This window comes from Falco rusticolus, chromosome 6, assembly GCF_015220075.1.
Source record: "Falco rusticolus isolate bFalRus1 chromosome 6, bFalRus1.pri, whole genome shotgun sequence".
Lineage (NCBI taxonomy): Eukaryota > Metazoa > Chordata > Aves > Falconiformes > Falconidae > Falco > Falco rusticolus.
Window position 1 is genome coordinate 35,721,029 of NC_051192.1, and position 144,179 is coordinate 35,865,207.

A 144,179-nucleotide genomic window follows, 5' to 3' on the forward strand; every position below is an offset into this window, starting at 1 on the left:
TTTAGCATGCTAGGCGTGAAATCTGTTTAAATTAAGAGTCTCATTCTGGTTTTGATGTCACTACAATTAGTTGATGTGTTGGATGGATTCTGAGGCTTTCCTTCATCTAAGCTTTAAAGGTTTTGAAGTTAAATGCTTTGGATAAAGCTGAATTAAAGAATCATCAGAAATTTCTGTGTTAAAGCCTCACAATCCAATACATAAAAACTCTTGTAATTCAGTGTACTGTATATCTTTGTGTATAAAAATATCCCTTTATAAGGAAGAACAAAAGATACGCTTCTCCACTCCAGGAACATTACATGGAATAAAGAGCCTCTGAAAACCTCCAAAGCACAGAATGCAAGCTTGTGCTGCCAGACAAAAGTGAAAGCCTATCCTGTTTTCTCTCTCCCTGATGTAGTTGCTGTGTCAGATGAGGGCATCAGGGCAGATTCAAAAGTCAGAATGAAGAAAAGAGAAAGAAACAGTGCAGCGAGAAGTGTGGTAAATTCAGTCCTAGCAACACCTAGGTTTTCCCTGCGCAAGCCCAGCTTTAGGCTTTTTAATTTGTTTGTTTGTTTTGCAGAAGTGCAGATGAAGGTGGCAATTTAAAATGGGCTATCAGATTCCAGTCAATTCGTAGGTGTTACACTCCAGGGTACTGGGAGCCCTGTATCCGGTAAAGAGGAAAGCGGGAAAAAAAAGAGGTCTTTTCTCCTGTTTCTGTTTAGGAAGTGATTTCTTTACTTCTTTTTTAATGGTTTTATTTTTACCTCATAATGAAAATCAGTTTCTTTGCATTGCTAGAGAATCCTGAGCTTGTGGGCTTTCAACTGCACACATGTCAGAAAAGTTCACTAGCCGTTAATGAGGAAACAACAAATGTTTTGCTGAGCAGCATAACTAGCAGAGTCTGTTTTGGTAAAGATCTGTGTCTTTTGAGCCTGAAATCTCCTTCCTCACTGCAGTGATCTTAGGTCCTCCTCTGTCTTCTGTGGCACCTGCCCTAGACAAGGGAGCGTGCGCTGCAGCTAACCTAGAGAAAGGACGGTAGTGGAGCTGAGCCTACCTTTCCCTCTGCTACAGAATTATTTTCCTTTCTCTTCTAGCCAGCTGTGGGGTTTTTTTACAAAGCTTGTAAGATGTTAATTGTTTTTAAGATCACTGTCCTCTAGGACATATGCCTGAAATTGGTCAGTGACTTCAAAAGCTAAAGGGCAATGGCTGACAGCACAGTCGCATGTGCCTTAAGAAACCAGTCTACCAAATTGCTTCCAGTATGGGGTTTTACATTTTGTATTCTCAGTACTTTTGGCCACAGTTCTCAGAGAATTGGTTATGTTATCCATGATAGCCAAGGAGTGTAATAAGTAAAAACCTATCAAGCACCATCTTCTTACCCAAAATTTCAACTTCTCTTTCTTCTCCATGTATCATGAAAAGAACATGGCATCTTTTCACATTGTGTACAAGCTAACTTACACATGAAGGCTGCAGATCCATGCAGCACTGCTTTTGTAGCAAAGCCAGCTCAGGCCAAGTCAAGTTGATGGTCTCTCTTCTGCTGCTCCCAATCTGATCAAATCTGCATTGCACTTTGCATCCGTATCAATTGTGTGAACAGAGCTGTCTGTGGACGCTAGGGTAAGGTGGCTTGCTAAAATGACTGTGACTTTAAAAAAAAAAAACCCAATGAATTTTTTTACGGTATTGTTAATCCAAATTTTTCCAATGTACTCATTCTCATCTCTTCCACTTTAGTGGTGCAGGGGCAAATGTGCACAGCTGCCGTGGGGAAAAGAGCTAGGAGATGAGTCTTAAAGTGGATCTGCTAACAAAGGGGAATTAATTTTGCGTTGCCCCTGAAGTGTGAAATTCCGTCCTAACTGAAGATTCTAGAAAGTTTGTCTTTTACTGCAGAGTAGATAGAATTTCATCTTGTGCAGCCACAGTACAAGGGCAAGAATCCAGGCCCTACCGACATCAGGAGTAAAATATCCCATGAATTCAACATCTTGGCACTGAATAAACTCCAATAGTTGTGACTGTACTAGGACAGCAGTAAAACCTGTGAAACATTATCTGTGGGTAGAATCTCCCCTGCCATTACGAATTCCAATCATTAACTATGGAAAAAGAATTGTTAAAGGACCAAAAGATAAAAGCAGTATTGCTCCAGACTTAACTGTACTGATCTTTTCATAATTAGTTAGGTTACAAAAAACTTTTAATTTTACTGTGCCTACATTTACATTCATAGTTTAGACAAACATTTTATGCAAGTATTTAAACTTTCCTGGTGTGATTTTTTTTAAAGCAGTGTCAATTAATACAGATTGTGATCTGTTTCCCATAAAACTGTCATTAACAGTGCAGCCAGAGATATGAACACGAGAAACATAAACAGTTTGGCAGTATTAAACCTGTGATTTTCAGATATGAAAGAAAAAAATGTGGTGCTGATAGGATATACAAGGAGAGACAAAAAGAATTGTCAGCCTCTGTGCACAGGGTTCAGCCAGCTCCTAATGACCTTCCATGGGCTGGTTCATAATGTACAGGACCTGCTCATGAAGTCCTAATTCTGGCAATTTATTTTTTTTTTTCCCTGAGTAAGGAGAGTAGAACAATCCTCACAGTAAACACTCATTGACAAGGTATATGACAACTAGCACAAGATAGCTTTTGGTAAGGAAAAATACATTAAATACATTTTCCAAACAACTTATTTAGATACTTTATCTTCTGGTTTATACCCAGATATTTCAATATAGTCAAGAAACTGTAATAAGCTAACTCAGTGAAAGGTATTTGCTCTCTACTTCTACTAATTGTTAGACATGTATAGTCTATGGCTGAAAGCAGGAACACAACAGCAACAGTGTTTTTTTCTGATCCTAAGGGGACAGTATTTTTGGCAGAAATTGCCCTGATATTCCAAACCCTACTGTCTCCTTTCAGTATGCTAGTAGTTTCATAGCAACTATTTAGCAAGAAGCAGAGGGATTTAACCATCCTTTGCCAGCAAGAGGAGAATCACACAAAAAAAAATATGTGTGCAGCATAATCACACTAAGTATATGCCCCTTTTTGTCTGCAAAAGGCTTAGTAAAGATTCAAGTGTCCTCATTGTAGAAAGGCACTATACACATTTCCTCTTTTATGGTGTAAATCAGGGAAAGAATATGAAAATGCCCCTTTCAAAAAAGCAGATTTAAATAAAATATAAAGGACATTATCATTCCTTAGATAATTCCTTCTGGTACAGATTTTATTACAGCTTTACATCCTGGATTTCCACCAACATAGATGTCATCTCATGTAATTAAACTGTCCAACAGTACTGGATGCAATGAGTCACTCAGAAATCAACATTAGGAAATATACTTGGATGAAAGTGAACTTTTCAAGTAATAGTACTTTAAAAGATTCAGGAATAGGTATTTGCAGGAAGATGTGCCTTTTGTGGCATACAATTTACTGGAATTCTTATGGGTTCTTTTTGAAGTGTTCTGCCAGTAATTTAAAATGAGATTTTTTTAAAAAAAAGGTTAACACAGGGATATCACAGTTTTGTCAAGGCTTGAACTGATGGTACTTATCACACAAACAAGAAGTTTTCTTTTCCAGATTTCATTAGACAGATTTTTGTTGTTGGTTGGTTTTTTTTAGTTTTAAAGCAGACAAGCTCCATCTGAGATAGATAGACTGGGATATATACAAGCGAGCCATAAGACAAGCGTTAAACGGATTAGAAGATTGTCTTAGTGCATTACTAGCTCAGCAGTTGTAAGGATTGATGTTGTTTGGGATTTTCTTTTGCCAGTATCATAGTAAGTAACAGTTTAAAGAAGAACAGCAAAGTAGTTTTGCTGATGCTAACAGTAATATTTTTTTTTTCAAACAGGAGTGTAGAAAGAAACATGGATTCTCTGTCTGCACAGTACTAATGTAATGATGTGCATAGATATTTGAGCTGCTTCTGAATGAGTTAACATCACACTGGAAGCAGAACAAATTCATTAGTGCAGTATTCTCTTCGGGCTGTTTACCCGGCTAAGAAGTACAATATATTCATCCAGATGTACAGCCACAATAATACAGCCGTCCAGTTTCCAGTACCCAAGACTAGTTGTTAGGATCTGGACTGTTATCTTGAGCTATGCGGGCACAAGTGATAGCTCCTCTTTAGAAATTAAGTAACAAACCTTTCAGAAAAAGAAAGCAACCTTCTCAGTTTTAAACAAAAGATAGTTAAGGCAGGCATCAAAGATACCAATGAAAGTCACAACACCCAAGTTGTTTGCTAAAATACAGAAGCTGTGGAGGAAATTAAATGTAAGTGACATTGCTGAAGTTGAAGTTATAGAAAAATTATCTTTCTGAAGATTTTCCAAATTACGGCACAGGAGAAATAAATTGCATTTGCCAAGGCCACAAAGAAATATGTTTCAATTCTTGAGATGTAAGGTGAAGGTCCGGACAAGAATTTCAATAGTAAGCATTCTAGGCTATGTTGACAAGACTATATCAGATAAAAAGTTAACTTCTGGGTAACACATAACAGATTGAGAGAAACGCTTTGAGAGGTTTGAGAGGTGAAGGAGTAAGACAAATCCTCCAAAGGCAATGTTGAAAAATAGGAGAATCATAAATCAATATTGTCATAAAAAACGAAGTGAGACAAGATTTCAGTGAGAGAAATCTAATCATATGATTTGAAATATGTCAACTAGCCACTAAGAATAATGATGGAGTCTTGTTTTTGGGACTTGGGTCACGTGAGACTTGGGTGAGAATAGTTTCAGGTGTAAGGCAGAAACTGGACTGTAGAACATGCACTTTTAGAAAAATGTAGACAGCAAATGTAAACAGTGTATTGACTGAGGCCAGAGCTGAATGGGTAGGACATGCAACATCTAGAAAACAAAGTACGTACAGACTTACTATCAAAGGGACAAAGGCCCCTTAGGTTGCCTGTTATCATGGGAAGTCAGTGAGCACCATCTACTCACTCTCTCTTACTCTGAAATCTCCCCGATTATCATACATGGATAAGACAAGTCAGCTGTCAGTGGTACTTTCCATGAGTCTCTGGAGTCCTCCAAATATACGTAATTGGTAATGTCTGCTGTAGATCCACACACAGATTTGACAAAAGTACAGCTCAACATTTCCTTTGGCAGTTCAGTTTGCTTTTCTTCCCTCTTGTTCTTCTGCTGGTCCTGCTCATCTTCAATTAAGGGAACAGGTCCTGACCATATTACACCACTGCAGGGATCCTATTATTGCCTTCCTAACTGTCCAAAAAGTACAAAGCCACCTTTTTGCAGGTATGATTTCACCCTTTTTGAAGGTCTTCATGCAGCTTACCTGTCTCAGCCAGCTATGCTGTGAAGAAGGCTGTTCTTAGGATTGCAGGTACCATTGTGCCAAGACACAGCAGAAAGACAACTACATGTCCCATGGTACTATTTATCTACTAATTTCAATTTGCCTGTTACTTGCAATTTTGATGCTTATCTGTTTTGCTCAACATAATGAAGTTTTTAGGACCCAGTGCAAATTAGAAAGAAAGCAGTCATGTCACAATACTATGTTACATGAGAAGGTATCATACCATTTAGTCAAAACTGAATGCAAGCATATCTGACACTGAAATATTTTCAACCAAGTATGAATTATGTGTCAAAAAAATTCATTGATTCTCTGGCTGCCCACTGAATGTGCAGTTCTTGACAGAGTGTATTTTATGTACATCTGAGCTCATTCCTTTCAGTTTTTCACAACATGTAAGCCACCCTTCATGACTTTTAAGCTGCAGATTTAATTTCTTACATAGAAGCAAGTCTAGCAAATTATACTCTTAAAATGAGAATCACCCAGGAACTGATTAAAAATAAAGACTTTTTCTCTGCTACATGGGTACAAGTTCTTGTGGTAAGTCCAAATAGCTGTTGTGATCAGATCAAATTCTTCTGGAGCCATAGGGAGATGCTTTTTCCCACCCTCTCCTCACTTTATACTAACCGCATTAAACAGCTGTTCGTCCACTTTCGAAGAAACATGGTAATGGACATATGCTGGCTTATGGAGACAGACTGGATGCCTGACAAAATGGTCCAAATCTGATCCTTTCGATAGGAGTGCTAAAAACGCTGTTCTAACCTGGACTGAAAGTCAGATTTACCAGTGGAAATGTAAATGGTTTCCTCCCTTTCAGTTATTGCAGCGTATTTAGTGCTGCAATGTGAATTGAAAGAGGCTCAGCAAAAGCCTGCAGGATTGAAAAAGAACTGTGAGAGATCAACTGTTGAAGTACATAGCAATGTGCTAAGCTGGAGAATTAAAACTTGTCTCTTTCCCCATTAGCCAAAACATGTTTAGTTGTCTCTGTTTAGTTGTATTTGTTTCCTTGTTTATGTTTTGTCATAATACTAGAATATTTTACATTTGAAAAATACTAGAATTTGTCATAATACTAGAATATTTTACTTGATGTAAGTCAAAATGATGACTGTAAATAAGGGAGCTTTAAATTGGTTTATCCATGTGACTTGATACACTAAAACCTTGAGCCTCAAGAAGAGGATCAGGAAACTCCACCGTCAGCAAAGAGATGGCGAATACCCTCAGAGCACTACAAACAGCCTGATCCAATAACTTTAAGAGATTTTAGTGACAGAAACTGGATGCCAGATCACATTGCTTCAAGCGTGAGTGGTGGCTGAAACAATGTTAGAACTGAGATCTCTCATTTCTATTTAGGTCAGGTACCCTATTCTTCTTCAAACAATAAGCTGCTGTTTTCCTGAATAGCTCGTAGAAAAGGCATTTTGAACATCACTCTTTTTTTGGTTTACATTTTTGGTTAAATATGAACAGCCATCTTAAAAGACTGCTGATTGTGAAAGCAGTGGGTGGGATTTTTTGAGCACTTAGGCCCAGCAATACCAGGGGTAAATCAATTTCAAAATTCATGTGAAACATAAAACACTGCTTAATTATTTCTTCCTAGGTAAGCTCTAACTTGGCAGAGTCCCAAAACCTACACTGCGTGAAGTTTTCTGAGCACTTGAGCTTTGCAGCATTAGCCATAGCCATCATCAGGTTCTTCGAATTGGATGAGGGTTAGTATAACTTTTGAAAAAGGCTGGTTTGACACAAGTGATTCCAGTTAGAGAGTAGATATTCAATTTAATTTTCTGAGCTCCAAAAGGCTTTGCCAGAGTCTGAAATATTGGGCCAGAGCACAAAGCTTTTTTCCTAAGTCTGAACCAGGCAATCACAAAATTCAGGCCTTGATCCATTTCACCCAACTTGAGCCTTCTAATCAAAGTGCCTAAGCAGGACACAAGCCTAGTTGTCCTCGCCATCTCTGTTCGTGGAAAGAGAAGAGCAACTCTAAACCAATTCCTATTTATCAGGTGAATTACAGTTTCCTTCTGCAAAAGCCTCTGTCTTTATTGACTGGGGAAGAGTCCCAGAGCAGGTACATTCACATCTTAGGCTAAATGAACAACTGGCTGCAGCTCTGGTAGCTTGTGAACGAATGTCTCAGCTGCTCTCAGGAAGAAAGGCAGGCACACACCAGAAATGCGTGCAGAGGTAAGAGTGGTGACCTGAACTTCAGGAAGGACTATGCAGTAAGAAGCCTAGATTTGTTCCTTTTTAATTGGACTTTGTGCTCTGCAAACGTGCATGAAAGATACTGCCCATATTTAACAGACATCCTAACTTTAGAAAAAGTCCATAGATAAAAAAGAGGAGAAAAGATAGAAGGCCACACAAGAAACCTGCACAGCAGTGACAAACACATAGCATGTTTGTGCAGCACCTGGAGCTCGGGAAGGTGAGGAGGCCAGATCTAAAAAAGAAGCTTGCAGCTGAAGGGAGAGACAGACAGAAGAACAAGAGGGGAGAGGAGAGTAAGAAACACAACAGATAGGCAGCTGAGAATCAAGATTTTTCAGTTTAGTCAGTAAATACGTATTTCCCCCACCCACATCTGGAATAATATGAATTTTGGATTCAGAACTGCATTCTTTACTTGCCTAAGACTCCCAGTAAAGTGTCTTTCACTCAAGGAATGCAGGGTCTAGTGTCTCAGCTGCTGTATGACTTCCGCATGTAGTTGGCAATATTTACTGCATTCAAAATCAAACTGTTTTTAATTGCAGGCAGTGTCTTCTTTTTAAACTAAAGACTTTCCCTCCACTTTCCCCTACATATACTTTGTTAAAATCTCTGTTTCAGTCAGAAAATAAGAACAGCTCCAGGAAGCTGGAGATTCCGGATCAAACCCAACAACCTCTGGAGCTAAAAGGTCCAGTGGGTTTAGTAAAATTCCTAAAAAGAGAAATGTGCTTTTATTTCAGTGTACAGTCTCTCATGTTGCTGATCTGTGAGTTTCCTGGTGTCTTCACTTTGCAGACTGCCGTTCTTAATGGCCTCCAGAACATGCAACTTTTTGCTTAAATCAAAATTATATATATCAAGAATAAGAAAAACAAGATAGTGGTCCTTAAAATCAAGTTATTTTCAATTTTATGGTTTCATTTGTGTGTGTATAAATATTTGGTAATAAGATAGCGATCTCCTCACATCACAAAATATGAAGTAGTAGAAGTATTCCATAATATTATTTTTATTCTAGTTACCCTGTATTTTGGAAACTGGAGTTATGTATATCACATTGTTTGATGGAATTTGTGCTGCTGAGATAAAGGTACACAAGTTAATAGCTGCTTTTAACCTGATGGTGGAGCAACATAGGGAAGACTGGTTTTGTTGACTATAGAAGGTCTATGTAACTGCTGCAGAATGAGGATTTACCTAGATGACTTCTGGTGGATTTTCTGTGCTGACAAGTGAAAGAAAAATTAGATTAGGAAAGCATATTCTAGCCCTGCTTCTTCAGGTATTTAAGAGGAAATATTAAAACTAGCCAATGAGATACAATTTGCAGGGCAAATGGGTAAAGGAACTTGCTCTAGTAATTGCTTTTTTCAGGGATCAAGGGCTGCAGGAGTTCAAGCTAGAGATTACACCCTGATAGTAATGCCCAGGGCAGAGTCCAAGTTCATAAAAAATGTCACTGACTGTAAGTTAGTGCAGATGTGCATTGAGCTGCTTTTGCCAAAACCCATCTGTCCTAGATAAAAGATTTTACATTTGTCTTTCTTGAACTTCATGTAGCAAGCATCTGTTGTTCCACTTCTCCAGCCCGCTGAGGTCCATCTAAATGCTAATCTGTGTGTAGGAACACGGGACGGGTCCCCAAGCATGCTGCTTGCTCAGGCAGGGAGGGACAGCCTCTGCCATCATGCTATCCCACATCTGCTTTCTCATTAACTACCACTGCCTGTCAGCACATCTCTTATAGCTCTTCCAGTTCTTTTCCAGCTGATGGGACTGCTTCTCCATTCTTCAATAACCTAGTTTAAAAGCCCCCTTACGAGGCTGGCAAGCCTGTTGGCAAAGATATCCATACCCCACTTTGTCATAATGGTCCTAGTGGTCATCCTTCCTCAAAAAGCCGGGAGGAAACTGGAAGCGTCTGAAACAGTGCCTTGACATTAATAATATTTGAATATCTTTGCTGATCTTTAGCCAGCGTCCCTCATAACAGGTTGCTCTCCGGAGGGCAGCAAGTGAAGAACTACCACTCTGGGTAATGAGTTAATTTTTCAGCTGATTCCCACTGTTCTGTTCCTTCCTTTTGCAATGTAAATGCACTGCCTGTCATCAACAGATCATAAAAGTATCCATTTATGTTATTCCTTTGCACATTAATCTTCATATTCATGTTAAGATATCAATCAAACATAGTTCCTGTTCATAAAATACAACTGATAGCATTTTCATGTGGTTTCTTTTCTTCAGTTATTGTAGAAACCCTAGCCTATTTGCTTTTTGATCTTTGCACGAAATTACTTTATCCCAGGCACCCCTCTACCTCTCATTTTCCATTATCTGTAGTTCTGCAACTCACACCTTTCTCTAGCAAATTTCTTGTTACTACCAGATCACAGTCTGTTCTCCACTTGTCAGAAAACAAGTGGCTGTATCAGCAGTGTCATTAATGAAGCCTTGTTTTGTATCAGTTATGTCTTCCCTTCTTATCACAATGACCCAAGCTTCCCCTGTAGTCTCTCTGTCCTCCCATTACAACACCTTTAACTCCCTCCCACAACCTACATAATATCCCAAAGTTTCCTTCCAATATTTAGGCCTCCCTGTAACACATCCCGTTCCTGCCCCTTTATTTCCTAACCTCCCACAGTGAGTCACATCCCAAATACTCATAGCTCTCCCGTATCTCTGGGTTGACTAAGATAAGATACAATATGTATTGATAATATGTACGGTGACCTATCATGTAACAGGCTGACCAGTACTCATGGCGAGCCACCGTTTCATGGAAAAACACAGGCACAGCATTGTTTCTTCTTGCCTTCATTTGAGAGCTAAATCGATCTCTGTTTTCTCCCAAACCACTCATTTTCAGGAAAGGTGTGGCAATATCATACCTCTGAATCCTCTTACTCTCTACTGAATTTGATTGAAGTTAGAGGGTGAATTAAGAGATGGTGAAGTGGGTAAGAGGCTAACAGGTATGGGCTAGGCAGTTGTGTAAGCAAATACATTTGTAGAGCTGACTCTGCTTCCTCTTTCTGTCAGTTTCATTCAGCTGTTACAGGATATATATTTTTTTCCCTAAAAGGGACAACTGTACTGCTGAGAAGTTAATCAGAAACTTTAATAAAGGCAAGGCCACAGAAAATTGATAAAGTGCTGGCTTTAGCTCAAATCTATGCTGTAATGAAAACCACTCTGCCAGGCACAAGGTCAGTGACCTCCTCTATGAAACTGGTGCAGTATTTGGGCAGGCAGAAAAATTGCAGCTTGTCACTTCAGCTTTCTAGTCCTCATTTGAACATTTCTCTCTAGCACCACTTTTAGGACTTGTAGGGACAATTCACAGTAATTGATATCAGCTGCAGCTAAGGTGCTTTCAGTTTCTCACTTCTCCTCATCCTGGAGATACTGCATTCAGGCACATCATGAACCCAAAGAATACATCTACATATTGGTGCTAAACTAGTGGGAATTGGTTAGATACAATTTTAGCTCCACTAAAAATGAATTGTGTTTTCAAGTGTTGAGAGGAATATTAAATGCTAACTTATCTAAACATTTGCTGAAGATTTCTGTGAAACACCTAATGAATTGATCTGGAGCAGTTTCAGATCCAAAACTGTTTTTTAAACGCATATTTTTAAAAAGACACTTGATACCAAAATATTTCCTCCCAGTTTTTGTTCTGTAACTCCACAGAATCAATTTTTTATGAAGGTATCATACTTACCAATTCTAACAGGGTAGGAGGAGGTGACCGCTTATGTATTTAGTTTCCTAACGATAGCTGGTATTCAGATGAAATGTGTATATCCAGAAAAACTGACAACAGCCTCATCCTAAAGCTTCTCTTGAATCCCATAGAACTTGGACTTCTGTGTCACATCCAGCCTTTGGTCTCCTCACAGGACTATGCAGACCAAATGAAAATATTGTGCGAAACACAATGAAGGCAAACACAGCACAAAATGGGTCAAAACAATGGTAAAATATTTCCAAACAGATTTTATCAACCAGAAGGGAAAGGCACAGAGGAGCTAAATACAGAAACTGGCCTCGTTTTTGACTCGTCTCTCAGCTTCTAAGCTCCAGCAGCCATGCAGTTTCCTCCCCTACGACTGCGATCCCATTTTATTTGCTTTTGCTATCCCTATGCTCTTAAAAAATGAAAGTAGGAATCTTTATATACATATAAACAATCGGCTCCCTCACACCAGGTCTACATGCACGGACCGATCTGCAAAAGCACCAGGCGACATTTGGTTTGGCTTCTCCCACAGAACGTGGCAACAGGATTTGGCTTCCAAGAGGCACCAACTCTGTATTTCAGAAAAAAAGCGTCTCCCATTCCTTCCCTCGGAGAAGCAGCTTCTCCTACACACTTCAGAGGCCGACTCCTAACAGGAGCCTGTATGGCCACTGCAATGGTGGTTGTGCCCGTGGTCGAGGGTCCCGGGGTGTGCGGTAGGGTGGGAGGGGTGCGGTAAGGAAGGAGCTTAGCGCACATTTAGAGCCAGACTTGGCTGTTCTCCCCCCAGACCGCTGCTAAAGATGTCAAATACTGCTCTGCAGCCCTAAGCTGCAAATGCTTGTTTCGGGGAGACACCAGCCCAAACCACTCCCGTTAAATGCCGCTCTTCTGTGGGACGAGCGCTCAGCCAGCCACGTTTTGTTACAATACCGAGTGAAAACAATGCACGCAAATGCAGATCCTGCATTTCAGGGCGCACCCGAGCGCGGCACTACGGCCCTCCGGGCGGGGGAAGGCGGCGGGCGCGGCCGTGCAAGCCTCGGGGCCGCCGTCCCCGCCATGCCCCGCGCGGGTCGCCCGGCGCGGAGCACGCCGGGAGCTGTAGTTCCCCCGAGCGCCCGGCCCCGCTGTTTTCCGCCCCGCGCTCCCGCCGGCGGCAGCCCTCCGCTTGCCCGAGGGGCGCGGCGGCTGGGCTACATCCCCGCCGGTCCGCGGTTTCCCGGTGGGCAGCCTCGCTCGCCCTAACCGGGCATGCAGCGGCTGCTGCGGCGGCTTCTCCCCGCGCTTTACTCGGCGCGGCCGGCGGCAGCCCGTGCCCTCCTCGCTTGGCGGGCTGTGCCCGCGCTCCCCCCTCCCATGGCGCTGCGGACGGCGGCGGGAGCGGGGGGGGGCGGTGGCGACCCCTCCTGCGCAGGCGGCGCGACCCCGGAGCACGGTGAGGCGGCGGCGAGGCGGTGTTGCGCGAAGCGAACAGGGCGGGCGCGGGGCGTCGCTGCCGTCTGAGCGCGGGCCGGGCGCCCTCCGCTGCCGCGGGCGGGGTGTGGGTCGTGCCGGCGCGGGTGGGGGGTGCTGTGCTGAGCGGTGCTGTGCTGAGCGGTGCTGTGCTGAGCGGTGCTGAGCTGCGCGGTGCTGTCCGTCAGGCGCTAACGGCTGTAAAAACTACGACTCGTGCACACATAGGCACGTATCAAATGGAAAGGGGATTTCACAGCAGGGGTTGTGGGGATCGTAGGGGAAAATGATTCAACCTATTTGTGGGCTGTTGCTGGAAAATCGCCTGCTTGTGTTTTCCCTGCCTGCCCTGCTCTGTCCCGGGACTTGCAGTCAGTGTAAGCGTCCGACCTGGCTGAATACTAAACCTACCAGTTCCCCGCCCCCCCCTCAAAGTTTGTTTTTGTTTCAAATCTTTTCCAGTTCTCTGACTATGTAAACGCTAGTGCCAGCACCAGAGGTTCCAAATGCCTGCAGAATAAGACCATCTATTTCTACAGCAGCTTTCTGTTAAACTGTCTCTAAAAGATTCGTTTGTTACTAAAGATATGAACATAAACATACTAAACATAAACAAATTAAAAAGGGAACAGTGCCTGGAGACCTAATCTCACTGTGATCTGTAGGTGTCAAATGATAAAAGATCTCTCCTTTATGAGCTAGGTGTATCATGATTTTTTTCTGCTGGAACAGATGACTTAAATACTGATGAATATCAGCCACTTAAGTACAAATATGGGAATGACGTGTGTACCTGTTCATGTATGAAAATCAGGCTAATATAATTAAGCATGCAATTAAGAAAAAAGGGTTTATCCTATAACAACTTAATGGTCATGGAGTTCCTATGGAAGCTGGTTTTGTTACTCTGGGTCTGAGGTTATCTACATTATGTCAAGAATTTTGAAAAATCTTGTTTTCGGATCTAGAAAACAGTTCATTAATTTCATCATTGATTTTTTTTTAATAAATATTTCAGAAAAGGCGAGGGATGGAGTTTTTGCTTGAGGCACAACCTGTAGAATTCAGAAGCAGTGCCTGTTCAGCTAATTGATTTGAGAAGGGGCATTGTTAATTATTATCTGTGCCTTTACTATGACCATCTGCTATTGTGTGTAGACAGAATTTTTCAAAGTGGCACAAGTATGATTTTGAGCAGAATTATTAATGCATCATCTGTAGTATATATCCCTCTCATTTATCCGAGTCCTTGTTCTCTAGCTGATGCTACCTTAACAAATCCCTTTTGCTCCCAGCTGGTTAGGATTCTGCTTTTCTGAGTTTCCTGGGTAATTTTTCTGCCCCAGCCCGGCCTACTGGTTTGTCAGTTTCATGGATTCCTGTTTTGTCCTTCAGTTTGAGATCTCTTTTGAAGGCAGGATTGCCGTTTCCTGTGTGGTTATGGATCACCAGCAACAATCTGTTTTGTGTGAGCTTTAATCTGAATGTTAAGTAATAATTTTATTATTGCTTTAACATCTGTTTGTTTATCATAGTTCTTTAGTGTCTACAGGAAGAACAAGCAACCTATCTCACTGTTTTTTTAATAGCCCCCAGGATAAAGTTAGGTGTCAGACCACAACCACAGAGTGATTTATGCCTCCCTACTTTAGACTGGAGTGAATTAGCATTTAATTGGGTTGTTCTTTTACTTATCTTCCTTAGCATAAAGTGATATATGGAAGAAACATTTCACAGGGTGGTAACAACCCGGATTGGATATGTAGTATTGATTTTATACACGTAGTGTAGCTTTGCATGCCACAGGAACATAACGCGCACTTTTGCTGCCAGATTTTCCTCATGGGCCTGATTTGGGCTATCTGCACTGGTCACAAGAGGAGCTTTGAAAATGCATTGTCTGTAGTAATGAGCTGTCCTGGGATAAACTGCAATTCTGACATAAGGCTTCTTCCACTACAGTAATCCCATTGTGGAGTTGTCTCGAAAGAATACTGCAGGATGTCTGGTTATATGCACTTTTTTTGCTACTAGAGAAGATTATACTGTTTAATTTTTTATTAGAGTTTACTGATACAGAAATGTGAAGCAGACATAAGGAAATAGCTCATACTTGTTGCTCTGAGGAAAAAGATATTTTAAAAAATTGTTAGTGGAGATTATTCTGTCATTGTATTACTCTGAGATAGACCTTCATGTATGTCTTTATACATACAAGATGAGTTTTGATTTATATTGATTCCTTTAAATACTAAAAGTCAGTTTTTAGAATGAGAAGTTCAAATCATTGCTATGACATGCTATACTGTGTGGGAGATGCAGGAATAGAATAATCTCATTCCTGAATAATATCGTCAGCTGAGAACTCTTTGTTATAAGTGGAATGGTAGGATTCCCTTTATGCTCCTTCATGCCTCATTTTCAGGGTGCTTACATTGGAATTAATTTGCCAATGTTTATTTGCACTGAACTTCATATGCCATTACTGTTACATAAAGGAACTTTTTTAATGCTTGATTATAAGTCTCTTTTTTTTTTTTTTTTTTGCATGTAATTGCATTTACTTAGAAATAAACAAGACCATAAGTTATTAAATGTAGAAGGCTGAACTCCCTTTTTTTGCTGTTCCACATAAAGTATTTTTGCTGATATGTTAACAAGGAAGAAGAGCAGCATTCTTAAGGGGGTTTATATGTCAATATTTATTTGCTGATAATTAGAGAAACGTATACTTGGTATATTGCTTGTGCATAATGTTTCTACTGTTTATATTAACAACTAAGAACCAGTGTGTTATTTTAAATATATTACAGATGGGCTGGAAAATGTACAGCAAAAGAAAATCTTTAAAGATAATAAGAAGATGACACAACAGAGAGAAGAGCCATGTCCTGCTGATTCGGTAGACTCTCTGATGGCAGAAATGCCATTTGTCGACACAGATATTGAAGATGAATTTGTCAGTAAGTATATTAAGTAGAAATAGTGTGGAAATATAGACACATTATGCATTCGGTTCTTGATCCTGCCTGTTGGCCTGTGCAAGTGGGCTGTGCATGTAGAACAGAGTCTCCCTGCGAACAGGATCCAGGCCAGAGCCTCTTTTATTAGTACTCAGTCCTGCAAATACTTGACGGTGTTGAAAATGTACCATTTCGTGATCCATTGCAGCAATGAGTCACAGAATAAAAACATCTTGTATGTCACATACTGTATATGAGTTTCTCAAGTGATGGCTTTTATGAGCTGTCTTCCAATATGTATATTCCCAGCGTGGGGCTCAAACGCCTCTAATTGGACAGTGGATGTCTGCAGCCTTGTCAGTTTATGGGTATGTATCAGGCCACGTGGTGAGAGAGGGTCTGCAGAGGCTTGAGGAAGTAAGCTGGGAGGAAAAATAATTTATGGTGCAAAGGAAGAATTGAGGACACTCCTTTGCTGTGTTGGAAGGTGTCTTTGGGAAAGGAGGAGGTAGAGAGTTGATCTGGCTTGGATTAGATATTCTTCTGGGTTGGATTTGGTCCTTGGACTACAGATTGGCCTGTTCTAGTCTAATAAAACATTTTCCTTTAATAATCCTATGTGTTACCATATTTTATATTTCAAAATGCAGCATGTGTGGGATTTTTGAAGCTTAATATTGGCCCATTTGCTCTGAAGTCATGTCCATGTTCAAGTGTAGACAATTTTCAGGCCTATTACACTGCAGTGTGAATTCGCTAAATGAAACACAGTAGTTTGGAAGCTGCATGTCTGTATTAGCAGCTTATAAGCCCTGCTTAGAGGTCTAAACTGTTAGTTCAAGTATATATGTATGACTACATTAATTCAGGTTGGAGTAGGATCCCAGTCAGACAGTTCAGCACACAGGCAGATCAGATGACTGGGAAGACATGCTCCAGTCAGTTGGTTGAAGTCCAGCTCCTGTTGGCATGATATTAAGTGTATATTTGTTTTGATTTGTCTGTATGCTGAAAGTAATTTTTATTTTCTCTTCAGTGCCTGCAACCTCTGAAATAAATATAAAAAAGAAAAGAAAGAGGACTACTGGAAGGGAAATTGGAGAAGGCAGTGAGAGAAAGAAGAAACAGAAAAAACAGTATCAGCCGAATTATTTTGTTTCTCTTCCAATTACTAATCCAGAGGTGATATTCTTTATTATACTAATTTGGTATAACCAGAATTAATTCAACAGCTGCATGTGTTTATAGTAAGAACAGTGTTTGATCTTGAGCACCTCAATAATTTTTTTTCAGATATTTTTAAAGCAGTGTTAGCAGCCCAATAAAAGAGTAACTTTATGTAACAATTTTGTGAATAAAATTGCTTATTTGGAAAAGGTAGAGGAAAAATGTTTATCTTTTTATTTGGTTTGTCAGTCTTATGGATTTCACATTATTTTGAATGAAGGTGGCTTAAGTTTCCCTTCTGGACTGTTCCAGTATTGCTTATTTTGTTATTCACTTAAAATAAGGAGGAGACATATTCCTATTTATTTTAGTAAGTAAATTCCTAGCAATGTTTTTAGCTCTCCTTATAGATAGGAATTTATATTTGTATCTATTGCTGTTTTAACTAGGCAGTTTGTAGTTTAACATTTTCCACTGAAATTGATCATCTTATTTAAAATTCAAACAAACTATTGTTTTAATTAGATGTTCCAAGTGGATTCAAGAAGTGCAGAAAGCTCTGTAAGAAAATGCATTTTCCTGTAGTTAGCATGTGTTGTCTCATTTAGACAATGAATGAGAATGATTTCTCACATGCTGTAGGTTGTCTCTGGTACAGTTTTGATACCTTTTGTGTCTGCAAAGAAGAAAAGTAGATGCATTATGTTTAAAAACTTAAGCCCAACAGTTTACCACCATTCCCAAATTTAAATTTATTTTTTAATACTAGGTGCTATTTCAGTTGAGTTTTAACTCATCCTAATTCTCTACTATCTGTTCTCTGAGAAGGTTAAAGACTAAGAGAATCTGAATTGAAAATAAACCAAAGTAGGTTTGAAAATTACAGTGCAGTCTTTGATTCTTCAAAACATACATGTGAAGAAGAAATTGTAGAGGCAGGTTTTCTAAGACCTGGGATAGCCTGCAAAATAATGTAGGGGTTATATAATCTGGTAATTTAGAAATTTTGCTCACAATTGTTATTATGTTGAATAGGAAAGTCTTAACTATGCATGCTTTTTTATGCCATGTGTTTAGCCTTGTATCATTACAGAGGTAAAGGAACAGCTATATGAAATCTCAGAGCATTTGGGAATTCCAGGACTTTACTAGAAAGTTTTGTTTATACTTGCCTTAGATGTAGAGTTGTTTTGAAAGTAGAAGATACTGTTGGAATTTGTATAGGCAACATTAAGCAAAATTTAGACTTAAGACACCTGGTTTCTTGATAGCCAGAGGGAATTTGGTAATTACTGGTAGTATTTCAGTTAGTAATGAGACACCATTCTTTTTTTTTGAGGATCTGATTTTGTTCCAGTGAAGTGGTTTAGACTTTAGTACTCTTCTTCATATTTTATGTAGTATTTTAGGCTTTATACAGAGAATAATTTTGTAGTAAGGGATATTTCTGGAACATTTAATGAACTGTTCATCTTGGAAATCAAGCTATTTTCTTGCTTGCATTTCAGTTATGTTCTGAATCTTCAGAAATAAAATGTAGTGTTCCATTAATTTTGAATTTATATTGAACTTTGCATAATTACTTGTGCAAAAATAGTTAAATGGATGATTAATATTATATCATTTTCTGTTACTTTATGTTATGTTTCATCTGATGTAACTTGGTAGGTTAGGGTTTCAGGGTCCTCCAGTCTTGATTATAATTGTAATTAATCTGGTAAATCTTTAAAACTTACAGTCTTTATATTCACTTACTAGTAATACCCTTGCAATAAGCAAAATAAAGTAATTTTTTTTTCTCTGAGTAACATATTCCAATTAATGGGAGAGGGGCCCCTGAAATCAGTATTTGAGGCCTTTTGGAGCACTTTTAAAAATAATCTAAGGAGAGAATTGTTGAGTATTATCTGCCTCCAGACACTTCTTTTAGTTAAGTTAGAAAATCTCAAGTGAAGAGAAGTAGTCAGCATGATAGCAGTTGAAAGATAAAATAAAACTTTTTAAGGTAATTTAAATAGCAGTTTAAATAGCAGTTTAAAGTTTTTATTTATGCAGTGGGTCATGACTAGTTATACAGAGATGTAGGAAGAGTCCTGGTTTGCTTAGTTAAAATTCAGTGTATTCGACTGTTAATTGCACCTTAGATTTATTGAAGAAAACACAACGAATCTGAAGTTATATTATGCACTGTGATGGCACAGCAATTCTACAGCTGTTGTGTTACATTTTGATCACAACTTCTGGGAGAACACATTAAAAATAAATTCCTGAAATTCACAAAAATTTTTTTCTTCTTTCCAAATAGCATAGATTGTGTAGAATCTTGTCCCTTAACCAAAGAGCAAGAATGTGCTCAGTCTTCTTTCCATTTTGCCTTTATTGAAAAGGCAGCTCATTTTATGTTTTTCTGGTGGATTCAGCAATAGCTCATCTCTGGAACTGCTAACTGGCCATCTTTGGAATTAATCCTGTTCCAAAGGTATGTTATTCATTAGGTTTTTAGTTTGGTTTCCTAATGGACTTTATACAGGTGTGAGCTGCCTATCCGTTTGCCTTGTTATAACCAGGCATATAACCACAAAAATTGAGGTTTTGTGGGTTTTGAAGCTGCTGTGGGTTTTCAATCTGTTGTCCAAATTTGGCTAAAAAAAATTGACATCTTGGAGGTACTGATTTCCTGCAATTTTTGTGAAATTGGTGCTTGCATAAAAGAGGGAGCCTTGAAAGAACATGCTTGTGTTGAAGACTCTAGTATGATGGGGCTATTGCCTATTGTTCTAGACCTGCCAGCTGACAAATTAGTATCTGCATGTTTGTTAGCCAGTCAGCCCCGTAGAGCTCAAAGTCAGTCACAGCATGTAACACTTCTTGCCCAAGCCAGAACTGGACTATATGAAAGAGCTGGAGGTGGTTTAGCACATGAGCAGAAACGGATGTTGGGTATTGGCTGCTAATCTGAATGCTGAATAACACTGATTTTTTTTCAGAGCTAGGATGGTTTTATTACTATGATATCACAGTTCCATACCTGTCCTCTGTATTCTGAAGGGCTTGTACACTTACATTTATATATTTTTGACTTTGCCAGCTCTCATGTGCAAATTAATTTTAGAAGCAACATTTGAAAATGGAATAAAATCGTAATTCGTAGGATAGGTGATTTCATATTTGAGGTTGGGTTTTTTTTTTCTTTATGGGGATAACTGCATTTGCTTTAGTTTATAAACTTAATTATGCAGTTGATACATTGTAATTATCAGGGATTACATTTACCAGTATTTTGGTTAAATGTGGGTTAAATTTCTCCTGTATCTGAGACAATAAAAGTGTTATTTATCCAGGATAAGATCAGTTCTGAGATATGAAGGAAGATGGTCTCACTACGACATGATTAAGGATCAAAATATCAGTGCAGTTTTTTTCATGTCTTACACCACCTAAGACACTTGTGGTTTTGTAGGTGCCATATCACCTTTTTCTGGCAAGTGGCTTTTACTTTCCTTCCTTGTCCCCACCCTCCTTAGAGTTGGTTCCTTTCAGTTATAATTTGGTTTAATTTATATGGCACTACTAGATGCCTATGGCACATCAGGTAAAACTCCTGCATGGCAAAACTGATCTTAGGAAATTTGGTCAGAAAAATACTGAATGCTGCCATTAGATTGTGGTTTTTTTCAGGAACTTTGTTTCTTATGATCAACAGAGCTACCAAAATGTATCAAGGTGGTGGTTTGTTTTTGTTTTTTTTAAAAAAACTAAGAGCCACTTGTGCTTACGTTATTAAAGCCAGTATGTGCAGTATATTTGTGAAGCATTTACCACTGAGTTTCAAAGAAACAAAAAAATCAGACTGAAGTTTTCTACATGCTTCTTTTAGACCTTACACACCAAAGTCTGTAATGTCTTGCTTACTGTGCTTTAAGAAGTAACGCATTTTTGTGAAATGGTGAAGTTTATTTGATTTGATGTAATTTCACCTAACATATTCAGGAATTGTTGCAGGGGGGTATGTGTGTATTGGTTTGGTTTTTGGTTTGTTTGTTTTTTTTAATCACTGCAATACAACTATCATAATGGCAAGCACAGTAAGCATTTTGTAAAGCATGTATAACCATATAAATAATTTTCAAAGAAAAAAAAGTGATTCAAACAATTTTAAAGAAAAGACTGATGAAGTTAGAACTGTATACATGTTGGATGGGAATTCATTAAAATAAGTTTGCAGAGAGTAAATTTTATCTGTCTATTAGACAGTATAATCAGAGTTGTAAATTGAGTATCTCTACAAATTATTTACTGAATATTCCTGGTTTGTATGTGCTTGATCCTGCAAAGATCTTTTTCCAGACACTTGCATGCACATAGCAACGTACAAGTTTAGCAAAGTGGGCAGAGAAAGTCCTTGCAGAAGCCTTTTATTTGTATTACTGGCAGTGTAAAACTGGATGATCTTAATCTGCTCCAGGAATTTGTCATACTTATGGAAGCAAACTCCTATTAAGATGTGATGGGGAGTGTCCAGTGATTTATTAATCACTCCATTTGTACCCACTTTGGGTTTACTCGGGTCAATTAGCACAGCTTTGTTGGAGGATAAAACTTCCTTCTGCTAGAATGATTTTTATATAAATGTTTGTTTTCACTTTATATGCTTTTTTGTTCACTTGCATGATGGGATACAGTAATTGTAATGGCTAACTGTTGTTTCTGTGTCTTTCTTCCCAGATTACTGGCAGTATTCAGACTGTCCAAGATGCAATAATACAAAAGGATCAAAGGCTTTCCAAAGCAATGGTTCACTCAGGCTCATTGCATGTCACCATGTTAGTGATGCATTTATCCAATGAAGAAGAAATCAGCATGTAGGTATTCGGTATTAAATTAAGTTTATACAAGTATTTTTGCTAGAGGAATTAATAAAAAGACAAGAAGAGGTAGCTGGTGCTTACTTTCTGCAATATACAGTAACCCTAAATTGCTAGGGTTACTGAACATTTTATTTTATATTTTATATTTTATATTAAAATATAAAATATTTTTATTAATATTTTATATTAAAATGCTAATCACAACTTATGGTACGTTATGAGCTCTGGACAAAATACATTTTTTCCCTTGTGCTTTTCTTACTGTGTGCTGAACTTGAATGCACAAATCTCATATTTGCTAAAGTAATTATTTTAAAACAGTGTTCTGATATAGGGGACACTGAACAGATTACAAGGGAATTTTCAGAATTTCATAGCTTAACAAATGTTATAAACCAAATTAGTAATTGTCACTGAAAGACTTTAAAGAAATAAACCTTAGCTCCAAGATAATGCCTCATGCAGTTAGAGGGGTTTTTAATGTCCCTAAATGAATTTATTATACTAAAAATTTAAGTACATGAAAAAAAGAGAGGTGGCTATTAGGCCTTATCAAAAATACAATTGTTATGTTGCTTCAGTGATTTAGCTGTTTGGGGTTTTTTTTTGTCATATAAAAGGTAGAAAAGTTGTGGAAAGGCTTAGGACTTGTATGGTGATGTCATGTGTCTAAAATGTTAGGTGCTATGACTTGCTTTATAAAAATGCAGTTCTTTGATTTTTTTACTGTTTATCACATGCTGTACTACTATCTGACAAGCCTACTTGAACGTACAAGTTCAATGGTTTAATACGGTGATGTTCAGACTTAAGTCAGACTATACACCTGTAACTTATGAATGTTCAGTATAATAATTTGTGTGTATAGCTGTAATTTTGACTTGAAAACATACATTGTATTTTATAGTCCTGCTTTACGTGCTTTCTCATGTTTACGTTTCTGTTCAGATGTAGTGCCCAATAGCCTGCATGTGTGAATATAGAGACATCACATATTATAATTGCAGAATTGAGATTGCAAACACTTTGGTAACTGTAACAGAGTATTATGTAAAATGCTGATAAATGGCCTACTGGTATTATATGAACATCTGTGAATCCTCCATTGCTTATGTCAATTTCGTAGTGAATTGCTAATGAATCAAAATTCTTCAGATCCTTGTAATTCTGTGAAAGAGAAGCCTCATGGTTTCATCCTCCCCCATGTGAGTTCTTTCAGGGGCCCTCTGTCATATATGTATGTATCTCTGTGTGTGTTTGTATACATATATATATCTTACTGGTTTTTCTCTGCAGTGGTAGAAGACGTGGTCTATATACTGAATTAACCTAGATCAAATGATGAGTAAGTGCAGTGAGACATTGCTTTGGTTATGGTAATATAGTTACAAAAGAACGTGTCTAGTAAGTGTGTGTTGAATCATTTTTTCCCCTAGAAGGTTTGGCTGTTAAAGTGCAGATTGTTCATAAGTAAGTGAGAATTCAAGATAGAATGTAAGAACCATTTGGTAGTCTAGGGCATGCTTCTAGAAAGTAGAAGTATTTTGGTTAAAAACCATTTAACACACCTAAAAATAATGAGATATCAGTATATGTAACTCAATTGCCCTGCTTGTTTTTCACGCTTGTTTCTTTGAATGCTGTATCTTTGATGCTTCTGTGTTCTTACCTCTCGTGTGAGGATGCAAGGCTGTCAGCATCCTTGTCTCCCAACAGTCTGATCTGAAGGGAGACAAACAGATAGCCAGGAACAGAATAGAAAGGAAACCAAAGGATACTAGATCTGGACTCTCCATGTGTCTTTTGTCTCCAGGAGTAGGCATACTGTCTTTCTCCTGCCTTGTTTGATGAGCAAATTCTGATAGCACTTGAAAATTGGTGAGAACAACCACTGACTGCGTGTGTGTTTTTCTTAAAAAGGGTTTAAAGTATGAACTTTTTAAAAAGAGAATATCAGAGCATATTTCAAAGGTGTTTGCTTCCTCAGTAATATTTTTTTAGAGTCTCAAACTATATCAAAACAAATATTCTCAAATTCAGTATCTTCTGCTACTCCTTGAGCTTCTTCTCATCTTTTACTGTCAGACTGCCACCCAAGCATGCAATTACGGAGTTCTTTTCTGCCTCTCCCAGCAGAACTCCACAGTCCAGGCACCCAGGGGCTGTGTAGTCTAGTCAGCAGCAGCTTCCCCAGAGATTCACCCCTATTCTGGCCAGATGCCTCCTATAGCTATCTAGCTTGGCTATCCCTCAGGTATTCTAGATTCTGTTTTCTATTATATGGGATTTTTTACTTTTTTTTTTTTTTTTTTCCATGACTGGTGTTTTCTATTTGATCTTTTCAGAGAACGTGAAGAGTAAAAATGTGAATTTTCCTTTCTTTGCTTCACCAATTTTTGATAGCAGGTTAACGGAAAGAAACCAAGATTCAGGCTGGCAAAAGAACCTGTGTGTAACATAGGATAAGAGTAATTCCTCAAACAAAGTGCATCTAGTCAACTGGGCATCTGAGAGTTCACACATCCTTAGGTTTGGATGCATTAAGTTACTTAGATATCTACAGTTTTTCTAGTGTGTTTGCACAATAGTGCCTCTGTCTATACAGAAATGAAATGTGTTGAATGCTATTTGAAGTCAAAATGCGTGATAAGAATGTGCTAAACATAACATTCAATTCAGCACAAAGCCCCTTGTATGGTATTTTAGTACGTAACAGCTTTCACCATGAAAATGGAAGATCTGTATTCTAGGCCGCACTTTCTAAGGGAATCCAGACCTGCAGTTCCCATGCAAGTTTTCTGACTGATTGGCTGTGGTCTAGCCTTCGTGAATGCACTTCACATCTCTTTTTGTAGGTCTATATGAAGTCAAGAATGTGAGATTTTAAAAACCATAAAGCAAACAAGCAAGAGTCATGACAGCACTCCCTTCAAGCAAAAGAGTTCTAGTCCATGCTAACTGTATGCAAGGTCATAGAATCAGGTACTAGAAATCAGGATGCCTGCCCTCACAGAAAATTACCAGACTATAGTGTCAAGTTATCCTTTCTTGTTATCTGTCAAAGACACTGTGAATCTAACCTTTTCACTATAAATATGAGAGCTGAAAGGATTTGGTTTAGCTTTTTTTGCAAGATCACTTTTTCTAACAAGTAATCAAAATGAACAATTCAGAAATTTCTAAAAACAAAATGACATCAATTTTAAGTGCTGTTATAATGTAAATACTATTATATAGAAAAAAACCAGGCACTGCTTCTGTAATCCTAGTTTGTATTCACTTTGTATGTGCTGCTTAATTCTTTTTTTTTTATTTCTTTTCTCTACGTTAAAGCAAAATGCTTGTAAACTTTTTGGTTATCCTTGTGGGTTAATTGCACTGTGTAACTACTATTTGGCATCATGAATACTATTTGGTATAGAATAGCAAGAAAATGCCACTGTTGGTTTTTGCTGTGTACTTCAGTGGAAATGTTTGCCCTTGTGTATTATTCCTACAAAGCAATTGTCAGATGTGGTAAAGTGATTTATATGAACATATTGAATATGCTAGAGAGAGGTGACAACTATTTTTCTAAATATTTTAGTGTTTACAAGATTATATGTAAAAGAAAAAGTAGAACTAAATCTTCAGTGTCAGTGTGAAACTGAAAACACACTGCACTGTTTGATTTGATCTCTTATAGACCCTATTAGGTAGAGTTGAACTGGTCAGTGAGTTCTACAGCACACCTTACAGTATGGAAATATAAATCTTTGTTCAGCTGGGGAACAGAGCTTTCCGTGACACTCTTTCTACCAGTTCTCAGATGCAAAAAATCCAGAGGTGGGGTTTAGGTATATGCATGATTCACTACTTCAAAGCCCACTGCATCTTTGACACAGTGTATTTGGAATATCTGTACTTGTTTTGGAACAATTTTCAGGTTCATGTCAGTAAATAAATCTACACACAATTCCCTGTAAGTAATCTGACAAGTATAATCAGTATTAGATGGTGGTTTTGAAAGGTTGTGAAGTATAGCACATATGGAAGACAAAGGAACATGCTGGTCTAATGGTGATAAAAGGGTAGGTAAGTGGTAGAGACTGTGCTGAAAGAAAAATGCCTTTCCCAAAGAAAGAATAATGGCATTGTTGTTTAAAGTGGTTATATAGGAGCTAAAGTACTTCTAGGGTGTACATTAAAGCCCTATAAGAAAGTATGGGAGAGGACTATTATCAATGAAGGGTATTTTGTCATGTAATCAACGTCTTTCTTAACCTGACCTAGGCTTCAATTAAATGCATAGATCTCATCAAGAGTCCATTTTGTTAAACACAGTGGAAACGTGTGTAGAATTTTCTGTAATTGTAGAGGCTTAAAGAATATAATTTAGCCTAGGTTAGAAATCACAGTGATGGCTTTCATCCAGCTAGGACAGATAAAGTAAAATAAACTCTCTTGGGTGTTCTTAACCTGTTACTGCCATCTAGCGTTTGCAGAGTTAGCATTGGTTTAGTGAAAAGTTTAAATTCAGTTTTGTTGAATAGTGCTTAAAACTATAAACATGTGAGAGATCTTTTAGAAGACACTAAGGATATTTATATTTCTGTTTAGCACGTGAATCAATTCAAGCGCAGGTCAAAAGAAATACATTTCATGTAATAGTACATACGCATAATATGGCTAATTAAAATTATTAAAAGATTACCAGGCTTGATCCATGCTTGTTACATGTAGATTATGTGTGCATGCTACTTAACTCTTAAATAAAGTAAGCACCAATTTAGATAGTGCTTTTAATAACAGTTCTCAGTGAGCTTAATAGTAATTTCCATATCGTTATAATTTATATATATATAATGTCACTAACCTCTGTTTATAATATTCAGTAACAATCTTTAGTAACTTTGAATGCAGCAGAATATTAGTGTGTTCAGTTGAGCTATCAGAAGATTAAAAAAAATAATTATTTTAAGAATGGAAAACCAAAAGCTTCCAAGTAAGCATCTTCTTTAAAGGGGATGCACAAAGTTACAGAGACACTGTCATCTTAATATCTAGTCATCCTGCAGGCTTAAATAAATTCTTGTGAGTAGTTACACCTGCTGCTAGGTCTGCCTTATTATTTCTGTGGTTTTACAGCAAGGTGTATGAACCAGTTTACCTTTACAAAATTGTAGTAATAATACTATCTGCATTGATTAGGAAGTAGTGCAAAATTACCTCAGTAAATAATAAATTTAGATACTAATAAAACTTTGATATTTTTGGATATAAAGAATAATAGCAATGTAAAAATTATTAATATATGTCACTTTCACATAGATACTTTATTTCCTCTTGACAGAGCAGTTGGGGCTCTTTCAGACAGCAAGGATTTTGTAGAAGATCTCCTGAAAGGAAAAACCGTGGATTTGTCTTTTCAAGGAATTGATCACTTCAAAAATGAAGTTGGATTTGTGAAGTTGGCAGAAAATGATCATACAACTTTACTTACAGAAATAGCAGGTACAACTTGTCAATCTAGTTTAAGTGCTTTAAAGACTTTTTGACAACCTAGATGAGAATGGAGCACAAAGATAAGTTGGTGCTAATTTAGTCAATGTTAGTTTACTTTTAACAACTTCAAAGGCTACATAATGAATTTCCCAGCATAGTTCAAAAGGGTATTAATGAATGACAGACAGTACTGTTCTCAGATATCTTTGTATTTAGTCTATGTAAAAAATGAAGTGCAGGTTTGTAGATGGATATAAAGACTCCATTCTATGTTGTTTTGGTCCAGGTACTGTCTGCTGTTTCTCAGCTGATATTTATACCCCTTTCAATTTGTGTATTCAAACTTACTGACTTTAAGAACTGTATCTTTGATGCAAAGTTACGTAGTTCTGTCATTTGTGTTCATGCTGAGTAGAGCACTGAAAGGCAGTGATGTTCCTTCCTCATGCATGGTCTGGGGAGACTTTTAATTTTTCTGTTTCCTGTATGTTATATGTATCAGTCTTAAATCTCAGTGAATTAACTCTTAACATTCCACTCCCACATGTGTAAGTGCATACATACATACGTACATATATATATATATATATAGGTGTATATATAGGTATATTTATCTGTACTTTATACATACAGTTGCATATATGTATTAAGTCTGGAGTTTCTCTGCACCCATGGAGGATAAGGGGAATTCAGGAGAAGGACATGACTCATCTGCCAGAATAATGGAATTTGAATCTACGCTGCTTTAGCCTGAATTTTTATTATTTTTTTTGAGCAGTGTAAGCACGTCTCTGGCTTGTTCAGTGTTGTCTTCCCTTAGCAATTAGGAAGTTACTGAAAGATGTGGCAGGTACATGCTATTATACATGTGTACATGTATGTTCAGTTCCAGAGCGAAACTCTCAGTCCTATCTTAACAGTGGAGCTAAGGCCACTTCCTTTGCCAGTCAGATAAAATGCACCCAAAGATACAGTTCAAGTCAGTAGGAATATATAAATCAAAAGGAGTATAAATACTAGCTGAGAAACAGCAGTCAGTGCCTAAACCAAAACAAGGTAGAGGGAGTTTTTATCTGTCTTATGAGTCTATACTTAAACTATGTTGTTTACAGATATTAAATAAAAATTCTCAGAGAACAGTACTGTCTGTAATTCATTGGTGTCCTTTAAAACTATCTCAGCAATTCCAACTATTCCTTGGAAAGATTCTTTAAAAGACTTTTTGAGTATTGATGAATTATCTTTTGTGCTCTGAGGAATCTGAGGTCACACCATTTTTTAATAGTGCAATAACCCATATAGGACATTTTGCCGAGCAGTGAAGACTGCTTCTGTCACGCTACCTCTTTGCATTCCAGTATAGAGAAAAAATGGAAGAAGTCTTTATTAATACAGTGCTTTCTCTAGCACTTTCGTTAGTTTAATTTCTGAAGTACCTTTAGAAAATATTTAGTATTTTTTAACTTACATTCTAAAGAAAGGTTGAGTAGAAGACTGAGCTTTTCAGCTTACCCAATTGCTTATGCTGTTATTTGGCAATGCTTTATTATTTTAAACAGTGCTCAATGCAGAAGTATTTCTAATATCCAGTATGGTAGAAATTGAACAGTAATTATAGTTCCAGAGAGGCTTTGGTTGTCAAATAATCCCATAATTATTTCAAAGACCGCATCTACCAAGTATTTCTTCAGTCCTTTGGACAATATGCTTCCTCATTCTTGTCTCTTGAGTTTGTCTTTAGATTTCTTTTAAAGGTGACAGAATATTGTATGTATGCTATTTTACAAACTGAGAATAAACTCTTGTAAAAGGAGATTGATGGTTTCTGTTAGTGACAGTAACTTTTGATTTTGAGAAGTTTATAGTTAAGAACTCCAAAATAACTGAAGTTGCTAGACATGAAGAGCCAAGTATGTTTTAACTATAGGAAATAAAGAAGTTTGGTGTGAGTAATTTTCTACACATCTTAGACTAGTGAACCAGGTTTTGATCAGAATTAGATGAGCAGAGATGAGATCAGATTTTGACCTTTGTTTTTCAGTTTGACAGTCCTTCGTAGTAGACAAACTCATAATACAGGCACATTTAGCAAACAAGCAAAACTATGTTTTCTTTATAAAGCATAACTACTGACACTCACCGGTGAGCATTCCTTGCTTATGTTAGAACTACGACTGTATGTTACTATTTTCACTTACCACTGCTGCTTAGTAAAAAAATTTCCTATTTCAGTGTTTGGTTTTGCCAACCCAATGCATCATTTCTTGGCCTTACGCCTGTGGTTCAGTCTCTATAGACTTACACAGCGATGATTGTTTTGTTAGGATTTAGTTCAGAAACAGGGTAGGGAGCTGAATATAACCGGAGGAAAATGGTGAAATAACTGAAGATGTTTAATGGGTTTGACTTCAGGATATACTATTTTACCATATCCTAGTGACTGTCATAATTGTAACTTCTCAGTTGCTGCTAATTTCAGAGTATCTTTTTGTGCCTTAAGTGCTATATTATTTCATAACAAGAAACCTATAATTCATGAAAGCAAATTCAATTTTTGTATTGATGCTTGTGCCAGAAATAAAGATTTTAAGTCTGTAATTATGCAACACTGAAAATTATACAAGTTTATTTCAAAAATTAGCTTAGTTACATATTAAACTAGTGGAAAGGCCAGGTATGAGTAGGAAGAAAATGAGTACATTAAATGGTTTCTATGTATGTCTTCATTAGATTAAATTGCAAAGAAAGTAAGAAAGTAATCTGTTAAAACCAGAGAATTTCTTATTATACAGATGACCTTCAGGGCAGTGCAATTTAGAATACAAAATTAATATTAAACAAAAAAATCCATGTGAGCTCTTCAGAACTGATGAGGTAAACAAGAGAGCTGATAGGATTTTCCCCCCTCCCCAAAGTGTATTACATGTATAATTCCTTTAACAGAAGAGTACATTTACAGGGTTAATTGCAACACAGTTTAGTCTGCATAGAGTTTTTACAAAACATTAGCAGACAGTCCCGTAAGGGCCAAACTTCCTACTAAAGGTGTTGCATTTTAGGGAGAAGACCATGTAGTACTTTCTGGGCTGCATTTGACACAATGTAAAGAACCATATTAGCAGAAAAGTGAGTTTATTTTCTGTAATACATTTCATATATTAATTCAGAACAGGCAGTATGTCAAAATTATGTCTTGTATTCCTGCTCTGTGGATAGTATCCTGAATATGCAATTTTAGAGAGACAGCTGCAAGAGAAAATACTAGAAACTCTTTTCTGCTGGGCTGCTGTTGTCAGGATCTGTGTGAAAATTTCTATCAGCTCTTCCTGTATACTGCTGTGAGGTTATATATGTTTGACAGAAATTAAGTGTCACAAGTTTGCCTGTCATACAACTAGTCTCCCTGGAAAACTGCTGTTTTAAAGCTGAAACTTGCAGAAAGAAAAAAAATGTACAGTATTGCCTTCAGAATGTTAATCATTCTGTTGTCCATTGAACAGTAGATATCACTTCTGTAGCTGGTCTGATTTTTTTTTTTTAGAAGATCTAAGTTTATGACAGAATTACTGTTTTGCTGCTTCAAGATTGTTTGGTTTCTGCTATGCTGTAAGGTGAATTTTGACTTCATGTGTTACATTCCGCATGAATGTTGAAGGAGAAATACTGATGACACAAGCAATAGGAAATATATGAAATTAAATTAGCTTCTTGTAAGAGCCCATTTAGTTCTGCAAATTATATGGGAATTTGTTTGATATCAAAAGCATCTGAATGTGGTACAGTATTATAATGGTCAGTGCACGTCTGCTAAGACCAATATAAATGTAAGTTTGCCAGAGACAGAAGTTCAGGAAAAGCAGAGCTAATATGGATCTTCATTTTGTTGCAATTTGTTAGTTATTTCCTAATAATCCATTACAAAACACGAGCATCATATAATTATGTACAAGGAATAGTGCTAAACTGTTATGACAGAAGTTAGAGGAGTTTTTTAATCACTTTTTGTCCAAGTCTTTTTAGAAATCCTGAGCTGAAAGTGACATAGACACTCACAGTGATTTTTAAAAAACTCTTCATTTCTTGTGCTTTGCTACACCACAGAATATTTTAAGTATATATAATAAATTAATAATTTCAGTTAATTCTGAAAAGGTAATGAATTATTTGACTTCGATTTTAATTTTGATGTTTACATTACAAATACTGATAGAAGTAGATAAGTGAATCCTGATTTTTAGCTGCAGGATTTGCAGATTTTGGTTTTATGGTCTGACCATGAGGGGGAGCTTGTATTTCATGAACAAAAAAGTTAGTCTTCCGTTTATGCAGATAACTATTTCATTTGCTTTTGGTCCTTTGTTTTTAAGAAATGTTGATTTGTTGGGGTAAATATTTTAATGCAGTTAGGACTGCACTAGAAAGACATGTAGTACACCTAACTAGTCATTTCCTTTAATTTCATATAAATGACATTTAGTCTAATATCACTAAATTGATTTTCCTAACAGTCTGTACTAGAGAGAGAGAAATGGAAAGCGAGTCATACTGCTCATCTTCTTCTCTAGGTTATGGCCTTACTTAAGTGTAAGCTGGCATTGCCACCATAACAAAGCAGTCCAGCCCCTTTTGTTGTGCTGGGGATTTGTGCAGCCACATGGTGAAGTCAGCTGTGGTTAAATTAACATATTTACCTTTTCCAGCTAATTTTTAACCTATTTAGTTTGCCAGTGTAGTTTATAGGTACACGACAGCACAAAAGATAAGGAGCAGTGGCAGGCATGGGTCTGGGGAGGAACAGTTTTGGCAAGGGTAATGGTTTATGAGCTTCTTTAAAGATTATGAAACCACACATTTAGAATCTATTTTAGGGTGAGTTGCATTGCCCTGACTTCAGAGAGCCTAGGGAAATAGTTTAATTCAATTAATTTAGTTCACTTTAGTTCCAGATGGCTGAAGCTAAGATAAATTAATTTTGCCTCTTGTCAGTTATTCTTGGGTCGTTTCACATGATGGAAAAACCTGAGAACTCAAAACTGCTGTATTTTGCTAATAAAACAACTGATTTGTACAAAGTGAACAAAAAAGCTGCTAGTTCAAATCCATAACAGTTGCACTGAAAATGTACTGCTCTAATGTTTGATTTTCTTCTAGTCCATGTGCCATTAGTTAGTTACAGTTCCTACTAATGCGTGTAGCATGATTTTGCTGGCCTGTACAGAAACTTGTGCACAGCAAGAAGAGAAATGTGTTCCGAAGCTGAAAGTGTCAATGTTCTGCTATATTGTGTGATGAATATAACCAGCAGAAAAAAATTCTTTAGTTGATTTCATTATAAGAGCCAAGACATCTATATGCTGATAGTACTTACTTTCCTGAAGGACTGATTCCAATAGACCTGAGCGTTGTTTATGCCTTTTGATACTATGAAGTTTTCTGCATGCAAAATTTTCCAGTTCAGCTTTGTGCTACATGACAATTTTCTTTGTTATAGGCCCCTTAACTAGAAAAATGCTGACAACAGGGGCAAGCATTTTAGTGAAGATGAACAGTCACTATTACGGTCTGGTATAACACCAGTTAGCATTATAAGTTTGCACTTCCAATAGATAATAGCTATTTAATATAGTTTGCTCTGGAGATTAACATTTTATTAGTTGCATGGGAATATTAAATGCTGTGCTGTTGCCAGATCTCTTAGGTCACCTTTTTTGTGTGTCATGTGATGAGTAGAAGAGGCTAAAGTAATATGCAAGAGCAATAGGCTGGGACAGAGGCCTGGCTTTGGAGCACTGTACTGGAGTACCTCTCCTGCCCTTTGACTCTGCTACTCTTCAAGCAGATAATTTTGATCAGCTGTGTGGAAGGAGTCAGAAAGAATCTTTTCAATTTGCTAAGTGATTTGGCTGTATAATGGCATTTTCAGCAAGGTACAGAGAGAACAGGTACAAGGGAAAGAATTAAGGTTTAATAGAAAGGAAGTTGGGGTAGCGGGAATAAGTAGAGGTCTGTTTGTAAGGCAAAAAGAAAATAAATCTTATGGGAGGATTTTGGCATTTACAAACCAGGTGATCCCTAGTTTGCTGTTGTGTAGTTAATGCAATAAATCTTGAAAGCTCCTGATCTGTGAATTCCACACTGACTCCAAATGTTTCTGCCATGTATCCTAATGTCAATGTCCGGTAAGACTCTAGGAGATGGCTATAGGCATGAATTCTCATTTCCCATACATAGTATCAATAGTGAGGTGCAAACAGCCAATCTTTTTTCATCTCTTGCTCTGCAACAGCTAATGACTGGGAAAGGGCTGCATAATGTTTATGCATATATATTATGTTATAACATAAGCAAAGTTTTAAACTGTAGCAAGTAATTTATTCAATTAGTAGTGAGTCTGAAACATCTTCAGTTTGTCACAGTATTTTGTCTTTGCATCTTGATGTTATAGTTTTTATTCTCACTGTAGATGCGTATGTGAAATATATAAAACACGCTTAACTATGTGCATATGTGGCTCTGAATCTGCCATTTAATTTCTTTTTGATCATTTATTATGAGGTGGTTTTGTTAACAACTGTCTGTACAGAACACATGCAATGATCTGGTTAAAGGCCACTGAACACTGCTGTATTATGTAAATAACGAAATTAGGCATGCGGTTCACTATGTTCATTGCCTTCATTCCTCTAAAACACCCATTAGCGATCTCCACATTTGTTCCTTAATACTAAAAATGTGAAGCATCGTTCTCTGACAGCAAGGACAGCAAATGCTTTTAGATTTTAATTTACTTTCTTCTTCATATTGTGCTGCCAAATGCTGAATAACAATAACTTTGATAAATATGTCATTAAAATGAATCAATAAGATATCATTTTTGTTGTTTAAAAGAAGGTAATCTCACCCACTTCTTCCTGTGACCTTGACAAACTTCTAGGTAGTATTGAAATGGATTAAAGCTAGTAAAAGAACCGAGGAGTTTTACCAGGAAGTCCTACCTAAGTTTCCATTTCAGTCTACCACTTTGATCCTTCACTTTATCATTGTTTGACTTGTAAGACTTACGTATTGGTGTCTGTACACAAAGTGAAGATTGCTTGGTCCGGCTGCTCCTTGGATCCTACTTTGTGAATGAGCACGTCTTTCTTCTATCTATGTGTATGGTGATGGAGAGAAACAGAACAACCCAGGCATACTGCCGATACGTGTTTGAAATAACCATACATCTCACTGAAATGTGATAGTGGTATGGTACAGTAACAACTCACTGTAGAAAAGCCTAAGTAATATATAACTAAGTAGAGTGGAAGAACCATTGGGAAACTGGATTGACTGTAGTTTACCTTTTGGCACAGTGTAAAGCTGACTATTTGCAGAGGAATGGAGAACAAATAGCCTCTTTTCATATGGAGAGGTGAGAAGCAAGGCCTTGCCTTTCCTTTCCTTACATCTGGGAGATAAAACTCACCAGCACATAAGTAGTGACTGACCCTGGTTTAGCCACCATTTTTTCATCACAGATTGGAGATTGCTGAGGTGTTCAGGAGTCGGTGGATTTTGTCAGGCAGCAGCCAGGGAAACTCCTCAGGCTGATACTGTCCTTCATAGTGGTCTTAATTGTAGGATGATAGAGTTTGGTGCTTGATACAGCCATTGATTATATATTCCAAGCATAACACGATATCGAAAATATTTTTTTGATGTGTGGCGCTCACCTCTGGTGACATATAGTTGAGGTCGTGATAAACACCACATCTGAAACAAGATGGCTTTGAGTTCTTAATTTGCTTGGAAATTAGGTCTTGTAAGGCTTTGCAAATGCATTATTCTCAGTGCTATCAGGAAAGGAAGAATGACCAGAAGAGCTTCTTTGTAAGCCTTAAACTTCTGCTGATAGCCAAAAGAATACTCCTAAAAAACTAGCTAATAATTTAAAAATTTAAACATGGCTTACATGATAGTTATAACTGTAAATTGTCTATTGTTGGCTTTTCTTCAGTCCCAAGTGTAAAGTAAAAATTTTTTTTCAATAGAGACAGAATACTGTTTCTAGATGCTAAACCGTTTACTTGGGGGAACATGGTTTAGAGACAAGCAGAAATCAATAGACTAGAAGAAATTGTACATAAATAGCAGTTTTACATATCTAATGAGATCTTGGAAGAGAAGATGGCCATGTTTATTACAGAATATGGCTCAATGCAATTTTTTCTATGAATCATTCTGTATTGATCTAGCAGTTGAATTTTTGAGCCTTTCCAGTATATAGTGGTTCTAAGTAAGTTTCATATATCACATTTCAAGTCTAATTATGGGGAAACAGTTGTCTAATGGATTCAGCCGCATCTAGTGTAAGAGAGGCAGATGACATTCAGTAACTTTGACATTATAAAAATAAGGTACAAAGTGGTATTGCAGAGAAATTCAAATTGCATGAAAGATGGTCTGAAAGCTGTTCAGAAATTTGTTCCAGGAAGTCACTGAGCTTGTAAAAATAGCCTTTACTTTTCTGGGGTATACTTTGACACTGCAAACATTGGTCAGCCTGAGACTAATAAGGGAAAACGCAGAACTTGTTTTATTTTTCAGTCTAGTTAGTAATGTTGATGTCTGGAAGAAAGATGGCAGATCCTTGTTTGTTAAGGCCCATGGGCATTGTGTGTCTACAATTCTTGTCACTGGCCTCTAATTTCTTTCCATTCATGCAATGCCTGTCATAAACTTTAACCTTTGTTTATTTGCTAAGTCTTCAAATCCACTTTCATGCTGTCCTATAAGCTTGGAACTTTCCCTTGCCCACAGCATCTCTGCTTCCTTCCCCATTTCTTTTAAAACCCTTCTTGTGGCCACTTCAAAGAGCTGCATGGATATTAATACCATTACATTATCTTTTAACCTTCCTGTGCTCTCAGGAAAACATTTCCCTTTGTTCCTGCCCGCCCCGCCCCGCCCCTCCCCCCCCCGCTTCATCTACTTAGACATCTTTCTATTTTTATTATCTTTGAAGAAGGAAACATTGTGCTAATTATGTTCATAAATCACCTTAACCAATAAAATATCACACTTTCCTTAAGTGTAAAATAGTACAAAACTGGGGCTATCTGTGGCCAATCTCTTGAGCCTGTGATGTTTAATAAAGACACATTTATAGTGTCGTATGATCAGCCTGCCCTGTTAAGAACGCTGAATTTTAAGTCCTGTGATCAGATGCACGTTGGCAAACCACTGCTCTGACACTAAGCTCTTACTGGAGTTAGGAGGGCACCCTCTGCGGTGCAGATCTTCACCAGCACAGATCTTAATTGTAGGGTGGGAGATAAGACGCTGCTTGGCATAAGCATGATGGCACAAAGAATTTTAGGGGAGAAAAAGGAGTGCAGTCCACAAGACCAAGTCAGAATATCACAGGTTAGCATAAACCTGATTCTGATAAGACTAAGCCTTTGCTGGAACACCAAAGTCAGTGAGTGCCCAAATGATGCAGTTCAGAGAATCAAACACAGGAACCAGAAAATGACTTTGTTGCAGATAATTTCAGTTTTAAATAAATGTTACATTTTATTAGCTTACCAACATTAGAAAATAAGCAGGCCATTGGATGCATGGAAATAACATGCACACTTTAACTAAATGATTTAAGGTGAACTTCCATATCTCAGTTTGAAGAAGCAGCAAACGTTTATTTGTAGTCCTCTGTTTTGATATGCTAATCTGTTGTTCAGCAGCGTTTCTGCACACAGCTGCACAAGAGCTTAGTGGGGATTCAATGAAAATTTAGAAATATTTCCCACAGACACAATTTAAAATAATACAAGTAGGTAAGCTGTACTTGTGTATAGATACATAGCTATATATATATATATATAGTATAGATACATAGCTATATATATATATATATATAGTAGGTCTATAGATCTGGATACATAGTTGTGTAGATTCAGGTGCATGCATCTACAGATCCATGTAACAGTTATGCTTGTATATACATCAGTGGGCACAAACTGAAACAAAGGAGGGTCCCTCTGAACATCAAGAAACACTTTTTAACTGTGAGCATGACCAAGCACTGGCATAGGTTGCCCAGAGAGGTGGCAGAGTCTCCATCCTTGGAGATATGCAAAACCCATCCAGACATAGTCCTGGGCAACCAGCTGTAGTCCTGCTTGAGCAGGGAGCTTGGACCAGATGACCTCTGGTGGTCTCACTTCAGGCACTGTGGTAGGTTATTTTCAGCATCTGCCATAATAATATGACTCCTATTACCATTGTGTAAATGCTTCAGAAAAGTTTTAATCTGGTTGTCCTTTCGCTATCCTGTGAGTTAGAATAAAAGACTGAACTAATTCTTTTTTTGAAAAGTGCACCAGCACCTTGTATGTGGGGAGTGAAGGCTGAAAGAGAATTTTCAAGTGGGCCTGTTTAAGAGATGGCAGTTGGGTCTTTGATTGCCTTGGCTTTTTTCAAAATCCCAACTTTTGGATATACTGTGGAGCCTAAGGTTATAAATCATATGCAGCAGAGAAAGAGAAGTGAATTTTGATCTTCAGGTCTCAAGTGAATACTCTGAGCTTCTTCTAGGACTTTTCTGTTGCAAAGTAATTCATAAACTTGTAAAATCTCTTCTTAAGTGTGATTTCAAAGTAGCTCACTTAAATAGTTACTAGAGAAAAAAAATGGTAAGAGTAAGGACTCTGGAATGACATGTTACAGGAGCATGAACTGGCACTTATACTAGCCAGCTTTATATGCTTGTATTTCTCTTCCTTGGGACTTCCCTATTATTTTTTTTTTTCAGCCAGCTATGCTGTTTGTTTCCCAGTGTAAAGTTTTCTTCCAGGTGGGAGAATAAAGCACTTGATCTTTGTGTTACAGTTGAACTATCAAGCCAAGAGATGATACACTTAAATGCAAATCCATCGTTATTGTAAGGGTTGATTAAATTAATGTAATGGGATTGATCACACACACACACACACACACCCCCACACCCCTTTTTAATTTTCATTCAAGGTTAGTATGAGTCAGCTAGACTACAACTAGTGAAAAATTGGAAGTTGTGTTTGCAAAGGAAAAAAATATTTTTTGCAGTTTTTCTGGTTTTCAGTAATAGAAATACCCTACTTACTGGTATTATCTTTGCCACAGGTTTTAACAATTTTATCTAAACTGTTTAAAAAACAATTATAACAGATTTTTTTCATTTAAAGTATTTCAGCTAAAAGAAACATGGACTACAATTTCTAAGTCATACTGAAATTTATTTCTGAGAAATGAAACATTACATTGGGCACATGAGTTGGGAAACAGTAAACCAGGTCAGTGTAGTAGAGTTGCTTTGGCGTGGACTGTAGGCAGATAAAATTGTACATTTAAAAATAGGAAATTAGCTTGAAAGGCAACAGTGAAGCTTAAAAAACCAAACAAGAATCATCAGCGTACCTGGTATGTTCTCTAATTCCGCCATGTAAATCCAGTGCCAGAATTTAGAGCTTTCAATTTCAGATTTCCTTTGGTCTGAGTGGAAGATTACCCAAATACTGATAATAGAACTCACCATAGAATAGTGATTTTTGAAGAGAGACAATACTGTTTCAAACTCAGAGTTTTCCTGAAGTTTCCAAAACTTCCAGTAAGAGTAAAACCTGAACAGTTCTAATGTTAAGTTCCTCCTATTTTGTTAGCAAAAGCAGACAGCGTGGACAGCTTACTAACAGCCATTATTCTAGTAAAGCTAAATTTGTGACCCATATTAACTGCAAATGTAAGACTATTTCCACAGGAAATACTGTGTGCCTTTGAATTTAACTAGAAATCTCTCTGCCTTTTAGTACTCATCTTGTTTCTTCCATGTGGAGTGGCTGTGACTCTTATTACAATTGAAAGTACATTTTTAAGCATTCTATCATGTAATATCTTTGTGACGTGAATTCCCCTTCCCCTCCCCCCCCCCCTCTTTAGAGAGTATTAAGAAGATATTTCAAGAAAAGGGCATCTTGGCAGGAGAAGGAAGAGCTTTTAAACCACATCTGACCTTCATGAAGTTGTCAAAATCAACACAGTTACGTAAGCAGGTGAGCTCGCATTTCACATAGCTCAGCAGCAATCTAGAAGAAAGTTTAATCTGGAGACAAACAAAGGAGTTGCCTGTGCTATAGCATCATATTTTCTACTTTATAGCTGAAGAGGTAAGACTTTAAAATACTGATGTTTTTAAGAAAAAATAATCAGTACATTCTGCCATATAAACAATAGTCCTGTACAGTAATTTAAATTACCACTCTTGATATTCTTAGTACAGTAGTACCATGGTGTGCTTTTTTGTGTGAAACTATGCAGGACCAAAGGGTGAAAGTACTTGTTCAAAATTACAGAATTATTATTAGAGTGTAGATTATATGCATGCTGTTTGTTTGGATAGTTTTGTTTTGTTGCTGTATAGGAGAAAATAGGCAAATAAACAGCGATATTTATATTTGGATTATGAATAACAGGCAGACTGTCAATTCCCTTTATTGAGTATGATTTGGTGAATTTCAGAGTAGTGATGAAACACATCTATATTCTGTCTTGCAGACAGTTAATTCTTGCCTATTATTAGCTTTTAAAACAAAATATACAAATATATAAAAGTAGGTTATAATTGTGATAATAAATATATAGAAGCAATACTACTCTATCTAGTTTTTTTATTTCATAACAGTAATATTGTATTATTTAACATAAGGTATATCTCCATAAATATTTGTTGCTGACATTGTATAGAATATTTTATGTGATCCTTTAACATTGACCAGGAAAATAATTTTCAGAAAAAAAATTATTTTAAAATAAGAATCAAAGTGCATAATATAAATATTTTAAGGTGGGTTCTTTTTCTCTTCATAGTAAGCATTAAAGAAAAATACTTTAAAACTTCATTAGAAATAACTCTAAAAAATGCTGAAGGGTCACATTTTAATTAAGTAGCAATATGTAAAATCAGTTGGAAGAAGGCAGTGGGATTTGCAATACATCAAGAAACTTCAAGTGCACACATACTTGCTCTAAAACAGAAATAAGGACTTGTTCACAGGTTGCAGGTGGTACATTATAGCTATTACATTTGTAAGCTCACATAAGCTTTTGCTTGTATTAACAGATGGGTTTTAAACACTTATTTTAAAAATCCACAGCTGTTCTAGAATATCAACTGCTTAGTAATTTAATTCTTTGGTTAAAACATCTGAGACAATCAGTGTGGGGGTTTTGCCATTCTTTTTTTCAGTTGTTTTTTGGCTGGTTGTTTTGTTTACATTTATCTGCCTTGTATGAACTATTAGCTAGGATGCATACTTTCTGTGTACTGATATTCACTGCTGCTGACAGAACCAGGTCAATGTCATTCCAAATCATCTTCCTTAGTCCTCCATAAGGCTGGATAATGCATAGGGTAGTCTAAAGATACACTTTACACAGTATAGAAAGATGCTATATATTAAAAATCTATAATTTTTTCTCTGTCAATCCACTGTTGGGCATAAGCACTGGTCTTTATTATAATTTTTTGGTTTATTGCATTTAGTGAGATAGTTTCATGCATTTACTGAAAACAATTAAAACCATGAAACATAAAAGGAATCGGTATTTTGTAGTACATTTTAATATAATGTCTAATTGCATTTTCAGATCATAGAACAGCATGAAAAACAAGGGGGAGTAGATGAAGATTACATGAGAAAGCATATAAAAGAGCAAATAGAACTGAAGTAGTTGAGCGTAGTTCACTGCTATAGCTTTATAACAATAATTTTTTTCAATGTAAGTTTCCTTATTTGAAGCAATACTCTGTTAAGCCAGTCTCCTCATAATGATATCTAAATTTCACCAAAGTTATCTTTTGGGGAAAAAAACCAAAACTGTTTTTCAAACCTTGGTATAGCTACAGGCATTTTTGAAATGTGTGTATTCTGAAAAGATTAATAACTTTCTCAAATATTTACAAAGCAAAGAATCTGAGAATTCAAAATTAGTAAGTATCTCAAGAAATCAGCTTTCCACTTTGAAGATACAGCATTAAGCTAAAAATGGTAAATGCAAAAAACTTGGAAACAGACATTAATAAAGGATAAAAATGTGAAATAAAGGGTTACTGTACCCCATTCAGCTTCTCAGATTAAAGAACTTACTTACCTATTCATAAGTGAGAGCAACTTATTCTTCATGCTTAGTTGGACAATTCTGTGATCAAAGGGGCCACTGAAAACTTGCCCAAAATAAGGAGGTGTATTGTGCCTCTAGGTGTCCTTGTGGAAGGAGACAAAGGGATATAATTTACTTGCACATGTTTACCTATTTCCACGGTTCTTTGAATGATAAGAATCTTGGGTTAGTATCACTGTCTTCTGTACAAAGAACCTAATGAAACACAATGAAAGAAGCAATTGGAGTTTTGCACTTGAAGGTAACATTTCTATTCCTGCTTCCCTCACTGGCCTGCTGTGTTGCCACAGGTCAGTCACAACCTCTGTTTTTCATTCGTCCAGACTGCTGTTTATTTCAGGACATATTGTGAGGCACGCTTGATAAATGCTGTGTGACATTTGGAGATCCTTTGATAGTGCAGTCCGAACTGCAAATACTGTGAAGTGGATTTTGTAAGTAGAAGATGACTGACAGCAAAATTGCTCTGATGGCATCTGCTTAATTAATAAGGAGTACAGTATATCTTTAGAATGTTGTATGTATAATTAATAAAAGAATATATTAGTGAGAAAAGTCCATTTGTATTTATAACACCTGCAAGTGTTGTACAAGGCCTGATTCACTGTTACCATTCAGCTTCAATGGTAACATCATCAAGGTGCTAGATCTTATTTTGTAGACAGCGTTGTTATGATTGCACAGGAAACAGCAGTAACTGCATGGTTCAGGAATTTATTCCTGTATTTTTTAATGTAAATTGTGTTAAACTTTTGCCACTATCCTAGTTTCATATAAAAATAACATAAGGTACTTATTTTTTAATAAAAATTCCTTCATCATGAAGGAGGAAATTCCACACTGAATCAAACCCAAAGCAGTCTCCGAATTCAGATCTTTTTGATGTGCACTCATGTTCATCTTTTTGCTACCTTCAGCTAGACATACCACATAAGATGTTTAATACTGATAATTTTGAATGTAGTTACTTTTTTCTCATGTAAATTTTCTCTCAATTTATATGACATTAATTTTTTTGCCTTCTTGAAATCAAATGTGGCTGAAGAGAGATTTAGTGTATCTGCTGATGTCTTTTATAGGCCGTACTGTAAGCAGTTACAGCAAGTTTGGCAGTCAGATAATAAGCTATCTAATGTCTCCTCTGTCTTACTTAGATAAGGAATCTCAGGCATTTATCTTACTGCAGGAATGATTATTACTTCTACAGTACTTAGATATCATGTCTCTTCATTAATTTGTTAATTTTTGTTGCATATGCATACATCAGATACTGCGCTCAGTAAAGATCCTCTGCATGTCAAGAGAAGTTAAAGGGAATCCTCCCCTTCTGGTATTATTCCTTTAATGTTAAGTTTTACTCAATACTGGGAAATAGAATATAAAATGTGAATTTCTGTCTTACATTCCTAGTATAGTTTTTGGTTTCCTAGATTTGTAATTTTGCTTTATTTGTACCCATATGGCATAGATACATAGTTGTACCGTATAGAACCTTACAAGAAGAGGGTGATTCTCAGTAAAACCAAAGCACTTCTGTTTATCAGTCCTCACTGGTTCTGACCTCCAGCATTCTTTTTATAAAAACTCCTGGGACTCTGGCATTTTGCACAGAAATGCTGGTATAAGAAAAGCTGTAGAGCTCATTAAATCCCTTTGTTTTTCTGTTTATCAGCCTCTACATCAGTGGTTTTTATTGTGACAACTGTTACTTGCTGATATAGGAGTCTGAGGCACACACCTAGTTGGAATCTTTGATGCTGATCCTAAAATGGCTGCAGCTATCCCTTTGGCACAATACAAAACAATAAACACTTTGCTTTCACAGTCTTATGAGACCAGCAGAAATGTTTTTTGTGATTTTTTTTACCATATTTTTTTAATCTGAAGATCTAACAACAGGGGCAGAAAACTGGGTGACCCAACAGCTGGAAGAGGTTCTTAAATTCTCTGTCTTCCTGCTTTCCCACCATTCACCCATTGCAGAGATATGTAACTACAGTACTTATTTTAAACAACAAGAAGAAAGGATGTAACTATAGAGAGTTTGTTACAAGCTAAAGGTAGCGTCAGTCATTGTTCTTTAAATTACCAAACTCTCCTGCTGAACATGGTAGATACAATGTCATCCATGCATTTACACATGCCCATGTTACAGGACTGAGGCTGCAGAAGCCAGCACCTCGTTACACATGAACTCTTGTAAGTCCACATGGGGATCATCAAGGTCTAGGTGAAGAAACTTTTCCACAACAGACTTGCATTTTTCCATCTGATCTCCTTTTGAAGGATGATCAATACGTTTGATAGCTTTTCCATTACGAATCAGTTCTGACACTTCTACTCCTCTTTCAATAATTTTGGCTGGCATTCCTGCCAGTGCAGCAATGTTGGCAGCATGACTAACAGTGGACAAGCCTGGTTTGATCTGGTAGAAAAATACCAACTCAGCTCCATCTTGGTGGGTCTCCATGGTCAGGTACTCCAGAAGAGGTGTGTCAGGCAGGAGTTCTAGCTGCATTAGACTGTGAAAATTAGTGGAGACAAAGACCTGTGGACACTGTGTTCCTTGACTGATCCAGTGCCTAAGGACAGCAGCCAGGAGGGCCAGGCCATCCAGCGTGTTGGTCCCTTTACCAAACTCATCAATAAGTACCAGGGACCTCTCTGTGGCATTGTTTACTGCCTTGGCAACCTGGTTAAGATCAATCATGAAAGTGGAAAGCCCTACAGAAACTGACTCCCTGCTGTGAATTCTTGTGTAAATCCCATCAATTATGCCAATCTCTGCCTCTGCTGCAGGGACATAACTGCCGATTAGAGCCATAAATACTATGAGACCTACTTGTTTTAAGTAGATGCTCTTTCCAGATGAGTTGGGCCCTGTGATGATCTTTATTCGTCTTGTAGCCTCGCCACTGTTTGCAGGATTGGCCACAAAAGTCTTTGCACATAGTTCCATGAGTGGATGTCTTCCATCCTTGATGTGAAAACCATGGCGGTGAGTAAAGCGTGGCCGGCAGTAGGCGTTCTCCCGAGCCATCACTGCCAGAGCTAGTAGCACATCTAGGTGTGCAGTATACTCAATCACACTGTTAAGGACTTCAGACTTTTCCAAAATCTTTGTCTGCAGCTGATGCATAATAAGTGTTTCCTGGTCTCTGATCTCACAGTGCAAGTCACCGAGCAGTCTGTCTAGCTCCTTAGTCCTATCACTTCTGTAGTGCAGTTTATCCTCTGACAAGAACATGAAGTCCAAGCCTTCAATTTCAAAGTCACTCTTATCCACCATAGTTGGTAGCCGTGGAATGGAGAGAAGAAACCCAATCAAAGGAATGTAGATCACACAACAGGAGGGGATATGATTGTCCAAGGTCTCCAATTCTTTTCGTGCCACTTCTGTAAGGAAGTCTGACAGTCCCATCAGCTTTCGTTTCTTCGCGTCAATGGTAGGGTCCACATTGGGTTTAACAGTGAAGCGGTTCTCTGAGATGCTGCCTTCAAAGTCCACCACTTTGCTGATTAGACTAGCAATGTAGTGGAGATCATCAGTGAAGACACGTGAAATAGTCTGAAAGAGTTCAATAGTGTTGGGCAGAGAACGACATGTGTCTCTAAGGCACACTGCACTGCATGCTGTCTTATAGAGTGCTTGCCAGTCACTAACTTTTGTGTGGGAAAGAGTCATTCTTTTTAGAATAAGAGGCACGTTTTTAATATTCTTGAGGCAGCCTTGAAGAGTGAGAACTGTTTCATGGTTCTGAGCCAGCAGGAAGTAGTGGATAACATCTAGACGTTTGTTCAGCTCTGCCAAGTTCCGAGTAGGTCGTGTGAGCCACTGCCTCAGCAGTTTTTCTCCCCATTTGCACCTGCAATGATTTAAAATTCCATATAAACTGAATCCTTCTTTTAATCCACTGGACAGTTTGTACACAGAAGGATGGATATCACTTTTAAATATCTGCAGGACACTGTAAGTATCTTGGTCCATATTCACAGTATCTGACAGCACAAACTTTTTAAAGGCCAATATAGGAACTGCAGTAGTGCTTTCTTCGAGCTCAACTCCAATCCTTCTCCTGTCTAGAAACTTAAGGAGTCCCCCGAGGGCTCGTATCATGAGTGGACTCTCAAAAGGGATGACTGAGGACAAGTAGAGAATTTTCTCTGTTGCAGTCATATGAAATGGGATAAATGGAAATTGTCTAGATAGGATCCGTTGCTTGCTGACTTCTAGGCCAAAATCTATGTTGGGAAACAGGACAATTTCTGGTTTTCCTGTATCTTTATCACTAGCACTAGCTGTTAGGTTGGTCAGGAATTTGGCAATGTTCTGGTCCTGTTTTGCACTGGTCACTATGCATTGAGGATTAACTTCCTCAATTACTTTTTGCAGTAGCCTGAGGTCTTCGTTATCAGGTATGTCAGGCATGAAGTAGACTGAGCAATCTTCTGTATCATAGTAAGTAATTGCCAGCTGCCCTGCATACCACAAAACAGACATGTGTGTCTCAGAGTGTTCTTCATCCTCTCGTTCAGGCCCAAGCAATGGTGGCAAAGCACAACTCTGGGCTGATGTGGCACTCATTCTGCTGGAAAAAAAATATTTCTATTCACAACTCATCCAAAAAGTCCTGAGAAGTAACTGTAATTGACAACAGTAGGTTAACACTCTTTCAGTCCTATCTAAGAATCTACCAGGAATTAAACATACATGTTACCTGTTCAAGTGAAAAGATGCAGCCCATAACTACAGCCGCCATCTTGCTTCCAAGCAAGGTGTGACTGAGCTCACTACCAGCAGTGCTGGAATAGTTTTACAGTTTTTCTTTGTATCCTTTATTTTAGTAAGATATGTGTGCTCAAATGCCCATAAATACAGTAATATACATGGACATGTATATCCACATACAGTATCATCCTCCCTCAGAGTTGCGGGACACCCACATGCACTGACCACAGCTCCTCACAACAATGCAGCACACTGGCTGTCGTTTCGGGGTCCGACCCTGGTGTTTGTGCAGCACCACCACATAGTACCAGCTTCTATACAAGTACATAACGTACTGCACCTGGGCTCAACCATACTAAACAGTTTCCTCTGCTGCGTCCACAGTTCCTGTCAGCAACGCACTTACAACCCTCTCCCGCTTCTCCGTTCTAGTCACTCTTGTCACCACAGATGGGCATCTCCTCTCGGCGGCTGCATCTCCTTGCAGCCCAAAGTTTTATCTTGACCCCCTTCCCCCCCTCCGCGGGCAGGTGCTTGGCGCTCCCCGCGCTCAGGCCTCCCCGCCGCCCCGCTCCTGTCAGGAAGGCGCTGGGCTGTGGTGCTGAGCCCGCCTCCGCGGCCGCCCTCCCGCCCCGCCGTGCTGCCGGCAGCCGCCCGGGCGCAGGCCCGCCGCAGCCCGCTCCCGTGCAGGGCCCTGTCGTCATGCAGGGAATGGGCACCCTCAACCTCTCCTGCGGCCTCCCGGCTGAAAGGGAAACACCCCTCTCCGCGGGCCTCCAGCTCCTCCTGCCTGCCCCCGCCCCTGCCCCAGCGGCGGCTAGTACTTCCCTCCCCGGCCTCCTCGGGCCTGCGCTGAGGGGAAGGGGATACGGTTGGTGGAAGCCCCCGAGCAGCCCAGCCCACTGCCCAGCAAGGGGCGCAAAGCTCTCAAGTATTATTTCCGTGGCCTGCCTTTGCACCGCCTGCCAGTGCTCCAGTGGGACCCATGTCTGTGCCTGCCTGCTGCCAGGCTCCCCAGTGTTTACCTCTTTCACCCATTGCGCCTTCTGCAGTTCACTTAATGAGCTACTAAGAGCAACTGTAAATGACGCCTCAAGGGACGCCTTGAGTAAACTCCCAGTACTGCCTTGGCCTTCTGGGAGCTGGGTGTGGTGCTGGGAGTCCGGTGTTTTGGCTGCGGGGTCTGGTACATGGAAACTGAAGCTGCTTGCAGGAGAGTGTTGGGCACCTTGCTTTGCACCTGTGTTAAGGCCTGTTGCCACTTGAGCCTGCTGGCCCCTGGTCCCACCAAGAGTGAAACGCTGCCTGGCCGCCCGCTGGCTGCAGCCATGGGGACCCGGTGCAGCTGGAGGGTTTAATGGCAGGCTGGGGGTGGCAGGCTGCACCTTCCCTTCCTGCACGCAGAGGAGGCGCAGAGTTAACGAACATGACTGGGCTACCAAATGCTGTCTCATTGGTGTCCTGCCAGTCTTGCAAGAGGTCCACATGCAATGCTTCTCCAGGCCCACATTACACAGGCACGCCCCTTGAGATTATAGCATTACAGTGCTTCCTCAAAGGCAGGTGTCTTTGTCCTCCTTCCAGCACCAAACGCTTCAAAATGGCCTCTCAAGTACTCGTGTTTCTCACCCTCCCCCGATTATAGCATATCTCTATAATCAGCATCTCTGACTTTCCCATGTGGTAACAACTCCCTTTCATCTCTACTGCTCCAGACCCTTTCAGTTAAGAAATGAACCGTGACCTTCCCATGTACCTGCATTGTTTCATCGGTTCATGTCTCATTACAAAAGTGCTCCAGAAATTGCTCCAAGTTACTAAAAATACCAGTTTTCTTGTGGCTGCTTTTCCAAATATATTTCAGTAGTGCATCACAAGCATAACTCAGTTCTTGAGCATTCAGTATTTGATTCACACCTTACTGATCTCTTTTTGACAAGCAACATCCCAACCTCTTGTAATTGGTATTTTTTTTATTGGAGTATGAGTGGTGATTTTGATCTTTTCCTCATTTCACTCCATGAGTACTCAAGGCTTCACATTTTGACAAGTGTTCTCCTGCCTGAAAAGGTCTTTTTTTATTACTGATTGATGGCTAAATGTATTTCAAAGAACTGTGAGCTAAAAAAACAAAGAATAATGATTTAACTTCAAAATAGCCTTAGTACATAAGGACTAATCTAGCCATAGAGTATCGAATTTTAAATAATGACTGTGAGGATAGAATAAATGTAGACTTCCAAGGAGATTGTGTACCTGAAATGAAAAGCATCCACCACCAGATGTCAACGTTTCAGAGATTAAGGAAATGGAAAGACAAATTTCTGACCTTTGTTAAATTGGACTTTAAGGGACCAAAAGTCTTGATTTAGTAAAGGGGACCAAAAGTCTCTAATAGAGAATCAAATGTGCAGGTACTTAAGCAAAGGGCTTCTGAAGTCAATAGTTTTGTACCTAAGTAAAAGCTCAGTAGACATACCAGCATTGAGCCCATCTTGCACATGAGTAGTTGTAAATGAAACACCACAAGAAATGCGTGAGTGTGATGCTCAGATGAGCGGATAAAGTGTAAGGGAGGAGACAGTATCTGTCCCCTTTAGGGGTGTCTGGTGAGGGACCTTTTCAGTGTAGAAGGGTATAATAAGAAAAGGAGGAGGCCCTAAACAACACAGAGAAACAAACTTTACCAACATATGATAAGGAAAGCAGTAACGAGCCAAAGCTGGTCAGCCACACAGGCTGATAAGGGCACGTGGAGTGTGAGGATGTTTATTTCAGCGGGATGTCTGGTTGAGAACCTTGTGAAATGGGACGGTAAGGGAAAGGGGGAAGCCATAAACAAAATATACGGAGACACAAGCCTGTCAAATGTAACACACAAAACCAAGAAACAAACCTCATCGGTCACACTAATTGGTGGGCAAGAAGCTGCAGGAAAACCAGGACTTTGCAGCTGCTGGGTGTTGGTGGGTGTTGGTGGGATTGTTCACATGGGTGGGGGATGTGCAGGGGAAGGGGATGAAGAGGAGCAGAAGAGGACTGGACAGAATGGGCTGTAAAAGGGGCTTGTCCTGTGTAAAACTGGGCAGGTGGGCATGCTTGTCTGACCGAGCTGGTGTGCTGGGTGCTGGCTGTTGGGGGCAAATGTCTCTTCCCCAGACTGTGTGTAAGGGATGTGGGTGTTCACTGCCAAACCTCAAGCTGGATCAGCCAGCAAGTGGGGGAACTGTGCGGTGGGTAAGGGGGCCTTGTAATAGCATGCCCAGTGTTCGCAGCAAGAATAATTTCCAGTTGCAGGTTCCATGAAGACTTGCAAACTGTGGGAAATTAAAGCAGTTGTAGCATTGTGTATGTCGATTTGTATCCTACAGGACTGAAGAGGGAGGGGTAGAAAGGAGGAATAATGACACTTTTATTTCATTGTTTAATATCTGCACTAGGCAGTGCTTAACTAAAACAGAAGATTTGGCACATTATTGTTTCAATATTCTTTCTGCATTTTGAAGTATTTTCCATCCTAAATATACCTCTGGTTTAAATGAAAACTATAGGAGTTAAATATAAAAATTCAGTCTTCTAGTAGAACGTCTAATTAAATTTTATGTTGCTATTTAAAGGTGAAAAAAATTGACTCAAGCCTGTATGAAGATTTTAAAAGCCATTATTTTGGAGATGAAGTTTTGCACCGCCTAGATCTTTGCTCCATGCTGAAAAAAAAGCAGCCAAATGGTTACTACTACTGTGAGTCTTCTATTGTTTTTGGTAAGTACATCTTCCTTTTCCTCTTACATCATTGTGTCTATAACTTAAATGCCTGAAAAGCCATTTTTTCTGGAGTGTATGTTAGGCAATTCTTGTAATAATAGCCTTGGAGTCTGACAGAATTATGTTCTTCAATCCTGGCTCTCCAGGAGCACTGTGCAGTGCTTTTGCTGACAGCTAAAGTTTACTTTCGACTGTCCATCCCCAGAATCCAGTTCCATTTCTCATCCTAAAATGAGTGAGATAAGTGAGATGTATCACTCTCCAGAGCGGCTCATCTCTCTGTTAATGATAGAGACAGCCTGTATGACTAAGTTAGATTAGATGCAGTAATTACAGATCATTAAAGCTAAGTGGAATGTCTCTGGTTTGGCAGAGATGTGACTTTACTTGGACTATATTCATATACAGGGAGAATTTCAGTGGTACAACAGATTTCATAACTGTTCAGAATACCATCAAGACTTTAGACATTTTATGGGCACTTTGCCTAGATTATTACAATACTAGAAATCACAGTTGTTTCCTTCTGCTTCAACTGAACAGAAGCTTCACATGCCTATGATTAATATTCTGGGCTTGTCTTCTCATTTCTGCCACAAGTCATGTATAGTTGGAACTTCAGGTGGTACGCATGGAAGGACTAAGAGACTATGGGATGGATAATGGCTTGTACAATAAACCTTTCTCTGATGGTTAGATTCCCAGTAGCTGATAGTGGATCTTGGGGCTGCTACTAGTCATATTAAGGACATGAGTTTAAAACACTCTCAAGTGGAATAACTAGAGAATACTGAGAATTTTTTCTCAAATGTAGTCACACAATTAATCTAGGAATGTATTGTTTGATGTGTTAGGAATATCTTTAAAAATACCATTCCTGAACCTGCAGATCTTTAAGAGATCAGATGACGTGGGAACATGGTCAAGCAGTAATACAGCAAAATGCAAAGTTTTTTATATTAATTGCTTTTTTCACCTGTCCTAATTAGTCTGATTCTTTATATATGTCATGTTAAAGGTGAGTCTCGAAAGACAGGTTTGTAGCAGGGAACAGGTCATGGTGTTTGGCAGCCAGTTTTTATTTCTCTTCTCTGTACTGGTGCAGCTTGGTTTTTAGGTTTCTGGGGTTTGGGGCTTGTTTTGTTTTGTTTTTTTCTGAAGTCATGTCAAAGGTTGAATGTAGTGGTGTTAGAAGACATGGGATACTGAAATTCATACTAAAAGTTCATGTGAAGATATCACTTTGTCTTTTTTATTTAGAAATAGAAATTTAGAAAGAGCAAAATGGTTTGGCATGGTGTCAGTGAGCAATAACTCCGTCCCAACAAGAATATGGACCGTCTTAATAAAACTTAATAAAGCAAAGTCTTAACTCCGACCTACTTAAGGAAAAGAGAACATCTGTTCTTGTATGGATCCTCTAATAATAGGAAAGAACTGAAAAATCTTTTACAAGAAGCCTCAACAATAATATGCTTACTTAAATACTGTGATAAATTTGTTCTTATATACCTTGCAATGTTTCTGAGATTTCTGGTAATAAGCAGTAATATAGAAAAAAAAAATGTCCAGAAATCATTCTAACAAGCAAATTATTCAGTGGATCTTATGTTTCTCACTCCAAAGCATACTAGCTTTAGTAATGAAAATATTAATGACCAAGGAATGATCGTATCCTTAGAAAGAAAGAACAAACATGCAATGTCAGGGAAATCTTCGAAGACCATTGCCATCCCAACTAGCTGAATAGAAACATCTTCACTGGAATCTTTTCTTGAGTGGACAGTTTTAAAGGAAAGCCCTGTCTTCAGCCTTAAGTAATAAGGAGTCTCAAAAAGATGAAAACAACTATTTTTTATCAAGATACATCCTTAAGGAATAAGAAATTTCAAAAAGCCTAAATGATTTTATGATTCTGTGAAGATATGTTATTAAGGACAAAGAAATCTCAAGAATATGAAGACTTTATGAATGTACAATGTCCATCCCCGAATTCTCCAAAACTTTTAAATGTGCGATGAGCATAAAAGGAAAGCTTCTGATCCAGACACCTCTTCTAGTTAATCTAATTGTGATGGAAAGATCCAAGTTGCAAAAGCTTATAATTGACAGAAATACACATGAATAATGCATTATACTTTATTTTTTCTAAGCACATACTGTTTTTTTCATAATCATAAAAACTGTGCCTGTTTAATAGGTAGGTTATACCTGGTGCTTCACCTGCTGTTTTTCAGCTGCTTTTCAAGTTCTGGATTGTTTCATTCTTAATGCTACAAAACTGACACTATGTTGGAGACGAAGGGTGTTCATGAACAGTTAGTAATACTTAAAAATTCCTGTTGTTTGGATTAGCTTTACATAAATACCACTATTAAAATTTAGTGCTGGTTCCAGGACTTCGTGTAGGGCTTTGGTGATGACGTGGTTTCTGCCTTGTGGTAACTTCTTCCCCTATGCTGCAGCATTGCTGGTGGAAGTGCTTACTGGTCTTGAGGACCATTTGAGGATTTAGGATTAAATACTTACACAATGCTTTAGTCAGGCACTTTGCAAATGCTAATTGCTGTTAATGTTTTTGCTTGCATTTAGGGCCACCTTTCTTTAGCTTAGGTAGACCTACAAAACAAATTAAAAGCAGTACAGAAGGAAAAAGAGTAGGATGTCTGTTTAAATCAGTGGCAACACTATGGCAAAATACAGACCAGTCAAAATCAAAGTCAGATATATTTATACATATCTATCTATCTATCTATCTAAACATATTATCATATTTATTACCTTGTGTTATGCATGTTTCATAGTTATGTTTATATTTGTTATATAACTATATATCTAATGTCTTCTGTAGGTTTGTACATTCAAATATTATTTATGTGCATCCAAATGCTTAGAGAAAGGAAAATTACAAGATTATTTAACATGGTATAAAATTTTTAATTTGAGTGAAATTGAGGTTCCGCTATTCACAAATACACTTAAAAATTATTTTGAAATATTTATCTGATGAAGGAATTTGGTAAATAACTCATTACAAATAAAAACTCTTTAGTAGTCTATGTGGTAGATATTGACAATGTTTTCTCAAAACATTTGTCTAAATCTCTCCTCTTGAACTTGTCTTTTGACTGACATCTCAGAATAGTTAAATGAGATAGTCTTTCAGCTGTCTTTTGAATATGATTCCCATTAAATGGTTTATAACATCTGTTAATCAACTTGTATTCAAAGCAAGAATTAGATGCTTGTTTGGCTTCAACTTAATCCTGGTATGACAATGCATAAAGAACTCATGGGAAGTATAATTTTCATAGTCTGAACACCGTTCTTCTCAGAATTATCTTTACATGTGTACTATATCTGGCTTTCTTCAGCCATAGTATTTGAACAGATGTTCTTCACTGATACCACATTAAGAAAATGTAGTATTATTATCCCCACTTTACTCAGTCCTATATTGACATAGAAGCATTGTGCCCAAATACATGCATTTAATTTTGTACATAATATATATTTAACTAAGACCAATAGGAGAAGGAAAACAGCTATATTTGAAAAGTTTAAATGACTCATTTTTTATTTCAGAGAAGAGGAAACTATATTTTAATGAATGTTTAAGAACTCATGTTAAAGTGTTTTAAAATATGATTTGAATAGGTGTTTTAGTAATTAAGATAGCTAGGATATTAAAATAAACACAGGAGGGAGTTAACGCAGTTTTAGTAATACATCAGAAATAGTGAAATTTGAAAATTACTTAATACAGACAAAACACTGCATCCAGCTCCTGTTCTTTCTATATGTATGTGTACTCAAGCAGTTATCTTCTTTCTCTGAAGTGCACGGAAAGCACAAAAACAGAATTTACTTTTTGTTAGTTAGAGTTTGAGCCAGAGTTGAGTGTTATGCATCTAATAAGATGAAAGGATCTAGAAAGAGATCAGACTATGTTAGAAACAGGGATCCATACACAACAAAGAATTGCATACTACCATTGCTAGTAAGTGCCATAACGTGTAATCAGCTTGGTAGCCACACATTTGAAAAACATGTTTAAAAATATGGGAAGCATAGAAAAATTAATATAAATAATGGCAAAGGTGAAACACCTGCTGAGCTCCAGCAATATGCACAGCAGTTAAACAGGCTTTGACAATATGTTACAGAGCAGCATCCACTATCTTCAGCAGAGCCTACAGATCTGCAACAGATTTTCCTGCATCTGCATGGCAGACCTGCAGGGTATGTATTCAGGAGTTAAAATTTGGCATGACAGCGCAATAATGTTCATCTTCCAAGTAGAGCTCAGTTTATTCTTTAAAGCAAACAAAACAGCAGACCAACAAAGTGTCCTCCTTCAGATAACCCACCTCATGGCTGCTGTTGTGTATCACCTCAAATCCCAAAGAAGACCAGTAAACGCTGGAGTAAGTTGAGCTTCTGAATATGTACTCCTTCACCTTTATGTCACAGTGAAGGTGATCAGTAGACCTTCTGACCACCAAAGGGAGCATTATATAAATCTTCTTACGTTAAATATGCCATTAGCATGAAGTATCTCACTTAAATTTTCAGGATCCCCTCATGAACTTTTTTGTAGACTTGTTTCAAAGAAATTTTTTCGTAGTAATATAATGTAAAATGAGATTATGTACACATTAAAGAAAGTTATCACATTCAAAGCTGTATTCAGCCTGTAAACTGTGATAAGGTTCTCCGAAGTGGCCAGTAAGGACAGATTTATATATCACACTTCCCCTGTGCTATCTCTGAGGTAGAAAAACTTAAAGACGTCTGCTCCTTGGTGGACACCACCCAGCAGGTTACTCTTACTTTCTGCACATTCAGAACTCATATATCTGGAATGTGTGCCAAGCTGAAGATTAAAGTGCTATTACAGTTCCACTTAACCCTTGCAATCTAGCAGTAGCAATATGGAAATTAAAATATCAGACTACAAACATCTGTTTTATCTGCATAAAAGCATAATAATAGCGTAAAAGGTAATGCTTCTTGCTGCTGAAATATCTTAAACAGATGCCTTTCTAAGTTGCAAAACATTAGTGGGTCAATTTACATTTCACTGGAACTATGTACAGGTTTAGTCTCCAGTCAGATGTTGTCATTGAGGTACTTTCTGCAGTCTCTCTGAAATGGGAGACACCTACAGGAAGTCATTCATCCAACCCTAAAATGTTTTGTAAGGCAGGCAAGATCTAAGAGGTGTCTAAGATAGACAAGATGTAGGTCTAGGATACATTACTTGAACAGTTGTTAATATTTGTTAATTAGCTTGCTTGCTAATTTTATATATATTTAAATACGAATTTTCAACTAAATGACAAAAAGATGCATAATATTTGCAGGCTTCATGTTTCTGAGGAAAATCGATAGCACTATGGACAGAACATGTTACAAACAAGATTTATTCTTGCCGATTGCTGCTGTTAGGCTATTTGAATCATTTAAGTAACTTGTTAGTTACCTAAACTTTTAATAACCTCGAGTTAGGATTCAGCGGTGCAGTTTATGTTTCCACATTACATTTTACATAGCCAGGCAGCTGCTCAACATCCATGTCTCAAAGAACAAGATGTTCCTGATAGTACCTTGTATAAGAGCTTTCCAGGCTGAAGATAAGTTTAGTCAGCAATAGGTTTGGGGGATACCCACAAAGAAGAAAGAAGTACAGAGGAAAGAAGAGCAGAAGAAAGGACTCATCTGTACCTGAAACAGAAAACCTATATATGTCACTCTGTGAACTCAAAACAATACTGAGAAGAAATAGAAAACTGAAAATAGAAGAGTTGGAAACCAATTGATAGTTGGATAAGATTGTCAGCATCCCTCAGTTTGCTCTTTTTAAAAAATGCACTTACACTGTCAAGCAAAAAATACAGTAATATTCATTATAAGGGGAGAAGAGGGTTCAAATACAGTCTGCAATATGAAGTTTGCCTAGTTTGTCTGACATCTTTTTAAAGTGGCACCAGCTTTAAGAGAAAGGCTGGCATTTGTCACCTTTAGATGCTCTCCTGCTTCTTTGTCTACAGATGGTTTGACCTAAATGTGATTGATTTTATTTGTACAGCAATTAGACATTTTCTCACATTGGAAACAGCAATAGTAACCAAATAAATGCTGATTTTATTGTCCAGATTCTACATCCTGCAGAATTACATGTATCATGTTGGTTTCTTTTACTCTCCTCCTTAGTTGCATGACAGTGAATCACTTCTTCTAAAATAATGTCATTCTTTGATTTTATCTGTTATCTGTCCTTTTTTCTTCTTGTTCTGTAATTTCAAAATACTCCTAGGTCTGTTTCTTTCACTTCTTGATTTTTCTTTCCTTGATAGTCTATTTGTAGGCTAGCTTCTACTTTCTCCACTCTGTTAGGTTGTGAATAACTGCTCTTAAGTTTTTTGCATATCTATGGCCCTCTTCTCAAATTTTAATTATTAATATGGCAGTCATACTGCTTTTGGATAAAAATGTCTTGGGCAGCTTCCCGGGTCTATTTCTTAACATTCAAAATTAGTAATTAATTCACTGTTTGTGTTGAGTTTGTCCACAGCCACTGCGATTTTGTGCATGCAGTATGCTTAATAACTTTGCCTACATAAAAAGGAGCAGGTACTGTGTGCTTATCAGCAAAGTCTTCCCATAAAGCACTATTTCTTAGCAATCTCATGTGGTAGAATATTGACTTATAAAAATTATTCTTTTAAACACTGCAGAGAAACACTCACATTTTAGCCATTTATTAAGTTAGAAACCAGGCTTTTTATGGACAGTGACTAGAGAGTGGTGATCGAATGATTTCTTACACACATCAGATCTTTTCCATTCACTGCTGAGGACAGAATGGTCCCCTATTGATTCCTTTTCACTAGTCCTACATTAGAACTTGATGGATATTCTCTTTAGCTGTAGCAACATATCTGATTTTATATCACTACAATGCATAGTTTCTTCTTCTGTATTTGGTTATTTTCTGCTATTGAAACATTGACCATTAGTATAGCAATTTTCATAATGAAATAGCATATTTATATTAATTTTGTAATGGTAGTTATAACTTAAAAACTCTATTGATACATTCTGTGTGTGGATAAGGAGGAGAAAAAGCTGACAGAGAGGGAAATAACCAATATAAATATGGTTTGAAAGTGGAAATTTTCATTTTGGAATAATATTTTATTGTTTTGAGGGCAAGTTCTAATGTCCCTGACTCTGAGATTTAATGTTGTGAAATGTGTAACAAACTTTTCATTAGAAAGTGACAGGGAGCTTCAAAAACAGGAACATGATGTTTAGAATTCAATCATTCATCTCCTAATACTGAAAGTAAGTAAAACCTCATCACCTCTGTGACTCTGTGATTATGAGGTATGTAGTATTTGCTTTATTGTACAGGGTAATTTTTGCAATTTTATTTAAAAATGCCATAATGTAATTCTATTCAAAAGGCTATTGTTCTTTTATTTTTCAAGAAAAAGGTGTTTGAAGTAGTGACGTGTTTTCATGCCAGAGCTGTTATCAGTAGCTGAAAGTGAAAATAAGATTTTCCACAAATGACTTTCAAAAATAGGTGCAGACAATGGGATAAAATTGATGAAGCAAATATCTGACAGGAAAGCATAAAAGCATATTTGACATCAGTAAGCATGTGATTCATGACTGAAAATTTGCTTGAGTATATAAAAAGACAGAATTGATTTTTCACAACATAACATAGGATGCTACAAAATATGAATTAATAACATCCAGCAGCTTTTTTGTATGTTTGATATTTCTGCTTTAAATAAATTTTTCCTCAAGCAGACTTTGGTGTCCAAAGAACTAATTTATTCCTAAATTTAATATATTAAAAATACATTGAAAATTGCAAAAAGTAAACAGACCACCTAGGAGGTGAGGAATAAATGAAATATATAATATTCTTTCATTGAATAGATAAGTAAAAGGTAATTGCTTTTAAATCTTAAAATTTTCCTAGCTAGCATGTTACTTTTGTTAATATGTATTTATTGTATAGTGTTAACATCAAATGGAAGGTATGTTTGATTTACCATAATTAAATTAAGTTCTTCTGCAGTTCCTTTGAGGAGTGGTTTTCAGTAGTTCGAAGGACCTGGAGTGAAAAGAAAAGCAATCTTCCATTGTTTAAATGCTACCATTTTCCAGTTAGTATAGATCTGAAGAGCTTTTCCAGTATGCTGCATGGTTACACAGAGGGAGACTACTATGCTTCCTACCTGATCCCTGTGAAGTATTCTAAACTAAGATGTGGTTGCAGATCAGTAGAGATCTGTACTTCAGGGAAAATACAAACACTGACATAAAAATGTAGTTGTTGAGGAAAAGGGCTTGTTATGCTTAATACCACAACTTACATTTATCTTTCAGAATAGTGCTCAGCAATTAATAGAAACAGGTAATAATTTCATTTCCAGTAGTTTTCTTATTCTAGACTGGACATAAAATATTTTTGAAGCCCCTAGTATTTGTAAAAGTAGTTTCTTTTCAGTGGAAATACTTTCAAGATAAAAATGTGACAGTTTTTAAAGAAGCTTTGTTAATGTGGCATATAGTGTCATTTCTTGTTTCCTAGAAAGCAGCAATGCGCTGTTTCTTATGGAAGCAGTAGACTGTAAGAGCAAGATTACATCTACCACAAGATAAAACATGACATTGTCTTTAACAGCAGCCTGCCAAATTACTTGGAAGTTTTAATTTGTTCTTAAGCACATCAGAAAGGGCCATCATAATATCTGCTGAATACATAGTGTGCGATCTTTGATTTTTCAAATGAAGATCAAATATTTAAGATCTGAATTAAGATTTAATGACAGGAGAGAAATCTGAACCACCCCTCTGTTTATAGGACAGTTACACAGAGCTGTTGGGTATGAACAGTTGGAGGGTGTCACTCAGGCAGTATAGAGAACTTTCTTGGAGGGTGAACATACAATTCAAAAAAAATGTTGCTTTATTACCTTATTAGGTGAAGAGTTTTGATTTCTTCTTAGTGAAGTATGCCTGAGTCTGCATGTGGGCCCTTATTTGTCAGCTATCCAGCTGGGGACAGTCTAGCATTGTGCTTAATCCCCCTGCACCACAGCTTGAAAAGCTACCAGAGGACATGGGTTAGAATTGAATCACTGTAAGCAGAATGGTGCCAAACCTTGCAATTTACAACCAATAATAAATGGCTGAGTGGTGCATAAGAAATAACTTTTTTACACTGCCTTTCATGCTATGTGAGCGTTCCTGCTCTGTTCTGTTACAAAATTAAATGCGTTAACCATCCGTGACTTAATTTATCTGGTATTACTTTAGTTGTTTTGGGTACCTTGCTTGCTTGTGCTGTGGAACTGACAAGGAGCATACAGGATCAGGTAGAGATGGCAATGCTTAATGAAGGCTTTCCTGCTGCCTCTCAAGTGTTGGCTGCTGTCTCTAGGCTGATACAATAGTGTTTAGCTATGTACTAATTTCAACATAAGCATCGGTAGGTCAGGAGACTTAGATGCCCAAAGCTGTGGTACCAGGCCTAGGTCAAACATGCATATATACTCATACTTATTAGACATACCTACAGACAGTTGAAGTTAGGCTTCCAATTAAGTTTCTAAACATGTCTACACTATTTTCTAAGTCAGTATAGATTCACACCACTTGCATTCTGAGCAGATATCTGGGTGTATGTGGTTGGCATAGTGCTGAGCTTGACAGCTGGAGCTGGTACCACAGATTCTGCTCACCTGGATTAGGGTCAGCAGTGGGTATGGGAAGAATGAGCTCCTTTTTTCCTCTCAGGACTGCATGGTTTTACTTTAGGTGAATAACTTGATTTCTGAAGTGCTGAGACACCACAGTTGACCCTTTGGCACATACTTTTAGAAACCTCTGCTTTAACTTTGTGTTTTGCAAAGAGCAGATTTGTCTTAAAGAATTCTGAGTAACCATCCACAGCCTACGGATTACAGCAGAAAGTAATTGCTGACTGAAGACTGTTTAAAAACCTTTTACCTTTGAAATCATGTATTTAGGTAAACAGTAAAAATGCCACAATTGCATTTTAATACCTAAGTACTGTTTCCATAGCTTGCTTATTTTTTAAAAATGTTTAAGGTGTTTTCAATCAGAAACCCTAGATACTGGACTTTATTGCTTTAATCAAGAGAACAAACAAAAGGCTTTCTTACATGTAAAACTGTTCCTAATTAAAACCACTTGGAAAGTGGGTCAAGCTGAACAGGAACAAAGCACTCTTATTCCAAAATAAGCATGTTCATGTATGGAATTATTCAGAAACAGCTCAATACTTTGAAATTCCCAGCCAGTGTTAATCTGTCTTATCTTTCACATGCAGGCAAGCCCTATAGTCTTCCTTCCCCATTCCTGTCTATCTATTGCAAACACAAACCAAACTGGATGTTAAAAATTTACATCACTTGATTAGCATGTTACACCGCCTTTGGCAGAAGAGGAGACTGGTTAGTGTATCTTAGAAATGTTATTTTCACATGAAAACAAGTAAAAGCTATCATTATTTTCCATAGTAAATATACCTACTTATGGATGTACTGTTTTAGAAGCATAAGTTGAATTCTTTGTGATTTTTATTATTGGTGAATTCTGTTTTCTATATATTGTTAATTTCCTTTCCTGAGATATTACCCAAGATGTAGAGATGCTAATTTCCAAGTATCTCAGTTAGCATCCATAGTATGGATTAGCTGGTACCTCAGTCATTTACATCTTCCAGTTATCTAGTCAGACCTTCTCAGATACATTTTTTCTCTTCAGAAATATACAGAACATCTGCCTTACCTTTCTTCATAATTCGTTACCCAGATTGGGTTCAATGTACTTAGTGGTTATTTATATTCTTGAGGATATCTTTTCTTAATTTTGAAGAACACAAAATACATGAAGGCATACTGGTTCTCCAAATTGAGTTTAGAATATTATAGTACAATTCCTTCTATACAGGCATAACAAACATGCATTTCAAAGTAAACCTAAATCCGTATTTTGAAATACAGATGTGTAAATTCTAATGCCTTGGTTGTTTTTAAACTAATAGAAATAATTTCCTGATAAACAGTCATCTGTGGTTTTACTGCTTCTCTGTATTATGGGGGCTTTTTTGGCTTGTATTGCCAATTTTCACCATGATGCTGTAGTTATTCAGGTTTCTTATGAGAAACAAAGGCTAAGAAGTTTTAAAAATTGAGTTATTTCTGATTGTTTATCTGCCCTTTGATTTTAAACTCTCCAATCGCTTTCAGCCCCTTTTTTCACATCATTCTTAATTTGGGACTTCAATGGTATAGGGCCATTGGTGGTGAGGCTTGCAGTGAAATTCTAAGGAAAATAACATTATTTTGGGAGAATATTACTCTGTAGTAGGGTAGATTTAAAGGGAAAAATTATACAGTAAAGTGCAATAGTAGAGTACAAAATATTTTTAATATTTGTGTATTTTTGAGCTTCTACTTAGCATTCCTCTTGTCTGTACTGTAGTTGTGTTGCAATGCTCAAACACATGGAATTAGTCAGCTGCATATATTTCATAAGTTTGTCTTCTGTAGCGGTAGCTATTCTGACTATTGCTTTTTTTATTTGAAGACTTACGTCTTGATTGGTTTATTTAATTTAATGGAAGAATCTGTAAGGGGTTGCATTCTTTCACATATATACATCTTTTCAATGTAAATTTATGTCACAGCACTAGCAAAACTATCAAGCTGCAACAAGGTCTTTTACCATCTCATACCAACATACTCTTCATGCCTGTCCCTCCACTGCCTTCTCCTGGTCTCTCCTCACCCAGGGCACTTGTTCTCTCTTCTCTCTGCTTCTTCCTCCTCTCCTCCTTAGCTGCTCCCTCTCCATTGGCTGCCCAGCCTCTTAACAGAACCAGCCAGACCTGCACCTTATCTACATTGGCCAGCCCACAGTTGTATATTATCAATGCTGATTAACCCAGCTTCATTCCTTTACAAGTTTATATTTGTATGAATTCAAATCAGTGTGATTATATTAATAACTTTGTCCTATTAGTGCAATTGTAGTAAGAATTCTCCCTATAGACTCTCTCTTAAGGGCAGTTTTCCAAACAGATTTTGGTCCACAGTCTTTTGTGCCATGAGATATAATACAGGGGCTGAACGTATGTTATCTACCTGACCAAAAAGTGCATTTAATAGATGTATTATGTTGACAAGTCCTGCTTTTTATATTAAAGGAGGGGTTTGTTAAAAGTCTTTGTGTATAAAGAAAACTTTGAAGTCCAAGAAAGGTTGTAAGTGAATATCTTTTGTAGGAATTTGGCCCCAGAATTAGATGCCTTCATTTCCAGTTGCGTGCAGCATCCAGTATCTCAGAGCAGAATCAAGAAATTGCAGGCTGAACGGAGTGCTGTGTTGAAAAAGCCAATGGGAAATACCTGTTTTTGGTATTCATTAGAGATAAATTATCAGTATATAGGGTTGGTACATATATATGTTTTTCTGTGTGTGTTTGCATGCTTGTCTATATGCACATGCATGCATGTCTACATAGCATAACTCCTGGTATTTACTTTACTGGGAGGTAGTGCAAAACATTTCTTTTATGCAGCTCTTTTCTTACTGGAAACCTTTTAATCAATTTAGCCACAGAAGTGGGTGGGGTTTGCATGGAGGAGGTTAAGAAGAAGCACACTAGAAAAGCATTGAATAAATGTGGGTTTGGACAGCCTTTGACTATGGGAGTCATAGGGTACCTTGACATATATCAAAGCTACTTCCTACCAGTTGCATAGTAGATTCCCCATGATAAGCTTTGGGCTGAGTACAGCCCAGATATTTGTTTTCTCATGCATTTTTAGTATTCATTGAAATTCTCCTTTTCTTTGGAAATAGTTCTGAGAGTCTCATACACTGACATATTTATGAATGTCCATTTAAAGGAACATCTTTTTTGATTGTTGCATGTTGTTATCTTTGTATGTGACCTCATTTTTCAAGCTATGCCATCTTTCACATTCTTGCACAAAAGCTTCATTAGCACTTAAAAAGCTCATATTTAACATTTTACTTAAAGAAATAAATCCTATTTTATTTCAAGCTTTGGAACAGGCTTCCTAGGGAGGCAGAAGAATCACCATCCCTGGAAGTGTTTAAAAAAAACATAGATAGGGTGCTTAGGGACATGGTTTAGTGATGGACTTGGCAGTCCTGGGCTAACAGTTGGACTTTAGGCTCTTCAGAGTCTTTTCCAACCTAAACAATTCTATGATTTATTAATTAGTATAAAGCAGCAATTTGAAAATCAGAGCAGATACTGAAGGTGTAACCATTGATTTATCCTATCTCCAAAACATGTTTGTCAGTGCTAAGGATGAAAACAAATGCATTTTTCCCTTCTCTAGAAAGGAAACAGTTGTAGTTTGTGCAGTACACAAATTTTATGGAAATAAACAGAATCCAGAGCAAAGAACAGAAACACTTTTACTTCTTTTAAAGCCTGCTTATACATGAACGCATTTTGCAAAGAAATTTTTTTCAGTACATTGAGGAAGGGAGAAAAAAATTTGTTACTTCACATGGTAGACATTGTATCCTCTTGTTCTGACAGCAAATGTAGAATCCCCTTTTTTTGACCTTTATAAATAATCACGGTGTCCTTGGAGTAAAGGAACACGTAGTAATACCACTCAGTTACACTTGCAATTTGGGTTAAGATGGATAACACATACTGCAATATACCTATACCAATTAGTTGTCAATGGCTGGCTTCTCATGGAGTCTGTAATGGGTCACAGGTTCTCCCGCTTGTCTCAGCTATGTTGGGCACTACTTGCTGTAGCCAGAGTCTACCGTTACCTCACATGGGGCACCAATTGTTGCCGCACAAACAAACCAGTAGGCTGCAACAAGGCTTTTACCATCAGTTAGATTCTGCTGTCCATGATGTTTCTCCTTCCTCCACAAACCACCCTCCCCTCCTCAGGGCTATTTAACCACTTCGCAGGAACAAGCTACAGCTGCCCATCATCCATGTCAATCAACCCACTGCCTTCAGTGCAAGGCCACAGCTGCATGTTATCAATGCTAATCAACCCACTGCCTTCATTCCTCTACAAGTTACTTATGTTTTACTTGGTTAATATAGGCATAGGCATCAGTCAAAGCTCCCAATTATTGAATTCCTTTAAAAAATGAAAATAATTTTTTCAAAATGATACAATTTTTGTACAATAGAATAGGTGTTCATATATGAAACTAAAATTCCAGAACACACTTCCCTTGTAGTTATGAATAGTAAAACCTAAGATGGAAAGATAATAAGCACTTTTCCAGATAAAGATACAAATAAGTCTTCTAGGCCTATTGCTAGCTGGTGTTTTTTGAGAACTTCCCAGTAAATCACTTCTAGCTGTTAGCTCACTTTTGACTCCATAGATTTCTAGGAGGACTTCCAGAGTATGCACTTTCAGTGCAGATTTTTATTAATTAGATACCACTTCTATATCTTTTCATGGAGATATGATAGAAGATCATAATACAGAAGCTTTACTTCACTTGTTTGTACTTTACTTTTTACTTCTTCCAAGTATACACAATTCAGATTAATTGTCAATACTTTTATACATAATGACTTACAAAATAACTTACTGATTTGAGTATATTTGAAAATGTGTGTATTTTAATTTTAAATCTGTAAGTGCATTCTGTTTATGTTGCGTCTCTGGTATAATTAGGTTTACATGATTTTAGTGAACTCTAATATTTTATCTTATCTGTAATTGGAGGCCAATGGAAAAACTAGCAGAACTATTTGTTTAAATCAATATTAAAATTAGGAGGTGGTTGGTCTGTAGCTAAAGAATGGCTGGGTTTTGGTAGAAGTTTCTGTTAACTTTGGGGCTGGACATGATTTTTGTGTTACTTAGTTTTTTTCTAAGAAGGATATAACAAGAATCTGTGTGTGACTAACCAAAAGGAGTTTAGTTCACAGTCATCTGAGAAAGCAAAAGCTGGCTGGCATTCCCAGTTCTCCTTTCCGAGTTTTCTCTGCTTTGGTCTCAAGAAAATCTTGGAGCATAATGCCATGAGAAATGAGTCAGTGTTACTGCCTGTCCCAGGCTTTTAGTAGAGACTATCTGGCATTTCACGATGATGAATCCAATAGATTCTCGCACAGGCAGCTGTAGCAGGGTAATACCTATTAAAATTACACCAACAGTTATCCAACTTTCAATCCTTTGGTAGTGTGTTTATGGTGTGTTGGTAGAGCATATGCTAAGGGGTCACATGCAAGTGATAAATGCAGGTCATTTATTACACTTGCTGCAAAGATACATTAGTAATGAATGCATTTTTTGTGCCTGTTTCTGAGAATGAACATTTCAAATTCCATGCTGGTTTTCGTTTCCTTTTCATGAATTGAAAGAGCAGGAAGAAAAATTGTAAAAGGAAAAAAGCAGCTTCTTAAAATACAGTCAATAAGTGATTGCTAGACTAATTGTTTACGATATTCTAGAATGCGTGGGCTAGATCCCAAAATATTTTCCATTGCCCCATTTCTGTCTTCTTATGACTGAGAACAGAGTTGTTCCTGAAATAATTTTAACTGGTATACTCAGAGCAGAGCTTAACAGTTTAGCACATTTGCCATTTGCAAAAGGTTATACTCCATGTATCAGTTTTAGCTGGCGTACGTAAGGCTTAACCTTGTACATACTGCTTTAAATGACATTGTACAGATGAAAGCCATGGTGCTGCACATAAATCAGATAATTCAAACAAGAGGGCAGCCTGAAGGGTACGTACTTGATTTCTGTTTGAAACTCAAGGTGGAGACTGCTGTCTGAAAAATAGCTGTTGAAGCTGCATGAAGTATGAAACCAGAGGTCCAGCCTTATCTCTGCTATAGTGTGGGCTGTTAGCCCACCTGGCCCTTTGCTGAGTAGAATGGGTTTAGATAAGCTGAAAAGATGATGTTCTCACAGGTACACGGTGCAGGTGTGGAGTATTTTGCCTACTGCCAGTGGTCAAAGCCCTGGAAATGGTAGAGAATTAACTGCTTGGAAGACTAAGCTGCATTCTCATCTCATTGGTGTGGAGAAAACTAAAATTCCTCTGGGTATCAATCTTGGTCACCAGTCTGACTTCCTGCATGTTTTGTATGTGTGCACCAGTCAAACGCTTAAAATTGAGGATTCTTTGTACTGAACCTGGTCACTGGTCAGAGCATCCTTCTTTTTCCCTGTCCCATTCGCAGACCTTCTTCCCACTGTGGCTCATCTTTTCAAAGTACTGTTGGCTGAAAGAAAAGAATGTATTTAAGGATATATTCAAATCCAGAGACTCATTTTCTGGAAGGCTTTGAGGTGAAATGTGTTATTTCAAAGGAAAGAGAGTCACAGGTTAATTCTGTCTTTCAGAATATTTTGCTCCTTATAATCTGAACAGATCGGTATGTTCCTTGGTTAGCTATGCAGTTTACCAAAGCAAATGACAGCACAGGCAGATTTCAGTGAACCATCTTAAGGTGCAGCAATCTAGCAAGTGCTATCAGCTAAACACCACATCAAACTATTATTAATTGTATTTTTTTGAAAATATAAGTTTTACATGGATTCTTTTGCTGACTTGATGTTACTTTCCTTTTTTACCTCTCATGAATCATGAAAAGCCTTTGATCCAATCTTAAAAACATAGCTGCCATACGCAGTAACTAGCATTGGTCCCTTAATTTCTGTTCTCTAATGCTAGGTATTTATTTGCATAGCACCAAATACCACGTTTTCATTGGCATACCAGAATAATATGGCAAAAGCTTCAAAAATTACCTAAAATTCTGGGGTTTTGTTCTCACTAGAAAGTCAGCACAAATAACCTATTACTACTGATTTCCAGAACTTCAAAAAGTATAGAGCATCCACCTATTCAACATCTACTTTTTCTTCTAACTGTAAAAATACATATTTAAGGAGCCTTCTGCTGTTGTACTCTCAAGTAACTCTTAAATAAATTAAAATTTTACAGAAAGGACTACCTTAAATCTCAGTTCTGTCCTGACTTGCATTCTTCCCAGCAACTTTAACAGCAGGAGAAAAGGAACTTTGTAATATTCTCAGAAAGTTAACAAATCTGGGCTCTGGAGTTCCAAATGTAGATGTGGGGAAAGTTGCAATACTGAGGAGTGTTGCAACAGGAATGGAAAGGGGGCTGTAATCAGGACCTCCCTGTGCAACCTTATGCCAGCTAAATTTTGGGCACATTCAGTGAGCCTATTACGTGTGTTCCCAGAAGAATTCTAGTCTAGAATGATAATGAGGAGTAATACATTAGCAATAAAATACTGACCAGTGTTACTGGCATTAGCAAATCTGATACACAAAACTGTGGTAAGGAGTCGATGCATTTTACTGACTTTCTTGAAAAACTTTAAAGGGAAATAATATCCATAGTCACCACTTATTTTAATTTTTTTTTTTGCCTTTTTAAGAAGTTCATTCAATTTGCTTGTTCTAGTGGAAAATTAATTTTGATTTTTTTTAGCAAGAATTGTTCTTCTAGGCTATGAAAAACACTCAGAGTTCCAGAAAGCAAGTTTTAACATAATGTGATAGATAATATATGTGCATTGCAAAAAATAACTCACTGTGCTGTGTTCATATTGCATTTTATTTTAAATGTAAAAATGTTTCATGTCTCAATGGAGAACAAAGGAAAGAAGTACAAGAACAGACCTCTAACTTCTTTTTCTTGGTAGCCACATTCTTCAAATTAAGCATTGACAAATGCTAAATGTAATCAGGAAAGTAAAGAAAATATTCAAAACAGTATTTGGGCAAAAAATGGAAGTCCTCTTAAAAAAAGGCAAACAGTGTAGTGATAATTTGTTGGAAGTCAAAGTTTACTAATTTAGATGGCAGAACCTAGTCATTAGAGCCTTGCCGGTGCCTCATCTTTCTCTTGTTTAATTTTTATACACATAAGAAAAAAATATCATTATGTTACTCTGGTAAATAAGTTGAAAGTAATGTAAGTTTTTGTATTCTCCTTAAAACTTTTCTGGTGCCCTCACAGTCAGTTTAACTCTCAGTAGACCATCATTGGACAATAATAGCTGTCTCTAGCTACGTACTGCTTGGCAGAATCATGGAGAGACTGGCAGGCTGTGAACATCTCTTTTCAAGCCTCATTATCTTAACTGCTCAGTTTGCCTTTGAAAGTTTAGAAGGAAAAAGTATACAAATACCCACCAACATTTTTGCCTTGATTTAAATAGCACTGGGGTTTTTCTACATGTGATATTTAGTAATTAAGCTAAGAGATTCCATTTCTTTTCGTGATTTTGGAGAGGTTTTCCCCCACAATAACTAGTGTATCCTTCACTTTCTGGCATCCCTGCTTTTATACATTCCATTCTCTTTTCCACAACAGAAGGAACTAGCTGAATATTGAATTAAATGAATGCTTGATAGGTCTTAGAGGCTTAAGCTTGTAAGGTGACCCTTGGGAAGACCCTGAAGTGTGATGTGTACCTTGCCCCAGCTCTTCACATTGTCAGTTGTCTTGGGGCCTATCTACAAATCTCACATTCAAGGGGCACATGTTCTTGTATGCTGGTGTCCACTATGAAGTCCATCTTGTACATCCACTTTCAGGGAAAATCACTGCAGGAGTAGACGGGATACTTTGGCACACACACACCACAGATAGACATGTCCACTCTGCAAAGAAGGGTACCATGAGTACTCTGCAGAGCTTGAATATATTTGGGGTTTTCACCCAGAGGTGCTGTACAGCTTATTCTAAACATGGCTCTGAACGCATTCCTGAGGGTAACAATCTGAACAGTTGGCAGATTTGGTCTTGAGCCTCACCCTGAGGTTACACTTAAAATAGAAGGCAGGCATATTGGTGGCTGGCGTCCCAGCCTTTGCTGAAAAGGTACAGTGCGTTCAGCAAATAGAACTTGCAGAAATAGTGATTTACAGTGAATAGGAGCAAGATTCTCTCTCTAGAAGGCAGTGTTGTAAAACACGTATTAGTGGTGAGATTTCCCTGGAAGTATTTTAATGTGGTTTTAAAAAGCATAGCTAAAATAGGCACTTCTGGTTTAGAATGCAAATGTAAACTCAGTATGATTTCTTTCTTTATAGTACATGTTTCTTGGAATATTCTTAAGCCATTGAAGAATAAGAAAATCAAATATGTTAAAATTAATTTAGTCTAGTCATTTATACTTTTTCTCCAGAAAAACTGAATTGGAATTATTGTCAGAAGGACACAATTAAAAATTTGATAGAATTGCCCCTTGCATTACAAACCAGTATCAGAAAGAAATGGGAGCAGAGTCTGCACTGTCAAACATGGTAGGAAAATGTTTGTGTTTTGGGAAGTCCAACAGATGGTTTGTTTATCCCTGTTTTGGGGTTTTTTTTCCTAGATGGAGATTATAATTCTGATTTGGTAGGTGCTCCCAAAACAACACTTAAGAGTGATAAGCTGTCCTCTGCATTCTGTGTGTGTTTATATACATAGGCATGGGAACAGCTTAGGTTCTTAGTGCAGGAATGCTTTTAAGTTGAAATGCAGATCAGCTTTTCTTCCTCACCCACTTTTTACATAATTTGCACTATAAGCATCATCTAAAAAAAGCTTTGCTAGTTTTCTTCTGGATCAGCTGAACAGTGTTCAGGAGCATTAAGAAAGCTGAAATTGCCTCTGCTTAGAAAGAATACCTTTTAGTTTCTTATGGTCTTTACCTGCTCTGAAGAGAGACACTTTTCCAAGATTCAAAATTGTAATTTTTGCTTGATGGATACCAGTAGTTCTGTTTGCTACCAGTTTGTCCTGCCTAGTCTAGGCAACCATCCTTGATAAAGGATGGCACCTTGCTATTCTTTACCTGCAAAAATTCCACCTCTCAGGTACCCTCCAGCTTCCCTGCTTCCCAACAAAATATATACCTGTGTCTTTTGGGGCTTGTTCATTTTTAATACTGCTTCGGCTGTTTAGGCCTCATATGGCTGGAGTTATTATAATTCTGTATCCAGTCACACTTTGTGCCTGAAGCAGCTGAAAGCTTTGCTGCTGTGCTGTTAAGTTCTGTCAAAATGTACTTCATGTATCTCACCAAAATTTAGAGATGTCAAAACAGAACAAACTACAGTTTGAGCTAGCAAAGTGCTCAAAATGTGATCAGGCCCACTTTTGTTGCTGAATGTATGCGCAAATACTTAAGATGGACCATATCCAGCTCTGGAGGTTTAAAGTGACTTCATGGTCCTTACCCTTGCAAGCTGGAGCACATACACTGATCTGGCCAGTGTTACAAGTCCAGGGCCCTCTTAGAACCTTCTTCTTCTTCGCTGTATCCACATTTGTGCTTATGTGTTTTCTTAGTTTTGGCTAAGAGATGACTTGTAGATTTATGAAAGAGGTCTGTCACTGGTTGTGACTATTCCATAATTGCTTAATAGACATCCATGGATTGCCAGGACTGCCTATTAAGCTACCAGCAAGAGCTACGGTTATTGCATGTTTTAGTAGAAGGATGCTTCATTTTAAATACAAGAGTATTTTAAATACACGATGTTGTGCTTCATATGCTGCTTTTCTAAACATGCTTGTCGAAAGATGACAACACCAGGAGTTTTGTATTCATTTAGATACTACATAGACATGATCTTTCTATATAAAGGAAATTATGCCTACATGAAACTGAAAAATCTATCTTATTTTTTGGTGTATTACTTGAACATTTCTGGTTTTTTTAAAGTTTTCTTGGTGGAGAATATTTGTTTTGTTGCTTAAAATGTTGCCTGTGTTCTTGTTTTGATCCTGAGCAGAACGGAAGATACTGCTCACTCTTAGAAATAGTCACTCTGTGCTTTGATGACTGGCTTCACTTATGACCTGTAGTACTCATGTTTAATTCACTTACGTTGTAGAATATGGGTCATGTTCTTTTCTTTTTGCTCTTGGTTAGGCTGACAGCATCGCCTCAAGTGAGGCAACTACACAGCTGAAATGGATTTCTGTGAATACAGAACTTCCTAACTGTTACAGTTATTTTAAAAACTTTTATACCATCCTGATTTTTTGTTTCTGCTACTGGAAGATAATAATTCTCTAAAATGGTAGATGATTTAATTATTGTTAATAACTGAGTAGTGATGGAAAAGAATAAAAGAAATTACAACCTGGCAACCTCATTTTAATGCATTTTAGTTTTTTGGAATAGTACTAAGCTTAAAGACAATTGAATTTTCATAAGGAGCCAGGCCTTAAAAATATGTTAAATATATTACACTTGTTCTTCTCAGATAAGCTAGCATATCTCTGTAAGAAATATGAAATATTTATAGGATTCTCCAGTCAGAGATTCTTACATCTAGGAAAACAAACATATAATTTCATGAATCTAATAGTACTCGAAATTTGAAGCACTAGACTTTTTTGTGGAGAATTTCTGGCACTGATTAAATTATTGGTTTTCTGGAAAGGATGTCGTACAAACTAACACTTAAAAAGTGCAGGTTAATAGTAGCAGAATTCATACCCTCATTTTGTCCTAAATGGATTCTTTTTTCAGCTGTAAATATTAGTCTTTAGAATATAAACGAGAATATTAAAAAAATGTCATCTAAGCCTTATCATTTATTTTACCAGTGTGATAAGGAAAACAAGTGCATGCTTTATCCATCCTTCATATTAATATTAAATGTTAAGAACCATTGCTGTCACAGGCTCTGTGTTATATTCAATGGGTGCTCAAAAGGTATCAGTTATTGCAGGTATTACCAGAGGAGGTGTGCAAGATTAGGTCTTTTAACAGGAAGTATTTGTGGATTTGGTTTCTGATGATTATTTTTTTTTTGCATTCTGAATGTAAAAAAAAATAAATTACTTTCAAAAGCAAAGTGACTGCAGCTATGAAAGGTTAGTTTTCCAGTGCACAACAGATGATCTTTCAGTGAAACACTCAGGTTAACCTGGATCTCCTGGGCAGGAAATTGTGTGCAGACTTTCTAGACTGTAATCCCACAATTTCTATGTATACCTGCATTCCTTTATTATTAGCCTAATGATAGAAGGCCTGTGGGATCATGTTTTGCATATGTGTATGTGCATGTGCTCTCTGTCGGTTGCAACAATAACTTTAAAAGTTGGCAAATTTCTGGTAAACAGATGCAAAAGTGTGAAAATAATAAATATCTACATATTAGCAGAAATACACATCCAGGTAGAAGAGAGAGATCTTACTATTTCCCACAATGAAGGAAAAATTGCAGTATGAACTCAACTTTTAAGAGCCATGGGGCATCCAGGGAGTGTTGGCATCGTGAATGGCTTACCATGGGTCAGTCTTAAATATGAATTCATTTGACACCGAAGAGCTACTTCTCAGCCACATATCTCATGTGCGTTCTTTGTTGTCTAGCAGAACAGTTTGTGATGACAGCTATTTCCAGCAAAAGCCAGGATATTCACCACATGCTTACCCTGCAAGGATGCTTTGATAGCTAACAGCCTGTGAGCGCCCCAATACTGGCTGTCCAATTCCTTTAAAATTTGATGAACCACAAGACAAAATAGGTAGGAAGCTGGGTGGTTTTGGTTCTGGTGAATGCAAGAATACTTAAACAAAATATTTATGTATTTACATTTGGTTTTATTTACATACTTTGGATGAATAGACTCCGTTTGCCAATGCTATACAGGCTGTGCTCATTTACTCTCCTGTTTCACTGTGTATGCCAAACTTCTACTCTTAGGTGTGTTTATTTTCAAGTAATTAATGACTGTGTTAAGTAACGTTGGGACTAGTACTAATCCCTGTAGGACTGCCTTTGATTATTTTTCATCTTTAATCACTAACTTACTCTTTACTGATATTGTATCTCATTATTTTTTTATTACCTTAGAAAAGCTTAAGTTTATTACATCCACCAGGTGACCTTCATCACCCGCACTTGTAATACATTCCCTGTTGAGAAGGAAGGCTAGTAACCCGGAGCGAAGATGAGCAGCTCTGTTCCTGCTGCAGTCTGTAGTGAATCCCCACCAAACTGAGAGCAAAAATCCCACTTTGTTTCTCGGTAGCTCTTGCCACGGCTGCGCACTCCTCCTTGTGTTGACCGGCGTGTTTTCCTTGCTTAGCCGTATAACCTCATTTTTGCCTCGGGGGGGGCGGGAAGGAGAGCCCGTTTATGAAGTAGAAGTACTTGTTTTAAATATAGAGAGACGTACTTAATACATGCTTAACCGTATTTTGTGCTGTTTCTCAGCACGCTTGCGGAGGGGAGCTGTGGTGGCAGAGGGCACGCAGCCACACACGCTTTCTTAAACGACCGGTGCCTTATTTAAGGTGGCCAAATGCTGCCTGATTTTTAAATGCCCTTCCCTCCTTTAGCGTAAGGACGGGGCAGCGAGGATCGGGCAGCTGTCCGTACGGCGGGGGAGCGGCGCTGCCAGCGGCCCCCGGTGCCCGCGGGCTGGGGCTGCCGGCGGGGCGGGGCGGGCGGGGCGGAGCTGCCGCTCACTGCCGCTCGCTCCCCGAGCGGAATAAGCAATTTCTTCACGGAGTGCAGCCGGCTCTACAGCTTTTCCTTGAGGTGCACGTAGAGAAGACGAGGAAGAGGATAAAGCGGTAGATGCCATGGGCCAGCTCTGCTGCTTTCCTTTTTCCAGAGGGGAGGAAAAAATCGGTAAGCGGGCAGCGGTGTGCAGCGCTGCCTGCCGCCGGCTCGGGGAGGGGAGAGCTGCGGGAAGCAGGCGGGCGTTCCTTGGGCTGCTTTTTTCCTAACTGATTGCTTTAGAGAGGAAGCATAGGGGTAGGTGGAGACGAACTGAGCAGTATTTCCACTAAGTAGATGTGAGATTTCTCTGTAGCAGAGATAAGTAATTACATCTGGTTTTGTTTATGAGCATTCTAGCAGTCCATTTCTTTGCACAAATGTAGTCAGTGTTTTAATTTTCCTTTCTAGCAAGTGTGATTTAGAGTAAGAGATGGAAAAGGGCAAAAAGCATGTGTGATTTGAACAAGTGCAATTTAGAGCAAGAGGTGAGAAGGTTGTGATGTTGGTAGCATACACATGTTGATGGTAATGCTCATTGGAAGCAGATATAATGGAGATTCTGTTGATGGCAATATTGACAGATGATGAAGGAGATCATCAGTTCGTTTTCCGTTTGGGTGGTGGTTGGGTGTGTAATTTTAAGCTGGCCGAATGAGGGAATAGTTGCACTTCATGTATTCATCTGGTAGCGTCAGGAGTGACTATCAAGTATATATCTTTGGTTTTGCTTTTAGTTGAGTAAATATAAGTTGAATTAGAGGAAGCAGTTCTGATTGCCTTACCCTTTGGTGCACTGAGTCAAGCTAGCTAATTTGACTGGAATGTTGTTTCTGCACAATTATGTGCTGAAAACGATGTTTGTCCTAAGTTTGGTTACACAATAAAACATCTACTCGACTTTTTGCTCAGTGAAATATGTTCAACCTTTCTTCTAGGAGATGCAGCCAAATTTCTGTCACATTGTGTCTGAAATCAGTTTTAAGTAAATTCACATAATTCATTAGCTGTAGGCTAGAAAATCCAGTTTTCTGATCTGGTTTATATTTCATTCTTGTTACTCAGGAAGCTGTCTAGGCATAAATAAAATGAGACATTTTATACCATCAATGAAAAAATCAATGTGTATACCAATAGTGCAAGAAACGTGGAAGACAAACTCAAGAAAATCAGTTGACTGCTTTAAAATGTTTTTCCCTCACAGGTCATGGTATGAGGGTAAATTTTCTAAATTTTGCATAGGGAAAGTGGCTAGGAATCCTTTATATTTCAAAACTTTTTGATCATGTAGCTGGTACAGGACATCTTTATGTGAAAATCAAGTAGCTAGTGCATATCGCTTCTAATATACAGAATAGGTGAAGACAGACAGCAAATACAAATTGGTTGTAAGATTGTTCTGTTGACACAGAACAAAAGATACAAGTGATAGTTTCTTCTGTGTCCTGCTTCTCTCAGTCCCCTCACTGCTTTTTTACTTCTGGCATTAAGCGTCATGCACCAGCTTTCTTTGTATGTGCTTCTGTGAATGAATGGAGCATACACTAAATATAACATTTAGCATAGCATGACCTCAGACTGCTTGTAGTCAAAAAAATCATTCAGGAGATGTCATTGCATGCAAAGACACAAAGGCTTTTGAACGAGGTGGGCTTTTGGCATGTAGCAACTGAAAAGTGCAGCATAAACCCCCGAGAATGAGGAAAGGAGAAAAGGGCTGGGTATAGGACGATGGGAATCTGAAGCAAGGAGGTCTGGCTGTGGATGAGGTAAGAGGGTGGTGTCTGAAATGAGGAGGGGGAAAAAAATAGATGTGGCACTGTTTTACCAGTGTTTGTGGGGGGGTAAGATAGACTGAGACATCTTAAAAAGGGAAAGATAGAGGAAGTGTGTGACAAGCATGGTGAATATCATTCACTTTTCCCTCAGTCCAGCGCTGCCTGGAGAAGAGAGAGAGAGAAAGGAGAAAGGGCTTTCCTTTCAACTGATCCCTTGGCTTCCCTCCTTTTCTTCTGCCACACCTTCTTCTCCCTCTGGGTGGTGGGAAGAAGCACCGAGATGTGTGGCTGTGCCCCAGCTAGACGGATGGTTTGAAGCTGGGCACACGGAACAGGCAAAGGGAATTACTTTCACATCCATTTTTCATCTTCCTGTCATATCACGATGGCCTTTAAACTGATTGTGTTGGGAAATTTAACTGGGCTTTTTATTGCCACTGAATTGTTCTGGTTAGCAAACAAGCAGGTGCAAAACACAATCATGTGATTGTTGTACATGAGAAACAAAAAGTACACATGAAATAAAGGCAAGCATTTGCAGTAAACAGCAGCTCACCATGCTATTTGACTCACTTCAGTCACAGTGAAGATGAAAACATCCAAACTTCATTATAATCTTCCTGTAAGTTTTGTTTCAGCTGAAGTTAAACACAGCTGACAAATGCCTGTTACTGAATTGCTGAGAATTCATTACTTATTTGGCAAGGAAATGTTTCCATTTCATGCGCAGTGTAGTTTCAAAAGGTGTTGCGGATTATATTATCTGGTACCATTACATAGTACATATTTATGATGTGAGGTGAAAGCTCACTGCTTTCATGGCATGCTTTTTAAAATCTGAGTTTAGATCTATTTTACGTCAAGTCTGAATTGAATTTAGCTTCAACACATTGCCTAATCTGCATTGTTTAAAAAAGAAAATATAAATTTAACCTTAGAAATTAAGATGCCTATGACTGAAATGCACCAAAGTACTGACAAGTGGAAGCTGAGTCATGTTAAGTTTGAACAGCCACTTGCTTACGTTTTGTATCCACACACAGTATGTATTTCATATTGCTCTTTATTCTCTTCAAGTACAGGTATAACCTTGGAAAACATTTAGCCAAGTTTTATGGTTGTGGTGAAATCATAAGAGTGGTTGTTCTGGACCAATTTAAGATCCTTCTCCCCAGCATTATAGGCACAGGGTACCTAATAAAACCATTAGAAACGGGCAGGTGTAAGAAGGTGTTTCCTCAAAGTACAGCTCCAGTGCAGCAGCAGTTCAAGGCTTTTGGACTTTGTGGAGCAGCTTTCTTGATAATTAAAAGTCTTTAATTGGTTTTACTTCCAAGAATTTTTCCAGTCATCTCTTGAACACATGTAAACTTCTAGTATCTGTACTATCTTCTAGCAAGGAGCTTTACAGTTTAAATACATATTTTGTGAAGAACCTTATTAGCCATGCTAACAAATACAATTTGGTTTACTGAGTACTGTCTAAATAAACAGTTTTGCTGCCACATTTGATAGAAATCAGTTCCCAGAACATACTCTGGGGAGCAAAGAACTGGAGTGTTGTGCAGAGAAGGGAGGGAAGGAAGTATTTGTCTTCACCACTGGTTGTGGGACAGATACAAGTAAAGCATGAGTAGCTGTTATAACTTAAATGTTTAGGACCTTCACAACCTGTTCTTTCAGTTGTCTCAGTGAATGATCGTGTAACCACTCTAAGGATGGGGAGCTTTCTACAAGGATGCAGACACCCACTTCAGCATCTCCACTTGCTGCCTTTATGTATATTCATCTGTGCATCTTATGTTGAGTCCTTTACCAGACAACCCTTTTCAAATAACCAGTGGCTTAACTGGTGTTTTCTTTGGTTTTAGGTACATAAAATGAAACCATATTGATGATATTATTCTGCTCTTGTGCAAGAGATCACTCAGGTTCCTATAAATTTGAAGGAACTTATTTCCATTCATGAGCATAATACTTTTAGAAGTTACATAAATTTTGACAAAATTTGTGAAAATCTTGATTAAAATGTATGAAAACTTTTTTTTCTAAATTAGAAGTCTTAGGGTGGAAATGTGGGGATTTTTTTACATAAAACCAAACAAATCACAAATGAAAAAAATACCCCTTTATTTCTTCTCTGATTCAGAAATGTTAAATTCCAGTGAAGTTGATGGGTGGTTCAAAATTTGGTTTGCTATGTGTAAGGAGAGGCTATTGAAAGAGTGTATATTCCAAAAATACCTAGTGTTTAGTCTAACAATTAGTTCTTTGTATTCATGAGATCATGAAGGAATTCCCTCTTTGACCTGGAGTTAGATCTCGGTTGATTTGCTTATGTGAGTGATAAATAAGTGCTTTTTTATATTTTGGAAAATATCTCAAATGATCTTTAACTCCTTTTTGAAATTATCTCAATGCAAGCTAATTTCTGGTCTAAGTTGTTTGTTTATATTAACTTCATAGCGTGACACTTTTTAACGTGGCATAAAAGAAAGCATTTTACAAAATAAGCGTTGTTGCATTTTTGTTTTAGCTCTATATGTCTAAGCCCATTTGCTACCTGATAGGAAACCAAGGATTAGAGTCTTTGTTGTACTGACCAGAAACTGTTAAAAAAGGCTGTTGAATATTGACTACATACAAAAGTCCTGTGTCAGGGAGTTACTGATGTGAAATAAGACTGGTCACATCAAAATAGAACGTGAAACTTACTTGCATTCTGAAAGATGTGATTTACAACTTGTGAGGGCAGAACATAGCAATGGAAGCGCTTTTACATGTTCTGATGTAATGAGATTAAGCACTTAATTTGTTCGTTGATAGCTATTACACACTACTACTTATGGTGCATATTGAGTATAACACATGCAAATAGTTGTGGAAATAAGTCAATGAACACAGGACTAGGGACTATGTACCTTGTGCACAGGAGCCAGGCACGCTCCCACACACAGCCAGGCCAGGGACTTCAATTCAGATCCTGCTCTTTTGGGCCTGACCAAAAACTTCCCAATGGTATCAAACTAGGGTTAGTTTCTGGGGGTAAAGGAAAGTTTAGTGAATGAAATTCTGTTTTATTTAAGACTTAAACTGATTTTGAAAATTACATTTGCAAATCAATGACTTGGTCTCATTTGCAGTTTGTTATAAGTTATCATGAACTATTTTGCATTTATGTGGCTGTAGTACAAAAGATGCATTGTCTGGCTTTCTGTCATGAGAGACAGGACAGGTTTGCCTACTGCAAATAATAAGTCAATCCTCGTTGTTAAACAGCCCTTGTACATTTGTCAGGCTGTCTGACTAGTTTCCAATACTGATAGCACCCTGTCCCACAGGTTGTGTGTACTTTTCACTTTTGTTTTGTGATGTTTTAACTCTTAGCTGATCAAAGCGATACCTGCTCTAGTACTATAAAGACACTATCCTTTTCCCTTCTTCTTCCCTGAATGTGAAAACACACCTGTCAGCTAAGCTTGGGGAGTCGTGATACACTCCATTCTCCAGTGCTTATATTCTTTCCTGTCTTGCCAATCTCCCTGTGTAATGTAGATTCTTCACTCCCATGCATACATTCACTCATACACACAAGGTATACATAGATAAAGAGGTGCATGATGTGGATGAAAAAACAAATAGTTTGAAAGAAAGATGCGTTCCTCAAAATGGCATTTTGGATAACAACTAGGTGGTGTTTGTCTGTTTACCTCTTAGAAGTTCAGGCCCCCTATGATTAGGTTGTTAAGATTCTTTCTTTTCTTCCAATAGAGAACGGAAGCAAAATTTAGTGGTCCCAACCAAAACTAAATGTTCAATACTTACCATGTCGAAGTTGAAAGTTATAAGTCTTCCTCCTCCTGCAACCAATAACGTTAGGTTTGCTGACCAAGACAAAAAGCTTAACCAAGGCCTGATGACAGCCAAGACTGTTGTTAGTGTTTGTGTATCATGAGTTAGCCCTACTTGTATGTCCTTTCTTGGGACTGACGTTGGCTATCGAAAGTAATCCCTCAGTGATGAAGCTAGACTGCTAGAAGAATTGTGTATGCTAGTGAAGACAAAGAGAAAGCAGAGATTTAAGGAAGATCTGGGAGAGAAAATGTGGTGTTTAGATGAACGGTTAAGTTCAACATCATTGCAAGGTATCCAGGAGGGGATGATAGAATAGCAGGCTTTTAAACAGGAGGAAGGACATTTAAAAAAGCCTTCAGCAATAGATGCCTATTTTTGGCTTCAAAAAAATGGAGACTATAGTACTTTTGAAGTAGAGAATAAAAATAATGGTGACTGTGAAATTCGGGAGGTTTTAAGGTGATGTTAGATTTATCCATATGCCTTAGGTAATCCTCCTTGAAATTAAAATGTCTGCATTTTTGGGTTGGCTGTTTTGGGTTTTTTTAATTTTAAAGTTAATAATTGCTTTTGGAAAATAGTCCTATGTGGTATGAACACCTATTTCTGAATCTCCTCCAGTGTCTGATTTATAGTCATTTCAGGTGGCATTTGACTTTTAATTGAGAAGTGATATTACATTTTTTTCTCTCTTTATATTTACATATGTAAGTCCAAATTTAAATCCTATCAGCATTATATGGCCCAGGGACAGAAATTAGTTTATTGAATTTAAGTTTTGTACCAGTTTTTATTTGAATGTAAGGAATTTTGAAGCATAGAATTGTAGAGTTTTTAAAACTAGGCTACGTTTTACTATTTCATGAGTATGCAGCAGATTGTTCTGCTGTACAATCTATTAAATTGCAGATGTTAGGCTCCCTTCTACCCTCTTGGCAGGATGTTTTGTATAAAATGAATTGCAACTAGAAATTCTGGAGATGAGTCAAGTCAAATGTGATTGCCTTGCCTATTAATTTATGTTACTGATGGGGGGGGGGAAAGCAGCAGTGTTTATTATATATTTAGACATATGGCAGAACTGCTTTTTTCCTGAAAGGAAGCATGAACAAAGACAAGGAGTTCTTTGGTTCATAATCAAAAAAATGTCCAGGTTAATTTGTAGCTGTTCTAAAATAGTGAAAATTTAAAATTTGGTTAAAAGTCTCACCTTTCTCTAACATGCACGTAAGTATGAAATTAAGACGTGTGTGGGGCAGAAGGCCTTATTGGGGAGTACTTTGGAGCACAGTGATCCACAACTACTGTACACTGAGAAACTCGAGCAAAGCCCTTGACCAAACTTGTTTGTATTAAAGGACTTGAGGAATTACACATGAGAAGTTACAAAGATATTTCATTTCAGTTGTAGCAAGCAGAAGAATAAGACTAGCTAACTGGTATAGGTGACTAGTTCCGTGATAGGACAGGTGCCAACGCTTCTTGATCGCATTAAGAGAAGACGAGAAGGAAAAAGAACAATAAAAACTTTGAAATGGAGATGAGGTTGCTAAAACTGACTTTGTGTTGATGGAGTTGGAACTGTAATGAACTTGGTCACTTTTCAAAAAGTGTCGGCAGAGAACCAGCCTCCAGTGATTTGTGACTGTGTAGCAAGATGAGAATTGCCCAGACCCCAAGGGCAGGTTGCTGTTGGTGCAATGTATTGGTTGTTTTCTGTCTTCCACTGATGCCACCAGAAGGTGGTTGCAGAAAATGGCTGCACTGATGGTTAAGACCCTCTGAAAAATTCTCTCCTGGATATTTTTGTGGTCAGTTTGTTCCTGTCTGTATCTAGACTGTCCATTAGCTGAAGTATTCAAGGGTGAATAGCTTAATGTCTTTTCTGGTCAGTGTAATTGCCAAACCATCATTTTGCATAGGTGGGAAAAAATAAACACCTTTTTGGCTATCAGATGATGCATAATATTTTGCAGAAGTATTTGCATAGAATCCTCCTATATTGTTGAAATTGTATTTTCCATGCTGGGGCCAAGTGTGCCATCCTGTTTGCCTGCTACTATTACTTTACTGTCAGTACCTCTGCAACTGTATTAGGTCCCAAACACATTGGGAGAGAAAGAATTATATATATATATATTTATATCTGTTTAAATGACTGGCAGAGGGGGCATAAGGAAACTCTTGTCTTTTGCTTTCACTTTCATTATGATCACAGTCCTTTTTACCCCCTGTGTGGGACTTGTGAGATCTTTGCCGTGACTGCCTCTCTGATAAGACTATCAAGGTGAAATCTGGCTGTGCTTTTGGGAACTCTGCTTGTACTTTGTGGTGGGTTGCTACAAGCTGCCATCTTTCATAGTGAGTTCTACCAAGAAATGTGTGGTCATACCCAGTACTGATTAACATCACTTGTTACAAATAAATGTTGATAGAAACAAAGTTATTATGCTGGCAGTTGTTAGATAAGCAGAACAATAATGGCTCTATGGCCATAAAACCACATTCTCTCCTAGATGCAGAAGTGCTGACAGAAGATGTTGCTGATCTCGGGTAGTCATTGTTGCTACCATCCCCAGCCATGTACAGTGGTGGTATGCTGTGCACGCTGATCTATAGCAGAGAGGGTTATTGAGCACTCCTTTCAGGCAAAATCAGCCCAGTGATGTTAAACACTTCTCCATCATTGGCTGACTAACCTGTCTAAATTTGCTTGAAGTAAACTAAGGAATCCTCAGAAAGCCTGGAGCAGAGGACAGTAAGCACCTTTAGCCACAATAAGTTGTTCCACTATATTACTGGATCTAGTAAAAAATGCCTGTTGCTTCAGAAATACACGTGCTCAGTCTTGCAAAGTGCTGAGCAGTCTTGATACCTTGTGAACATGTGCGCATATGGTGACGTCAGCATCATTCCTGCTGCCATCAGAGGATGCTGGGGTTGCAAGGAGCTGAAGCCTTCCATGTACAAGGGAAGCATTAGTGGTGCGGGGACAGGGGACATTGACCAAAATAGATTGATTATGGTGTCTTTCTCAACAGTCTGTATTAGTAACATTTATATTGAGATAAAGTAAAACTGTGCTATTTGATGCAATGAAAGAAATTTACTGTTTCTAAAGTAATAAGCTCTGTTTCTGTGCAGATTGATCCGCTGATAACTTGTGGATCAGACATTAAATCATGTAGACATCAGATGGGTCAGCCTTCCCGCTAAGTTCAGCATTCTCATGACAGTGAAATGGTGTCTGTGCACCTACCCTGGACTGAGATGGAGACAACAAGGAGGACCTATTTGGTTGTAGTCCAATGCTTTTCAGGAACTGCAGCAAGAATAGTTGGAAGGGCAAATCTTGGAGAAGTGTATGGACTATGTATCTCCCTTTTGCCCTCCCTCCTGGTTGTATTGCCTCATACGGCTGCTGCCCCACAGGATAAAGTGCTGTGCTCCTTGTTGGTTGGCTATCTTCCAAAGTCTTGTAGTGTTTATCATGCTTACATTTCACAAGGTTAGCTTCATATTTGTATGTTTTCCCATCCTCTTCTCATCTGCAAAAGCATAATTCTCTGAAAAATCCAGAAATGAGTTTATTAACAAAGAAGCAGTAGTTAGTTAGTGCCAGTCTGGGAATGTTAAGAGCCATGGAAGAAAATGAAACAACTGATGCAAGTTTATACCTAATCTCTGCTGTGAAGGGCATTGTATGAACCATTTGTGGATTTTTACGTAAAATAATCTTATTTAATTATACCAGAGCAGATTCTTCACTGTTCAGTCATGTTAGTACTGCAGTGGATAACTCTGCTATGGGATATTTTTCATTGAGCAAAGATGAGAGACAACATTGAAATTGTTTTGTTTACAGCTGAAGGCTTCTTTCAAATTATGGGAACTGAGCCTGTGATCTCAGTGAGCCCAAAGAAAGGTCACCACTGCTGGAACTAGTCAGCATGCTTGTCAGACTAACAGAGGCTGCTGGTTGAGGGGGTTGCGAAAAATGTGCTCTTAGTTATACTATGGTTATGCAATGCTTTCTGGGTGGAAATAAAACACAGTAAGAGACAGTGATCAGTACTATGCAGCATTGCTGCTATTGTATGTACAGCATTGTAAAGGAAAGAATAATCCTCTGTCAAGAAGAGGGACCTTTCTTAAAATATTTATTTTACTGCACATTGATGCCATGAATTATTTCTGTCACTGGTTTTCTTGCTTTTGCTCTCTGTATTAAAATCTATGGCCAAGTAACTTTGCTACAAGGTCAGGCAGCCCACATGGGGAAGTAATGCACTGGAAAGTTGCTTATGTGGAGAAGTTTCTAGCTGTGACATTAGCCAGACGTTTTATTCGTTGTTTCCAGAAGGTATTTCATTCAAAGAACTGCATGAATAAACAAGCAGATTCCAAAGAAAAAGTATTATTTTCTTGATCTCCTTACTGAGCTCCTTCAACTAAATTGATTGGCAAATGTTTGGAGAGACAGGAAGCTTCAGTAGATACAGAGTTGAACCTTGTATTTCTTGGGGTTTATAGATACCAGTTTAAATTCCATCCATGATAGGTCATTTCCTTGCCTTATTGAAGGGGTGGTGGTGGTGATGGTGGGGAAGGCCCAAGAATATATCCAAAACACTCCATATGGCTGCAATAGCATTCAGATAGCCCTGGGCATTTCAGTGGGCCACCAGCTGCAGTGGCAGATTACAGCTGAAAATTGCATGTAACGTTTCAAATTGTGCTGTTGCTTGGTTCAAAAAAACCAAGCAGTAGTACAAACCAAAGAATGGTGAATACCGTTTCTCATGGGGCCAAATCTTTCAAGTGCAGTTAGTTTGTTTTGTAAACCTCCAGCATAAAGTTAGAACAAAAACTGGCATAGAAATGAATAACTCTCTTAGAATATGCTGTAAATGGGTAATAGCTTTTAATCTTTTGTAAAGGTGAAATAATTGGCAGTTAATTATTGTCTATCAATTTGCAACATAACATAAATAAGAATACATGTTGGGTTTGCCCACAGATTTATTTCCATATAATAAAAATTATACTTTTCTGGTAGTGATAAAATCACAGAAAGATTTCCAGTGTACATTAACCAAACTGGGAACTTTAAAAATGCTTATGTTCATTAAAAATAAGAATTTCAAGGATAATATACCAGTTAGTACTGCAGTGCTTGGAAGCTGTCCAAAAGGACACCTCAGTTGGAATATTAAATTAGAAGCAACAGTGTTTAAGGATTTTTTCTAAAGATGCAAATAAAATCATGAAAGTGAGACAAATTATCTGGGGCACGAATCAAGCAGTAGTGAAAATGTCAAGTGAAACGCTTAGCAGCAGCGAGCAAGAATAGTGCTGATTTATACCAACTGAGGACCCGGCCTGCCAAGTGTCGTGGCTGTGACAGTCTGCTGGCAGTCCTCGGAGTCAAGGGCTGCAGTGAGATGGATGAGAATATCAGCTAGCCCATTTAAAAGCAGACCTTCTATAAATAATATCTGAGAGATTGGTTCAGATGGCAAGCCAACAAATTGCCAACTCCATCTGGAATCCTCTTTGTACGTACATACATAGCAAGGGAAGGATCCTGCGTAAAGTACTGTTGTTTTGGCCCTGGGCATTCAAAATCAGGCTAGTACTCTGCTTCCACGCCTCTTGCAAGAGACTTCCAACATTATTTCTTAAAGCCAGAGTGAGCCTGGAAGGAAAGTAAGATCACATTTAAATTTTCTGCATTTACACTAGTTTGCTTAAGCAGTGTGTCTGCTGCTATCCCATATCCTTTTGGGTTTGAAAGGGAGAGAGAATAAAGGGCAAAAGACATTGGAAGCATACATACACATATCTTGGGTGAACTGAAGAGAGTAACTTCACTGATTGTCCTATATACAGATGTTCCATTTAAGAAGATGAAGTGTTTATTAGATTTCTCACGCCTTTGTCAGTACACAGGTTAAACATTATTGCTCATTAGTGGAAAAGATGTTTGGTGGTCACCCCATATACACCTAGGTGTGAGATATTACATCTTTCAAGCTGTTAAGATATTTTAACAATTATCTTAGCAACAGACTGGGTTCTCAGAGGAGCTCTGCTTGCTTTACCCTGGCATACTACTGAATAGGGCAAAGTCTGAAACATTTTTTTTATTGATTTCCAAAGGGTAAACTACAGGCTATTGCTATCAGGTAATATTAAAAGCTGCCCTATATTTCCAGTGAGCAACATCCAAATACCTTATTCTGTATAATGGAAATCCCCTTTGTACAGTTGCTCGTATGCATTATTATTTACGCCTTTCTCAATTTACTGACCAGTGCCTCTCAACTCAGTATACAAATTGCGTCACTTGTTAACTCGCCAAGCAGTAGCAGGGGCAGCAAGTGCTGTTAAGGCCTGCCCTGAAAAGTAAAAAAGCATCGGACAGTCAAAATACTTCGAGTTATGAATTTTGTCTTTCCTTTTCTTTACTTCTGGAGATTAAGTCAGGACTACAGCAGGAGGATTTCCTTGTAGTGGAAGAGGAAATGGAAATTGTGTTGTTCCCTCAGCTTTACTGGAGTCACAAGCCAAATCCTGTCTTCTGGCACACTTGTTACTCTAGCTACTACTGCATTACTCTCTGAAACTGTTCTTAGTTTGTTTCTGTTTTCATTTGTGCTGGGCTGCTTTGGAGTTACAAGTCAAAACCTCTGCCAATAGAAATCCACAGAAGTAACTGTTCCATGAATGCAGAATTTGGCTCAATGTACTTCTCAGCTTTGCTGCCTACAGACACACCCTGGCTCTGCAGACCGCTCTGCATGCCTTGGACTCCTGTGCGCTGTGTGATGGGGTGTCTGGGGATGCACCTGCACACTGGGCCTGCCTTGTCTGTGCCGTGACCCTGGCACAGCTCAGGCCCTGGGAAAAGGACGCCTTCTGCAGCAACTCCTGGGTGCTGGCTATGAATTAGCACCAACCCAAGTCCATTCCTGGCAGGCATTTAGATGCAGCTGTGTCGTTTCCAAGGCTGTCAGAGCTGGACAGGATGGACCTGAGCTTCTCTGTACTAATTGGCCTCATACCCAAAGAACAAGTACTGGCATTGTAGAACTCATCTGTGTAAGCATAGCCAGGTACCTCTGAATGGAACACTGGCTTTTGGAGGTGCTTTTCTTGTTACTGTGAGGACAGGTATTTTATCAAATGTCGAGACAGAACTTAAGTTGAATTCTCCTTCTCTATTCAAAAGTGATGCTTGAGCAAGTTGGTGTTACAGCCAAGTAAGAACTGTGACATGCTAAAGATGAAATACCGTTCTCTGTTACTGTGTGTGAAGAGCTACCCCAATTTAGATACTAATTTGCTTTGACCTATTGTATTGCTGTATGACAAGTCCTACTGTAACCTAATCACTGTGAGCTTAGAGCAGAGCCATTCACAATGTAGAAACTAACATATGGAAAAAACATCTATTACAGAAATAGAACAGCCACAGTTGGGAGTGGAAAAGTGCTATACAACCAAAATGTGGTAGTTGTCTACTTCTTCCTAACCTGGTGTGTTAAATGTGCTTTTTTTTTTTTTCCCTCTTAGGCTGTCTTATTTGTGATGCTTAGTGCTAGCTAAGTGAGTGCTTTGTTTTCTAATGGAGAGTGGTATTCCTGGAAGCAGGCAGGCATGTTTTAACGTTTATTCCAGAAACCATTAAAATACTAAAATTAAAATTATAAAATCAGTCTGCACAGCCTGTCTCAAAGACATCATGTAATTAAGAGAGAGAAAATAGGTTATTTTACTTTGTTTCATTAAAGGTTTCTAGAAATCAAAATCTGGACAAATAATCAGACTTTCAAATATGACAGTTCCATACTGACCTGGAATGACCAGGAGGCTGTACTGAGTCCTTTTTGAAGAGAGGTGGGGGGAACAGGTTTCATCTATGGAAAAGGTTCACCTCTGGGAAAGAAATAGGGTTAGGGTTTGTTTTTTTCTTTTTTCTTCTCCAGCAAGACTGTGTGCCACCAGACCTACAACCTTTTAGCACAAATGGTGTGCATGCAGTGCTAGCTAGATCTGCACTGGATCTGACAGTCTGACTTTTGTCCTAGAAGCTTAAGAGGCACAACCATGGAGCAGAGGAGGAAGTTTGGAGTAAGGGTTACATTTTCAAAAGAAAACGCTACAAATGACAATAGGAGCCCAGGCTGCACTTTGAGAAAATGCCTGTAGAGCTACATCTTGGGGGCAGCCTATGTGCTCTGAGAGTAGGAACTAGTTATTTTTTGGGGAAAAAAAGCTACAAAGCCAGAAGGCAGGAAGAGGAACTGGTTAACGTGATTAAGCAACTGTTAAGATAGCATGGGATTTCTTCTATTGCATCATGCAAAATAAGTATGAGATCATTTTGTATAAATTTCAGGGAGAGCTTCCTGTTGGTGACAGATGCTGGACTGCAGAGAGTCTCTGTTTTGCAATACTGTGACCAAGATTTTCAGATTAATGCAGACAAACAAAGCAAGCAAGGCAAACAAAGCAAGCAACGCAAACAAAGGTCCTTGGTCAAGTGGGGGGTTGTCCTTTAGATGACACTGGTCTGTTACTATTTGTGGAATTGTTATAGGCAAAGTGGAAAATGAGATAGTAAGGCATACTGACACCTTGTTCAGCAGCTGATTATTGCTGTTTTAATAATGTTTTTTACCTAATAATCAGGGCCATTCCTGAAATTTGAGTGATGCTGTTTCCACAAGCTTGAAGTGTAGATTTGACAGAGGAGACTGGGATTTAGAAGAATTTGGGGTATAAGGCTGTATATGATGCTATGGAAGTTACAATGGAGAAAGTACTAGGACATTATCCTGCCTTAAAAAATGGAAAATGAACTGGATGCCGCAAATACGGTTTAAAATTTAGATACCTTCAACTGATAAACATTTGACTTAAGACTAAGTCCTTGGGCCTGAAGTAGCTAAAAAATATACTGTACCAGTGATAGATCTGGCACTGCCAAACTTTTACAATAGTTGGTGCTTTTAAACTTGTAATTCTGATGTTAGCACACGCAGCTGAACTTTTGTCAGGCTCTTGATCCTGCCTGTAACTCTTCTGAACCTTAGGAATTGCTGTCCTAAATTGGTACAGAGACAATTCACTCATTAGCTATCTCCTCTGGTTCCCAATCCCCAAAATTTCAAAATCCACCATTAACTTTATCTTTTCTGCTGATGACTTAATCTCTTTGAATATCTGCCAGTCTCAGGTGAACTTCATCTGGGCACTTGCTGAGATTCCTGTAAGTTAAATTCTTCAGGCATGGATAATTCATTTGCTGTCATGAGAGAACTTGTATCCTTTTGCTAAAAGGAGAAACGTCTCATACCATGCCCTATTTTCATGTTACTCATTCTGTTTCACATCACAGCAGTAATTTTTTAAATGACATTTTATTCAATTTTCCACTTTAGTACAAAGCATGAGGACTGAACAAAAACGTATTAAGTATCAGTCATGTTTTCTGCAGCACTTACTGTGGCTGAGGCAAATCAGCAAATGAGTAACATCTTTTTCTGTCTTAAAAGTCCATTACCATCCAGTATAGCCTGATGCTATAAAAAAGGTTTTCATTCCTCTCATCTCTCAGCTCCCTGTTTACTTTTCACATACACATCGTTACAGAATGTGAGAGGACATTCCAGCACAAAATGAGAAGCTTGTTCTTGTAGTTCCACAAAATATAACCTGTGACTAGGGTGGGTTCTAGTGATTGAACGCCCTCCTAAAGTCTGGGATTACCATTCTCTTTCTAAAATGAAGTTGGTATAGTGTTTGCATGTTTTGAAACACTGTTGATCCTCTGATTTAATGCAATAAATGTTACTTCCAGTTGACCCCACCTGTGTGCCCTATTCACAGATTGTGTATATGTTCTGTTATAATTTGGAAGGAGAGCCAGGTGTAATAAAGACAGAGGGATTGGTGTAGCCCAGCCCAGATCATGGAGGCGTTGCCTTTAATGCCTGCTTCAGCGCAAGTGAATAATAGTAACTGTTCCAAAGCAGTGCGTAATTTTGCTTTGAAAGGTTAATTTCATTCCCGTGGTCCTTTTTTAGCCATAATCTCTATAGAAGGCATGAAATATGAAGAGATTACAGGATTACACTTTGGATAAAAACACGGTATATGGTAAGCTGTGTCCAAGTATCAGCAGTGGGATACCCGGATCAACGTGGTTCCGCACCTAGGTTGTGAGGACAGGCTAATTCTCAAATGCTCTAGGTTATTGCTTCTGGTGTCCTGCATGGTAACAGCACATAACCCTCTGATCTACAGCTGTAAGCTGTACCTGCATTCTTGGAGTTAAAACCACATTGTGCTGTGCCGTGCAACTCTTGTTTGTGTTTACCCATTTCTGGAAATCTCAAAATCATGAATGATATAATTTGCTATTGAGAGGAACAGTCTTTTTGTTAAGGCACGGTATTGAGCAATCCGTTATGTTACAGAGTGTAAGTTGGTAAAAGTTGTGAGAATTAGTTCGGTTTCTGGCATAGCAGACAAATTTTTCTGGATTGATTTAATTGAGGTGCTGCTAGAATAGGCTTTGAGTCACTGAGTTTGAGGAAGTAGAAATGTGGGGGAATACAGAGAGGAAGTTATTCTTTTGCTAGAGTTCGGTGTAGGAGCTGTAGGGAATTTCTCTCATGAAAGAAGTGTTGCTATTAGGTAGGGAAATGTTGGTTATATTCTTAGGGAGTTTTGTGTTGTTCCACAAAGAAAATGCTTTTAGAACTATATGATATTTAGCATAGGAAGAATGTGGAAATAAGGCCCCACTGGTTTAAACAAATAAACAAAGAATAATTGAGCCCTGATTCTAATGAAGCAGACTCAAGAATAACATTAATTTTGTTTACTGGGTGCTTGTTCATCAACTCTAAGATATATGTGCTATTCCTCCTAATGAAAGTAAGATGAAAAAAAATTAATGTTGCTGTCTAATTTTCTTTCATTTTTTCTTGTCCTTGATTATAAAGTCTGCTTATTTTATGTGAAGGATTGACTGCATTAAGTTTAGTTTTATGACATGGTAATGTTTCAATTCTTTTTCATCCACAGATTTCATTTAGTGATCTCTCTTTATGCTGTACTCTAGCAGCAATTTTTAAGTTCCTGTGAATTAGATTAAGTGAACTGTACTCATACCTTCAGCATTCTTAACTGTTTAACTGTGACTTCATATAATTTCTGATCTCATGTGGCTGAAGTGACCAAAAAAACCCCATGACGCAGAGCAATTCTTTATGATCAAACACATATCTGAATTTGCTGCTTATCTTGCCTGAATATTGTTCTTTGGACATCAAGATCTGCTGCTCTTGCAAGTGAGTATATTTGGGCTTTTAGAGATAAATTGAAGTTGAGGAAAAGTTTGTCTTAAAGAGGGTCCTGAGCAGTAGTTTTATGGGCCCAGAGCAAGCATTTAAAGAGAGGTCTAAACTTTTATGAACTAATCTTTCCAAGTGTCAAAAGTAAATTTCATATTTACAGACCTTTCGTAAACCTATATGTGGTAGAGCAATGAACATTTATACAGCTCTGTCTCACAAAATCAGAATGAAAACTTATATCAAACTCCAACCTTAAAGAAATAATATTTAAGGTGGAGGTTATATGACAAACAAAGGGAGGGAAGAAAGAATAAAGCTAAATATGTTACTTAAGACAAAATATATGGTAGATAAAGGGGATTAAGATAGGAAATGCCATGAAAAGTACTTAATGATTTTATTTTTTTTATGTGACATTCCAGTTGACTTACAGGTGTTATATTAGTTTTTCTAAAGCTACTAACAAATCTGGTCAGATTCTGTAGGCTTGATCCATGAAATGAAAGATGGCAACAATACTACTTATGCTCAAAAATGCATAACTTCGTGTTTTGCCCAAGAAACTGATGAAGTGGGTTCAGTTCCTTCATGCAAGAACCTGGAGAAAAGGATTACACCCATCCAGTTTGACATCTTAGGATGTAGTTGCACTACCAGTTCAAACTGATGTAAGATGCTCCTACCAAAAGAGGCAACTCTAACCTTATTCCATTAGATTTAGGGTCTAATTAAGAAGGATTACAGAGCTGTTATAAACACTTTGCAAATGACAGTTTTCCATAAAAATTGCACCTTATTACAGTATTTTATGGACACTGTTGGACATGCTCTGGAATTGCAGTTATATCTTAATATTCTTTGGACAAGATTTTATCTTCCTTTTGCAGTTCAAGCAGCATGCAGCTGTGTTTCACAACTCATGTTACTGCAATTGAAATAATTAAAAGAAATGTTGATTAAAAGTTGACTTTTCTCTCCATAATTTACAAATATATTCAAAACAGTCTCTCACACAGTATGACTTTTTCCTCAGAGAAGACAATCTGACAGCATGAGTTCATATGGAGTCTTTTTCTGAGCTCAGGAGGAGCAACAACACAGGATCAGCTTGTTAAGATTCACTTATTAACACTTGTTTAACACCTGTCTTAAAAAAAAGGTTGCTTTTTTAAGTCTATTTGACAGTAGCATGAAGAAGTCTCAGCCAAAATAGTGTCCCATTGGAAGCTGTATAGAAGTAGATAAATCCTAATGAAATTAAATTGAATTTCACAGAGAATGTGAGAAGGATAGGAAATAATAATGAGAGGTCAATATATATTAAAAGACATCCCTCATCACGCTTGTGAGTGAACAGTTTTTGCAGTTGACTGGTCCATAAGTAGGGACTTGAGGATTTGGCAACATGTTTGGACTCCGGCAATTAAAATCTGTGTGTGTCCTGTTTTGATTAGCTGCTGCATTTCTTGGACCTGCACCTCCCTCAGTTTAGTGACCTTAGTGGGGTGTTTCTTCTGCCTTCAAGACCATCCAGCTGTCTGTGGTCACTGGTGACCAAGGCTGATGGGGAAGCAACCCCTGCTGTCCCCATAATGCTTTACATCCCCAGTATTATTTCTGGAGGGCCATTGAAGATGAGGCACAGCAGAGTCTGTCCTCTTCCAGAATTCAGCTTTTCCCTGGGAAGCCTTGTCTCTCAGGCTCTGAAAACAGTGAGAAGGTCCACCTTGGCTAAGTCCTGGAGGGAGAGGGAACTGTTCTGCTCTCTCCTGCTAGCCCTGACAGCCCAGACATCTCCTTTTCACTGTTTCCCTTGAGCTGCTAGCACCAGGCAGAGCTGTGGGTGGTGAAGAGGGGTGAATAATTCTGCTTGGAAGTTTGCTATCACAATCTGCCTGGATGTTTTTGTTCTCCTATGATCAGCATGCACAGTGGATGTTCCTGTGGTTATGTAAAATCACTTTTGTAACTTGGTCTGTTTTCTTTACCTGAGTATCAGTGAGAAAACTGAGTAAAATCCACAGCTTTTTAAACCATCTTCTTTTCTGCAGCCATTACGTTATCTTTCTTTCCTGTTCCACTGGACTGCTTAAACTTAATTCATTTATAAGAATTAAAATACCTTGAGGGAGTCAGGAAATTTCTCTGTCAGCGTATCTCTCTTAACAGGAAAACAAAACCCGAGATATGTAACAGAACTCCCAGAATGTCAGGAGTAGAGTCTTGGTTTCCTTATGTTTGTTTGTTTTGAAGGCTTGTGGCTCTGGCATCTCACCCTTCAGTGCTCACAGAAGGAAGCTGTAGGTTTAGCAGAGCACCTCCTGTTTCTCCACTTACAGTTAGAGGTGGTCAGAAATTCTAGATCACTGAGCTTCAAACAGTTTTTTCTGAAACAAAACAATCTTTTCCCATGTTCACCGAGCCTGTCATCCTGCTGTCATCACTGAAACTGGCAAGAGCACCATTTTTCCTGAATAGCTGCAACACCCTTAATTTCCTTTTTATGAGAAAATCCTAGTTTTGTTGGGTTTATTCCATGATGGGCCAAATCAAATAAAACTCCCCCAGCAAACTAGAAACCCATGCATTCAGTATAAAGGACAGATTGATATTGCCTTCTTACACAATCCTATATTTACAGAACAACATACATAAAACTAAAGAAGTTTGTTAGATTTCCCAGAGGAGACCCAAACTACACACGCTTCTTAACATCAGGTGGGAACATCCAGCAACACAAATTTCACCATGTCATAATGAGATTGTAATTTCAGCCTTCCTCTCAGTGCTATTTGTGCCAATTTCTTAAGTGACCACTCCAACTGAAGAGATGTTCTGTGGAAGCCTTTCCTAATTAATGAGGAAACATTCAGAGTTGTCAACTTTCCTGTCTATGCTTATTGTGTTGATTAGATATGGGCACATGCTCGTGTTTGTGTTCATTACTTCAAAACCATGATCTTGAATGTGCTGGCTCATTCACAGTCTGTTGCAGGGGTGGGAAGCATATGGTCTGGTGCCTGGTTATAGCTTGTTATTCAATTTATTATGGACTGTGGACTTACTGTCTTTGCAGGGTGAAGGGGGATGGTATTTCTCTAATGCTATAATTCTGTTAATATATATGGCCTTCACATTTATCTGTGAAGTCCTCAGTGAAGGAAATGTTCAACACGTTGGTCTAATGCATGGGACATTGCAGTTCAGTATGTAGGTGTGGGAAACTCATTTGATTCCCATGGAAGTCAATGAGATATAATTTAATTTTGAATCAGATTCCATAGATGCGAAAGTCTAGTGTAGCAAAAACTGGATGTTTCCGCAGGCTGTAGCTGGGCATGGCAGCATGGCGGTAGTCTGCTACATCTGCCCAAGTGTTGTGAGTATAAATGCTGTCTTCACTCTTAGGTCTTTTTCTGCTAGTATAGACATAGTGAACCACGATAAAGGCATAATGACTGGCATCACAAACTGTGTGAATTCACATACTACAATCTATCTGGAATTTGTTCTATTGGCTGGCCTTTGTTTTCTCCAATCCCATCGTATGCAGAAGTGATTGTTAGTTATCTGCTGAAGGTTTTTGGGTCCATCAATAGTTAGGGTAGTTGTCTCCTTCCTTCTAGTCCCACTATACTGCACACCAGCAAAGTTTTTGCCTCTGTACGGAGGGATTAATAATGAGTTATTTTATGGTGAGGGATTATTATGAGTTGGAGCCACTGAGAAGTCACCACAGTAAGGGAGTCTTGTGAAAGTTTTGCCTGTATGCAACAGCAACTTGGCCCACTGTATTGGTGTTAGTAAGAGGCACAGTGTAAGCAGAAAAATGAAGTTTTCCAGCCTTCAGAAGTGATTTCTTAAATTTAGTTTTTGAAAGATTGCCCGAGTCCCTCATGGTTGTTTTGTTTCTAGAGTTTTTAGAAATAGTATTAGAAAACTGATGAACCAAAAGGTAGACAGGCATGTCTGTTATCACAGCCCTCCCCAGGGTGCAGACTGTAACCTCTACTGCCAGAGTATGGACTTCCCAGCTGGTCTTAGTCACCTATTCAAAATATCAGGGATCTCCTTTGTAATTTGCCACAGGTTGGCATTACTTTGTTGTGGTGAAAGGTTGTTGAAAGTGGGGAAAAAACCCCAACCTGAAACAAAACAAAAACCAGCAGTGTGTTGAGGCCATGAGGCAAGGATTGCAGAACATTGTCTTGGAGTGTAGCTGGTAAAATGTTGTAAAATTGGCTTTTCCTGTAATAGGGATCCACTGTTGGTTCCTTCAATTAAGTCTCTCAAAAAATGGACTAGTAGCATAAACAGGAGTGGGATCTCTCTGAATTTGAGATATCCACGTAGACTCCAAAACAGGCTGTACCTGTACCTACAAAATGCTGTACCAGCACCACAAAATTTCATTTTTTCCAGTGCAGTATTTCAAAATCCAGAATCAGTCTTGTGAAGTGTAAGGGGTTGTAGGCTCGGAGAGCAGACCTAGTCCAGTAGAGAGATACAGCAGTGGATTTGCATCCAAACTTGGATTTGGTTGCAAGCATCTGGCTCATGTCCATAACTGCTAGCAGCACACTGTAGGATCATAAAGCCCCTTTTGAATAATTCTGTGCAGTTGCTAGTTACCTTTTGTGAAAAAATGGTGGTCATTTCAGGACAATGATAGGCTTCGGTGTCAGTAATAAAAAGCACTGCTTAGTATGGATGCATTGAGATACACACACAGACTGTGAATTTGTTTTCATCTTTTGAAAATCGTAGAAGAGAATTCTGGGATAAACAAAATCAAAGGTTTTTTTTCTTTTTTATTCTGAGCCACATGCAGGAGAAAGCAGTGGAAGGTATTTATTCACAGGCACAGAAATAAAGTAGTTGCACAGTCCATACTGAGAGGCACAGCATAGATTCAAATACAGCACATGTGGTACATCTTTTCCCTTTTCAAAGCAGAGTTTACAAACAAAGCAATTCTGATTATTTTTTTTTAACACCTCTCTTTTAAATCTAAAACATTCATATCTACAATGACTTCTTACTGATACTCTGATAACCCCAATAACATAAGACAGTCTACACAGTGAAACTTTGTCTGCTGCATAGGAATTGTACATATTTAAGAAGCAGACAGCAGCTTATGCATCATGGAGAGAGACATAAACAGGATATATGTGTGTTAAATATTCAAGTAAATATAGGTGATAAATACCTGTTGTTATTACATGACCTATTTTTGTCAACAGTCATGAATAGGAATGATACAATAGTATACAACTACCTTGCCTGCAAACCTCCGCGTTGCACAGACACTTGCACAAGTTCTATTTAGGGAGTCTGAGAATATAAATCGAGCATGAGTGAATCATATAGCTCCATGTGCCAGTCCACCACCAAGGTGGCCGGATGGATGAATCCAAGGGCATTCTTCATACAGGGGTGCGCACACATTTGCATTCACAGGTCAGATCCTGTGTATGTCTTTCCAGTGGGAATGCGGAGTTCACATAGGAGGTGCTATAGACTCAACTCCAGACTGTTGGTGAGCCTACAATATCTCAAAATATTAAAAATAAGTGAAGAAACAAACAAAAAAACCCAAACATTCCCAAACCATTCTTCTGTAGCTATATAAACTATACTTTAAAAAGCTCATTTTAGGTAGCCTGATTGGTTTTATGCTTGAGAAATTACTTACACAGTGAGCTTTACTCTTTACTTTGAAGCTTTAAATACGATAACAGAGATACAGATTTTATACATATATATAACTGAGAACTGTTTTGTGGAAATGCTTAGGAGCAAAGAGCTCTGTCCTTTTTTTTATTAGACTCTAAGAATAATACATAATGTGCTACAAGGAAAATTACATTCTGAATACATAAAATCACTACTGTTTTGTGGTATCTGGAGACCTCTGTGACTGATGAGTCATATTCTGCTTATTAGGTACTATAGGGTCAAGTGTCAGAGTGGCTGAGTGCTGTATTTCCCATTGGTTTTGTTCAGAGTTGCGTGAACGGATTGTTAGAGCTGTGTGAATAACAATGTCAGAGGGCTGCATTGAAAGGAGTATGTGGGCTCAATTCATAAAAGCTGGGAGGAGTTGCTGCTCATATATAACCTAGGAGAGACTTGAACCCAGGATTAACGGATAGTGAAGGAATGTGGTAAACAGTGGGCCAGAGAACGTAGAGTGTGTAGCTGTCTGAGTTTGGGGAACAGTCCCTGTGCCTCCCTCAGACTCATATATTAACCTGAAATGTTTCTTCTTGGAAATGCTAAACCTGTTTTTAATGGTTTGGTTTTTTCTTTGGGTTTTTTTAAGTTTCAAGCAAACTTATTCCCGTAGCTGCCTTGTAAAAATATTTTTTAGAGTATTTTTCCAAACTTTTTTCAAAATATAATGAAATGCATTACCAAGGTCTAGTCTGATGGCTCTTTAGCTGGAGAACACGGTTCTTCCTTCCCACAATAACAGTGCTGTGGAGGCCCAGAACTGGAAGTTTGGTCTGTCTTGCTGTTCTAGAGTGGGATGCTGATATTAAAAGCTAATAAAGGTGCTGCCGTTGAAAACTGAGAGTTTTGTTTACCTCTCCCTCTCCCCCTTGAATCCCCATATGAATTACGTTTTATCAGTGAAATCACTCCTGTGTTGTGCAATCCACCAGGGAGATTAATAAAAGTCTTTTATAACTATAATCTATATGTGCTGGCAAACTTGAATACATTTACATATATGAAAAAGAACAAATTTAGATAATTGAACAGTACAAAGCTTTGTGCTAAGAGCATACAGTAGTATCTCTTTTACCAGATGTGTGTGACTAAACAGCTTCTTAGAATTGGTTGCAGAATGCTAACTCCAGAAGAGGACATTAAAAATATGACCTTTAAATACAGACAGATGGAAACAGTTAGTTACCTAGTGCAAGAAATTGTGAAGTGGCAAATTACATGGCCAGTGGAAATTGGGAAATAAAATCTGCTTTTCCTGGATTACATTCTTTATAAAGGGAACATGCTGTAGTAGGCTATATAGTTTATTATAAGGAAAAAGTTTGATGGAAAAGTACCATTTCAGAATACATGTAATGGTGTATGCAAGTCCTCACTATGTAAACAGTTCTTTTGTTAAGAGTCCACATGAATAAACATATACAACAAAGCAAGGGAATGCCAGCTTCTTACTTTTATCAGTAAATATCTAAGAAAAGGCCGCTGGAACAGTGTAAGAGTAAGTCTGCATTCCTTCAATGGCAGAGCTTTAAGTTAGAAGACAGAAGAGAGGCAGGGAGGGGGAATATATGGTTTTCCAAGTTCTACGCTTTGTTTAGGGAAAAAAAATTCTAACCTGTGCTTAGAGTGTTTAAGTCATTTCCCCCACTATAAACTCCTGAATTACAAGCAATGAGGAAACAGATAGAGTTTTAGATTTATTAAGCAAAATCACAAAACAGGTGCAGCTAAACTTAAGAATGTTGCTAAAGTGTAAATTCATTGTGTACTATGTTTTTCATCTTCACGTAGATGGCACAGGTGATTGTTGGGCAGAAGAAATTAAATTTGCATGTTTACTCTTCCAAACTGAGTGGATGCTCATAGTGTTAGCCAGTGGCTTTTACTGGAGTGTTACAATTAAGATATGCAGTGAAATATTTTTGATCTGATACACTGTATACATCTTCATGAAACTTTTGATTCAGAGCTTGAGGAGGGGGAAATTACTTTTTACAGTCAGGAAGAGGTAGCTACGACCTTAAAATCCAGCTCAGACAGAGGCTCCTGATACAATTACAGCTGCTATCTTTCCGTGGCAATGAATTCCTTCTCTTGTCTGTTGTGACGCATAGGTGAAAAACATGCAGCAGAGCCAGACGATGCAGAGCTGGTGAGCCTCAGCAAAAGGCTGGTGGAGAATGCAGTGCTGAAGGCTGTACAGCAATATTTAGAAGAAACGCAAAACAAAACCAGACAGACTGATGGAAGCCCTGTGAAAACTGAAGAAGCAGCAAGCAGCAGTAAGAATGAGAGTGATGATGATAACAGCAAGTGAGCACTGTGCAGAAAGCCTGGGAGCAGATATCCCACCAAGAATAACCACAAAAACCTGTCCCAGCTCCCCGCTGAAATTTGCTAAGTGGTGCTGAGTGACAGGCACTCTGCTTTGTGAGTCTCATATCAAAAGTTTGTTCTGAATCGAAGGACACTCTCTACTGGTTTAATAAGTGCTTGCACTGCTGAAAATCCATTGAGTGCTGGGAGGGACGGACTGTGGAAAAAAGACAAGAATGGTGAAGCAGGTGGCTCCAGTCTTCACTTGCTCTTGATACCAAGAGTCCCTTCCTTGCTTTTGAAGAGAAGCTGAACCCTTTGTGTTTGCATTTTGGATTGTCGTGGATGGCCATGGAAGAGGCCTTGCCATAAGTGGAAGTGATGCTTTTCACCCGAGGGTTCGGCACTGCCACAGGGCTGCTTACTGCATGTGAGAGCACGTGCTGTTTCCTAGTCAACAGCAGTCAATCCCAAGCTAAAAATTACCACTACAGATATTCATCACAGATACTATTACACAGTATGTAATATGACAGGAGTTTCTCCTAAATGTGACGCTGTGCTGTTCTTTACTTTTTGGTAGCATTTGTTGATGTAACTTTTATTTTTTTTACAAAGTACCTTTTTATAAAAAACAAATATGCACAAAAGGCTGAGCACTTAATACTGTCCAGACCACATACGATCTCTTTATCCTCATACATTAATGATTCTAAGTGACGTTAGTTGTTATAAAATGTATTATATTGTCTTTTTTTCCTGTAGGAAAGAGCCATGAAGCAGACTTAGTAAAGGAAGCTTTGCACAGAGAAACACAGGCCCTGTTATCCGGACTGAATCAGATAAAGGAGCTGTTATCCAGTTCTGAGATCCGCATGAAAATTAGAAAAGAACTGTTTGAAGACAGGCACAACTCTTAACAGAGAATAGTAAAGTGGTATTGACTCTGGATCTCCAAATGCATGGTTGTAAATTGCCATGATGTAAAATCTCATCAGGTCGTGTAAAGACAAAAAATATTTCTTAAAGAAATTTTCCTTTCTTTTTTACTGAAAATATGGATGGGTATAAATGGCTCATGAGCAATCATGCTGAAATACTTGCACAGAAGGATTATATTTCGTCATGATGAAGTACAGCCACTCCTCAGCACTGCTTTGAAACATGCTTGGATGTGCAGGTATATGTCATAACTCCAAAGTGGAAAAATACTGGTTTTAAGTAAACCTGAGCAAACACTGTGCCCTTCCTTTAGCATTGCAGATAATTCAGATTTTTCTCAAAGATCCCTTCCCTAGCAATGCTGTACAAATATTTAAAAATGGATGTTTTTAAGTACTTTAAAATGTGTATTTGAAAGAAAACTTTTAATTATCTGCCTTTTGGATATGTACTGGCATTTTTTGGTTAGCACTCTTGTTTTTTGTTTTTTTTTTTAACAGCACTTGAATACTTGTATAGATGCTGACATGTTGTTTCTGCTGATGTTTACACTAATGCAAGAATGTTTTAAATTTCAGAATAAAATTCAGGCTCCACTGATCTCAATGGCAGACTCTTAATGGCTTTAATGGAGTCAGGATGCTGCAATTAAGTTTTCTCATGAAAATAATGATATTTGGGATATTTGCTTTTTTACTTTTGTAGAACAGTGGGTTTGTCTTTTTGTTTTTGTTGTTTTCTCCATCTCTACCTTCTCCTGCCTGAGGTGGGGTGTCAGTTTGCTCTCGTTGTTGCCTCCACACATCTGCAGGATTCACTGAAGCTTTGGATGTACAGCAATGCAGGAGTAGGTCCAGTATTTGCATTTTTAATAAACTGTTTAAAATTGCCTCTGATCATAAAAGCTATAGAATATCTGTTGTGATTGGTATCAGAATTGTGCTGTTAGAACAGCTGTGTGCATATTCTTCATTGGTCTCAAGCACTGGTAACTTAACTCATGCGTCAGAGCTTTTTTTTTTTTTTTCCCCTTCTCATTTGATACATGATGCTGTGTTCTGAAATGCGTCTCATACATGCCTTGTTCACAATAAAGTATTTTTTCCTTTCCACTCTGTGTATGTATTCACCTGTCTCCAAATGAAGTACTTGCAAGTAACAGGATTGACAGAAACTGTGCTTGTAGGAATCATGCCGTTGACTACAGGTGTTGTGCCAAGATACTGACCTAGAGCTTGGCTGCTGAAATCATGTGAAGAAATTCACACAGATAAGCAAGTCCCGAGACATTAATATTTTAAATGGCAAAACTTTGAAACTCTAGGGATTAATTTATATTCTGGGGAGTGTAGCTTTAGGAGGAAGTACTGGTACAACCTCCTAGAGGTCCACTCTTCAACATCAAAAATTGAGTGTGTCATATCGAACGTTACTGAATACTACTTCATTCAGAGACAGCTATTCATTTTGCATCAATTAAAATCCAACTTGCAGATGACAACACAAAACCAGACAATCAGCTTATGAAAACAGGAAAACAATTAATCATATTCTATCTGAATCTCAGGTTGTCATCTGCCTTTCCTCTATAAGAAGTCATTACTATGATACGGCTTTTTTATGTCATTCAACTTGTAACAGTCATTGTTCTCAAGTTTTGAATAAAACTGTAGAAATTAATCACAGAATTTATGTTCAGAGACTTTGATAGGCAACTTGGTTATTAGAGACTCTGTTCAGTCATAGTTCTTATGGATGTCATCAAGAATAACAGCTCTGAAAAAGTTTAAGAGGCTTAATGGCCTGAACATAGGCTGCTCCATCATTGGAGATGGCCTAGAGTGGGTCTGGCAAATATGACACAAACCCGGGAGGAGGCATGTGCTCTTCTGGATCAGGAACTGTGGGCTAGAGGATAGTCTAGAGCCTCTAAAAAGACACTGGATACCTATGTTTAAGCAACTAAAATCCATCTTTGATTTTTTAGATGTTTTGACCCATGAAGGTGAAGAGGGCTTTTGTTTCTAAACCATTCACATCCTTTTGAAATGCCAACCGTAGACTTTATTTCTGGTTTTGATAAGACACTGCTATTCACAACAAAACAGGGTAAAAAAGATCCTGCATCCAGATTCATTCTCTTATGACAACCCATCTTCTTGTGGTCTCTTTTTTTTTTTTTTTTTTTAATTGTATTTTTCTCCTACTGGTAGTGAGCCATGGCTGCCAAATGAAAGCATAAATCTCTTGCATGGAGCTGTGAGATGAGCACCAAAGAATGCAGATACATGGAGACTGAACCTAATATTGACAGGTGTGAAGCTCTGACTGCAAACACCAGAATAAATATGTTGCCTTCCACAGACTCGTAAATAATTTTCAGACAATTCTATTTTTTAATTAAGTGCTTCTTTTGGGGAATGTCTTGTGGTAGTGATGCACCAGTTATTCAGGGCAAGCATTAGCCTTTCAGAACAGATGGTGCAAGCTTGTCAATGTTTTGTTTTCAGTTCTACCTTCTGGCTTGTTCATACTCAGGTGTTTCTACGCTGCTGGTTGCAGAGTTGTCTGTGACAGGTTTAAAAACAGTAGCTCAGTTTCCAGGACTAGTCTAGCTGGAAGTCTCTGGGCTGCCTGTGACCCACTGAGAAACTTCCTGACATCTATGCTTGGTCTAGCCATAGAGCATAGAAGTTGCAGAAGCCATACATTTGATATCTGAGCAGCCCTTGCCATGAATTGTCTGCACTGTTGAGCTATACATCAGAGGTGTTTAAGAATTGATAGAGTGACCACAGAGATCGGTAAATCCACGTTAAGTCCTGACCAACAGGCACTGATTTTCTGACGGAGGAGAAGAGACTTGTAGAAACCAATATGTCCAAGCATAGGTGAACGTGGCATAAGGATGCTCATTCTGATAGCTAAATAGTAATGCAGCAGATGAATATGCATCAAGATCATTGTGAAAGGAAACCAGTAGTGTTTCTGTGTTGACTGAAGGTGATATGAATCTAAAAAGGATTGGAGCTTAAAGGTCAAATTCAGACACTATATCCAGATACACAGATATTGGGACCCCCAGTGGATAATGCCCTGTATCTACTAATGGTCCTACTGAAGTAAGTGTGATGCTTTCAGTGGCAAAATACTACTTCATGGCAAGGTTATACAATCTTGAAGTTAGGATTCAAGAGGCTTTATGTTATATATTTATAGAAGTTTCTGATTATAACTGTGCACACTTCTGTGTGTGCTATTTTAGCCTGAAGGCCATGTAAGTGTGTCATGGATCAAAGACCGTCAGCCATGCTTCATTCTGCTGACAAGAATGATACTTTTCACTTTTATGTCAGTCTAGACATGACTCATTCTTGTTAGAATTCTGATTTTATAGAAGACCTGAGATATATCCTACATGTTCCTGTACTCGGCAAGCAGGGAAGAAAGAAAAAAAAAAAAAAAAAAAGAGCGTAGCCACTGCATTCAATAGAGCTTGTAAGTTAAGTTTAGTAAAAACACACATTTACTTTTTAAAATCAGTTATGTCTGAGAATATGCTCATGAAATGAAGGTAAACCGAAACTTTTTCACCACAGATGAAATACTACCTGCAGAGCCATCTGCAGTCTCATGGAAGCCAGGAGGGAATCTGGTTGCCTCAGGTAGTCTGGTAGCCACACACCTCAGGGTTGCTTCACTCTGCTTCTAGCCTGGGACTTGTTTTGCACAATCTTTTTCAAAGTAGTCTTTTATCTGTGAATGCCCTCTGCCTCTGTTCAGCTGTTAATGGCGTATTGTCTGGGCCTGAGAATATGAGGGACTGAATCAGTACCGTGGCTTTCAGCTGTTTCCATCCCTTTGGAGGAGGGGGAAGTTGTCACTGAGATGCCAAAGATGTTGATGTCTTTGCAGACACCTCTGGTCTTATTCAAACTGCCAGAGGTCAGAGGAGGGCCTTCGTGACTGTTCCCTGAGGTCTTTATCTAGAGGTGACTACTGCCTGATCTGAGGCAGCGGAGACAACGCAAAATCACCAGACAAAAGCAGTTCCCAAGGGATATAACCTCCCAGCACCAAGACGTGAGTGGATCAGCTGCATGATTAGTGAGCAGTTGGATAAAGTAAGTGTCATTTTAGCTTTAAGAAAATTGTAAGTCATGGTCACATAGTAATTTAATTTGTGAAAACCTTTTGGAATTTTAATTCTTCCGTAAGTTTTTTCCTTAGTGATAAAGGGCCATCTCTGATGAAGGTGCATTTGCTTCAAAGAGCTCCTTAGTGCCTTACCATAATGTTCTACAGAGATGCTTTGCACTTTTTATTTCGTTAAACAAAATCATTATGCTGGCCTGGTTTCAGAGGCAAGGAGTCACACCATTCTTATGGGAAAGGAAACTCTGAACCCTGGAAATAGGAGCATGTTAATGCTGACATGTGTTTTAGTCTGCTGTTCCTTTGATCAATACTGTTTCTGTATAAGCAAATTCTTAGCATGCATTCATCTTCTCATTTATATTCTCCTCATGTTAAATCTTTATAATGAGAACATTTGTACTGAATGAAAATCAGTCCTGAGAGACGGCTGGGCTGAGAAATAAAATGCACTTATAGTGGAGCAATAATTAGAACAGTACATAGGAAAACAAAAAGTGATATGCCTGTCATTCCTGGCATAGCAAAAAGGGCACTCTGGCATTGATAAGCAAATACTTCTGCAGCAAGAGGCTGGTGTTTGAGTGCTGAATTCTGGTCTCTGCTCCCACTGCTGTTTACGTGCTTTGTTTAGTGACTCTTGGATGCAAAATGCATTAGCAGAAACTGGGACGTGGAATTGTCTCTTGTAAGAGACTCTCCTCGTTGCTGGAAAATAAAGCCCCTTTTTGCTCTTGGTGATTAAGAATTAAACCAATCAAAAATGCAGAATTAGGGTAGTTAAAAGAAGTTGATTAAGTAATGACACATGAGGATTTCAGCAGAAGCTTATTTGAAATATTTTTTTTTTTTTCAGATAAGAAAGGCAGAGATGTTTCAAGGTCAGAATTGGCTCTAGAGATTCCAGTGGCATTTCTTTTAGCAAAATTACAATTTGAATTAAAAGTCAGAGAAAGCATTGCACTTTCAGAATCCTTTTTTTTTTTCTCTTTTTTTCCTCCCCCAGACATACAGAGAACTTCAGGCATGAAATGGTCAGAAGAGAAGATGAAGAAAACACACTGATATGATTTAACTCAGTCATAACTCAGACAACCAAAATGTAATAGAAAAACAAAGCCAAAAAAAAAAATGCCAGCAGCTACTAATAAAATTTGAACATGGCTGCAAGTGTAAAAAAGATGTTGTAAGTCGAAGTGTTTAGAAGCGTAAAGGATGAAATGAAGCAAAGCAATAGCATTCTCTGCATCTGGTCAGTCAAATGGTGCACACCTGTGTTTGTCACTCAGCTGTGCTGGACAGGCAAATGTCCCGTTTCTCGGTCGCATTTTCCAACCAAATACATCTGAGAGGGAAGGCTGAACAAGCATGTGGCTCTGAAATAACACTCTGGCAGAGCACTGAAGTGAAGGGCTATAAGAAATATAGCTGGATAGAGGCTAAGTCAAAGTGAAGTCAAAGAAGAGCTCAGGGAGATGATCTCTAGAGGAGCAGGAAGAAGCAAAGAAACAAAGCATGCATTTGAAACTCCTTTTACTAATATGTTTCAGTGTTGTGCAGGTCCTCTGGACTTCTGTGTTTAGAAATCAAAGTGGACTAAGAAGTCAAATCCTTAAATGTGCAGAGACAGCTACAGAGCTTAACTACAAGTAATCTTAAATTCTAGGTTATGCATACTGCCAGCCAGGGGAGCAGAGTCAGAAACAAACCTTCCTCCTCCAGAAACAAATGGATGACTGAATGCTTGCAAATGCCTGAATGTGATGGCTGCAGCATCAAGCTGCTGGCTGCATTACTTTATGTTTGAAAAGTACAGGAAATCGGAATACAAATCATGGGTAAGAGGAAATATATCTATTCTTTGTACGGATAATGTCAGCAAACTTATTTAGGTTAATTACCAAAAAAGATCCACTGCAAAACCAGGCAGAATCATCAAGCAAATATGATAGCCAGATAAATTAAAAACTGCTTTACCATTATGCTCTCAAACGAGATGTATCTATCATGTATCATTTGTAGAATGATGGCTAACAAAGGGAATATGTGGAGAATGGCTAAACCAACATCCTAAATGAGTAATACTACAAAGGTAAGGAAGACATTTCAAAAATGAAGGTACGAAAAGGAAAAAGCAGATTAATTTTTTAGTAAATCCATATATGCTTAACTTCACCCTTCCCAGCAAAACTTCAAGTGCAGGACAAGTCTCTAATACGTATAGCTCTATTAGGCTTAAACCATAAAAAATGTGTTAGTCAAGGAAACACATAACGGAAACTGCTTTTAGTGGTAGATGTAGCAGACACATAGAAATAGATTCATTGCTCATCAAGCTAACATTCATTGTAAATTACCTGGCATTTTTGTTATGTTTGTATTCTGTAATTTTCCATGTAGGCATAGTAATATTTTCTCTAGAAACTGGAAAAGCACTGAAATATAGGGGACACCCACCTAATCTGTACCTTAAAAGAAGGAAATGAAGTTATGCAATGTTTTCTCAACAAAACTTTCCAGTCTCTCAAACTGGAAATTAGCTTAATTAATTATATACTAGACATTTCTGCATTTTTAGTATATGAGGGTTTATTGCTTTTGAAATAACGCAGACAACACATTACTGGACATCACTGGATTTAGCAGTGACACAAAAGACAAGCACAGAGAAGCCACAGATCAATTTGCGTTGTTTTGTCTTGTTGCTATCCTGTAACTTCAGACCATTGGAAGACCACTTTTATCTCTGGTAAGTGTGGAGATGCTGCTTCATAATTACTTGTTAAGCTTCTGGGGTTTTACTAGTGTAGCATTTCTGAACTGTCAATGCAAATTAATAATGTATACACATTAATAATTTACACTACGGAGTCTGATAGACTAACAGAGGCTGGAGGCTATGGGATCAAAGGGAAGAAGGATCTTCTCTGTAATCAGTGAAGTCACCAGGGTCATGAAGAGAGTCTGAAAGATAATGTAGGAGAGTGCCCTCTCTTTGTGGAGAAGAGCAATGTGCTCTACCAAGCTGGGTGAACAACTTACCCCACCAGCACAGGAAGACGTGGGCTGGGAAGAGGAACACAAATAGGTCCTAGCTCAAAATGTGTTTGGGCATCTTTAACCAGGCACAAAGAGACTCTGCAAACAGGACATGTACAACTCAAAAGTGTAAAGCGATCATTTATTACATGGCACGCATTAAAAAGTGGGATTTGACAAACTACTAAACTAAGCATTAGCATGCTCCCCACCCCAGAACCTCTCTGCTGGCCAGGCTGGCATCAGACAAGAGGCGAGGGGTCAGTCTGCACAGTCCCATGGACTGGAGCCTCCCCGGTGCTGAGCAGCCTCATGCTGCCCCCTCCACCAATGCCAGTGCACCAACCGTGCAATCCAAGGATTCCCGGCACTGTAATTTTTCATGGTTGACCTTCTGCCACAGCATCTCACATCTCTCTTAGCAACCTGAATGAGAGTTGTGCAGGGGGAGCATGTCAGAGCTTCAGCATAGGTGAGCAGCTAACTCCCAGCTGGAGGGAGGCTCATTCCAGGAGCTGGCTTGGCTTTGCCGTGAGCTGAAGGTGGTCACAGAAAGGGAAGAAGAGCTAAGACATGGTTGTAGGTGGCCTGTAGCAGGCAGAAGAGCCAGCTCCTGGCTGGACATGCATGTTGTTCCTCCCTGGAGGAGCAGGGGTGAGCACTGGCGCTGAGGAAGGCCAGCTGTGCCTCAGCGTGTGTTGGGCAGGACCCCGGGCAGGCAGGGGCACTGCCAGGTGTGGGTCACCACGTGGTCTGCGTGGCCTCAGCTGGCCCTTCCTGCCCCACTTCACCCCCATGGCCATAATGTCACCGGTGACCTAGTCACATCCACAGTTGCCATATGAGCTGTTCCCCATACCAGCAGACATTTCTGTCCAAATACTGCATTAGCTTATGCATGAGTAGATTAACATTACTATTAATATTCCAGACTCAAACTAGTCCTTGCAAGAAGAATTCGGAGGTTTCACAAAAGTGTTAGCTAACATGTGCTATTCATTACTCTTGAAAGAAATCCGATAGCACTTGGCTCCACCAAAATGTTTGACATTTTCTCACCCTGCCTCCTTTTCTTGCTCTAAAGAAATCCAAAGAAAAGATTGCTGTAGCCACGGCTGGCCCCAGAGGGTTACTCACAAAGGCGTGGGAGGCATGTGGCCAAAATCAAATGGAAACCTAGAAAATGGACACCGAACACACAGATAGTATCTCCATATTGCATGTAGTCTTTTCCTTTCCCTGGTTTGCCTGGGAGCCATCTTGCAGTGCTCCTTGGTTGGAGGCTATGCCACATGGAAATGCTCATGTTCAGCTGTTTTGTGTAATTTGCCCTTCACTATCCGTGTTACTTAGATGTGTAACAGCTTAAGAATAAACATGAGCCCAACAGAGACCTAGCACAGTCTGATGTGAACACGCAGCAGCTGGGTTATGCTCCCCTGATATTAAAGAATCTTTGTCTCCTACCAATGCTTACCCTTGAAACCATACAAATAAATGAAGAAGCTTTCAAAAGAAACCATTTCTTAAACCAGAGAGAGAAAAGTTACCAATGGGTTTGCAGCTCTCCAGAGATTTTATTAATTGCATGAGTGGCACACCAGGGCACGCAGTGAGCCGAGGCCCAGGCTTTGCCTGGCAGCTTGGTTGAGGCTCCTGCAAGGTCACACGTGGGCCTGGGCTCACATCGTCACTTGCATTCCCTCCATTTTCTACTGCGGCTGCAGAAGCCTTTGTCACCTAAGTTACCTGTATGACAAGAAGGGGTTTGCCCTTACGTGTGAGCACCACAAGGTGCATTACTGGACACAAAAAAAAGTCGGAGTGGCAGTACACCCAGAAGCTAAACAAACCTGGGCTAGGTGACTCCAAAGTTAGAGAAACTGATTTAAAATCAAAGTAACCTTCAGGAGGGCCTTTCATCACCCAGATTTCTGTATTGAGAGGGCAGAGGTAGAATTCCAAGCCTGAACCAGTAGATATTTATTAGGCATTTGTTTATAGAGTGGGCTCCTAGCATGATGTGTAAATGGCCCTATTTTTAATCAGACTACTTTAGAGTGTGTTTAAAAACTGAAAATGCCATTGCTACCCATCTGAGGTAAATTTGCCTAACAGTCTACACGAAAAACATACCCTGGATGGGACATTTACATTAACAGAAATGAAAGTAGACTTAGGCCATCAGTGAACACTTCTAAAACTCATTCTGAGCCTCTGGAATAAACACAATTAAATAATGCCAAAATAAACCTGTGAACATATTTACAAATTCATTCCACGAGTCACGTCGTTGCTTTTTATGGGCTCAAAAATCATTATGCATAAAATTATGCAAGAATAATCAGCCCAGTTTTTATGGCAAAAAAAAAATTAGAGAAGAATAACATTTTTTTTTTGGTCATTTTTTGTTTCTTTTCCTATAGCACTTCAGTCAAATGAGAATAGGAAAACTATCCCCTGTCATAACAGGTATTACACATATCAAACTGAAATTTACATGTGTAAACATACCATTTCAAACCAGAATTTTTCAATATACACTTTACTCATGTGAACATAAGAACTGAGTTAGAGCAAAGATCCATGTTGCTGGCTTGTAAGACCAGCCAGCAGTGGCTGCTTAAACAGGGCAGCTGAGTGTTTCTCTTCCTGGCAGATCCTACCAGTTTCCAGCAATCAACACTTTAGGGATTTTGTGAGTGGGAGCTTGCGTCTGGAACTGGAGGCTTTGATTACCAGCCTGATTACCAAAAATGAGAATGATTTCCAAAAAGCAGAGAGGAGACATAAGAAGACAATAATAAGACAGTTGAGGTCTTAAGTGAATTAATGAGCTGGAGAGAAATTCGATTCTATTTAACAATAATGATTTGAGTATTATTTTTAGAGTCCCAGACTTCCCAGAAGTAGAAATGGGCTGCAAAATGCTGTGGCTTGGGTAGCTCACGTGCCCTGCTACTATGGGCTAGGAATCTGTACCCATAGCATGCACACGGAATGACAAAGCATATACCACACCACGGTTCCTAGCATCCTGTAGGAAGCCTTGCCCAAAGCACTGAAATACAGAGATTAACAGCTGTCCTTTTATTGCCATGCTGAATCAGAAACGTTTGGCTGTTGTGGTACAGAGGATATTCCCAGCAATGAGCTGGTGAACAGCTCTGTTTTTCAAACAGGACACTGCAAATCCTCACCACCTGGGAAGCCCAAGTGCCATGGCCACCAGCCGAGGAGCAGTCATGCGGTTCTGTCTGGCATAGACATGGTGCCATTAGCAAGGGCTCCTTCTCACAGATAAGCAATTTAGGTAATTTACGCCCTCCCAGCGCAAATGAATATCAACTAGTCCGGAGGGTCAAATGCAGTACATTAGACAAAATAGTTAATGTATAATAGGTTTGTGGCTGCAGAAAATAAAGACATGTTTTGAAAAAAAAATGTACTTCCTGTGCTATTAGGTCAGGAGAAATGTTGCCTGAATAATAATTACAATTTAAATTAGGCTTTTGTTTTTCCACTTGTTTTGAGGGTGAAATAGCATTGCCACAACTAGCAGAAGAGTCTGGTTCTTCTTAATCACCAAACTTGCTAACCAGAGAGAAAGTATTATTCATATTCCTTTTCTGTTATGCTCCTTTCCTATTTATGTTCTTTTAAACTATGGTCCTCAAACACATGGCAACAGTCTGGGTACATATTATTGTTTGTTGCTTCAACAGCCTGGATCTTTTCAATATACTGAGTTGCAGTAAGGGGCATCAAGGGAAGATGGCAGGACACAAAACAAGCAGAAGGGGGTTGTCACGCAGCAGATAATCGACCTGTGGAACCTATTGCAGAATGATCTTATATTAGTGGAAAATCTTTACATGGCTTAGGGGGATGAATGGGTGAGTACTTGGAGGGGAAATCTACTGTGGATTGATATGGAAACCATATCCACTTCAGGAAAGCCCCAACTGTAGAACTATTTCTGTCCTTTAAAATATGAACTTAAATTAAGTTTTTAATTCAGCTAGTCTGTAAAAGCTGTGAGCTTTGTTATCCTTATTCCTTGGGCTTTGGCAAGTTGCTGTAATATACATTTGATCATACACAGGAAAAACATTGCTACTAAGCTGTGATCAGATTACAAATAAAAATATAATCATAGACTTGGTAAACTCAGGACAGCCTATTGGAGGTGATAAGATGTGCAGATCACTCTTCTACAGCCCAAGGGGATTTTCATGCTTCAGCGGTATATTTCCCACCACTGCACAGAGAATTATCTTCCTTTGTCCCTTGCCCCTTAGTTCAACTTAAAGCTCCTTACTAGCACAAATAACCTACTTGCTATTTCTTTTTTATTTGGGAGGGTGTTTTCTCTTCTCATGTGGGAACCATTCTGTATCTTTGTATTTTTATCCTTGTTGGCTATTGTTACACCTCTTTAGCTCTGGGACAGGCCCTCTGGGCTGATGTGACTAGAACTGAAGACACCGTTGTCATTGCAGAAGCATATACAGTCCGGCATGATGACGTTTTCTTTTATATTCCCTGTTTCTTTCCCAATAATTTCTAACATTCACTTTAGCTTTTTCATCAGGTCCCTGAACTTAGCCGAGATTTTCAGAGACATATTCATAATGATTGCAAGACCTTTTTCCTGGGTACCAATAGCTAACACAGAGACTATTTTTGTGAATGTGTAATTAGGGTAGGTTTTGCATTACTTTGTCTTTACCAGCATTGACTTTCTTCAGCCATTGCATTATTTACTGATACATTTTCACAAAATCTTTTTACAGCTCTTGATGGATTTTGCTTTGACTACTGTGAATAATTCAATATCATCAGCAAAATGTGTCTCCTAATTCTTCACGTTTTTTTCATGATCACTTACGAACTTTTATGGAGTTCTACAGCTATTCCATTTCCTCTTACTCTACTAATTTTATACTAATAACTGCTTAGTTTCTCTAATGCACTTTGAGGAGAGACATTGTTCAAATGATTTGGTGATTAGGTCATGCTTAATTGTATATTTGTTGACATCTTCAAATAACTCCAACAGATTTTACTCTAAAAGCCATGTTGATTCATTCCCTCTATAACGTATTTATTTTTTATTATTTCTTCCATTAATCTGCTCAGTAGATAAGGCAGATTTATCTCCTTGTAATTCTCCAAATTTCCCCAGGGGTCTTATTAAATATTGATGCAACATTTACAAATTTTCCAGTCCTTGGGATCTGAGGTAATTTTAAGCAATGGGGTACAGTCTGGTCATTTCAAACCATCCTAGGACTGAGTCAAACAGAAATTACTCATGATCTGGTAGCTAGACTTCACCGTGTCTGTTTTGCTGCATTGCTGTGGAAAATTTCAGAGGAAAAGCAGTGCCACACTGCAGGCTTAGCACCTCATCCACCTGCAGATGAGCATACCTTTCATTTGTATCAGTTGCTTTTGACTCCACGACTTGCAGGATTTGTTAGACTATGTATAAAGGCATGACAGAAGGTAGTAAGGACAGGCATCTGTTGCCAGTGGCCTTAATTGAGTGTACAGTGCACTTCCAATGGAAAGGTTTCAGTGGTCCTTGTGTCAAAATATGCTGTGAAAACTGTGTTTGATCCTTTATCAATACAAGTATAACAAAAGTAGCATGGATTAGTTAATTTCACTGTATGAGAATCTCAAACAGTTGAGTTCATGTGCAACTACCTACTTCTCAATGTAACAATAACCAGAAGAACCTTGGACCATACATGGTCTTGCAACTGAAAAGAAAAAAAGTATTCCTTCTCTTTCAGGTTAATAGTTTGGCTAACTATATAGTTTAGCTAGCTAAAGCTCCCAAGCAAGGTGAGCCCATGCTCACCTCAGGGGAAAAAGTGGAAATACTGGTAGAGGTCAAATCGCACAGGCTTCCCCTTCATCCTTCTGCCAAGGCTCATGCAGGTGAAATTACGGCAAAAACTCAGACAGCAGTTCATTGTAGGAAGGAGAAGATAGGAGATCTTCCAAGCATTTACAATAGCTTTGGTCTAGACTCATTTCCTCTTGTCTATATTTAGATTCAGGCAACTTGAGGGGTAGGAAATAAGGATCTGATATAGAGATGGAGTATAATCTAACAAAAAGAAAAACCCCATATGCTGAAGTTAATACTTCATACAAGAAAATTTATTTTTGGTCTTCAGAAAGAAAGCTGCTTTCAATTTTCTGTCATGCTAAAGACATTTTGCACCATCTGGATTTCTGTTCCAGTTTTCAGGCAGGAAATATTTTCATTCCTGTAGAAGCTTCATATCTTCATTGCAGTGATCTCTAAAATTCAGTTATAACAATAATATTGCATAAACTATACTAAATATTGAGCATCAAATGCTAGATTGATCTTTGCTTCAGAGATTCCATTTCTTTAATGTGCACATTATGTCCTCACAAGGAACCTGTTATAGCATTTTCCCTTCTGCTAGTGCTAGAAACAGCACCAGCATTCAGCCTGGGGCTTGATCCCAAACCTGCTAAGCATAGTGACAGTGCTGCTTGCTATTTTAGCACTGCAGAAAGCAAACTTGAAAGACTCAAGGTACCATTCTGAAGGATGTGGCAAGAGTTAACAGTTGCAAGAATCCAATTTAAGTCTTCATTTTCAAATGCAAAACTCAGCACTGGAGGAGATCTTTGTCATATGTCAATGAGTTTATTCCACTTGAGGACAAGCCTACCTGAAAATGTACTTTTACGATTATGTTTTCCACAATTTCAGAGAAACAAGTCTATCCAGACAGAAGTCTTCTTGTACATTTAGACACAGTCCACAGTGTACATCTCCTCATTTGCAAGAGTACAAATGCTTGAACTTTGGTTCACAGGATGTGTTTTCTTAGTATTTAAAATAAGTTTAAAAGAAATGCAACAGTTTCATGCCTCCAGATATCACAACTGCCATTGGTATGTAATCTTGGAACATCCACTTAGAGATAATAGTAGGTGTTTAGATAAGCAACCAGAAAAGCACCTAGACCTTGTGCCTGGATTAGAGCAAAGTTTTCCTCATGGTTACTGGGGTTTCCTGTTTCTGTTTGGGCTGAAAATACTTTGAGAACAGGTTAAGAAACACAACTTTGTAGCAGATCCAGTCCTAGCAGCATCTGTGAAACAGAGAACAAAACATTAACCCCCCCAAGTTATCAAGTTTTAAAAATCCCATGAAGTTTTTTTGACATCAGTAATTATTTTGAAATTAAAATCTGAAGCAGAAATCTTCCTTTGAGGCATAGCTGCTCACAGCTTTCTTTTGTTGGAATGATCTCTCCTCCCTCAGAGAAATGCTGAAAACACCAAGAACAAACATAGGAGCTTCACATTTTTTTCCAGCTGGGGGTCTTGTTCTGTTAAAATATTTTTACTCTTTTAAGTGTGATCAGTTGCCACTTCTTTGCAGGCTGCATAAGTCCTCTTATAACCTTGCAAATCGAGTTTTATATGTGTAGTTGTCTACAGCTCTCATTTGCAATGTCAGAGGCAATTTAATTGTTCAATATTTTCATTAGTCTCCTATTGATTGGTTCCTTTTCCTCCTGGCTGTGCAAAGAAAGGTACATTTCCTGTTGCTATTTGCTATTTAACGAGGCCCTCTTACCATTTCTTTGTAATTTTGATGATATTTGATGCTAATCTTGCCTAGTTGTAGTTAAAGCAGCATTTTTATTTAATGTTTTATTTAAAGCAACCTCTTAAGCAATTTTACCTGGCAAGTTCTTTTACTCTGAAGCCTTTGTAAATCTCCCTGCCTGCCTCCCAGCATCTGTTAAATCGAATGCTGGGCTAGGAAGGGGGAGGCTTTCCTCACCTAACTGAAGGCATTCATAAACTAATGCTGTCACCGTGCCCTTTAAGGCTACTTTTTAGCATGTGCTGGGACATATAGCACCCTAACACACCACAGGTGTTGTTAGCCAGCACATCAAGGCTTCTAAGACCTCAGAGAAGCATCTGCGATTGCCATAGGACCTCGCTGGAATCAGGTGAGAGAGCAGCCATGGGAAAACCCTGACCTTCCTTGTTCCAGCCAGGGTGTGTTACATGAGATCACTATGATACATTAATTTAAAAGACAGTCTTTTCTACAGACCTAAGCTTGCTTTCATGCCATAAAGCCACAGGTATGTCCATTTCTCCAGCTGGTGCCTCCTATTCCTAGGACATTTGCTGACCTCTGGGAAAAGGGCTCCTCCAGCTTGGTGCAAAAAGTCCTTGCCTTTGGAGACTGCTCGTGGCCGCTGGGCTGCATCAGGCTCCCTGTGATCACAGGGGGATGCCTCCACCTTGTGTTTTGTGTTTTGCTTCCATTCTGTGGTCTTCAGAGAGTAGGACCTTCTGTTTTCAGTTTTCAAATTAGAAATCTCATTCATTTCAACATTTTTTCTGAGATTGGATTGGTTTGGTTTTGTTTTGTTTTCATTGGGTTTTGAGCTTATGAAACAGCTTAGATGACTAAAGGTCTAGAAGAACATGTTTAGGTGCTCACTAGCACAGAGGCAAAATTAAAAACCTCTTTCTCCTTTTTTTTTACAGTAACCCCCAACAGATTTATACTATGTGTTTTATACACTTTATTTTTAAATCGTTCATACTCGTATTTAAGAGTCTTTAGGTGAGTTACTGCAGCAGTTACCTGCTGTAAAGCAGGAGCTAAACAGGGTCCCAAAGTCCATGTAGCTACTGAGGAACCAACTTGCCCCTTAAAGGAACTGACTCCCCAAAGTCTACATATTTCAGACACGTCCCCTTCCCTCGCCACACTCTCTCTGGTGTTAGTGGCAAGGGACAGAGGTCTCGGGGGGGTGCTGTGGCCTCAGAGGTCTCTCAGCTGTCACCAGGGAGCTTCTTTCCCCCAGGGGAGGAGATAGTGCCTGTGGCCACCCTGCTTCTGGCTGAGGGATCAGGAAGGGCCCCATCAGGACCAGGCAGGCTGGACCTGGTGTTGAAAGAATGAGAATAGTGAGGAAAGAGAGTTTTGTTCTACCAAACCACCTTAAAATAGCTAAAGATACATACATAGGTACACACAGTATGCCCCATTTGGTGGCTCCCCACCAAGTGCTGCAGGTGGGAATGAGCTGGTACCTATGGGATGTTGCCAACATGTCCTGGAGCTGCTGCTGCTGCCAGACACAGCCAATCTCCACTGTGAGATAGACAGACATTTACAGGAACACCATTCTGGGGCCAGTGGTTACTGGTGGTTACCCCAGTCTGATATGAGAGATGCATCACAAGACAGCAGATATCTGTAGTATGTCACTGTATGGTAATTGCTAACAAATAAAAGGGCTGCAGTTGTGTGACAGCATCATGGTCTTCAGCAGTTTTACAGATTTATTAGTTTACTGTTTTTAATGAGTTACCAAGACCCATAATCCTCAATGACCTTAAATGTCTCTCAGATGAGAAGCAAAACTGGGGCTCAAAACATACACTTTGAAAGCTGTACTAAGATTAGGGACAGAGGACAGATGAGCTTATAAGTAAGGAAGAAATGTTCTAAAATGCCACATCTGTGTTGTCTTATGTCCCCTGGCCTGCACGGGACAGGACTGAAAGTCATTGGCAACATGCCACTTCATCAGCACTGAATCCTTCTACCAGCATGGTTCAGTTTCAGCCAGAAATATCAGATATTTCTTCTTTCAGAAGAAAAAATATGAATAAGCATTGACATTGATTTATATGAAAGATAAGATCCTGAAATTTAAATTGTAACACATTTTTTATCAGAAAAGTAATAAGACAGGCATGAAAAAAAGCACCAGTGGCGATGTTGTCCATTGCGAAGGCCTTTCCTGATGCTAGTGCAAAATGTCAGCTGAGTTTCCACCCTGGTCCAACAGAGAAATCTTCCTGCCAAAGTCCCAGCATGGAAATCCCAAGTATCACACAGTATACACCACTGAGAGTTTAACATCAATATGGAAACCATTGATCTGGGGTTTATTTCTGGTGCTTAACCATGCTTCCCAGCACTTCAGATTTGCCCATGAGGTTTGTCCTCATAGATTTCTTCTCTGTCCTCAGCGCCCTCCCACCCCTCGTGGTTCGGGACGAGACAGGCAGGCAGAGCTGTGCTTTGCCAACCTGCAAGCACACGCTGGGGCACCAAGCATCCCCGCTGCCGGTGTCTGTTGTGAGAGAAACAACTCTTCTTGCTGCTGTTATTGACAAAATCATTGCCTGGTGCAAGTCATGCGGCAGGCATCTTGAGAGAGTCCGGCTCCATCTTGGTTTTGTAATGGTCACCGCTGAGAGTCATGAGGCCTGAGCACTCAGCGGGGAAAAGAGGCAATACTGGAGTAAGGTTAGAAACAGCGGGAGCCTCAGGGAAGGGCTGCCGGCACTGGCCCTTTCGGCTCAGCTTTGCAACAGTGACACAAGGGAGCAGCCTGGTATGTCCAGGGCATCTCCTTGCCCTGGACCCAGAGCTGCTGGACATGTCCTTTCCCTGCCAGCACACAGTGTCCCTCAGCCACCGTGCTGGGAGGGCGGTGGCTGCTGGGACAAGGGGACAGTGGGCTGCCCAGAAACAGGAGGCCTCCGAACTGGCTGGGACACCCCATCTCAGCTCCAGGCTTAGCCAGAAATGGCTTCATTTGGTTAAAAACTCTTTCCCATGGAAACGAAGTCAATGAGCTTGTCTTGGGACAAATTCTTCATATTCCTTTGGGGCATCAAGCATCCCACGCAAGCCACAGCCATTCCTGGGCTGGCCAAGGGCCCTTCAGCACTGCCCTGTGTTACAGATCCACCACGTCCATCCCTGAATCCATTCTGCAGAGTCCCTTAGCAGTGTCTTGTGCATTCAAAATGACATGCCAGTAGTCCCCAGGAAACCAGGTGCTTGGTGGTCTCTGGGGTTCTGGGGCGATACTCCTGAGCATACTTACATGCATGTTTTCAGATGATGGCTGGGAGGGGATACAGCCACACAGTCTTCAGCCTTTCCAGTCCTTAAAAATAATACAAGTCTCTCTCCTGCAGCTTGCACAAATGGGGAAGTTTTAATGGCATCCAGAGAAAAAATGGCATGATCTTTACCTTTGTGAGAGCTCAGGTTTTTGAGTGCAACCCTTTCCTTCAGCCCCCCGGGCCAGAGCTGGGCTGTGTGCACCACATTGCAGGTCTGCTTGGGGGTCCTCTAGTTTCTCTCATTCTCTCTTCACTCCACTAAACAAGGGCTCAAAGCCCCTGTGGAGGAAAGCTAGCAGAGGCAACATGCTCCTGGATTGCCACCCACCTGGCACTGAGTACAGCATTTAGCATCTCACAGTTGGTTTGGGAAACAGGTAACCAAGCAGAACAAATCACCAGGGCTCATTTGGCACAGAATAAACACCTGGGCTCTGAGGTAAGATGCCATTAGACCCTCAGGGGCCACAGATGGTGCGGGTTATGTTTTCCCACTACTGTCCAGTCCACATGACTTGTTGGAAGTGGGATGACAAAACCAGAACTAAACTGAATAAAAAACCCAAATCATCATTTATTGGGGAGCCAGCACAGAAAGGCAGCTTGGAAAACTCTTTTCTAACAGGCTGAAACAAAAGTGAAAACATGATGCTGCAGTCACTGCACACAAGCACTGACTTTGTAGGAGCACTAAACTGAAAAGGACCAGCTTGTGCACAGGTAATGGGTGGCTAGAAAGGGCATTTACTGAAGCCATTCCCCATACATTGTAGCAAATTTAAAACCGTCTGCAAAATGTCAAAACCAGCATGTATAATGTGCTGGAGGGGAGAGCAGGGGGCTGTAGGCATTGCCCATGGTTTGGGCTTGCTGCTGCAAGGAATACATTAAATGAAACTCCTGGAAAATGGACCATACCTGAGAGAAAGGAGAAAAACAAGCCCAGAACAGTCACAACACCTCAGGAATATCTTGTGTGGGTTAGCTATGATTACGATAATTTGCAAAACCAAATGCTGGGTGGAACTCTTAAGTTCTGAATACACCATTTATTTGCATCAAATGCATACCTTTCTTAAAGCATGTTGGAAGTTTTCACAGGGGGCCTGCAGAGTGGGTAGATCTTTTTTTTCTAATGCCTGAAAACTGTGAAATTCACAAAGCAATACAGAGATTAAGTATTTATCAGCATTACATGGCCAACCCCCTAAACAAATATTGTGGAAAGGAACCTCTTGTAAAAGGTTGACTTCTGAGGCCAGAGTAGGTCTGGGCTTGCTGTCCCAGACTGACTTCTTCTAATACCCTGCCACTTTGTTGATGCAGCACAAAAAACCACTGCTGCACAGCTCTGTCCATCTGGCTTAAAATTACCACTGCTCGTACATTTTGACTACATGGGTCATGTTTATGACTTAAAAAGTACTCCTACCTATCATATTGCCCTTCCTTGCAAAACTTCCTCCGTGTTTTCTCATTCTCCTTGTGCTCAGAATCAGTCTGCTTTTACATTAGATATTTCTGCTACATTTTTTCAGTGTATTATGCCAATGCAATGCTGAAGCATGAACCCAAGGCTGCATTTCCCAAAACAGACCTGTGTGGCTGTGTTATCCGTGTTCCTCTACACGCTACAGGCCTGGGGCTTTCAGCCAGGCTGTGCAAGTCCCTTGTCCCACTGCATCACTTCATCCTCCTGCATGTGCCTATAATGGCACAAGGAAACCCTTGCTGCAGTACTTGGTTTTTTTTGCTGGCATTAGGTGTGAGAGGGACCACCAGCGGCTGCCTAGCACTTGCAGTAATATCAATCCTGGGTAGTATAACTTATGTTGCTCATTAACAGCAGAAGTACCCGAGGGAGAAAGGCATATACTGAGCACGAGTTGGGAAGATCAAGGCATGTTGGACGAGGACACTGACAGAAGAAGCAGCAAGGAAGAAATCACAACTGCATCTGAGATAGATGAAGTATCTTCTTACCTATGGGACAAAGATCATAATCACAGGATAAAATCCAGATGTGAAAATACCAAAATAATATATATCCAAATGGCAAATATAAAATGCAAAAGGATATTGTGTGGAGCTCTCTGTATGGGGTAATTTGATGTCCACTCTCTTCACTAAACCTAAGACAGAGGAGGTGATTCTTCTTAAAGAGAGTTCACCGAAGTCTTTTCTTCACAAGCTGTAGGTTCCCAGGGCACTTATCATCTAAGAAAGCCATCATAAAAAAAAAAAAATAATAATCCCTAATTCATATACATGAAGATCATCTATTCTCCTTCAGAAGAAGGGATTGAAAATCTATTGGCAGGCACCTTGAACCTCTCCAGCTTTGTTAATTGGTTCATTTCTACTGTGACTATGCTCTGGAGTTTGAGTCAGGACTGAAGTTCATGTTCACCAGATGGCTTCTGCCCTCATCATGGCCCAAAGAGAAAAAATACAGCTCAGGCCACCTTGAAAATCAGTTCCAAAAGCTGTTTTAAAAACTGTCATTTTAAATTTGAATTTTCAGTAAAGAAAATTAATATTTGTCAAGACACATCCACAGATTTCAGAGGCCTTTTTGCTCCAGGATGTTTGCTACCATCTTACAGTTTCCCATGTTCTTGGTATTTCTGCTCACCACCAAGGTGGCTGCAGACAGCTGTGAATGAGGAGTAGGAGGGAGGGAGAAAGCAGGGCCCAGGGAAGCCACTGTAGCTGGGAAGCTCTGTCCTTTGGCTGGGGACAAGAGACACAACTGTAAACTCTGACAGAAAGAAAGCCCGGTTCCAGCTCTGAAGAGGCAGCCTCTGTGGTGTGCCCTCCTCCTGAAAGGAAAGTCATGGCTGCTGCAACCTGCGTGGTGGGGATGCAGCACACCCCAGAAGAGCAATTTCACACCATGCTTGGGGGCCAGGCTGGTTGTGCTGTATGCTACATCGCAATTAGTCTGTGGATGCAAACCTGCAGAGTCTAATTACTGCTGATTTATTGCATCAACCATTGAAAATCAAAGGGTGAAAGGGGGAAAATTACTTTTTTTCTGCAAGTGGGCAAGTATTGAATGACACAGATCCAGTCTCTCACCATTACTCTCTAATTGTGACGCTTCTTCTGTGTCCACTGCGTGAGTTTAGCTCAAAGTGTTTTCTAGAGGCAGGAAATGGGACAAGTGTCTGTAAAAATTTTTTTTTGGATTTTTTTGTCCTTGCCTAGAGAGCCACATGTTCCATCTTTTATTTATGCTGTACTGGAAGAAGAACACAGCCAACACATTTCTGAAAATAAAAATATGGAATCATAGAACCATTTACGTATGAAAAGACCTTTAAGAGTCCAACTATAAACCTAACACTGCCAAGTCCACCACTAAACCATGTCCCTAAGCACCACATCTACACATCTTTTAAATACCTCCAGGGGTGGTGACTCAACCACTTCCCTGGGCAGCCTGTTCCAATGCTTGACAATTCTTTCAGTGGAAGTTTTCCTAATATCCAATCTAAAGCTCCCCTGGTACAACCTGAAGCCATTTCCTCTCCTCCTATCACTTGTTACTTGGGAGAAGAGACTAACACCCTCCTCAATCCATCTTCCTTTCAGGCAGTTATAGAGAGTAATAAGGTCTCCCCCAACTCTCCTTTTCTCCAGGCTAAAGAGCCTCAGTTCCTTCAGCTGCTCCTCAGAAGACATATGCTCCAGAACTTTCACCAGCCTCATTGCCGTTCTCTGGCCTCAATGTCTTTCTTGCAGTGAGAAGCCCAAAACTGAACATGGTATTGGAAGTGTGACCTCGCTAGTGTCAAGTACAGGGGGACAAACATTTCCCTAGTCCTGCTGGTCACATTTCTGATACAGGCCAGGATGCTGTTGGCCTTCTTGGCCACCTGGGCACACTGCTGGCTCATTTTCAGCCGGCTGTTGACCAACAGCCCCCCAGGTCCTTTTCTGCTGGGCAGCTTTCCAGCCACTCTTCCCCAAGCCTGTAGCGTTGCATGGGATTGTTGTGACCCAAGTGCAGGACTTGGTTCTGCAAGTCCTAGCCCTTCACTGCAAGATGCAAGTGATCTGCTCACAAATGAACGTTCAAGACAGAACCAGAAGGTGGGTTACTGCATTCAGAGATCATCCTGGTATCAGAAGACAGGGAGCAATTTCTGTAGAAGTGGCTTCAGCCTGGGTTGTGTGAGTACTCTTCAGGGATGAGTGGCTTTTCAAACACAACCCATGCACTTCAGAAGGCAGTGGAAGCTTCACGTTTCCCCCAGTGCTAACTGGGAGTGTATCACAGAGCAAAGCACTAGTGGGCTTTCTCTTCTCTCATGGATGGCACTGTAAATATTAAAGAGCACCCACTTGCTCCAGACACCCCTTGCTGCTGAAGTGGAAGCAGGTGGTGCCAGCCATTGCCTTTTTTTTATCTTGCCTCCTCTTCTTTGGAAGCCTAAAATTTCATCCTTTTTTAAAGATGCATCTCAGTGCTTTCATCGGAGACATCAGCCCTTTCCTTCCCTCATACCATGTCACTGCAATTTCACAGCAAGTAACTGAGAAAAAAATGTATTAATGGCTCTAGGCTCTGCTGTGCTGAAGCAGCAATGCTATAAAAGGGCTAACTGCAGATAGAAGGCCTGCTGAGTTACACATGCTGAACATGAGGATCATTTCTTATGCCTTTCCCCCTTGCACTTCCTTGCTGTGTTGTCCATCTAGTCCATTCCAACAGTGTTAAGACAAAGATTTTTGTGAAGGAACAGGTGTGGTGGGGGCAAAGGTCTCACTCTGCCAAATCCTGCAGTGAAGGTTTCCCTTTGGTGAAATACTTCCCCTCCTTTTGCTCAGGTCAGGCTGCTTGGCTTGACAATCTGCCTTTTGGCTAAATACTACATTTCAAATACAAGATTCCCAAATCTGCAGATGAAGGATATCTTTAGTTCTCACTAGTTGTTCCCACATAGAAAGTAATTTGAATTTCAATCAGGGGAGAAATGTAGTGTATATGCAACAAAGCTACTGAAGGCAGGCTGAGAAATTGTAAATGAGCTTCATTTTTGTTGCTTTCAAGTTGCTTCTGTACAATCTCTTCAGTTCTTATTTACTGTAATCAACACCGATCCGATGGCAATTTGTAGGTAATTGTGCACTACTACAGTTTGTGTGACATACATAGAAAAACTGCAAGTTTCTGAAACCTGAGGTAAAACCCTGCAAATGCTTGGACTCTGGATGGAAGATGAAAAGGTCTCAGACCAGAACGCTCATTTTCCTCCAGATAAAGGTATGAGGAAGAACAAACGGGCACCAGTGGCTCCAAGCAGCTTTTCATGTCAAGATAGTTCCAAAGACAAAAAGTTTCAAAATGAATTAAGTTTTTCAGCACCTGTGGACTTTCTCAGGCTAAGACACATGGTTCCAGCACTTCCCTCATACAACTGGGAGACATTGGAAATGTTTTCTGTTAAGCCTCTTCCTCTTCCCCAGCCACTCCACCTCTGGGTGGGTGATGGAGAAACCTAATCTGCTGTGAGGGCAAGTGTGGCGTGAGGAGAACAGGTAGCACCAGTGAGTGGGTGTTTGGGTGTCTTGATGAACTGAAGCAACACAAGAATTTACACCAATTTGCTGAGCTGCAAATGCTGGGGAAGGTGCCTCTCTTGGCACCACTGTTTCTGTCCACACTGCTTTCGCTTCTTGTGCAGCTTCCTTCATGCAAAGCCAGGTTTTATTGCAGGAAGGATAATGGAGGTAGAAAATGCCTAGTGTTGAATTGGCTTTTATCGCTGGTGATGCCAGGTGAGAGTGACGTTAGTTTGAACTCTGCCAGGCTGAGATCGATAAACTCACTGATGTCCCTACATTTGTGGGGAATCTCTGAATCATACTTGAATAGCTCATTAACCTTGACCCAACTATTCTCCGCTCACAACACTTTTTAATGGATACAGTACTTCCTTGGAACAGGAACAAGGTACTTATGTTTGTAAAACGTTATGTAAATTTATAGGGCTACCTCAGTAGTGAGCCATAATAAATGTTATCAAAGGTCAACACAGCCACCAGACTGTGTGGCTGTAAGCAGTAAGCCCAGTATGAAAAAACTATTGTAATTATATACACAGATAGCATGATCCTCTCCGGCAAATCCAGTGAGATGCTACCCTGGGAAGAAAATGGAGCAGCCAGTGTGGAACAGCAATTTATAGGGGCTGAGCAGCATGTGCACATCTTATGCAGTGGCTGCAATTCAAGAAGGGCATCTTCCCTGTGGCTTTTGTCATTGCTGAAAACTTCAGGCGTCTGAACTTGTTTAATGTCTTGGGGCAGGCTGTGATCTGATTGCCTCCATGTGAAAGGTACTTAATTTCTGTGCCTAGTCTTTATCCTGGAGCACAGGTCTTCCTTTGTATTTATGAGATGATCAGGGAGAGTACTTTCTGTGGCAAGCCTGAAGCATGACCAATTTAATTTTGAATAAACTATTCTTATCAGACAGATCAGCTGTTGCCTCTGCCCTGGGCTGACAACCAGGTCCTTTTGCTGTGCAGCCAATAATGTTTTAAAGCTTCTTTAATGCCAAAAAGCCAGATCCTTGCATAAACAAACCAAAAAAGCTAGTTTGTGAGAAGTCAAATTCCCCAGGGAGGTTTAAATGCTCTGCAGCTGAGAGATGCATATGAAAGCTGTTTTGGAATAGCTAAACACATTTAAATCCATTAAAAAGCCCCACAATTAAATTTGCACGCAACCAGCAACTGCTCTGTCTCTCCTGAGTAACAGTGGGCATAGCAGGCTGGAGAAAGTCAGGGCCATGTTTTCACCACTTTAATCCCATGTTTTCCCAGGCAGACTATGGGAAAAGGGCATTGCTGATGAAGTGCCTTGGTGGGAACTTGATGGGGAAGATTCAAAGCAATGAAAGTACAAACAGACCAAAGGAAAAAAAAAAAAAAAAAAAAGGCAACATGAGCTAAGTAACCTCTTCCTCTCTCCCTGAAGAGATTAACTTCTGAGCAACAAAGCCAAGGTTCAGGCATAGCCTGGAGCTCCTGGTCTTCCTCCCAGCCCAGGGCACAAGGGTGGATGGGCTGCAGCCGTGGGGCTGGTGGGCACCAAGCACTTCAGGCAGCATGGTGCTGATAGAGGGAGAGCATTTCTGGGGTGGGGTCCTCATGGACAAGTGAAGGGGGCAGCAGGACAAGTACCGAAGAGCAGAGCTTTGCTAATGAGCCCGTGGTGCTGGTTTGGGGGCAGAAAATAAACAGAGGATAACTGGGCTCCCAAAGATCTTCCAGCAATCGCTGCTTCTCATTAAAAGGCTGATGATGGCAGAGGTGTCACTTGGCAGCTCTCTGTCTTAAGAGACAGAATGGAAACGTTAGCTTTGCCATGCAGATTTAGGGTCCCACCTGTCCTTGGGTGCAGATGATCTGTATTGAAACAGATGGCTGCTGTGGATGGATAAATTGCCAAGGGCTTGTCTGTTGGGGTTAGAAAAAGCACATCTTCCTGTAGCCACACAGAAATCCTGGGGCTGGTTAAACAGGCATTTCTGTCTGCTTTGAAATATGGGCCAGTGCCATGTGTAACGGCAGCTGTGTGTTCCCAAAACATTTCCATGCAATTAGGTTGCAGGGAGACAAAACCAGCCAGCCCGACTCGCTTTTCCTTTACTCTTCTCCAGCCTCAGGGACTTACTGTGTCCTGACAGCAGCCTCAGCAGGGATGCTGCCCATGAGGTTTTCAGCATTTTCTAATTGAACCTTGCTTCCTAACTCCTGGAGCAGGGAAGACATCCCCGTCTCTGACCCCCCATGCCCTTTTCCTGCTAGCTTCCCCAGAAAGTCAATCAGTGGGTCACTGAGCATGGTGTTGGTTTTTTTAGCTATTAGGAGCATATTCATAGTAGGTTATTCTGGGTTTCATTCAGGGAAAAAAAAAAAAAAAAAGAAGATAAATTAGACACTGTTTCAGTCTGAAAAACACTAATGAGTAAGGAAAGCTCCGTGACACAGTTTGCATTCAGAAAAATCTGTGAATTTTAAAACTTGTTTTTACAAGATCACAATGTAACAAGTCAGGGTTTTTTTTGAGATACAGGACTAATCCCACCTTGACCTATCTGGTATGTGTCAGAAAGTATTTTATGCTTTTATCCAAGGACATCAAAGCGCTGCTGCACTCTGTATGGTACACTATATTCCCTTCAATCTCTTGAATGCCTTTTGTCCGCCTCCATTGCAAGTCCTGCTGCTCCAAGTGGAAGTGAGCTGATGTGCAGAGCTGGCTGCTGAACGTGTGCCTTGCTGATGGTTTGTGTAGCAAAAATACTGTTTGGGCTTTGTGGGGTGAACTTTTCTGTTCACACTGGCTGGGCACAGCTCCTTCCCCTCTCACTTGGCCAGTTCGGACTTCATGGAGAGCGACTGGTTGCAAGAGGATGATGGAGGAGGAATAGAGGCTGGCAGCTAGAGGTGACAGACGCTCACCAGCTGGTGGCCCTTGGTGACCTGAGAGCAGCTAAAGGGAAAGAGAAGCAAAACTACTGGATATCAATGGTCTCACAAGCTTAGACAATTGCAAGTGCTGAAGCTTTAGGTATGATTAGCTTAGATGTTTGGTGTTTCTCTTCCCACTTTTCCCATTGTAGGAGGCAATAATACAAACCTTTGTCTTTTTACTCAGTTCTGTATTTTCAGATAGTTGTAAGAGATCCTTCAAGAGCCTTTTCTTTTAACAGGATTAGAATTAAGCAGAGGTAGAATATACACCTCTTTTCGGTCTCCATTTCCTGCCCACTTCTTTTTTCAGATGAGCCTAGAAGAGTTTTTTATAAATTATTGCAATGGAGTTACTATAATGCTGGAGCACATTCATCCACATAGCCTAAAGTGCAAATTGTTGTGGAGAAAAGATTCAGCAGTGGAGGTGTTAAATTTCTTTCAGTAAACTAGAGCAATGATTATTAATCCTCCAGCTGTTCAGAAATGCTGTCAGAACATACAGTTTTAGCAGAAGAAAGAAAAGGAAGTGTGTGCTTGCATGTGTTTGTGCTACGTTGTTCCTTCAAATTCTCCAGGCATGAAATCATTACATGTCTAATGAAGTGGCAATTAGAAAAGCAACAGTCTTTATTAGTCCCTTTGGCACTCAGGATATTTCTAGATGTTCTTCATCCCATGTTTCACATATTCCACTGAAATTCAAGGTGAATTTCTGAAGTTTTTCCACCGACTTCAAAGGAATCAGTGTTACCTCCAGTGGGCTGATGGCTGGGATTAATTCTGTGCACTGGTGTCTGAGAGGCTGCGTGTTTAACTGCCTTGTGAGTGGTAATAATACTACCAGTGCAGATACGATTTGTGGAATATATTACCAAAGTAGTGTGAAAAAACCCTCTTAGGTTTTGCAAATTGATACACTAGAGCTGGGATGGGGAGGGGTCAATTTACACTTCAAAACCCAAACGGTGCCCTTGGATATATTTGCCAAGCTCCTTCAGAAGTTAATAAGGACCGTGAAATTAAAGAAGATAAATTTTAGCTTAACTTCCCAACTATGTCTTTCCAACTACGCTATTTAGATGGCTAATCCCTTTCACTGTGCCTATTTTACATCTTCCACAACCAATTTTTCAAATGAGTTTCTGAATGTTCAGGATGAGGCACCTTAAGGAGAGGAGGCAGTCTGGGGTATTCTCCAACAAAAGTCTCTTAACATAATAGATACCAACAAATTAAACAGCCCTCAAATCTCCAGGTTCTTCAGAGAATGGGAAGAGGGTTTGTGTATCCCAAAACCTATTTTTTCCAGCTAAGCTGCTTCATTCAGTAAAAAAAAATTAACTCTTACCTACAAACATTGTCTTATCAACATGCCTAAGAGTAAACCACTTCTTTTTATGATATGACTCTTCTCTAAATTGTTCCTGTTTGAAAGTCACCAGTTTTTCGTGGAGGGAAGTTTTCTGTCTTTTACTGCTTCCTTCCTTTTTGAAACAATATTTTGACTGAAAACAGCAAACTTCATTGTTAACAGACTGGCAAGATTTTTAACATAAACACAAACCTAAAATAAGTTTGATGTTTTAATTAATCTTCTCATATCAATCAAAAGAAAATGATGGCTGAAGTATTTCTTTTTAATTTCAACCCTTTCCATACAATTCAGTGATTTAGGGTGGCTGCTGGATATTTCTAAACTCGTGGAATCATATGGCAGGTTGTGCCAAGCTGTGAAACAGGGAGAATGGGTTTCCTTTCTACCAAAACTTAATTCCAGTGAAGGATGTTCAAAGCAGTAGCAGATCTGACCTTACTGAAAAAACAGTTATGGGTACTTCCTTAATCAGTCTGTCTCAGGACAATTACGTTCCTTATATTGGCATACTGAATAGACTGAGGTCAGTTTAGCTTTGTTTACACTAACTGAAAAGTCCACATTAAAAGAAATCAATTTTATGATCTCACATAAACTGCAGGAAGGTACCAAAGCAGAACCACAGCGGTACCTTTTTTCATCCTGCCCTGCTCTGGAAACAGGTGTGTGGGACATTGGCACATGCACTATGGAGGCTTCTGTAATTCTTGGAGGGATTAGAATGGGGCAGAAAAATGAGCAGGAGCTCAGTTCCCATTATCTTTTAAATAGACGTGATCAGAGAAAACATTTTTTTAAAGAAACTTTTACTGTTGTTTTCTTTTAAACATTTTTTACCATGGTGATGATGCACCACTTATTCCTCTCCTTCCCCTCTGCCCTTGTCTGTCTTGTTTTGGGGGGATTTAAGAAGCTGCTGCTGTCACAAACCTTGCAATGAAGAGGATGCAGAATGACTCTGTGGGACCTCCACATGGCATGGGAAAGTGGGAAGAAACAAGCATGGAATGCATTCAAAGATATAGTTGGAACTATATAAATAGTTTTGTACTGTAACAATAAAGCACTTTTACAGACCTTAGATACTTGAGCAACCTTCCTGGCTGCCACTCACTGCTGCTGGCTGCACCTTCCCGGTAGTGTTTTCGGGAAACTGAGCTGTCATTGCTGCCTTTTGGCTTCTCTTTCCCCTTACATGCAAAGACCACCACTGTGACTGTTTGCCTAGGTCCTCTCACAGTGCAGCTGTCTCTGCTGAGAAACTGTGTGGTGCTGAGGATCAGAGTAAGATTTTGAGTACAGCACTGACGGACTTTGTTTTGCACCACTTTAAAGCCTAAGCCAGATGAATCTGACAGCAATGATGAGGTTGGAATTTTAGGGGGCCATTCTTGGTGCCAGAAGAGAGAAATGAAATAACCAATTTTCAGCTTCTCTACTTCTAAACAAACTTGTCATTTGATATATTCCAGGACAGGAAAAAAAAAAAAAAAAAAGTGCGGTAAAGGGAGAAATGAGATTTCTGGATCTTAAACTTGTATAAAATGGAATACTTTAATACCAGGAACAGAACAGGAGAGGAAATATTTTGGAGGGTTTTTTTGGTTTTTTGGTGTTTTGGTTTTTTTTGTTTATTTGTTTTTAGGCAGGTCAGACATTTATTCATCTTGTTGGAGGCGAGTAATAAATGTCACCGAAGTTACATTCTATTCTAAAGTGCAACTGAGTAGGTCTGCAAATATCTTAGGTGGGAAAAATACTTCTCATATACACAAAGATACCTGATCATTGGTAAGCTGAGTTTCAGAAGCAGCAATAGGACTCATACTAAGTTTTGGCTTCAAAGGGCTTGTTCCTACACATCGGTCCACAAAAGCATTGGGTCTACCAGTGCAGTTTGCCAGCTCAGCCTGTGATCATGCAATCGACTTACAGTGATTTTCTTCTGTGCAAAAGTCAATAAAAAATTTTTAGGTCTATAAATACCCCAAGGCTAAAGGTACAGATATGTTCTAAAAGAGGAACAGTAGGAGAAGTTGGAATATATAAGATATGTAATACAACTTTTGACACATAACAGAAAAGCACTTCAGGAATCTACCATGAACCTGGTAGAGCTTGGTGATGCTTGTCTGTAACCAAGCCGTGAACTGTCCTTAGTAGCAGAGAAGGAAAATCATGACTTTTTTTTTGTCAAAACAAGTGAATGAATTCTAGTCTGTTCACATCTATTGCTTAATTAGACTCAGTAAAGCTGCTGCTTTCCCCCTAAGAAAAGACTTCTAGCAAATCCAAGTGTTACTGATTTGCTATTGTCCTGCCAAAATACTAACTCACATTTACTTAATGTCGTATAATAGTACTCACTATTGTATCTCTGAAGAGTTGTAAAATACATACACAGAAAGATGTGAACAAGGGCTTGTCCTCTTAGAGGAAAATACAGTATGGGATACGTCTTTTTAGAAAGGCATACCATGAAGCTTTCCTTTTAACGGTGTTGCTAATTGACAGCTCCTTTGTGGTAGTAGGAACACTGTCACCTTTCAGGGTTCACATCAATATCTGTGACCATAAAGACCATAACAATGTCTCCTTACAAATATTTTATCTATTTTTATCTACTGTGTACTTATTATCCTGAGATATTGAGTTATAGAATAAATTAAGGTGGCAAGGGTTCCTGGAGCAGTGTAACTTAGATTAGCTTGTTCAGAGCTTTGTGTAGTCTAGTCGTGAGTATCTCCAAGGATGGGGAGTCCACAACCCTTTTCTGCAACAGGCTGACAATCTGAATCTAAAGAGGACTAGGTAAAATTTTGTGTTGTTATTTATCATTTGCCCTCAGCTACACTCTGCCTGTTCCCATGACTTTGTGTGATGTGTAGCATTACATTAATGTGTTTTACTTTTCCTCTGTGTTCCTGTAGCCCAGGGCTTGGACAAGCCCCTGTGTAATGTTGGCACCCTGGAGCATCTTCACTGTTTGCTGTCCTTCTTCTCAGTCTGATGGTACATTATTTTCTCCCCATGTTCCTGGGCTAAGATGAGCTGTTTCAACTAGCAGATTCAGTGCAAAGGGAGGCTGAAATTGAAACTGAACTGCGAAGCCTTTTTTCCCAGTCCATGAGAAAATATTACTTTGTTTTTAATTTCTTAGTATCAGAATCTACTTTTTAGCCTTGCTGGACAGCAAGCTGCAGATCTTAGATGTCTGTTGCAGTTACAACCCTGTGGTCTGACATGCTCCAGCTAGGAGGATTAGCTTCTCCTGAGAAACATTAGTATGTGTTGCTGGCAACGTTTGACAGCTGTAGGAAGTAAAATTGTTGCTGCAGAATATTTGCTTCCTGAATGAAGTGGCAATAGATACTAAAAATCCCTCTGTGCTTTAATAATCCCATAGTTCAGAAAAGCCACCTGGATCTTGTGATTAAAATACTGATGAGCTGGGTGAATTAATGCAGTGATGGTACAGCATCGCCTTTCAGCATTTAGCTTGACTGCTGTGTCTAGCGTATTTAAAATGGGCTAATCCCCAGACTTACAAATGAAACTGAATTCCCTGGGGCAGTGTGTGTGTGATTTTTCTTTTAACAAGAGATATTGAATGTGATGAAAACAACCGACTGCACCTATAGACTGGGGAGGCACATGGTGCTTTTATTTACTCTCCAGGTGTCAGCAGTTTGCAGTCAGCATGGCCAGGGGGGTCCTTGTTATGTGTTACGAATGCAACACTGCAAGAAGCTTCATTACATGCAAAACTTGAATCCACAGAAGCCTGAAGCCTGTGTTGGTGTACCTGGTACAATAAAGCTGACTTCCCAGAGCAGACCTGGACCTCTTCCAAGAAAGGTTTCAATAACACGGGAAATGAAAGGAAGGATAAGAAATCAAACAGTACTGAAAGCAGACTATAGAAGATAGATCATCAGATAGTGTAAATTCTGCTGGCACCATGGATATTAATGTCTCATCAGGACCTTTCCTTCCTCCAGACCCAGCCAGAACAGGATATTGATTGCTTTACAGTAAGTTCTTGTTTACTGCGGGCTAGATTCAATCACAGAGCTGAATAATAATGTGGAAGTGGAGTTAGAATTTTTCTGGAAAAAAACCCCCACATTTTTTCCCTAGGCTCCAGTTCCATACAGTCAGTCCATAAACTATTCCATTTTAAGGTGTAGGCCAAAGCAAAGAAATAAAGAAAGGTACAGGATGTCCTTGTTTACCATCAACACAATTAATCCTGGATGCAGTGTTGAAAATTACCTTAGATCTTACATAGGATGCAAATTGTTTGAAGGAAAAAACTATTGCAGATTATCACTACTTTGTTCTCCATTCTTCCCATCTCCCACCCTCAAAGAAGTTCAGAAAACTCACTGAGATTTCTGGTGCCTTCTGTCCCTGTGTGTTGTCACAAATAACCCATAAGTTTAAAAGCTCCAGAGACTAGTGATATAACTTCAGGAGCAGACCTGCAAAACTGGCATTGTGTCACACACATCAGATGGTTGAAAATGCATCAGACTGTGTGCCTGGCAGCACGTGGCAGCTGTCAAACCCAGGATGCTGTTTGTGTGCCTGCAAGCTGTCTTCTCTATTTGCCTTTTTGACATCTGAAGGGGTGAGCAGAAACTGGAATTCAGAGCAGGGGGCTCAGGGCAATGGCCTTAGTGTAAAGCAAGGAAGCTCTTCAGTGCCTCAGTTTATCCATCTTTATGTGCAGCTAGGTAAAATACTTCTGCTTCAAGGTAGTAGTATAAGAACTAAAGCCAGTAAAGTATTTGTGCATTTCTGGATATAAAGTGCCATTGAGAACACATTTCTTGACAGTATTCACAATCAGCACTCATCCTTTTTTTCTGATGACAGGCTTCTTCTGCATAATGGAAATGGTCTTACAGCATCCTTGATAGCAGAGCATACTCTACTATGTACTACCCAACTTGCTGGTCCAGGCATATTTTATGCACCTGAGAAATTATATGCCATTCAATTTGTTATTTGTTTTTTTCCCTCTGGAATTTTCAGTTGGAGCAGGGCACTTCAAGGTTACCCAGAGTCATGCAAACAAGAGGTTGTACTTTGCGTCAGGAACCTCTGAAGCTCAACTTTCAACGAAACATATGGATAATCCAATAAAAAAAATTAAAAGAAAAGCCTTTAGAAAGGTCGATAAACTGCTTTTATGCAGCTAGGAGTAGAATTTTAACCACGATTATTTTTTTCTCCATGAATTATTAATGTATGCCATAAAAGTGTTATAAGCAGAGGACAAACAGGACACTGAGAGAATTTCAGAGTTTTATGTTTTCACCTAGAAATCAAAAAAACCCCCACCCTCTTCAATGATACAGCTATTAAAATAAAACCAGCTATAAAAGCTGTGAAACAGAAAGAGTTTTACTTTCTTACAATTACCTGTAAGTAGCTGTAAGAAATGCCTGAAGAAACTGAAACATGCTTGCTTCTTATGTACTAATGACAAAATTTATCATTTTACTGTCATGACCAAGAAATTAACATGACTACTCAGGAAAGTATTCCGACACACTGTTTCTTTAAATAAATGTCTTCTTTTGAAACTGCTTTTCTACAATACTGAAAGAATACAGCTCTGCCAGAGATCAATGTTTGTCTTTTTACAAATCTAACTCCTGTCATAAATACTTCTCTAGGAAGGAAAAATGAAAATTTTCCTGGAAAATTGTTTCAAGGCATGTTTTCTGAACCTCAGAATTGACAGCAGTGGTCTTACTTCGCTTTGTTGTTTCCTAATAGCATAAGTGGCACAGCTGTTAGCTTCGTCTTGGTACAAAAATTGTTTTAAAGAGGTCATGTATGAAGGACTTGGTTGTTCTGTAATGTTTCCAGGTTTGCCTGACTCTAGGGCAAAACAAATAACTCCAACACTAACCTGGAATGATTAATGAGGGAACTGGTCCTTGCTCCAGCAGATGAAGGATTCTGGCTCCCACGTGTAGGCTGGGAATCTTCCCTAGGCCAGTCCTGCCCAGGAACAATCTGGCTTCCTATGGATGCAGGATTCCTGACCCCCAGTCAGAAGAAATCCTAACCTAGCCTGAGTAGCAAACACACTGAGGAACAGTGAGAAAAGGAGAGAACAAAAACTTGGTTAATGCTGCCAGCTCCTTTCCTCCTGTAAACTCCAGTTTATCTAAATGCCAGCAATGACTTTTGTTCCTGAGGCTATTGATTTTCCAGCCCTAATCAGTATCCTGCATTTAAATCCATCCAGGCAGAGAATTACACTTGAGAAAAGAGAGAAAAGATGGGCTGTAATTGAAGGCAGCCACCTTCATAACCCCTCAGGTGCTGCAGACTTGAGCAAACACCCTCAGTTATTTATCAGATTTCAGAAGACATGAACGACTATGAAGAGTGCAGGCGTGGATATTCAGTGAGGCCATTAGTCCTCTTGGGGTTCAATCCTAAATCTGTGATCAGCTTACAGAATCATCCCTGAGGTACATGACAGGAATCAGTCTGCAAAAGCTGAAGAAAGGCTTTGGCGCCAAGCCAAGCCAAGCCAAGCCAAGCCAAGCCAAGCCAAGCCAAGCCAAGCCAGCCTTCTTTCTAGCTCAGCCTCCCGTGTAGTGAGGTCCCCAGCTGAGGGACTGGAAGCTTTGGATTGCCTCATTCAAACACCAGATAAAACCCCAGCCTTAAGCTGAATGACAGCCTACACACCCACCCAAAGTCACATGCAACAAACCCCCTCAGTTATTACCATCAGCCACACTCCTGGTGGTGGTCAAAGTCCTACTAAATTCATGAAAAATTTCTGGGCTTTATGCCATTTTTTTATAACCCTCACAGAAACCATAACTTGGCACAAACTCTACTAAGAAAGAAAAGCAAAGCCCTTTTCTGCTAAGATAACCAGCTGCTTCCCACCCCCTGGGCATGGAAGACTGCACCTCCAAGCCATGGCAGAGGCTACCTCCTCCAGGGCCTGGTGGGTGATGGACAGCCCTTCCACAAAGCAGAACCAAACACTTTTAGCATCTTGCAGAGAGAATAACTGTGCTTAGATTTCCAATGAAACTTACACAAAAAATACCCTCCAAGAGCAAAGAAAAGGATGGGTGATGCTGCAGGCTGGGCCATGGCCAGGCATCTGGTCTGTCCAGGCTGTCACTGAGGTTCTGTTGGTCTTAGGGTTAGGGTTAGGAGATGGAAAAATGGAGTATAGGGGCTGTTTGAAGCAGTGGACTCCAAAGCTGGGTGTGCACCCACCAAAGCTGCACAAGACAAGCCATTGGGGTGTGGGAAGAAAATATTTTTTGTACCATTAACTGATTAATTTTTAAAATAAAATATTTATCTCATCCTATTTTAATTTCTATTTTTGTGTATGTTTTATAATATTCATACTATATTACTACAGTTGCACAAGTATTTGATTTATAAATAAGTAAATATAAATATATTAGGGGTGTGTGCTCAAAATTCTTTTACTGCACAATCAAAAAAGCTTGAACACCACTGGTCTAATTTCCTACCAAAGAAAATACTAGGGGAGGGAGGTCCTAAAATACTTCTTCTCATCTAACTTAAGCCATGCACTAGCAGCTTACATGAGGTGGAAACCCATATCATTCTTCAGGTCCTAGCTTTGCTGCTGTGGCTACATCTGCCACTCTACTTCTGGTCAAATGACCTCTCTTAAGATACCACCTTCTGTTTCATTCTATGTAAAAGTTTACAAATGGCCTAAAGTGAGGACATCATCCTCTACTCACTTCGGTTCCCCTGTGAGGCTTCCCACCTTGGCAGTGTGGGTGCAGGTGGGAGCTCCTGGCTGGCTGCTCCACTTTCTCACTCATAAAAACAACCCTGACAGAAAACAAAATATGAGGCTCCTGGGATGGCATAAGCAGCATCCATATTTTACAACAGATGTTATAGAAATAGACATGTGACCTACTGCTGACAAATCCATAATATCCGTAACTGGTATTGCAATAAGTCGCTATTTCTGTGATTGATACCTTCTGAAAGCTCTGCACCAGGTGCTGCAGAGACTGAAGGGACACTGCCGGTATGTAAGGAACACAGGAAAGACAACTACAATGACAAAAACCACATGTCAAAACTTGAAAAACATTTGCGAGAAATTCTAGCTAACCAGAGATGAAAAATTTATAAATGTATCATTGGGGGAGCAGGACACTCTGTACAGTAAGCATCAGTATTTTCTATGGGCCATGGATGTACACAAACTGCAGCTGTGGGAGCTGCAGCAGGGAGACCTCAGCTGCTGGGACCTGCTCGTGGACTGGGAAGCTATGGTCAGAGCCTTTGCAAATCCACAGTGCCAGCGGAAAAGCAACCAACTTTTTATATCTGTATGGATGACCGTGGCAGTAGGGCTGCATAATGAAGTGCTTCTTGCAGTATTGGAACATTTTGTCTTTCTGGCCCTTTCACCACTGTTACTAATTCTTCCATCATTTCCTACGGTGATAATGAAAGGATTAATTCAGTTGTCTGTGGTGTGTCAGCCTGTGTCAGTATTTCTCTCCCAAATGAGAAAAACTATCTACAGACTTCTCTTTTGCTTCTTTCATGCCCATCAGCCCAATATTTAAGCCTCTGTGAATATATTTTTGCACTGGTTCTGATGAATGCTCTTCACTTTTCTGCTCTTTGCCTGAAAAAATATACAGGTGCAATTCCAGCAACTTCAATGAAATTAAGCCAGCTATGACTATTTCATGAGCTAGCTATGCCGTTTTATATTCCACATTACACTTTTCATCACACAGCTGCTGCCACGATGCAAGCATGTTGTTTATAATTTTTTTATCAGACGAATCTCCACAAGGCATCCCTGTCTTATCCCTTTCTCAGCAGATAAAATGCAGATGTACTTCAGTACCTGATTTATACATTTTATTTTCTCCATGGAGCCAGAAGAGTAGTCATATACATGAATCTCTCAAGATGATACAGAAGAATAAAAAATGTGCTGCCCAATTTCATAGGGCTGAAATCTTCAGTCACTATATTTAGTTTGAGAAATAAGTATTTTTTTACATAGCTTTCTTCTGTTCATAATAGCAACCACAGGAACATCTCACAGTCCTGTCTAGAAAAATTAAATTAAAGCTTTTCGGTTGAAGTAGATGATGCTTACAGTACAGAAATAGACTGTTTCTAGTCAGCAGGATTAAAGGAAAGAAAAGCTCAGCAAGAATGAAGTTGCATTTCAGAATTATCTCTATCTAGGCAGCAGACTGTAATTTCCATAAACTAAAGAGAAAATTCTCATCAATATTTTGCAGGTCAAAGACCCATTTTTAAATTCCCTTATCTTCTCTTTCTTTTCCTTAGTTCCCCACTGCCTCCTCTTTTGTGCTTTTTTTGACAACCGAAGAACAGTGAAGCATAAAAAGACAGACTCAATGATTTTATAGTATGTTTAGTTGTCTATGTAATAGTGTATTTTGCAAGTGAAAATTTAACAGAGGGCAGGGGAGGAAATACCTATTGCAAGTGATGCTCTGCAAGGGTGTTACTGTCTCTTGGTCACTTAAAATCAATGTGAGCTGTGTTTTACTAAAATGATTGGTTCTGTAGACCTCACTACCTTCTCCTGACTCTTCTTACTGCCTCCCTTGAGCCAACACTACTTTCACCCAGCCGGCTGCTGAAAATTAACCTGTCAAGGGTTGTTACAAAAGTAAAGATTGGCTTTGAGCCATACAAACTGTGGGATCCAGCTCATTGCAGGGCCTTGTGAACACTGGTACCAGTTTGAAGGACACCACAACAACGTGCGGCCAGTGGCAGGCTGAAAGGTGGCTGAGGGAAGATAAAGCCACCTCTTTTGACACTAGCCCACCCTTAAATCAGCTTTAAGAGATGGCAGAGCAGAATCTTTAGCTAAGCAACATAAGTGCAGTCATGGAGCTTCCTTTTTAAAGCTGTGGCTTGCACTGGGTTATTTCCTAGACAACAGGTTGTAATAGGTGTCTGAGCTAACCCAGGCAATCACTCATCTTGAATATAGCAAGAGAAGAAAACACCATTAATGAAATACCGAAATTGTAAAATAGTGCCACTGTTCTCTCTAGTCTTTGATTCAAAATCTCAAGGTGAGGAAACTTAAAAATTAAGTAGCAAAATCCTGGATGTCTCACAGCCTATGGAAGGTACCAAGGCAGAGTCAGGTTTACATCTCTGCTTGAAGTAGTGGTGTGAACATGGACAACACAAGGTAGGAATCTCACAGCTTGTCAAAAAACCACTGAGATTAACCAGAAACTTTTCTCTCAAAGGTAAAGTTGGAGGAGGAAGTCCTGGTGAAGCAGATCGCCACTGGCTCCCTTCCTTTTGCAGAGCAGCCACACAACAGGGGATGTTGCCCCTTGGCAGTGAGATACAGCACCCTCCATTGCACTGCAGGGGATCCCCAGGATGCCCAGGCCCCCTCTGCATTGTTATTTTTTTTTATTGTTGTTGTTATTATTATTTATTGCTACTACTATTGCTATTATTATGATGATGCTGTTTATAAACGTGTCAGTCCTCAATAAATAATTAAATGGTATTCTTGCCAAATTTTGAATTTCAATATCCAATTTCAAAAGAACTAAACCAGGAACTGTTTGGGTTTTATTTTTCCATGATAAAAATAATATCAAGAAATTATATTTATTCCTTCAAGAACACTATTCCTTGTTAGGCTATTCAAGCACAGAAAACCGTAGGCCAAATACTCATGCCTTTCGTTCTGAGTATGTAAAATAACAATACTTTTGATGGAAAAGGTGTTGCAGAATACCTACAGTGAGTGCATACTTAATATCTGAAAAACTTGCCCGCATTTGTTTTCTCCCCAATTATATACATGTGGACAAATATCAAAATATGTAAGAGTTAACTATAATAGATACACATATCTATGTATGTAATATGCTAGGAGAAATATCTATAAACAGAACATAATGAATAATGTATCTTCTACATTCTTGCTCAGTAATAACATTATTCATTCACATGCCTTGCTATCCAAATAACTTATTCAATTAATATACTATTGGCTTTTCAAGCTGGCACATTTTCAACTAAATTAGTAGCAGAGTTTATGGACTCTGCTTCATTAATCTATTTAGGGATGGTATTTAGCATCAAGGAAAAGCAAAAAAGAGAAAATCATCCAAGCAGCCTAAAAGGCAGACTATTTCTGAGTGCCTTTGTGTTTGTTACAGCTTTGGGCAGCCACCATGCAGCCTCATAACCCAGCTCCAGAGCAGCTGAGCAAGGGGCTGAATCTCTGCTTGCCCCATTTGGGAAGCTGATGGTGCAAGCCTTTTTCTTTCCACAGCTTCCCACCCTGTGGATGGTGAAGTCATGATCTAACTTAATGTCATCCCATTTTTTGCCATGGCATTTTTTGCACATCTGTCTCCACCATGGGAGGAGGCAGAGCTGCCCAGGAGGAGCTGTGGCACCACAGCTCTGCAACAGCAGGTGACTAGCACCCACAAGGGCAGGGGAGCCCAGAGGGACCATCACTCTCATGTACCCATGTGTGCCAGGTCTCAAGGACCACACTCTCTGTGAGCCCTGAGGAAGGCAAGGGAAGACTGGTTTTGCTGCTGGTGGTGTTAAATATAACACTGAAACAATTAGAGGAAATTAAGATGGAAAAGCAAAACATAATAATAGCAGGAGAAAACCATCTTTTACACTAATAAAGGCTGACTGGGGAATGCCTTTGCATTTACCAGCAGTTTTTAAAGATTTAAAGTATTGTATTGTGATTTCTATATGCTACCTGAACTTCTGCACGTCTGCACAGTTTTTACACAGTGTCTATAATGAAATTCCAACAAGGTTATCTGGGACTTTCTATGCATATTCAGCTGTGATTGACTCACAGTCCTGGGAGTCTGGAAAAAAAATATATGCATGGCAGTTTTCTTAGCTCTTCACTTAAAGCACAGTTACAGACACCTCTGCATGTTTGCATCAGTGTAATTGAAGATGAATGTCGTATGCTAGATCTTGCCACTATAAAGATACCACACTCTTGTTCTGCAATGAAAAGGATGACTACGTGGCATATTTGTAGGTTAAGCTCTGAGCAAAAAAGGGTGTTTGATAGAGATTTACACATAGCTGTAGTAAATTTCTCTTTATTCCTGCTAATTTTGTTTCTGCTTTGACTAAATAATAAATCCCAATTGAGTATCTGAAACCTTAATACTGACAGGACTTCTTGCTGAGTGGAATACCAACTAAGATTGTCCATGCTGCCAAAGTGAAAAGCAACTCCTTTATGCTGCTCAGCTTAATCCCCCTCAAAGCCTCCTCCTCAAAGCCCTTCTGAGGCCCGTTACAGACACTGTGTTGCTCAAGCTAAGGAAATTTCACAAGGCCACGTCGTTAATCAGGTGCAAACTCAGGCAAAGACCTGGAAGCCTCGGTCCCATCCCTCACTAACACACCTCCTGAGGCAGAAACAGATGCATCCTTCGTGCTGTCCGCAGGGAAGCGTGACTGCTGTCAAAGCAAGTCTTCACTTATTCCTGTGAGAGAACAGTGGCGCAAAATTTCAGTCCTGCCTCCTGCTTTGTTCAGTTAACAGAGAGCCTTGTGCCAGCCCGGCTGTGAGTGATGTGCAGACCACCAGCCTTTCCTCCTCCACACACAAGTTTTCCTTGGCTGACAGCTTTGACAAGAGAGCCCTGGGGTTTCAAACTGGTGAGCCTCCAGGGTCAACTTTAGTGCCTTTTAACAACCACAGAAAATTTGGCTTCAGCTTTTTTTTTTTCCAAACTATCACTGACTTCCAATGCGCAACTGGTATTTACTCCTGGAGAATATGTGGGTATTTGGCAGGGAAGGCAGAACAGGCTCAGAAAAAGAAAGAAGATGGAAAACACAGAAGGCAGATAGCAAAGATGGAAGAGTAAAGGTCAGGACTATAGGGAGGAAGATATGAAGGAAGTTAGTGTGATATTTAACTCTGTAACACTGTTGGTTGACTGGGTTGATTTAGGCAGATACACTGCTGTTAAAACCTCTTTTAATGTTTAGAGATGTCCGTGCACCATCCCCCAGTGCTTTTTTATTTCTTGCCTGGAACAATCCCTGTAAACATTCTCTTCTTCGTGCACAAATACTGCACTCTTTATCTTATGTTTTCTAGGCTGGCGTAAGGCCTTTTGAACTGCAGTTTCTTCTGGAGTCAGCAGCCCCTTCTCTTTGGTGTCTGCAGACAGGCAGAGTGAGAGAAGCAAACAGCAGCAGGAGAGGTACCCACAAGTCTTCTGTAAGGCATCTGATGGCGCCCGCATTTTAGGCTGGTGAGCTTTTGAAACAAGCCTTGGCTACGCTGTGGCTCAGAGCCATTGCAAAGTATTTGGGACCTGGAGTGTTACCGAAACAGCAGAACGGCTATGTCATTGCACTGCAGCACCAAGAGGGAGAATTCGAGCTGCACCCAGGGCTCATCCCGAAGGTGGCCCCAGCAGCCTGCAGGTACCTATACTGGTGGAGCTCAGCTGGTCACATGGGAAACCTGGAGAAGCTGCCTGCTAGTTTCCTGTGCTTCAAGTGCAATAAACAACTTTTTGCAAGGTTCTTAATTCCTATTCATTTGTGTACTTTTATAGGAAATTAATTATGTCCCCCTCCAAAAAACACTAGAGAAAATAGCTCACACACAATAAGCCTGCCGTTCTCCAGGGCTCAGCTGGTTTTTCACTTAGAGACTGGCAGTAAGGGCTGCCTTATTAGCAGTGGTGCTACACCATACAAAACTGGACAGTTTACACCTTAATCTGAGCCTGAGCTGATAGCTTGTTGCACTGGGCTAGGACTGCACCAGCCCACCCAGGACTGCATCTTCTGGGCAGCCAGGATGTACCTTGCTTTTGCTTGTGGAGCAGTGTAAGTCTGGATTGCAAAGTACAGAAGTGTAGGTGCCAACTTGAGATCAAAAGCAGAAATACCTGCATTGTCCAGTTTTTTCCATCATTGTCTGGAGTAGAGCCCCATGGCATCAGATAACACCTTTGAATTCCAATGTATGGCTCAAGCTGGGAGATGAAAGGTGGAACAGGCCAGCTCGAACCCACAGCTTCTCCATTTCTAATACTGAAAATATATGAGGTAATATACTGCTTCAAAGCAAGGTTTTTGAATGGCTGTAATCAGCCTGAACACCTCAGTCACACGTGTGCTCCAGTAAAGCCAATCTGTCAGTGCACCTACAACAGCCCCAGCACCGTGACCCCTATTTACCAAGAGCTTATCTGAAAAGGAAATAGGAACAAATCTGTCAGTCTTACATTACCTCTCAGTATGTTCTGAGCAAGTGCTGGATGCTGTTCCCCAGTGAAGGAGGCTGTGAAAACTGATGCTTTGCCTTTCTCAAAGGCCGCAGGCACCTGGCTGGGGAGCACCTGGTGGGGCTCTGCTCCTCACCTCACCAGCTCACCCCTGAGCCCCAGCACCTGGGGTGCTTCCTTCCTCTTGTGGAGACTGCTTTGCAAGTGAAATGTATCAGGATAAATGGAACGCACTAGGAAAAATCAGCTTGTTTGCAGTATATGAGACTCTCACAGAACATGCCCTTATGACACTGTAAGATGTAACTGCAGTTTCTGTAGTTATACCTGAGCTAGCGCTAAACGGGGCAGCTCAAAGACTAGCGTCACTGAAGCAGCGGGTTCAGCCTGGGCTCACTGCCTGGGGGCTGCCAACTGCATTTGCTTCTGGGTTTGGCTGACAGTGTTGCTGTGCAGGTGTTTCATGCCTGGCTCAAGCTCCTTTACTTCCTGCATACCCACCTGCTTGCTCCTACCCTGGCATCACCTACTGTTTGGTGCTGGCACTGATGCTTCTGCAGTTGCATGGTGACCCAGGTCCAGCTGAAGAATAAGCAAGCTGGAAGTTTCCTCACCGTGCTGCTTCTCAGTGGGAGCAGCGGGTAGCCATGCCCGGGTGAGTGCATGCCTTGGTGTAGCGGAAGGGGGAGCAGGGCAACTTTGTGCTGACTGCGCAGTCACAGCCAGAGGTGCAATGGTTAATGCCCCAGCTGCCCACACACAAACTGCCCGAATGGTGCAGGGGATGGTGCAGTTTCCAGCCCAGGTAATTACCTGTAAATTGGAGCAACTGACAGAGTCCATGACTGTGCTGGGATGTAGGGCCAAGATGCTGGTGAGGGAAGGATGTCCTGCTGAACTGCCTGTGCCATCTGTGCAGTAGAGGGCCAGGACAGCAGCCAGGGCAACCACCATTTCCGCCTTGGACAGCTAAAGTTTGCCACAGATGAGTGTCGTGGCCACCTCTCTGACTTCCCTGGTAGTCACACTCACATGGCTCTGAGACATCCTTGTGGAGAGCAGGACCAAGTCAAACCCAGTGGCACTTGTTAAACTCAAGTGGGACATTTAAACTCCTCTTTGCTCTCTGACATGACTGTTCCCCTTGGACAAGCTGACTGGTTAACCTCTTTTTTTCCTTTTGCTTTCTTAATTGTTTTAATTTAAAGGGTCATGGAGTCAGAGACAGTAAGACCAGAAAGGCTACCATGGATGTCTACCTTGATCTTCTGTAATATACAAACCACAGGACTACTGTGATTCAGTCTTCATTACACTCTTGGTCAGGCTTTAAGGAAAATCTAGTATAAGCCAAATGGGGCATGAACTGACTAACAGGGCAGTATGTGTGTGTGTGTGTGCACTGACCAGCCAGCTGGCATCTGTGCTAGACAGTATGAGGTGTTGTCACAGCTGCCTTCCTCTGCATAAGAGCATGAATCCACAGAGTGCTCTGCCCAGTCGCTTGTTAGGACACTTACGGACTTGTCATATCCTTGAGATTTCTATTTTCCCACTGCTTCAACCCAGTAACTTTGGTTGTAACTGGGTGAACATGCTAAAGGTATTTTAAATTTGTCTGTGTGGGAAAGGAGAAAGAAAAACAAGGGGTGGAACTGAAAGATGAACAGATAGCTCAATTGCATTGACTTTGCTGTCCCTAGGAAATCACATGAAAAATACCCTGTCCTTGGCCAGCTTTGTTTCCAGCTTTTGAATTTTCTTGTTGGCTTGAAGGTGAACTATCATATCTCTGTTCCCCATGTTTAAATAGTTAACAGCTCCCTGGCCAACATACTTTTGAATAAACTAAGTAAGTTAAATCCCTTTATTTCTTTCTCAAGAGACATGTTTTCCAGTCCCTCAGTGATTTCTGCGGCTCCTTCCTGAATCTTATCCAATTTAATCAGCATCTTCCTTGAATTTGTAGTCATCAGACGGGCCAAACATCTCAGCAGCAGCCTCCCTGTGGACATGACATCAATCTCTCCGTTTCTTTCACTTTGTGCTTTTATAATCAGGATATAGCAAAGATGACAGCCGGAGGTTTTGCTATCAGCATTCTGAAGCTCATGTTCAGCAGATGATGCATGAGGACTTCTAGCTTCCACTACAGTCCTCCCCAGGACTTAACTTGCAGTCTTGATAGAGGCATACTTTCATTATAGGCCAC

General features: G+C 39.3%; 2 protein-coding genes across 3 annotated transcripts; one reads left to right on the forward strand and one right to left on the reverse strand.

The window, feature by feature from the left end:
• Positions 1–12,352: 12,352 nt before the first annotated feature.
• Positions 12,353–100,711, forward strand: AKAP7 (A-kinase anchoring protein 7). Of its 2 annotated transcripts, XM_037391949.1 has the most exons (9): positions 12,356–12,809; positions 15,640–15,789; positions 16,826–16,971; positions 21,682–21,818; positions 27,157–27,317; positions 39,264–39,376; positions 49,851–49,995; positions 98,456–99,087; positions 99,423–99,508. In XM_037391949.1, the coding sequence occupies exons 1-8, from the start codon at positions 12,626–12,628 to the stop codon at positions 98,656–98,658; spliced, it is 1,239 nt and encodes a 412-aa protein (XP_037247846.1). In that variant the 5' UTR covers positions 12,356–12,625; the 3' UTR covers positions 98,659–99,087; positions 99,423–99,508. The 2 variants fall into 2 exon arrangements, with proteins under 2 accessions (XP_037247847.1, XP_037247846.1); XM_037391950.1 differs by lacking the exon at positions 98,456–99,087 and having other exon boundaries at positions 12,353–12,809; positions 99,423–100,711.
• On the reverse strand, positions 41,946–46,825 carry MSH5 (mutS homolog 5). The gene has a single exon (XM_037391948.1). It carries the CDS (start codon positions 46,087–46,089, stop codon positions 43,654–43,656), a length of 2,436 nt encoding a protein of 811 aa, XP_037247845.1. The 5' UTR covers positions 46,090–46,825; the 3' UTR covers positions 41,946–43,653.
• Positions 100,712–144,179: the final 43,468 nt, after the last annotated feature.

Excerpts from the sequence above, each read along its gene's own strand:
- AKAP7 (XM_037391949.1), top strand. The coding sequence starts at position 12,626 with ATGCAGCGGCTGCTGCGGCGGCTTCTCCCCGCGCTTTACTCGGCGCGG. Across the intron at positions 12,810-15,639 it reads CGGCGCGACCCCGGAGCACG|ATGGGCTGGAAAATGTACAG; the intron begins GTGAGGCGGCGG and ends AATATATTACAG. Across the intron at positions 27,318-39,263 it reads TTTACTTACAGAAATAGCAG|AGAGTATTAAGAAGATATTT; the intron begins GTACAACTTGTC and ends CCCCCTCTTTAG.
- MSH5 (XM_037391948.1), bottom strand. The coding sequence starts at position 46,089 with ATGAGTGCCACATCAGCCCAGAGTTGTGCTTTGCCACCATTGCTTGGG.